This window comes from Pseudoliparis swirei, chromosome 5 (assembly GCF_029220125.1).
Source record: "Pseudoliparis swirei isolate HS2019 ecotype Mariana Trench chromosome 5, NWPU_hadal_v1, whole genome shotgun sequence".
Taxonomy (NCBI): Eukaryota; Metazoa; Chordata; class Actinopteri; order Perciformes; family Liparidae; genus Pseudoliparis; species Pseudoliparis swirei.
The window spans coordinates 20,745,759-20,889,937 of NC_079392.1; the positions used below are offsets into that span (position 1 = coordinate 20,745,759).

A 144,179-nucleotide genomic window follows, 5' to 3' on the forward strand; every position below is an offset into this window, starting at 1 on the left:
GTGTGACCGGACGATCATGTGCGGTGAACAACATCAGAATCAAATATCACAACATGGCCCCTCTTCTAATTGTAGCCTATTAACCAGTCACACGGGGGGGGGGGGGGGGGAAGCGGAAGTGGTCCCACAATAAACCTCTAGTTTTACAATAATTGCACATGTTCAGCGAAAACGAGCTGGTCCGGATATCTTGAATAGCCTGACATATTTAATTGGTTTATAATCCTTAATCGTCAAAATGGAGGCATCTACTATTTGTCTTCATCACATTATTACTTTGTTAATCTGTTTGTCCTGTTTTGTGTAGTAACGAATGGTTCGTTAAGTCAATGTGCGCATATTGAAGTAGCCTACACGTGGGGAGGAACGGAGGTTATAGGAGAGGCGCATGTGGCAATAGGAGACACTGCTGTCTCCTCTCCTGCTGCCGAACAGTGCGGTGGGGAAGGTAGACACTTCTTTCACCAACCTCATGCAGACAAGACGGATAGAGGATTTTCTTTTCTTCCGTGTGACACGTAGTTGACAGTTTTGTTTTGTTCGCGCGTGGAAAATGACAAAGTTGTTTTGCTTTTGTTTCCGCTCGTCCTACGCACGCAATAGGATAGTGCTCTTGTGGTTGGTGGTCAACAGAGAAGAGGAGACGGGAGACAGGAGTGATGTGCTCTGAATTACTCAGAGGACTGCTGCTAGTTTATTTAAAACCCCATGGATCAACCTGCGCTCGTGCTTCTCGCTCAGCGGACTGAGGATGGCTGAAGACGTGACCTGTTGAAGCCTTTCTTTCCTATATTAGTGTTTGGATGGGAATCAAACGCGTTGAAATTAATCAGTTTTTACAGCTTCATTCAAGACGACGGATTGTTAAATAAGGCGGAATTACTTTTTTGGATTACTTTGTTTAACGCAGAGCGACGAGCGCCTCTAATTGGACCGACTGGAGGTGAATCCGTGAATTTGTAAAACATATTTTGAAGTTGAGGAACACTGAATTCGGTATTACTTTTTTCCAAATAAAACTGATGATGGACTAAAACTGGTCAGGATCTCGCCCCTCCGCCGCTGTCACGCCTAGCGCAGCACCGCGCCCTGCTTAGGAGACTATAACCTCCTTTCCCTCTCCCGTCTCCCCTCCTGACAGAATGGCCCGGTTTGGAGACGACGTCCCGGGCTTGTTGAGTCCGGGTGATGGAGGGTCCGAGCGCAACCGGAACCGCGATGGGGCTACTATGTCCACAGGTGGCATCTCCCCTGCCTTCAAGCAGACCAAAGCGCAGCGTGCCCGCACCATGGCCCTGTACAACCCCATCCCGGTCAGGGAGAACTGCTTCAGCGTCAACAGGTCCCTCTTCATCTTTGGCGAGGACAACATGGTCAGGAAGTACGCCAAGAAAGTCATTGAGTGGCCATATCCTTTTCTGCTTCATGATGTACGTGAAGCAATGTGTGAAATATACAAACGCATTCGTGGCAGATGTGAAAGGAGTCCTGTAGGAGTGAATGACTAAGGTGGGTAAACGGCGTCACAGTGTAACAAATAAACAACAAGTGTATCATATTTCCACAAGTGAGCCAAATTGTCTTCAGTGTCTGTCCCCTAGTGTCTCTTTCAGCACCATGGACAGTGCACACAGGGCGAGACGTGATACATTCAACCAACACACACAGACCGTGTGAGATACTCTGAGTTCAAAGATTAATTGATTCACTCATTTTAAATATATCCAATACTGGGAATTAGGAATTGAGAAAGTAGAGTATGACTTTTAAATCAGACACTCTGTTTGTATTGTTTCATAGGTCAATAATCCAGAAGTGGATCTAATTATCTAGAGGGTTATCACTTAACTATTTATAGACAACTATGTATGCAGAAGGGGAGGAGATGTCAGAAAGTGGATTAAAGGACGACAGAAGAGTTTTGCTGTTTATGGTTGTAAATCTTGTCTGTACACAAAAGGCTATTCAGACCTGCTGTTGCCACAATACTCACTAAATGCAGTAAATATATCAAGCTCAAGTAGAGCAGCAACAATCCGTTGATGAATCGAGTCCTCGATGGACAGAACATTCATCAACAACTTTTATGATGTGTGATGAATTGTTTTGGTCATTTTTTAAGCAAAAAGAACAAATATTTACTTCTTCAATATGATGGTTTTTATTTTTTTCAGTTTTAATATTGCATATAAAATTAATATGTCTAAGCTTTTGACTGTCGATCAGATAAAAGGACAAAATTTAAGACATCTTCTCGGACTTTGGGAAACTCTGATGAGTATTCCTGTTCAATGAAAGCTTAGTTGCATGGAGTTGCAGCCTTTAACTCAACCACTTACCAACTCAAATGTATACCACTGTCTGCTTATAGGTGCAATACAGCATCAGAATCAGAATCATTTATTAGCTATTTATTAGCATGCAGTGATTAGTAAACTATTTTCTATGTAAAGATAGAATCTAACAGCTACCTGAGCAGAGAATGAAATCGCTCTCCCTCTTTGTGTGTTGTAATCTGAGCTTCTCTCCTCGCTGTGTTGGCATAGCCGGGCCGGCTGCACTTGTTTCTAGTGCATGCATGTTATGGCTCAGACTGCTCTCCATTCTAAATGTGGCTTTTATCAAAATATGTGATACAAAACATTTGTATTGATTTTCAAATAATGATGTCACATTAATGATTATTTGGCTCCCTTCTCAAACCAAATGACTCGCTCTTCCATGACTTACTGAAACGCGACTATACATTATTTCCTCTTCCTGTCGTTGAGGAGGACGACGACACGCAAATGTCTATTGGTGTTTGTGCTGCTGCTGTGCAGCTCACCAGGTGTCCGGGCCAGGTGTGGCCTCCTCTCCGCTATTGTTCTGCTCCATTCAACAGCTTCCTGACTGACTGACCGGCCTACTGATTATAAAAACCCAGCAAATAGAATGAGTGGGCCTCTTTTGTTGATCGCTGTCTATTGTTGTTTTCGCTGGGCTTGCCCATCTATTGAGGTGATTAAAAATAGAGACTGGATGAATTTCAGTCAATAGTTGAGGAACAAACGGTGGAGGTGTGTGTGTGTGTCTGTGTGTGTGTTAGTTATCATATCATATTTCATCCCCCTAGTGGTTGGGTCATAAACAATAGTGATGGTATAATTGCACCGACAGGCACATCTTCTGTGTCAAGAATACCATTTTAATCCAAATAGTACGTGTGCTGCAGTGACCAGAAGGAAAGCATCCAGACTGAATAACCTCCAGGTAAATGTGCTGTTGTGGAGGGAGTGTCTCATTACACCTAATGAGCTCTACTGTATCTGATTAACAGACATTAACAGGCATTATATGCAATGATGTCTGATCGCACTGTCATATACTATTACAACAAGTATTACTCACTATTATAGTCAGACTATATTATACTGTTTACGAATATGGTTGGAATAATGCTGACCTGAGTCTTTCTATGATCTGGTTGAGATGAACTGTGATGAGTGGCTCTCTATGTGAATCATGTGGGGCGACTGTGGGTCAGTGGTGAGCAGGTCTCTCTTCCAATCAAAGCATCGGAGGTTCAGTCCTCGCCCTAGTCGATGTGTCCTTTAACAAGACACTTAACCCTGAATTCCTCCCCGTAACTTTGTCTCCGGTGTATAAATGTTAAGTGTCTTTGAGTACCTTGAAAAGCACTATACAAATTAAATGGATTAGTATTATTATGTGTGGAGTGGGAGTATTCATTTACAGTAAATACACAAGTATTTTGTTTAAATGTCTTTATGCAAATTATACTTAGACCTGCAAAAACTGATAACTCGGGGACAACAATTGTGAACACAAAATTGACATACATTGCACTTCTAAGCTAATATGGCAAATTTGTTTTCAATTAGTTGCCTATTGACACTTCCAGCAGTCATGGAGCAACTTTTACTGAACCCTGAGTGAGTCCCTTATCAACTCCTGAGGTAAATCTGTCTCTTAGGCTTATAATTGCTCATCTATGTTCACAAGTTAGCAGTTTAACCTGATCCCTTAAATTTAGCATAAACCTATTTATATTCATAATTCTTCCCGTAATAGCCTTTAAAGTAGGAAAAACCACCCTAAAACATTCTCACTTCTCGTTGTCTGAAATGCAAATCGGTCCTCACAGAAATAGAAATATAAGAGCACACACTCGCGCTCTCTCTCTCTCTCTCTCTCTCACACACACACTCACTCTTTCAGCAGGACATCTCCTAAAGGTCAGCTATGAGTTGCAAAACAACATGCCGCTGTCTCCTTGCTGTAAGAGGCTATTTTTTCTCTGAGTGCTCAATTTACAGCAGATCAATTTAGGAATTATCCAGAGCCCGAGTGCTGTGGGCTTGTGAGAGTCTATTCCACTCTGTTCTGATATTTACATGAGTACATATTCCGCCTTATATGTTTTGGAAGAGGTGGTTAAATGTGTGTATGCGTACGTCTGACTGTGAGCCCCCTGTACCTGCCTGAGGTTGTAGTCGATGGAAGGCGATCAAGGCCTGGCAGGGAAGAGGAAGAGCTAATTAAGTCAACGGCCTGAGATTTGTGCGCCAGGCCTGGTGAGGACTGACAGCTGCTCATCCTGTCTGATCCCCACTGAGATCCCCCGCAGAGGGAAGTTTCCCATTGAGAAGGTACACCTCTAAATAATTTATATGGCTTTAATCGTGTGTTTCATCAGGGCACACTAACCATGTGCTTGCTAGTTTTCAGACTTTGAGTTTTTAAATATGAATGGTAGACATTTTAAGTACTGGCCACTGTTCTTTTTGAGGACTGTCCGTGCATTTGAAACCCTGGTTTGGCCGAACCCGTATTTGAATTGCAAGAATGTTAATGTGATTAAGTATGCATTTAAGGTTGTAAATCCTTTGCAAATGTCTCTAGAGCCAGCTTCAACCTGAGAAAGACCGTTAAAGTCCCTCTAAATGGCATCCTTGCATGAAAGGAAGGAAATGACCCTTAGAGTTGATATGGCCCTACTCTCATTTATCTCCAATTACAAAAACAGTTTTTCCGCTTAGTGCTTGCATTTTTTTAAACTTCTTTAATTAGAGTAGATTTTCTTGAGTGAATAGATCTGAAGAAACTAAACGACTAAATGTGGCCTTGCACTATATGCTTAATATGCACTGCTCTTAAATCTGCTTACAGAAATGTAATAAAACCAATCCACAAAACATCACATGAAGTATGTGTAACCCTCGCCCTTTAGTGTGAGGACTGTTTGTCCACCTATTTCCTGAAAGAGAGGTGTATATAAGAGCTAGCTGTGGCTCAGAGTTGACATGGTTTACTGCAGGATGGCTGCGACTCCCTGAACTATCGCCGCATTTATCCTCAGGATTGATCATCTGGCTCAAGCAGACCACTGAGGTGTAGACGTGATGTGGAATTGAAGATCGATTGGACAATGTTTGGTGCCGCAGTCTGTGAAATCCATTCTGTTGACAACATATTTTACCTTATGCATATTTGAATAACAGCGCAGCAATAGAGATGTAAATTGTAGTTAATCAGTCTTTTCATTCCTCAGGAGGAAATAGAGTTAATTTGACTCCAAATGGTGATTACACACTGGGCCTAAGCGTATTCACAGATGCACAGGGCCTCACACTCTGTCTCCGTGTCTATTTTTACACGCATGTTTGAGTAGTCGGCAGAGTACCAGCGTCACTGTGACTCACAGGATTGCTCACGAGACGCCGCACTGCTAAAGCTGGTAGACGATCCGCGATCGCCGTCACGCTCCAGAGCAGCGCAGAGGAGAGGAGATGGGTTCTGGTTAAAGACACTTGTTGAGTGTGTAATTTTGTGCAAAGTCGACATTGAATTTGAGAGAATTTATTGAAATGTCAGGGTCAGGGAATCCAGTCAGTCATAACCCGACTCTGCACTTCAGCTCCATTGAGCTCTTTAGCATCTTTTTCAGTTGATTGATTTGGTTTTCCTCTTTGCTGTTTTGATTAACTTTTCCATTGCATCGTTGGTTGTGTCATGAGTGCTGTACAGCAGCCAATATTATCACTGACTACCAATGTTAATAATTGTTGTAGTAGTAAAGTTACACAGAGCCATAACTTTGATATTGGTTTGGCTAACATGGCCCTCAGTCAGCGCTCCAGCATGATGTATAATCTTGCTTGTCAACTCGGTGCAAAGTGAAGGCCCTTTCTTCATTTCTTCCCTCTAGCAGTTCCCAGTTCCTTTTGAACTGAGCATGTTTGCTCCCTCTGGTCTGTAATTTTACTTTGCATGGCTGAATTTTTCTATTTCTTGGGAGTTTTTCCTGATCCGATGTGAGGTCCTGGGACAGGGATGTCGTATGTGTACAGACTGTAAAGCCCTTTGAGGAAAAGTTGTAATTTGTGATAATGGGCTATTACAAAATAAACTGAATTGAATTGAATGAAACTAAATAACTAAAAAGCCAATTTTGGTTGAGGAGTTGGCAGAGACATACAATATAAATGAGAGCTGAAATGAGATTGAATGTTTGACTTTACTTTGTGAGGTTGCCAGAAACACAACTTCAAATTAATGTTGCTTCTCTTCTGCTGGATGTGTAAAAAATTGTTTCCTGCTTACCCCAAAGTGGTCAAAACACAAGTTCTAGCAGGTTCAAGGTGCATCCTATAGTTCAGGTACTCATACTCACAACAAGGAGAAGTGTATTTGTTTCAAAGTCAAAGTCAAAGTCAGTTTTATTTGTCAATTTTCAGCCTGGTCTCCCAGAGGGCAGGAACATTGAAAGTAATAAAATCTATATTAATGCATCACTGTTAATACTATTTAAGTAATGACTCCACTTTGAAATCGTGTACAAAGTCAAGACCATGTTTCTTAGCTTTGATAATATTGATAAAGTCTTTTAGATGACTGATACGAAACTGTTGTAGCTCTTCCACGTCCGTCATATAGTGTTGAAAATTAGCCTGATATATAACGATTTAGCCTCTGTGTGTGTGTGTGTGTGTGTGTGTGTGTGTGTGTGTGTGTGTGTGTGTGTGTGTGTGTGTGTGTGTGTGTGTGTGTGTGTGTGTGTGTGTGTGTGTGTGTGTGTGTGTGTGTGTGTGTGTGTGTGTGTGTAACCAGAGGTAGTTCAGGTGCCCAGTAACCGTCTTGTCAGATTGACTTTTGGCTGGAAGAGAGCCCTGTTGCCTTGGATACCTCTGTCTTTCTTCCTTAATTCTCTCTCTTTCCTCCCCTTTCCTTCCTCTCTCTTTCCTCCGTCTCGCGTTCCCCCTCCTGCTGTTTGTGTCGTGTGTGTTCGAGGGAATGCAGGGCGTGGTGAATGGCTGCTTCTGAAGCGAGGCTCGTTATTGTCGGAGGGTGACTCAAAAGAAATATTTTACTTCTCGAAAAAACACACAACCCCTCAGCCCGAGACAGTTGTTGTGCAGTGAAAACACTTTTTGCTTTTGGTTCTCGTGCTCATCATAACGTTCTCATTGCTGATGGCTGCTGTGGTTTCATTTGTCTAAAGATTTCTCTGCGATAGACTTGCAATGACTGAGTCAAATCTGTGGCTCAGGCGAGTTTTAAGTTAGAATCCCTCCGGGCTGGTGGGAGTAAGATTATATTTGCTTTGTTTATGTCCGGTGTCAGTCTTATTTGGTCCCATTGCCTCCTCCTCACCAACCGGTTTAGCAAGCTTCTGACACACTAAATAGCCATCGTCTTCACTTCCACTGACCTCCCGTCATCCCCCTTATCACTTGTTGCGTCCCTCTATTGCCGTTGCCTCCTCCTTACTTCCGCTCTCCCTCCCTGTCTCCACTCTGCAGCTTTAAGCTCCCTTCCTTCCTACCTCTTCTGCACATAACCAGCAGAATGGGGACTGCCCACGCAGAACTTTAGATAAAGAACACATTGCTGGCTTAGGTCAACCCCAAAGCGGCCGGTGTTGAACCGACAACCAACACAGGTCCCCTAGAGCAGGCACTGAAGCTTGTAGTCAGTGACCCTGTTTATGGGATCACGTTTAAGGCCCACCCGATCATCCCTCCTCCATAAGCCCTCTGTTGCCTCAGTGTGTGTGTGCGTGTGTGTGTGTGTATGTCGCTGTCTGCTGCAGCTGACCCCACATAATGTTTAGCCTGCGTCTGTCTACGGCCTCGAGGCTCGTAACATGCAGGTTAATTCTGTTTTGTTTCATGCAGAGGATTCAATGTGCGCCTGACTATCAATGCTTACATGACAATGGAATTGCAGGGCTGCTGCAGGGTTTCATTCTAAGAGCATATACTTTCCGGACTGTGTATAAATATCATAGAAAGATTTTTCATTTATTAAACTATGTACATTTCCTGAGCTTCTGTTGTGCTGGGGTGAATAGACCAACTCACTTTTGTGTTTGATGCTATTTTCTTCTTTAAATAATTCATTACATAAAGGATGAGGCTGGAAATATACTTTATATTTCTTAATTTCAAAAGATTCTATAAAAAGACCAAAACCAACAACGAACTGTTGTCACTAACAAGTGTTTGTGTATCCAATGTCTGATATAGCTTATTCCTCTGTGTTTAAACTTCCACTGTGGATCAAAGCCTGTTAAAATAAGCTCCACTGTTGCACTGGGCGAAACATGTTCCCTTACTACCATGAACATGGGCACTGTAGTTTATTTTGAGTTGATCCCATTCTGTTGCCGGAGATGCTCACGAGTGCATCAGATCTGCGGCTTAAAATAGTCCTGAACAAATGCACTATTTACTCCTTTCGGAGCAATGTTTGCTAAAAGCTACAGTGTCTGGTTGTTTTAGTAAATTACCAAACCTTTTATATAATACAAGTATATATTCATGACCTGATTTTAATAGATTCCCTTGGACTTGATGGTCTGAGAACCACAGTCAGAGTGGGTCACGCTGAGAGACTCACTAACATGTTTGGTTTTGATCTTTAAATGGAATTTGTTGCCAATGACACAAACATAGAATATGACCAGCCTTATCTTTTCAAATTATCATACTTTACCAGGCACTCAATATTAGGTCGGTCAAAAGTTCCTTAACTTGGTCCTTCCACTCCGTTTGAGTACATGATCCTCACCACCATCATCGCCAACTGCATCGTCTTGGCTCTGGAGCAGCACCTTCCTGGAGAGGACAAAACCCCCATGTCCAAGAGGCTGGTGAGTTCTTCACACATTGAAACTTCTGCACGCACGACCACACTTCCCACTATTCCCACACTTCCCACTCTTCCCCCTCTTCTGTCAAAAGACGAATCTAAACAGCCTCTGATGGAGCCTGTAGATCCTCACGAAACCCAGACATGACACCTCCATGCACAGTGCTTCCATTCCAGTTAAGTGTAAGCCAAGTATCCCTCTGTTTATCTGCTTCGCTCTTACAGGAGAAGACGGAGCCCTACTTCATCGGGATGTTCTGTTTGGAGGCTGGGATCAAGATCATCGCCCTGGGCTTTGTGTTCCATAAAGGGTCCTACCTCAGGAATGGATGGAACATCATGGACTTCATTGTGGTCCTCAGTGGGTGAGTCGACAAGCGTGTGTGTGTGTGTGTGTAAACACGTCTTTGAATGCAGTTTTGTGAACCAGGATTAGCGTTCGGGATTGAAAGGGATGGTGATTCTGTGAGCTTTTCTCTCTTCCAACCACCCGGTGTCCTTGTGATCTCCTCTAATCCCCTGAAACATGTTTAACATACACGGACAACCCACCAAGAAAAAAATACTGCAAGAAACAACTACCACAGCAAAATGTATTTCTTCTCAAAATGTTATTATTGTCATCTGAAGAAAAAACAAACAGATTATTATGGTTTTATGAAAGAAAGCAAAAATGGAGCTCCTGCCGCCGTGACAGTGTAACTCAGGAGCCATGGCAAACATGACCTCAAGAGGTATTTACATCTATTAAAACTGCACATGCCAAATTGGGTACTTTTTACTGAGGTCCCCCAAGACCCCAACACATTGTTATTTTTTCGATTCAAATATTTAAATCTATTGAAATGAATCATGAATAATTGGATGAGAGAATAAAGTATCTCTGGAGTCTGTGGACCCCAGTTGGTAGAATATAGGGTTATGGTTGCAGTTATTTTAGCTGCTTTGGTTGCTCAAGTTTGACTAACACTTTCTTTGTTGCGTGATAGTTTAAACTGAATATGAATACCGGCTCCCTTGATATTTGGTCTTTCATTTTTATTTCACTGCTGCCAAATTAAAAGGAATCCGTTTCCTGTGAAGAAGTAACACAAGGAGTTGTTATCGGGAGTTATGATCTCATTTCAATTTGCTAAATTACACATTTGGTGTTAGTGAATCTGATTAGCATGAGTTTTAATTATATCATAAATTTGCTTTTGAGTTTCACCTCGACGACAAAATTTTCTAGTTCTTTGTCAATTTTATGATGCTAACTTTTCCAAGTCTCATCTGCTATATGTCAGAAATCACATTATAAATATGAACTCCTGTCTTTGGGGGTATTTCCTACCATTTGGTTAAGATTATTTTCAAAACACACCATAGTTCATCTAAATGTCTTTATAAATGGCATCAGTGCACCCTAAAATATTATCCTTGTTTGACCACTTCATGTGGTAACTGTCGGCACTTCATTTCCTTTTAGAAAAGGACCAGTTGAGAGTCAGTGTTTGATTTCAGATTACATATTCGCAGTGCTAAAGACCCTTTACAGTATTTCAAGAGTAGTTTACACCCCAGGGGCACTGCATTTATTGGTCTATTGTAGAAAGTCACATGTATTTTTTCAAGAAGCAGTATATTTCGTGAACTATGTTTCTAATAGGCAGGGATCTTTTTGAAAAAAATGACTTCCTTAACTACAATCTGTTCGCTGTGCACCTTGTTGGATTAACAACCAGCTGACGTCATATTCCAAGAAGCTGTGTGTCCTGTTGAGGTGGTGAACACTTGGAAACCATCACCTTACCCTGTACTTAGAGCACATCAATAACATGTTAGTTATAGGCCTTAAATGCCCCGGGGGGCTTATGTCTACATTAGTCTGTTCTGTGGGGGAAAGGTGTTACGTAAAGGGCATTTTACAGCAGTTACAAGAAAGGTGCCTCACCGTCATAGCAAAGAGAGGAAATGTTTTAGATTTCTGCAGATTAACCTCTCTCTCTCTCTCTCTCACACACACACACACACACACACAAATGAAATATTAATCAATTCACAGTGCAGAAGTACAATGGAAGACAGGGTTCTTAGAGAATTCTACATGATTCTGGGTGTTAAATAATTGATGAGCCGAGCTCTGGCTTCTTAACAATCCTCCACCCGCTGTTGGAGAGAGAAAGGGTGTGACATAAGAGGAGGAAGGAGGAGGATAGGAGAGAAAGAGAGAGGGATGACATCAGGAAGAAGTGTTGTGGAAGACGGGAGGAGAGGATATGGCCAGAGAGCCTCCTGCCCCTCTCGCTTGTTGATCAGTGTGATGTGTGGTAAAGCAGTTGAGGAAACCCAACCCCATGGCATGTGACTAAACGACCCAAACCAGAAGCTTAATTTAAACACAGTGAGACAGACACATGCTCATGAATTGTTTTAATCTCACCTGCCTGAATGGGGTCAGAGAAGAAGACACCGAGGCGTGTCCAAGGGTGACAGATTCTGCAATCACATTTCACCCGTCCGCTAGTGTTGTGTATCGATCAGGAAGTAGGTATTGATGTGTGGGCTTCTCCGGGTACCGGTGTCAGTGTGTGGCGAGGCTAAAGTAATTTGTAATGTCCAAATTAATGCAATCTAATGCAATGCTAATATTTCCCAAAACAGTTTTCAAAAGGAAGATACTCCTTTTTCAAACACAAGTTCAAAATGTTTTTTTTGTTGGTTCAATTTAAGCTACTGATTGTGACTTAAGGAGGAGACGTGTTTGATCTGGATGGAATAGCCTTCCAGCTCTCTTTTTATTAATATTCAGCATGAAGAAGTGAGCTGCAGATAGACTCCCCTCGAAATGATCATTCTGACTACAGCAAAGACTAATTAATTAAAATGTTCTCGCTCTCTCTCTTTCTCTATTACACACACAGACTATCCAACATACACACTCACATGGACACATTCACTCACCTGCAGGCCGCCACTCGAGGTTTGCAATCTTATTAGAGAGTGAGTGAAGATTATAAGAACTGCTGATCATTTGAGATGAGTCACAGTGCTAACTATCAGTTAGTAATTAGCAGTGTTGGGCAAGTTACTGAAAATTAGTAATTAGTTATAGTTACTAGTTACTTCTTTTAAAAGTAATTTAATTACTTTACTAGTTACTGTATATCAAAAGTAATTAGTTACTCGGGAAAGTAACTTTTAAGTTACTTTCATGTCTGCTTTTTTAATGTAATGAACAGTACTGAACAGTCAAACACAATAAACATATGTTGTAGACCTATTTATTGCAATCAACAGGGCAACAGGCCTTCAAATCAAGCAGTAGTACAAAAGTCCCTTTTAATACTTAACTTAATACAAAATAACTGTCTCAGTCATTTAACAGTGTTTTTTTTACATTAGGCCCAATGAAATAAAAGTGATTGGCCTACAGTATTAACACTAATTAAAAGAGAAAACAAAGGTGCCTTGAGGTGCTGCATATAATTGAGGGGGGGGGGTGCTAGTGAGGCGTGTACGTGCTGATCTGGAGTCAGTTTGGTAGGATTTGGGTATAAATATATTATTTCATTTAAAATATGGATTTTTATTTAAAGATATTCATGTAATTTGCATGCAAAATAGGTCTACCCGAACCAGCGGACAAAAAATTCAACCAGCGGCAAAAACCGCGGACCTGGCAACACTGGAAGTGGCTGTCAATCACAGTGTGGCACCGTGCATGCTGGTCGAGGGGGCGTGCCTGTGATTGGCGGAGTAGAGGGGAGGCGGGGTTAACCTGTCGTAAAACGGAAGTTACGGGTGGTTGACGGGTACCGTTGTTGTTGATGTTCGAGCTGCTGAGCTGAGAGGAGCACGCTGTCTGTGTTTGTGAATGCCCAATAAAGGGAGGAATAATAACGTCGTCCCGTCTCCGTGTCATCAGTGCCATAACGTCCGAGACGTTACAATATCATTGCGCCACCAAGGTCCTGCGATGTCAGATCAGAAGCAGCTAAAGTCGGCCTAGCTTGTCTTCTTGTCTGCAAGTGTTCATTTTTCACAAAAGAGAGTAACGCGAGTAACGAACTCATTTAAATTTCAGTAACTGTAACTGCGTTAGTTGATTTAAAAAATACTTCGTTACACGCTCGTTACCGCTAAAAGTAGTGGAATTACAGTAACGCGTTACTTTGTAACGCGTTACTCCCAACACTGGTAATTAGGAGGCCTCTGCAGACCGGAGGGGTCACAGACTGTTACAAATACAGATACAGACTCCCCAAACCTGTACTCACACATGCCGTATGCATGCAAACATGTAACCTTGATGCACAGTATAAACAAATGTAGAGTAGTTATTAATTTAACATATTTTTGGGGCATTTTCTTGCCTCTCTTAGCCGAGCTGTGTGCGCCTTCGGGTGATGTCATGAACCCAGACACGAGGGCGTTAGATGTTCCGACGTTTGTGAAATTTCAACAACAAGCAGAAAGCAGAACTAGTGGTTATTTCTTCCATGGTGGCTGACGGAAAAAATAGAACTGTTTCCACGGAGTAAAGCCACAGAGATAAGCCCCGAGGCTGTGCAGATGGAGGTGGCAAGAGAGGGCGATTCCTGGTGCTATCAGCTTCTGCAATCCGTTCTTTATTAGCCACTCACTGTCTTATAAAATATATTGTGAGTTCTTTATGAACCCTAGTGGGGTTAAAAGTGCACAGAAACCCAGCAAAACGGGAAACTTTCTGGATGTCATTAAAATAATATTCAGTGGCCACCGGTGATTATATACCTGTTGGGCCCCAAACACAGAGGGATTCTGGGTACATCCACAGGTGCAACTTGTCCCTTCAGGCTTGGTGAACAGCAAGTAGTCAAAAAGGCTCAGACTTGCCAACCACACCGATTACCTGTCCGTTACTCATTCCTTCAGTACTATGAAACCCATCATCTGTGAAGCTTATAATGTTCAGTGTTGTCATAGAGGTGTTGGATCAACTTGCATGACTGAACTGAGCGGACTTTTATTCAAGGTTTATATGCTTGAGTCATAGAGGCAGAAACTCTAATTTACCAGTATGGGAGAATGTTCTCCTCTGGGGGGTGAATACACTCTCACTGTGAGCCCTTCCACAGTGGATACCTCTGACTCACTCAACATTGTGTTTGGACATGTGTAATTATGGAACCATTTGCTAACGTGTCGACGCTTGAGGTCATGACTACTCCAGTAAGCTGCCTTGGTGTTTCAAGATGGTCTGTATCACACACACACACAGAGTGAGTGGGAGGGACATATGACAAAAACAGATTGCCCTCGCTGTTTCCTTAAAGGCTGTTATCTTGCAGCTGAGGACTGTTGGAACTGCAATTCAAATAGCGGGGCTGCAGGTTTTCTCAGGGATTCACGCACGCTTCACCGGTCTGTGACTCCTACATGGCAAGTTGTGAAGGGAAGTCAGAGAAAAGAGGAGGCTGAAACCAGGAGATAAACAGAGTAAATAAAAGACATGAGAGAAGAGATAGAGCTGGAGCAAATGAGAAGGATGCCTCTATACGTAATATGCGTACTAATTGGCACCTTGGCAGTCTCATTCGCTGGCAAGCCCTCCATTAGACTGGCAACAGTTGGCAGGGGGCGACGCCCACCGAAGGGTTGTATCACCACTATGTGCCAGACACTTAGAGGGGGATGGGAGAGAGTGGTGGAGAGATGGAGTTAGCTCAGAGGGAGTTCATGAGAGTAAGGATGAAGAGATTGGGAAAGAAGAGCATAACGGAGCATTTCCCTTTTCCCACTTCTGGTATCCACCCGTTCCTGCTAAGTCGAGGTGGCTCTTTTTCTTTTTTACTTTGTAAATTGAATCTCAAGACATTGATTTTGTAAGGCTCAGACTGAGTCTTAACATGTCTCAACGGTCTCAATAGTTAATTGTCTTCTCTTTGCACTGCGTTTTAGTTGTAAAATAAGCAGAAAATGAAAAGTTAACTGGTTGTTAAACATAATAAACTTGCGGACCATGAGACAATATTTCCAGTCCAAAATCCTATTAAAAATGCATATTTTTTGGGCATGTTATTATATGCTATTTAGTGTAGTGAAGAAAGGAAATAAGAGGGGAGAGAGATGATATGCAACATTGGTCCCCAGCTGGACTCAAACCAGAGATATTGCACAAGCATAGAACAAGAGGACACCGACAAGTCACCATCTTTTTTATTTGTGTCTAACTCCTCTCTTCAGCTCCATGTGCTACAACTGCATGTCTTTTAGCCAACAGCATCGTCGGACTGTTTGGCAGTCATACAGCTGTTAAACTGTCACACACATACACACACACACACACACACAAACAGATACACAGATAGACCTGTCGTCACTGGCTTCCAGTCCTGAGGTGTCTCTGGTCAATGCCTCTACAATTAGACCAGACCAGGATATACTTGTCTTTTCCTGTCGTCTGATGGGGGAATGTGCTTATTCATTTGCTTATGTGTGTGTTGGCAACACTTTTCTTTCACTTTTCAACATGAACATGGACGTGAATAAGATGAAGACAGAGTGTGCAGCAAGTGACATTCAAATGACATCCTTAGAGGGAAATTGGTGTTTTAGCTTTGATCCTGAATTAAGTGAGTGAATTATGATGATGGGAATAGACTCACGCTGTATGCCCCTCTCTCTCTCTCTCTTCATGTTTCTCGCCATTATAAAGAGGCTGAGTGGGCCGTGAAACAAAGACTGTGTCAAGGGCCTTTATACAGTCTAGTCTGGGATCTGATCAGTGGATGAGGTGCTATCCTAAGATGAAAGCGGTCCCGCTGTTAACAGGAACTCAGTTCAATTACTAGACTACAGAAAAAGGGTTGAGCAGAAATTCACAGAAACATTTGTCCATTAGGAACTGGCAATTTGTGCTGACAACTCCAATTTCAGGCAGACAACCCGTTGGTGAGTGCCCTCTGATTTGCTCAGGCTCCGGTTGAAAGACTTGCTGAACGAGATACACTTGGAACAGAGTCTTCCCACAATTTACAGACGGAGTTTAGAATTAAATGATTTCTTTCAAAGACGGACAGAGATGGTGGCGCAGCAGGTGTCAGCGCCGCGAAGACTGCACTCCACACACCGAGTTGTAAAGAAACGTTGTTCACTTCACAGGGAGACGGGCTGACATGCACACTGCACTGGGTCATAACAACATACTGTTTGTGATATGAAGTGGGATTACTGGAGATGGAGCTGTGCCAAGAAACCGTGGTATCCGTGATAGCCTCTAAAAAGTCAAATGTGGTCTTCCATAGGCCAATCAGGGAAACATATTACGCTTGGGGGAAATAATGTAATCACGGCCGGTTGGCGGCGTTTGCTCTTCCAGCCCTACATTTTTGGAACTCACAAAATGTAATCTGATAAAAACATAATTTACAGGTCTAGGGATTATACAAAGAAGGCCAATTCGCTGTTAAATGCGATAGAAACAGATGGTCTTAAAAATCATTTGAATATATATTTTGCAGCTAAATAAAATGGTTACAGAATATTCAACTACCCTTTTTTTATATTGCATGTAACTCATTAGCTTTTTCTTTGCAGGGCTTGTACAAAGGCAATAAAGTAGTCCATGAATATGAGATATGAGTTTACAGAGGATTACAATCCCCCCATGTCATTGTGGAAGTTGGTTTATGTTTTGTGTTGGTTCCACCTACAGTGTATGGGCGTATGGGTTACACTTGTTGTCTTTTTGATTCTTCAGAGTATAAACGCCTCTGGTCATGTTTGGAGCGCACGTGGCGTCTATGAAAAGTCGCACTTTGACGCCAATTGTGAGTCTAAACAAAACTTAATTTGTGCTCGGGAGCCATAAATACACCAACTTGTAAGTTACGGTAACTTGACTTGTAAAAGTCTACAATTGTAAAAGTTATAAACCAACTAAAATCTTGAATAAAATTCCTCTCAATATTTCAACAGTCCTGTATCACAGAGTTCGATTTCAATTTTCTTTGTGGTCTTCGCTGCAGTGACCGTAGATGAGCTGTCAGGCGCACAGCGGCCAGTGGAGCGCTGCGCCTCCATCTCCGCCTCCTCCTGTCACCTCCACAGAGAGATGTCTTATTGATGGCTGTCCGCTTCAAGCAGAGACGGCAGGCTTTTTAAGAAGTAATTGCCGGTCAACAAGCGATCCTGCTCCTCAGCCACTCTGTGGGTGTGATCCAAGATAATACAAACTGTCCTTTCTATTCTCACAAAATATTGGTCAGGACTATATGCAAATCTTCGCATCTTGATGCTAATGAACAGAAGTCACCTGACTGCTGGCTCTGTGATGGGTTGACCCAATTGTTGCTCCAAAGAACCTGATTCTAAAAGCCCCAGCTAAAACCTTTTGTCTCTGTTTTCTTTTTTCTTTCAAAAGAATAACTTGCTGAGCTAAACGAAACACTTTGGGGATGCAGTATTTTATATGGCAGTCAGTTTTTGTTTTAACCAGAATCCGATGTCTTCTGGGAGGTGTCACAATCAACTATCAGTGTTGTTGGCAAGAGAAACGTTTCTACACAGCCCATATGGGAATCCCAAGCAGAAGTAATTTGGAGAAATAGTTTTTAGCCAGCTCGCACCCGTATCTCCTCTCTTCACTTGGTTCCAGGCCATGAATGTGTTGGAGCGAGTGCTTCTGACAAGCAGTGAGATTGAATGGATGAGTGTCCAGAGGGCAGCGGTGTTAAGTGAATCAGAGATCATTCCAGAGACTGCAGGTTTGAAACATCTCCAGTGTTCAGTGCACCATGATCCAGTGTGCTGAAATATCAGTGGCATAAAATGATGGAGAGTCAGAGTTTAGATGACTACAAGATCACTCCACAATGTCGTGAAACAAAGAGTCTCACTTATCCTCAGTCTCTCAATATATTGGTTCAAACCGGCACCGTCACAGATATTAAAACCCCTCTAGAGCTGTAATGGTGACAGGCCGCCTGGTTCTTTTTCTCTTCTTTTATCAATCAGAAAATCAGAAAATGTCCTTTGTGAAAAATGTGTTGCACTTTTTTTAGGGAGAAATGTCTCTTTCCAAAGTATTTGTTATTATTATATGTTATATATGCTTAAAACAGTGTGTAAAGTAAAGAACCGTATTTTAATTTTCATCAGGTTTCTCTTTATAAACCATTTAAAATGAACTTGTATACAACTTTTCACATTGCAAGAATGACATTGAACCTATTTGACATCTTCTCAAACAGTTGTTTTTGCCTGGAGCTTTCAGTGTCCATGTTACAGGCTGTTATATGTGTCCATGTTCAGACGTTTCAGAGATTTCTTTAGCTCCCTGAAGCAGTTCCTGTTCAACTGGAGTCCCAACCCTGCACTCCTCACACATCCAGTGCTTTTATGGCAGAGAAAACGCTGCCTTCTGTCTGTTCTTTTCCCAGTGTCCTTATTTTTGTTTGTTGGGACAGGAAAGTGGAGGAGTTACGGTAATTTACATTTTGCAATTGCCGGCGCCAGACAGTGCTGTAGAAGTGTTTTAAGCCCTAAGCTTAATAGAAATAAGGTATGACTATCTTTAAAGACCCTGACCTGCAGGAGTCTGACTACTCTCATTATATGATTCATTTCTGTCATGCATTGAATGTGTTGTAACATGTATTTCATTCATATCCATCCTGGGAGAGGGATCTCTCCTCTGTTGTTCTCCCTCAGGTGTTCACCCCGTTAAAGGTTCTTTTGGGGGAGTTTTTTGTCAGTACCTGTGCGAGGGTTCTGGGCCAGAGTACAAATTGCATATGAAATCAGTGATCATCCTTCAGCATCCATTATGTACACTTGGAATATTTATTAAGATGACAATATGTGAGGGGCATTACATGTGGCACAGGCTTTTCTGAGGACACCATGTTGTATCAGTACATTCAGCACCGAAGCAGCTTCGTGAGCTGTGTTTGGTCAGTCGTGTCATTACCAACAAGCAATGTGTTGCATTTGGCTTACATTGTCCACAAGAGACAAAAACAGAGTTCAAGAATATATATTGTTCTTGAATGTGATATTGATATGCACTTCTTCTTTTTTTTGAACTCATTTTTAATTTAGTTTTCAACAACATAACAATATATATTTTTATTTTTCAGTTGTATGTCTTGGTACACATGGTATTCAGGTACAGTGTACAACACAGAGAGAACAACACACATCAAATGGTGCTCACACCATGAAAAGAAAAGAGGGTAATAATGAATAGATTGGATAAAAGATCATTAAATATAAATAAAGTAATTAATTAAAATAATAATTGTCCACTCCTGAGAGTAGTGTTGTCTATGCTATGTATGCTTGCAGAGAGGATTGTGTATGAAGTGTGTGCACAGAGTAAAAGAGAGCAGTTCAACCAGAGGGCCGAGCAACATACAGCACAACAACATATATACTTCTGCAAGTTTTCTTTATAATATAGTCCGGCAGAAACATTTTGAATGCAGGACTTTTGCTTGGAATGACATCATTCTTCTGCATTGCGTTATTGCTACTTCTTTTGTGAAGGATCAAGAAACGTATTCTACCTCTGGCATATGAAATTGAATTTTGCATTTTATTTTCAACTTGCATTGCCGGATGTTTGTTTTGCAATGTGTATTTCCAAATATTTAACTCTTTAATTCATCACTGTTCTTGCCCTGCCTTTAATGGAAGCATACAGTATGTAGGCAGTGATCATGATGTTATGCAACGTTTCCATTGTTCTCATTGGTTTTGTTTGTGAACTTTTGAGACCTCGAATGAGTTGCTGTGCCACCGCCAACGACTCATCTCTCTCCGCACTGCACGGAATTAACATTTCTCACTCTGTCTTTATCTCTCTTGCTCCCTTTCCCTCATCTCTCCCTCTCTCTCTTCCAACAGATGGCTAATAAATCATTTACCCAAATAAATTATTCATTCTAGCCAAAGAGCAAACATTTACCTAACTGACACATAAACCAATATGCAGGCTGATACTCAACTGATTCACATAAAGCGAGGCCAGTATCTCAGGCTGTTGAGCAGCAACATTCGATCTTGCATAACAACTTGAATATTCTGCGTGTGAATGATTGATTGATTGATTGATATATTTATTTGTCGTTTGCCAGAGTACAGGTACAAAAGCATCGAAATTACAAGAAAGGGTGGATGAAAGATTACAGCATAACATGAGGGAAGAAGGCGAGAAAAAACACCAACCCCCCGACTATGCCCCGAGAGGGGTACAGTGTGGGAGCAGGAAAAAAACACCTTAGCACATAAGCACATACATTTTAGACATGACTTGCAACGAGTAGGAAGGGGGGAGGGGAGGTAATCCAACAACTGGGTGATCTAAGCCCATCCATTGGGGGCAGAAGGTAACCAGCACCGACAAGCAGCCGGTAGAAGGGTTCAGTGTGTGTGTGTGTCTGTGTGTGTGTGTGTGTTTCAGAGAGAGAGTAAAAAGGATAAGGGGGAGGTAGAAATGAGAGAGCACACTGTGGAAGGCGAAGAGGCTTATATTAACTAAACCAACCAGGGCAGCGCTGTAGGAGTTCCTCCACACAATTCCTTATTCTGTCAAGACGATCTGTTGAACCCACCACCCACTGCACTATGGGCCACCAGAGGAGACACATGGATTCATGGTCCTGCAGAATCACAGGTCTTCATAACACACAAGTGTATTAGAGGTTTAATTGTGTGTTGTCGATGCTGAAAACTGAAATTAGTCAAGTCAAGTTATCTAACTATTGATATCATCAGTCAGAAAATATAGTTGAGTTTCACAGTGTTATACTGTATTAGTTAATGTCCACATGTTTTTATTCCGCTCAGCTTTACCAACTCATGGTGTGGTTGTCTCTCCGTAGAGCTTACGCTGATGCAATCTACTGCGAGTAACGCTGACATTGACTTTGACACATAATGACTATATACTATATATATATTTTGCTATATGGTATTTTGATTTTTCTTGAGTGGAAAACCTTCCAGAAGTCAACTATCCAACTGAGAACAATATCTTTCATCACCACTGTTTGGTGTCATCAAATATCGTGTACAAAAAAGTCCTCCATCTGACCTTTAGACACATAGAGATCACTAGAGAGATCTTCTTATTTTTACAGCAGATATTTTACAATTTTTACAAAAGTGCAGTTGTAATTGATAAAATTGATAATAGCAATAAAAACAAGCACAGTGAAAAAGGTTTTCGTAATAAACAGAATCTTGTGATGCACCACAATTATCCTGTAGCCCCTGAGCTGAGAACGAGTGGCGTTAATCGCACCTGCTGTGGAGTTGATATCACAGCAATAGGCAGGTGTGATCATATCATATTAGTTAGCAGCTTGACAGTGACGTGGAGAATAAGTCACAACGTTATCAGTATCACAGCGTGACGGTTGTCACAACAGATTAGTCACGCAGCTGCAAGCTGTCACTTCTGCATGGTGCGTCATCGCTTCTCACTTATCGTGGCTGACAACTCTGACCGGGGCATCAGCGCAGTTCACTAGCTGTGTGTCTCACACAACGCCCACATGCACGGGCAGCGTGAACAAAGATGTCCTTCTGCGCGACATCTCCCGGCGACTAAAAACGACTTGATTTACTCAGACACCTTTCAGATGTGTGTTGTCTCTGGGATCAGGTGAGGTGTTCATGAAGTGACTGCCGGGGTTCGATCCATCCGAGACGCTCTCTTCCCCATCAGGGCCAAACTGAAGCTCACATTTCAACCATTGAGGTTAGTTGGCAGAGGAACAAAAGATAGAGAAACTTGAAGCGATGTGGGAGTTATAAAAGTTGTTGCTTCTTAAATGTATTTACATGAACACACTCATATTAAAAGTATCATATTACCTCCTCTGGTGCACCAATAGAAAGCTACAAGTAACACATTGTTTAAACACAAGTGAACTCAACTATTTGACATCTGTGTTCTCGGCTTAGTTAATAATTCAACCAGCCGAGAACACAGATGTCAAACGGTTGAATTCGTTTTACATCTGTGTTGAATTCTTTAAAATTAAGAATTTAGGTGGCTAGATTTTGTCAACAACTCTCCCTGGAAAATCTGTTTCCCGGGATCATCGAGCCTCTCAAACCGCATGTCTGGCCCACTTCCTGAAAAGGACCAATCAACCAGTTCGAAGAGATGGATACTTCACCAGGGCAGGAACGCCTCACCCCGTCTTGAAATCAAGTCGGTAGCCTGGTAAACTCAACAAAAAAATGTTGAGTGATTAAATCATGTAATTGGGCTCTATTTATAAACTCTGTTCTGTGACATCGCTGTGATGACACTCGTATAATTCTCAGTTTTTCAAGTCAAAGACGAATTCGTGTGACGTCACTCGGACGGACAAGGACGAGGTGGCTAGATACTTCACATGATTTAAGCCCTTTTTAAAAGCCTGACACGGATGGAAGGCCTTTATCTTTTCTTTTTTTTTTCATTAAATATTTTTGTCATGATTTCGATTTCGATTATCTATGAATAAGATATGAGTTTTTAATGTAAGTTTAATATAAGTAATATCATTTTAATAATACGTGTTTACCATCACATGGAATAGACCCAACATAATACAAACAACAGATGAATTGTCCGACATTTGGGAGAAGGGAAACTACAGGGTGGAGATAAACTGTCTGCCAAATACTTCTTTCGCGCCAACTCAGCCATGTGTTGTGCTTCTCGTCGCTGATTTACATCTGCCAGTTTCTGTGGCCAACCTTCACCTTCTTTATAGAGGGTGCCAACGTCCAGACGGCGGTAGTGTGAAGCATAGCTGTCATAATGATGATTGGAAAGCACTTTGGCGGAGCAGAGTGCAGATCACTGGACATTCTGGCAATGTTTTCATCTAAATCCATTAAATAATTCTCATTTCTGCCTGGACTGTGTATGTAAAGTTGTTATTATAATTCTTTGATATAGTATGTCCAGTTTCCTGACCACAGCAGCCTGTATTAGATCAGTAAGATTGGCATCAGGCTAGACCAGTTCCGCCTGAAAAATGTAGCAAGCTAGCAGCTCCCACTGTGAATAAAGTGACATTTTAAAAGAGCGATATATCGCACACGCGCAGAGTGATGTTTTTTTAATGCTGTTTGTTATATCTTTTGTTTCACTTAAGCTTTTTATTTCATGTACCCTGCAATACATGGTGGCTTACAGACCAAATCCAGTTTCATGTCAAAGCGATTCGTCATCCTCTTCAGCACCATGGACAGCTCTCAGGAGATGTGTACGTGTACTTATGCTTCGCTGTAATTCTGGGAAGGTTTATGCGTAATTTACACAACAAATATAAACATTGTGTCACACTGGAACATCACACAACAGTGTCAGGACACAGACAAATTCATATTGTTTTGTCTGTGCATATTTCAGCATACATGAACACGTACAGAGAATATCTTTACATCCAAGCAATCTAAACTATGAATATCTAGCGTGATACGGTTCTATTGGCATGACGGCGATACTGACTTCCGGACAGCAGCTCAAGACACAGCCACAAAAGAGGCTCCGGCTCACGCCCAGCTGCTAACATACTATTTCTAGCTGCAATGTCTCTTTCTTATTTGCAAGCATATTTACCTCCTTGGCTTAAAACAAGCAGACAATTAAAACGCCGCTAACATGACTGGAATGAGTCCAGTTGGACGTTGAGAGCAAAAATCCTCTGAACTGCAAAAGGTCGTTATTAGAAAGCGGGACCCAGGACATCCACTGAATAACGGTGGACTAAATGAGGTAGCCATTTTTAGACCCGCCATCCCTTCGTCTCCATAACAACTAAAGAGCAGCCAGGACTGACTAATGGTCTGAGGAAAGATTGAGAGATGGAGGAAGTGGGGGGTGAAATGACAGAGGTGGCAAGAGGCAGCAAAGGGGGTGATTGGGGTAAAAGAAGGGAAGAAGAAAAGTACAAAGAAATAGTTTGTTAGGGGTGAAAATTGGAAAGGGAAGTACATCCACAGGGATATATAGATAGAGGTGTGAAACTCATGAGAATAATTCTATTTCTGTTTTTGTATGGATGATGGTGAGCTATATTTAATCTTTCTCTCACCTCATTCTCTCTCTTCCTCTCACTCTCGCTCTCTCTCTCTGCATGTCTTTCTTCTGTTAATTAAATCAGATGACGCTCTGTGCCTCCTAACACTGTAGACGGGACTAATTTTCACCGCTGTGTCACAGTAGAGTAACTGGGTCTGCGTGGCTGTTTTGCTTTGTGTCATATCAAGTATGCCATCATCTTAGAGTAAATTACAGAAAGATGTTGTTTAAACATTGTACTGCACACATATCATATGTTTAAAAGGCTGCGCTTTTGCATAATCCGCCTATCCACTACCTTGAGATGCCTGGCAACAACTTTTTTATTTTTAACTTTCTTTTTCATTCATATATTTGTTTTTCTCTCAGTGGGCAACCAGGTGAAGGGGAAATAAATAAGTGTGTTCACTTCAGTGGAAAATGGATAAACAGAGTCAAAGGTGCCAGTATAATTGGGATGGAGGTTTGTAAAAACAGGTGGAGGAAGAAGTAGTGCGGAGAGGAGAGAGGTTTAGGTATGAAGAGCAGGATATTGAGGGTACAGAGAGGAGGAGAGAGAAAAGGGCAGCAGGAGGGCAGACTAATGAGGAAGCAGAGGGGTGGGGTGGTGTGGGGGAGTCACTGTCTTTCCTTTTCCTCATCAGTCTGAGGGCTGAAGGCCTCAGAGGTGTATTTAGAGGGCAGGAAAATAGATAGAAAACAAGACATGGTAACAAAATTAACTTTTGTAGGACTGGCTTTGTGTAGCAGAGAAGAGGTCAGTGTGATTGTGATATTTGTGTGTGTGTGTGTGTGTGTGTGTGTGTGTCCACGCATATGTTTGTCTGCGAGCTTCATGTCTCTCTCGTCTGAGAATGTCGTGCCTTCCCTTGACAGAGCTGCTTTCTGTGTTCTTCTTCTAAATAGCAGTTGTCACAGCCATCGCATCCTCCCACACAGCCACACAGCCAAAAGCCACAAAACACATCCCTGTTGTGTTCTCTCTGCGTGCTGGAGACCCCACACTCCGTATCTAAGCTCTGCAGCCATCCTCCAATGTGTGTGATGGCCCCACTGTGTGTGTCTCCTTGTTGACGCTACTCCACAACAGATTATAAAGCGTAAAATTGGAGCTCTCAAGACAGTGACAACTGAGCCATGTGACTGTGTGTGTCTGTTTGTGGGTTTGTGTTGTCCTCTGCAGGATCCTGGCCGCTGCAGGGGCACATATGAACATCTCAGTGGACCTGAGGACCCTGCGGGCGGTGCGGGTGCTGCGACCCCTCAAACTGGTCTCAGGCATCCCGAGTAAGTACCACATTACATCAATATCCTTTTATTGCTAAAGTCAAGAAAATAAAACTCATTGTCTCGCTCCCGTTGGTGTATCTCGCCATGAAGGCAGTGTTTGCGGTATTTGGTATCTGATCAGGTTTTTATATATTGCCTCAGAAATGTAACCCTCCAATCCAATTGAATGTTTGTGAACCTCAGACAAAGGGACCACTTTGTTCTGTTTTTTGCAGAAAGCAGTTCTTACGAAAACTAAAAACTACCTGCGTAGTTAGATTCACGTGAGAGTGAACCTTTTTAAGTAAAGTCCAATCGCAACTGTCATTTGTATACACTTTATAAATAAAGGTTGAATTATTCACCGAAGTCCTCTCTTAAATTCCTGGTCAATATTACCATGAGGTATTGTACTAACCAATCAAATAATCTGCTGATGATCTTTGTTGATAATAAAGTGATGGTTTGGTTACTCGAATATCAATGTGTGGAAATGTCCACATGCTCATCCAACATCTTCAAGTTGTTTGTTTTGTCTGATCAACAGTAAAAAATCTAAAGATATTCAATTTATTGGCAGAGAAAGTAAAACAAGTAAATATTTATCTGAGAAGCTGGAATCAGTGTTTGCTTGCTTACATTACTTGGATGATTAATAGATTATCAAAATTGTTCCATTCTATGTGAATAATTAAATTGACAAAGTGCTTCAGCTCTAATCTGTGTGCTCTACTTGTAGGTCTGCAGATCGTCTTGAAGTCGATAATGAAGGCCATGGTTCCTCTGCTGCAGATCGGTCTGCTGCTCTTTTTTGCAATCCTCATGTTCGCCATCATCGGCCTGGAGTTTTACAGCGGCAAACTGCACTACACCTGCATACCGCAGCCTGGAATACTGGGTACAGACACACTCATTGTATTTATGTATATATATATATGTGTCTCTATAGCCCACAGGTACATGCTGCACATTACATGCAGTATATGCATAGTAATGCAACATGAGCAGATATATATCTGGACCGGATGTGCACAGTATGTACATCTGGGATTAGTACTTAAATGTTGCTGTGTGTATGGACCAGTAATAGTTATCATTATTACATTCTGAATTTAACAGTGATTAAAAGATATAGATACATATATCCCCCTCGAACATGTGTTCTTGACTTAAAACTATGCCAGTTCAAATATAATTGTGTGCCATATTATTAGTTGATTGATTATTTTATATTATTTACACGTCACAGCTTTTGTCTGAAAATTTTATTTGTCTGGCAATGTTGGCTCTGTTCAATCATATTCTATAAATCAAAAGAACAGATTCAGAAAAAAAGAGAACAAAATGTAATTAATTAGATTTGTTCATAAATAAAAGGAGGTTATGACGGACAGTTTTTAAATTATTTCTTAAAAGGACAGAACCCTTGTATTGATTAATTACAACACCCTTCTATCTAGTATTTCACACATACAGGAAATCCAAAAGATGGAAATGTACAAGTGTGTGTTAGTAATAGTAAGTTAATTTGGTATAACTTATTTGTACCAATTCAGTGTTGCAGTTAAGATACACACATATACATACATACAAACACATTATGCAATGAATTATACTTATTTGTGTTGTTAGCCAATCGTAACATCTTGTGATTACTGTTATCCAGATATTTATTCATCTTAAGCAAAGTAAAATAGGAAATTATCTCAATAACTCTGACACACACTGATGGCATAGATATAACAAGAGAGAGCCATTTGTAGAAAGGGCCTGAAATGGTTGTGATTAATTAATAATTGAAAACGGATAAAAGACAAATTTATGAAGATTGTTTGTCAGCAAACTGCATCAAAGAGAGAAAAAGAAAAGTCGAGAAAGAGCTCATGCTGTTGTTGTTGTTGTTGAGCGTTTATCTACTGTATGTGTGTGTCTACTTGTTGTGTTCATAGCTCATCAGGTGGTAGCGCCGTTGTCTTCTTTACAAATGCACAATGGCACGCCAGGCTGCACCTGCAGGCTTGATCAAACTAAACTGTCAGTGTTGTCCTGTATCATTAAAAACAATGCGCTGCTCTACAATAGCTCATTGTTCACAGCTGTCATTAACCTCCATGCTGCTCCTGTCTCACTGAAGCTGATTGGACAGTTAGATAACGAGGGGGTCTGAAGTGCGTATTTTCTGTCACTGAATGGTCACGCTCCTGTTCTGACAGGCTGCTCATCTGCAGAGAGGTTTCTTTTGTTCCTGTTGACTCCAATTCATTCTTCCTTCACATTGTAACACCTGGCCAGTAAGATATCTTGGAGCCTAATAAGTCTCTGTCACACAACTCAATTGTAGAGCAATAATGAAGAGCAGCGTTGCTCACTGGGTACCCGGATGGATTTAAACTGCGCAGTAGGCATGAGAACAAATTATTCAAATTCTCAGATTCTGTGTGAAAATTCAAAAATTTGTGATAAATAAAAATATCGACATTCATTGAACGGCGAGGTCTGTTTTTTCAGTTGTTTTGTAACATTGATCCTATGTACGATCTATACGCCTTTCAGAAAATGAGACGGTGGACTCCTCCGAGTACGAGGTCCCGTGTGGCGTACGTCGGTGTCCGGCCAAATACACCTGCAGCGATACTTGGATCGGTCCCAATGACGGCATCACTCAGTTTGATAACATCCTGTTTGCTGTTCTCACGGTCTTCCAGTGCATCACCATGGAGGGATGGACCACCGTACTCTACAATGTGAGACACACTCAGACGTGCCGCTCATAATATTGCTCTGAATTGCTGCAAAGTATTGAGGTGCAACAGTGTTCTGTCACAATTTAGATTCTATTAAACCCAAAGAACAGGAGGTGCTTTCGCACACTGATGGGAGCTGACTGGAGGCCTGCGTCCTGGAGAACATGGGGTCAGGGTCACTGGCAGATGGTTTTAGTGTTTCAGAGTGCTCTGTTGATTTCTGTTTTGCTCTCAGTTTGTCATTTCTATTCTATTCATCCGTACAAATGTACAACCTGCTGCAACATGCTGCATAGGCTGAATAGAGATTCGACTGCCCACCTCCTAGTTATGAGATATGACACGCTTCAGAATCTCTTAGAAATGTAATCCTGGATTACTGACTGTGTAAACCTCTGCTATATATTGTGAGAATGTAAACATGAAGAAGGCAGAACAATTAAATGTTGGCCTCTGTTACCATATATTTAAATACACAGAACTGACGTGAATCATTTCTTGAAGCAGGGTCTTAAGTTTTGCAGAAAATTGTCTCCCGAAACCAAGTCTCGAAAAGTTTTTCTTACTTCTCCATGTTTATGTGATATATTGGATTATTTGTATATATCATGACCATAGGTGTGTTGTTTTGTCATCCCGAGTGACTGACTGGGTCAGTTACGCTGTTGCTTTGTAGGGAACTGGTTATGCTCAAGGACTTATAGTCTGATAGTAAAAGCTTGAGGACAGGTTTTTAATTCTCTGACAGTTATACAACAGAAAGCAGGAACGCACCGCATCATGTTCATAATGAGTGTAACAATGTCATTTTCTGCTGTGGAGTGACTCTCGGACAGGGATTGCTTCACGAGCATCTATGTCAGAGTTAGAGGAGCAGGAAGACACACACACAAACAAAGACAGTATGTAGAAAGCTGTGTTACCATTTGCTAATTTGATATATGTGTTGCCTGCATGCCCGTCCAACAAATCAAGTCCAAACATGTCCACCTCTGGTTGAATTACAATATCCTGTTCCTGCCCGCTTCAAAGATATACCATCAGAGAATACCATTCTTCTCATAAAGGCCTGGACACTCCTGAACTTGGCAAAGAAACAGTATGCATGAATACAATATGACTCTAGTGCAGTGTTGCAATCAGAATGGTTATTTTGGACAAGACCGAACCATTTTATTAACATATGGGCATTTTTACTGTCAATTACTTTTTGCTAAATATCTCGTGGTGCCTCAGATTGAAAGGAAATATGTTCAGAAGCTTTTTCAGCATGAGAGTGTTTCCAATAAAAAATATATGTTAATGTTCAAACCGGTAAGGAAATACACTACTCAAGGTCCAAAGTACTCAACAGAAGTTGTGCGGAAATTTAGATTTATTAGCACTAATACTCCCGTCAAAAACAACTGAATGTATCCAAAAAAACTTTGTATGAGCGTGGCATTTCGGCGATACCATATAACAAGAATGATTTAGGAAGTCAGAGTGAATTTCACAAGACTAGTCAAAAGATTTCTATTATTTGAGCCACTTTTAATCATGAGAAGAATAAGAAAGAAGGATAGACATTGTTTGGGGATTGCTTGTTGTAAGTACTACTTCTTAAGTAATCCGTGTCTTGTTTTTGTCAGTTTGTCAGTTGCCTATTATGTGGAAACCAAAAGAAAAATCACGGAATTAATCAATAATTTAATTTCTCCTTTCTTCTTTTACCTACAATTTTAAATCTCAGTAAAGCAACAATCATAAACATACACTCACACACACTAAATGCCGTACCGGGGTGTAATTTGCAGTCAGCTGCCTGCTCTTTCAGTTTTTATTGAGATTGATGAAGGCAGATGATTTGCCAGGTTGATTGTATTATGTTGTCTAAAGTGATGCTGAATGAGCTTTGCTGATGAACAATGAAGGAGGCATGAAAGTGGAAGGATGACAGGCTGATAAAAGGACTGCTGACTACAGGCTCACTGACTGAAGTAGAGATGCTCTATTCTGTTCCTATGTTGGCTTCGTAAAGTAGTTTTACCTCCACTGTGGAGATCAATACACATGATGTAGCCGTTCGATGCCCTGCCTGCCCTCTGACTTGAATCTTCAGCAGCCACCCAAACAACTACACCTGTGTATTTCTATCAATGGAAGCATGAATCTACTCCAGCCTGATGTGATTTTACTGAATTTAGAATTAACTTTGATGTTTTAGACCGACGATGCCTTGGGCCCCAACTGGAACTGGCTCTACTTCGTCCCTCTCATCATCATCGGCTCTTTCTTTGTCCTGAATCTTGTGCTGGGAGTCCTCTCTGGGTAAGTACACAGCTTCAATCCAGGTTAATGTTACATTTTTCAAGGTTTCAGCTACTTTCTGACAGATATGTGTTTTTTAGCTCATAGACCAATTTTAAACTAATATAAGGTTCTGTGAAGGCGAGGTGTCTGATTGCCTTACTGATAGCCTTCTTCCTCCTGGAGACACCACTACTGTTGCATGTCCTTGATGGCCATGAACTGTTATTATATTCCATAACATAGAGGTCAGTTATTTAAAGTTACCTTCAGGTGGTCCCTTGAGACATATTGATGATGCACTTTGATGCCATGACTTGATGAAGACAGCTTGGACATTGTGCTTTGATGGTGGGAGTTTAATCTCCCAAACCAGATTTCAGAATCAGGTTAGGGGGCTAACAAAAGAGAGCACACCGACACCGCAGGTTAGGTTGGTTGGGCGTAGAGCTAGAAACAACACCCTGTATCAAAGATTCTGTTTCTGAAAATGCTTGGAGATGTCCCATGGAGGACCAACAAATAAATGTACACTTTTCTTTATCCCTGTGGGGAAACTCTTCTCTGCATTTGACCCATTCTTAGTTATTAAGAAAAAGTGGGCTGTAGTGAAGCGCCCGGGGGTTCAGTGTCTTGCTCAAGGACACTTCGACATGCAACTATGGGGAGAGTGGGGATCGAACTGACTCAGGGCTGCTCTAATGCACCATTAGTTTTGGTCTCTGGCAAGATACACTGAGTGGGCTCAGGTTCAGCTACTTATTTGTTCAGGTCTTTCCAAAGATACTCCACATCCATGAAATTGACTAGAGTTACAGCATGCAGTATAGTCAGCCGATAGCCTGTTATTAGGGCCTGACAGGCTATCGACTCTACGCTGCTTTTTAACTGACTGTTTGAGTCAAACTAGCTGCTGTCAAGTGCTATTTCAGTACGTGGTGTTAACATCTAAACAAGTTAATTAGTATCACATAAAGGTCAATGGTAGATCCACACTATAAAGATCTCAACAATCCACAAATATATTCCAATAGACACGAAAATAAATTACGATTTATATAAATGTAAAAGAAAAATCACAAATATACATATGCATTTCTATGTGGATTTGTCTATTTTTTGTGTGGATTTATATGTATTTATTTGTGGATCGCACTGTATTTATTTGCGCACGGATTTATGAGACTCGTGGCTCAATCTGTAAATGCGTTTTTTCCAACATGGACCGATCTGTAGCCAATCAGATGTCGTCCCGCTTTAGAGGGGCGGGGCTTATCACCATGGTTTGACTGATGCTACTCTAGTCGCGTTGGGAGCGGCAGTCTTTCGTACCGAGTCGATGAATTCACCGAGCTGTGTGAGGGTGTTGGATGTTCCGAAGTGTGTGTGTGATGTCCTCAACAAGTATAAAGCAGAACTAGTGGTTATTTCTTCTATGGTGGATGGCGGAAAAGTTAACTTTTTCCACGGAGTCAAGCCACAGAGATAAGCCCCGCCCCTCTGCGTGCATTTGTACATTGAATATATTTGTGAATTGTTCTGTGAGCTTTGTGAATCTTCGTATTTTCATTTGTGAGTCTCTCTGTGCAGTTATTGAGACTGATCTGACCCCACAGTCCTCCTTTGCCTTCTCACTCTCTTCGGCTCTTGAATGAGAAAAGACAAGAGTTCAACACAACATTATATGTTTCCCCCCCGGTGATTGTCTCCAGGAGGATTTATTTATCCATCTGACCATAAATCCCTGTACCCTCAAAGACCATAAATAAGTGATTTTGTTTTTTGTTCTGCAGCGAATTTGCGAAGGAAAGGGAGAGGGTGGAAAACCGCAGGGCCTTCATGAAACTGAGACGCCAACAGCAGATTGAGAGAGAGCTCAACGGATACCGGGCCTGGATCGACAGAGCAGGTGGCCTTAGTCCCAGTCACGGCTCAGGGAGACCAAGGAAGTGGCTTTTTATGAGAAAAGAAAAGTCAATACTTCCCTTTAAGCTTTAAGACTAATCCTATCATTTGGTGAACGTATGACTATCTAAGGCAACCTGTTCACAGTTGAGATATAAATGTTGCTTCTCAAGATGTCAGTGTATCTCTTTCCATCTGAGCCACTATCGGCTGCTCATTTCTTATCGGGTCTGACTTTTTGCTTTCCAGAGGAAGTGATGCTCGCAGAGGAGAATAAGAACTCAGGAAACTCTGCCCTCGATGGTAAGTCCACAACGATCTTTGTTTTCTTCTGGTTTCGTTGTGCCGATGCCTTTCTGCTGTCCTCACTTTCCTTTACATTCTGTCTCTCTACGACTGAATCAGTTTAATGCTGACATGTTCGCTTGATGAAGATGTGCTTTATGAAGGCCATTCAAGCATATGCCATGAGAGTTTGTGAATTTGTGTGTGATTTTAGGTTCACACACTACTTTTTTAGGACTCAGATAAAAAAAGTGTTTTCAAAGAAGTTGAATTACATTTCAATCTGGTTTAAATTGTCATGACAGCAACAACCAATGACAATGTCAGTTAGTCAGTTAGTCAGCTAGTCCACCACGTTGGTCCAGACTGAAATATTACAACTACTGGTTGGATTGCCAAGAAATGTTTTTGAAATATTCCTGGTTCCCGAAGGACGAATCCTACAAACTGAAGGGAAACTCTTACATGTCATCTGATTCAAAATGTGAATTGTTCCCAATATTTTGGATTTATCACCAAATACCAACACCATGATCTTCCCATCACCCTCTTACTTGTGTTCATTAGAAAATGCTCAAATGCAAAACTAAAGATTGTGACCATGATGAACATTGTTCCTTGTTTAACATCAGCATTTAGTCATAATAAAGTTAGGTGAGCATTCCTATCAATATTAAACAATCATCAGGCAGCAGTGGCTGCCAGTGCTGTCGTAACTCTTCGGCCTGTCACTGTGAACATGTTAGCATGACGGCTAGCTCAACCCATTACCTCCAGCCTCACAGAGTGGGGTATACAATCAACATATTGTATTGAATGTGGTGCACTTGCAAAGATCACGTCAGTCCATTGCACCGCTCGACAACTGATTTAGCAAACCAGACACTAACCACAGTGTCGCACAGACACTGCGCCTGCCCTGACCCTCTGAACTCTACTATGACCTTTCCTCCTCGCTGAACCAGCAGGGCTTTTTATTAAATGTTGATTGATTGGCAGCTCTCAGGAGCCTCCCAGAGTGGAGTACAGGTGGTGCCTATGGTGAGAACCGTCCTCTGTTCTGCTTTCTCCCTCACCAACTTCACCACCTCATTTGTCACGCACGCACACACACACACACACACTCTCACAGACATACCCACACACACGCAGCCACTCAAAATCACATTTAGGAACACAAAGAGGGCAAGTCCTTACTGAAGTATGTTTCTTGTTCAGTATGTTTCAGTCACTGGAAGAACAAAGACACTCTGAAAAAATACAAATAAATGTAATGCATATCTGGAGTAAAAACAGATAGGGGCTCTAGCTGCTGTGATGGAAATACATCCAGAAGCTCTGACAGCTTTGATTAAAAAGAAAGGCGGCGCACTGCGGTTGCCTAAGCAACCATTGGCCTATGTGCGTGTGTGTGTGAGTGTGTTGACGGCAGCCGGTGTGTGAAATGGCAGCAATATGTTTGTGTGTTTAATCAACAGCTTATTAAAAAAAGTACTCATGCAAATATATACTGCAAGTATAGATTCCGAAATCACAAGGTAGCAGGAAGGTACGAGTGGAGGACGCACATTTGTCAACGAAAAGGTCAAAACATATTCATCAAACTCACTTCGGCATGTGTGCTCCGCACGGCATGTGACCTGATTCTGTATGGCAGCCGCTCAAAGAGGAGCAATGCATGGACCGCCGAGCCGCGTCGGAGCATGGTTTACCATGACGGAGGTCATGAAGCAGCACCAGAAGGTTTGCTTTCTGTTGTTTGGATCATTACACTGACGCGTTAATCTAATTCAACTGCAGCATTAAATTAGTCAACATTCCCTCTCAGCTAACTTCACAGACATTAGCTTGATGCAGATGATCCTCGTTGTGATTTTCTTCCTATCATTTGCTTCATCGTTATCTTTATATTGCATTTTAACGTTCCGCACTGCCTGAGTCGACCTATTGCACAAGGCAGTTTTTTTGGGCCACATTAATGTACTACCAGTAAAAAGGCAAACATCAATTCACTGAACAAGCTCAATGTGATCGGAAGCAATGATTGCCAAAAAAACTGTGTTTTGTGGCCGTGTTGCCCAAAAGTAAACTTCGTCTCACCGTCCTCATGCTGTGTTACTTCTAATATCACAGAATGTGTTGGTTATACAGTTTGAACATCTTGTTCTGGGACTCTAATATGTACAAAACCTGCTTTGTTCGCAGTGTTGAAGAGAGCCACCACCATCAAGAGGAGAGGGATGGATGGTGTGCATCGAGGGCAACCTGGGGAGGAGCAATATGGCGACATGGGTGAGTGGGACTCTGGACAGGCTGATGAAGATGAGCACATGAAGTGTAAAGTCGTTCTCCAGTTCGGCAGCTGTGGAAGTGTTTGTTTGACGTTGTTGTGACCAGTGTTGGGAGCTCAGTGAAAGATACAGAACACGCTGTTCCAGCCCTGTCCGCTACCTTTCCCTCTCTGTCTCCTCCTCGTCCCCGCAGGCATCCCCATGGCCAGAGCGAGTATCAGGAGTGCCAAGCGAGGTCCGAGAGCATTTTTCCGCCGCAAGGAGCGTCTCCTGCGCATCTCCATCCGCCGTGTGGTGAAGACACACACGTTCTACTGGACGGTGCTCGGCATCGTGGCTCTCAACACGCTGTGTGTGGCCATTGTTCACCACAACCAGCCTCTCTGGCTGTCCAACTTCCTCTGTGAGACACACTTCATTTCAGTAACACCTTGAGGCAGTTGAAACACCTTTTTGTCGCCACTATAAAGCAGTCAATTGGCTCTGAAATGTGTTGCTTTGTTATATAATAGTCTATGTAAGTTTTCACGATTGAAGAACCTTTTCTTCTTGTTGTTCCAGACTATGCAGAGTTCCTGTTCCTCGCTCTGTTTCTGACTGAGATGTTTCTGAAGATGTACAGCTTGGGACCGCGTCTCTACTTCCATTCCTCCTTCAACTGCTTTGACTGCAGCGTCAGTACTCGGTCTCCCTCTCTACGTCTTGGTTTTCCCAGAAATGCCGCTTGTGTTCTTGAATGATGCGGCATCAGTCCTCACTTCCTCTGTCTCTGTCTCTCTAGCTGTTGGTATCGACTCATTGTGTGTTTGTATGTTCGTCTGTAGGTGATCGTTGTCAGCATCTTTGAGGTGCTTTGGGGTTTCTTCAGGCCCGGCACTTCCTTCGGCATCAGTGTCCTGCGTGCTCTCCGTCTGCTGAGGATCTTCAAGATCACCAAGTTAGCGCCTTCTTAACTCTTTGACATCTGAGATGTGTTGTATTGTTAACACGGAGCATTTTACTGTACTGAAAGATTGCAGTTGTGTTGTGTTTGCCATGTTATTATGATATGCATTTTCTATATATTTTTTTATTTCTTTAAATGTAGTCTTTTTTTGCTATTTGTATTAATGCAGCAGCAACCAGGTGCATCAAACAATAAGAGTATGCATTCAAGACAAAACAATAAAAAATCAATAAAGCACAACATACAGACAGGTACCTAGATATATGCAAATATAGTGTGTGTATATATATATATAGATAAATACAGTATATATATATATATATACATATATATATATATATGCCCATGACATTTAAAAATTCATTTAAAAATTCCTAACAAAAAGAAAGCAGCGAAGTGGAATACATTTAAATTTAAATTGTCTATTTTTAGCATTATATTCTGATAACAGACATACAGTCTAAAACAAGGAATTTAAATGTATTATATAAGAATAGACATATTTTTATTTTTATTCCACCCCCCCTACTTCTTTGTCAAAACCTGGCAACTGAATTACCCACAATGAAATAAGAAAAAAACAGTGTTGTTGGAGATCTGGGTGTGTTATGCTATAAGTGGCTCATGTATCCTATAAGCAGAGATGAAGGTCATGTCTAGATGGCAATCCTCATTTTGCAAAACTCTGGCAAGATGGTTGATATTAGGTACGTTTTTATAAATCTAGACACGATGAGAGCTGAAGAGGGGGCTACATAAACCTGGTGAGCTCACTCTGTTCTTGCTCTACACTTCCAGTTTTTTTATTTTTTTTTATTTTCAGCCCCAGCCAACACTGACTCACTTGAGGCGATTTATTAGACCTTTTTTCTATATATAGTAATACAAGCTCAGACCTGTTAACAGACTTTGATGTGAAACATATGTGGAGTTTACCTTAAAGTAAAAAGAAAAATTAAGCACTAATGTGGTATTTTGTGACTGTCAAGGTATTGGGCGTCTCTGAGAAACTTGGTCGTCTCTCTGATGAACTCCATGAAGTCCATCATCTCCCTCATCTTCCTCCTCTTCCTCTTCATCCTCGTTTTCGCACTCCTTGGCATGCAGCTCTTCGGTGGCAGGTAACAATGAATAGTCGCCCACAGTCGTCTGATGAAAATACTTGTGCTCTGTGCATCCCTCGACACGAGTGCAGAAATAAATTGAGTCAAGTGAGGAACCACCTGAGCTAAAAACACATCGAATCCATCTGGCAACAATTATAGAATGTTTGTGTCTTCCACTTGGCTCGTTTTTCATTTCCTGTGGTTCCAGTAAAGACACATTAACAGACACATGAACAAAGCTAAAGTAAAATCCATTGATCGGTAGATTGATCTTTATTAACTGCACACAGTTTAGAGGAGAGCACATTGTCGCTGTTGTTTTCCAACACACGGTGAGCTCGGTCGAGGTTTCAGACTTTCTTTGTCACAGCTTTCGTCGCTTGATTTTCCCCTGATGCTGTTTCTCACAAGCTGTCACTTCAGGAAACGATGGCCTTGGGTTTGAACTGGCCTAAAGAATACAGAACACAAGAAAGAAAGAAATATCAGCCGCCAGTTAGAGAGGGTGATTGATTTCTGGGTCGAAAATATTAGACCCAGTTCTGGATCACAACCAATATGAACCGAGCAGCTATAGCAGGCTCGGTTTTAAAGCCAGAGCGACGATGTCAACGTAAATGAAATGAAAATGTGAATGTGTTCTATAGGTACCCAAGTGTCTACCCTTTACAGGAATGCCCACTTTAAGTAGATCCCAAGCTGTTTGGAGCAATAACCCAGCAGGTGTTTTTAGCAGTTCCCATAACAGAGGCGCTCACCAACAATCACCCCGAAAAATGCAATAGTTGCTTAAATTAACTCTCCAAATGTCAAAGGTTTTACCAAATCACAGCATGGCATTTCTATGGTGTTCCTCACATGTTGGTGTGTTAATGAAGGGTTTTAAAGGGATTTCTATAAATTCTTTAGTGATAAGAATAGTTAGATTTTGCACCAAATCTGTGTAATTAATGGTATCATCCCCAAAATTGCTGCAACAACTCATGAGACATAAATGAGAATGGGGATGACCGTCACATACTGAACCATTATATTGTTCTTAACCCTTCAACACGTTCACAATTAATTTCAAACTGTTATTAATTATGTTTATATATAATCATTTAGGACTCAGACAGCTTGACACACAGCTTTATATGATGGATACCACGTCTCTCTACCGTTGACCTGCTGTTATGACTTTTGACCTGCGGTCTCCCCCTGAAAGAAAATGTGTCTTTCATATGTGTCTTTCTCACAGGTTCATCTTTGAAGACCACACCCCGACAAACTTTGACACCTTTCCTGCAGCCATCATGACCGTCTTTCAGGTCTGGAAATGAACCTGACAAATTTAACACACAAGTTTAATACAGCCAGTGACGATGTACAGGAAATGCTATTCTGAGTCTGACAATATTCTAGCAGGTGTGCTGTTTATAGCTAAGCTCAACAGTGATGTGCGGGATAGTTAAGGGGATAATATTCTGTGTGCGTCGTGTGTTTTCTCAGATCCTGACCGGAGAGGACTGGAACGAGGTGATGTACAACGGTATTCGCTCTCAAGGAGGAGTGAAGTCGGGCATGTGGTCCTCCATCTACTTCATAGTGCTCACACTGTTTGGAAACTGTATCCTTTATTACTCCTCTTTCAATGAAATATAGGTTTCCTTCCCAATTGTCATATTCATAAGGAGCATTTACTGCTTTCCTTTAAGTATGTAACTAACTGTCTACTGTTATTACGAAAGGAAAAGTACCACCATTTTATATAATTCTGACTCAATAATTTAGTCAGTCGGTATTATTAGCTTCGTCTGATGCACTTTACCCAAGTCCTTAACTCAGCTGTGACCAGACACACTGCTGAATGTCTTCTTGGCCATTGCTGTGGATAACCTTGCTAATGCACAAGAACTTACGAAGGTAATAAACACGTGAAAATGAAAGAACAAACCTGGTGCCATCTGGTTTTATTCTTGTTAGATTCTGTTACTAAATGCTAAATAGTGTAAATAATCGTACCACCCCACCGTGTCTAGTCCTGCTATCATCTCCTCTCGTCACTTTGATGTTGTTGAATCATTTAAACAGAATAAACAGAACTACAGTTGTAGGAGCGGTCAATAAAATCAACGTGCATTCTTTCGTAGTGTCACTTCAGTGCTTTCTTTTATTGAAGAACAGAAACGTAAATTAAACTCATATTAAACAGAAAAACCTCGCCTTGTCTTTAATGCAGTTGAAAAATAGTTTGCCCTTCCGCTCTCTTGCCAAACACACCCGGCTGTACTCAGGTGACGTCTACACATAGTGAACGCCCCCTGATGTCATCGTTGCATCATCGTCATCATCATCATTTCACCAATATGTCAACAGTATTTCAGCATAATTTGATCTATGGGCAGAAGCATGATTATAATTGACCCACATGGATGAGGTATGGTGTATATATAAACGCAAATCAGCGTAATGGCTTCTACAACAGTTGTTCAGTTGCCTTTTGCTCTTTTCCTCTTCTGATCAGGATGAAGAGGAAGCAGAGGCAGAGGCAGCGTTCAACCAGAAGCACGCTCTCCAGAAGGCGAAGGACGTCGGACCGTTGTCCTCTTTCATGTTTTCAGAGTAAGTGCTGGATGCAGCTTCTCTCCCTGCTTGACCTCCTCCTCTCTTCCCTCTGTCTGCCTCTTCCTCTCCCTCCCTCCTCCCTTCCCCCAGGGACTGTCTATATCGGACTGACCTGCAGTGCCAACAGGCGACAGCACGAGTTGCTGGAGCCTCTAATAAATGGCGGGTCTGTCATCAGGTTGCAGTAGATCTGGCTTCCTAACCACGTCACGCAGTTATAGTTGGAGGTTGAGGTCGATACAAAGCTTCAAGTTGTTCACTTCAATGCCACCTAGGACCTGTTGAGAGAATCAGTATTTGATGCCGTCCCACTAGAGACTTATTGATTTGTCTCTTCTGAAAAGTCTACGATCTCGCCTCTGCCTGCCCCCACCCAGCATTGTAATTTGCTCCAAATTGAAGTCTATGTCTCCATGGTTACTGGCTCTACTCCAGAGTGGGAGGTGCTTATGATGTTGTCATGGAGACAGGTTTACTTAGTGTCCAAATTAACATGGTTTGTCCATTAAAGTAATATACAAATGGGTTCAGCAACGGATGGATATTGTGGATATTGTAAATAAAGTAAAATAAATTGTCTGCAGGCTTTGGCCTGTTGAAGTGTTCTCACTTGTGGAAATTTTGATAACGTGACCATGTTTTCTCAATGCTCAGGTTTCCAGCTTGCAGAATAGATTGTGTGTTTTCTCAGGGATTGATTGCACTGTGCCTTATCGTAGGTGGTGGAGGTGCATGTGCATGCACAAGAGTGGGGACCTCTGGCTCTGTATGCACGCTGTGTAAGCAGTTTGTTGCATGGGCATGTGGGAGATTTGACAAGAAAAGATTTTATTAACGTGACAATACGCACCTTCTTTCTGTCTATCTTCGCTTCTCTCTTTTTGGAGGCCTCGACATTTTCCTAAAAATTGCCAAACGAAAATTTAATTCGAACAGAGCGGAAAGAAAAGTAGAGATGTACATCAGTTTTGGTTTATTCAGTTGGGGTCAGAGTCCTGTCAGAGCCCATAGAGAGGACAGAAATACCACGCGGTCGTCTGGACCGGCGTCGGTATTCATAGAGGACACTGAACTTTAAGGGTCTCTGGTCTCATCGCCGATGTCAGCTATGAAACCCCGGCGGTTCCTGTGTGTGTGTGCGGGGGGCGTTGACCTCCAAGAAACTTGCATGAAAGCATTTGCTCCAGAAAAAAATAAAAAGGATGCAGCATGTTGGAGGTGGATGATGATTTCACTTTGGGAACGCATGCGTCTGGTCCGCACGATCAAAGGAAGAAAAAACAAAATGACACACGCCGCATCCCTGCTTTTTGCAGAATTGCAATAATAATAAGTGATATTTGTATAGTTTGGTTCAACGTGTGTCCAGTTTTTCTTCCATTGTGAAGTCTTTAATCCCTAATGCTCTCGAATATTCTGAATATTTTATACTAATATGTTGAAGCTCTGCACATGAATTGCCTCATTTAACTCGACTAGCATGTCATAAAAGAATGCTAATGTGTGAGTGCTCTGAGTTGAGGGTGGTGTTCAGAGCTGCATCCCAATGTGCTGGTTTTGTTCCAAAGGTCTCTAAATATGTTTTCCTGTGTTTGGTTGATGGAGCCCATCTGTGTGTTTTATACCTGTACCCATACCGGAGCTCAGACTGTCTAACATCTTCAATAAGATGTCTTCTTATCAATGTTGCGCTTCCTGTTGATGTTTATGAATGTTTCTAATACTGCTCCCATCTTGTTTGTCAATGTGCCGCTGGGCTCCAGCGGAGACACACAGCAAAGCATCCGCAGTCCAGTCAGTTTGAGACCAAATGTATTCATTGAGAGCATTTAAAAGAAGGGAAGTGCACAGTGGAAATGTTCTGTTGCAGTCAGGATATATGACGTTGCAACAGAATATTCCCTCACTAATACCGCCGTGTGTAGTCTTCTCAATATAACAGTTTTACATATGGATAGCAAATCCAAGACAGCTGGTAAATGACAACAACAGTCTATAAACGGTTGTTTTTGATGACTTTGGTCTTTGTGTTTATTGCTGAGGATCGTTCGCTGTGTGTCTCCTGCTCTGTTATGTCTCGACTCACAAAAGCACTAATGTCTTGTTTTCAACCAATCGCTCATTGATAACACGGACCACACAAGAGTCCACGTTCCAGTAAGTAACACTGTCTGTTCAGCTCTCTGAATCTCTCACTAACGCCTGTCTGATTCTCTAAAATGGGTAAATGTCCCAGACGCATCCTTTATAGGCTTCTGTTCATGCTCTGTCCTGTTCCTCCAAGCTCTCCTACCTTATTTTATTCCACCTTCTTTATATCTATTCCACTGGTTTCATTCTGCATCTTACTCTTTTTGTTATTATCGTCACACCTGGCTTGGTTAATTTATCGCCTAACATCTTCATCAATCCAGTAAATTGCTTTATGCTCTTTGTTGTTTATAAACCACATGAACATCAGACCAAAGTTTTTCTTTGCACATGTACTGTAATATTTATTTTTGGGGATTTGAATGTATTGATTGTTCATTTACATTTCATGAAACAAAAAGGGAACCTTTATGGAAATTCAGAAACTCTACTTTGAATCAAATTAGCCTTTGGGTGAATACATAGCATGCAAAAATGGTTGCAGACGTGGAAATATAAATACTAGCTAAAATAACTGGCCTCAAACCAAATGAAATACAACATTAGCCTTGACTTAAACCTTCTTTATGTTAATGCTGCGCTGCATTTACTAAATGTTCTGCTTCTATGTGCTGACATTTGGCCTTTTCTTTCTCTTCTTAGGGGAAGCCGGAGGAGGCGGCCCTACCTGTACAGGAAAAGAGCCATCCACCGCAGCCGGCCTACCTACTCCTGCTCCCTGGAGGAGGCCCATGGCAGCATCAGGGAGGGCCGCCCCCGCCCACCCCCACCACTCAACTCCTCTAACTCTTTCATGTCCAGGAGAGAGAGAAGTAAAAGGATGACCATGTCCGTGTGGGAGCAGAGGACCAGCCAGCTGCGGCGACACCGCCAAATGTCCAGCCGAGAGGTCCTGTTCAGCGGCCCCAGCGAGGAGAAGGACGGGCCCCCTGTTTCAGCCCAGACCCCACAGGGACCTCCCCTGTCACTGCACCGCAAGGCCATGGAGGCCACACAGACTGGGAGTTTGAAGCAACTGACGGACGCCTTAGACTCCCCATCCAATCACCAGGCTCCAGGCTCCTCCATGCCGGTGGATACGCCTCTGGATGCCACCCTCTCCGGTGACATATCTGAACCCCCAGTGGTCATGGCAACCGAGTCGCTGAACGTACCCCTTGCTGATGTTTCTGTGTCTGTGGCCATATCGGAGCCTCCTGAATCAGACTCCATCACCGAGAGCAATAATACGGTTGATCAGAGTCACAACACCGTCAGCAAGCGCTCGAGCCCCAGATTGAATGGCGAGCGACAACACCGTGCCGTAAAGAAGTTCAGACCACCAGAAAACTTTGACACACTGACTCCTGAGATGGGCGGTCATAGTGGGATCAGGGGAAGGAGGGCGCTGCATCACTGTGACAGAGGTCAGGGGTCATCATCCGGGAATGGAAGCCACTTGTCGAGTCGCTCGGTCAGCAGAGAGAGGAGGAGAAACCCAGGGAAAGTAGAGGAGAAGGAGACAGACTCTAAAAAGGAGGAAGAACTGTCCAAACCTGATGAGAGCAGGTGAGACAGACCAACAGCGTGTGGTTGTGGTATTTAATTGGCTTGGATTTGGTAAGCAGGTGAAATCAAAGTGAAGAGCGACAAGAATGATTTGAGAAGAAAGGGGAATAAGATACAGAAAAGGTCCCCAGTCAGAGTAAACCCATTTCAATGTTTAATGCCAATGACTTTCAACGACCTGGAGATGTTATGAAAGTAAAGTATTTGTGTCTGTATTTTTAGACGGAGTGAGAAAAGAGCCACCGAGCCACCAGACAACCAGAGCCACACTGGTGACCAGTGCCCTCAGATGCAGGAAGAACATCCGGAGCCATCAGACCCGTCTCCTCCTGTCACCCTAGAGAGCAAAAAAGAAGAGAATGAGACAGACCAGGACCAGGACAAATCTCAGCTCAGCTCCAGTGTAATCGTCGATGTGCCCAATGTTCAGTCATCTCTGGAGCTCTCCACAATCACAGGTATTTGAGATAGAAATAGCCCATGCAGTTGCAGAGTCTTGCTTAATTTCATATGTATTCATAGACTGTATATTAGAAGTGATCATAGTCACAGTGAAGTCACCCATGGGTTTCTGGATTGCCTTTTTTAGTTCTCAAATTCAACGTTTTTGGCCGTTGACGTTTTGGTTTTTCGTTTTTGCCATCTTGTTTTTCTTCCAACTAGAAGTGACATGAGAAGATGAAGCTCAGTATAGCCCAACACTGAATAAGACATTTTTAGGGGATCAAAAAGTTACAACCAATTTCCAGGAACTAAAAAAAAAACTATGAAGGGTTAAATTTATCAGACAAAAACACAACTTCCAGACTTGACTGAGGTAGTGACCAGTCAATGACTAGGTAGCCCGGCCCTAAAGCATATCCTATTTTATTGTATCTTTTACTCTAAATGGGACCATGATGTACTAAATTAACATCATGCTGTATTGAAGAAGACTCAGAACTAGCAATTGAGACCATTGTAACAAATTAGCGAAGAAGTAGGATCGTCCAACCAGAGGAGTCGCCCCCTCCTGACTAGAGAGAATGCAAGTTTAAAACACTTGCACATTTCCGTCACTTTTCAAGGTTGCATCCACAGCATTGAGTCATGTTATTGTGGTCAGGCACTGTGGCTAGTGAAAACCGACAGATATATTACAGATGATCTCAACCATTTGATCTGTGGCCAACCATTCGATATATGCTACTGTATTTTGCCCCAGTCGGCTGAATTGTCTTGCATCAAATGTGTATTAATCAATCTGCTTGTCAATAATTGTGAATTATATATATCATACAATAATGACAGGAGGTGCAATATATGTGTTCTAAAACTAGAAAGTGTCAGTGGTTTCACCGAGCAGAGGGCAGTGAATGTACTTTAATTATTAACATATTAGGGCGTCATCAGTGATGTTAATGGTCTAAAAAACTATACCAGTCTCGATGCACAGAAAAGTTCCTGTTTTACTCGACACAAGCTACAAAGCCTCGGCACAGCAGGCAGCATCTCTCACCATGGCTCACTGATTCAGTTCACCACTGCTGGGCTCCATCTAGTCTCAGTGGGTATTTGCCAGATTAAAATCCCATTTTGAACACAAAGATTGCAACTTTTACGGGCCTCCTTCTTTTGTTTGTACCCTCACTGTGTCATCCTCTTATTCTATCCTACTCTTCTCCTCCTTACATCTGTCCTTACCTCATCATCTTCCTCTTCTGACCTTCTCCAGTCATCAGTAAGGACCCTGAAACCTGTAAATCAGAGATGGAGGAGGCAGATGAGACAAAGCCAGTCGACCCTGTGACTCCAGACAGCATGTTCATCTTCAAACCTGACAACCCGTAAGTTGTTGCCACGAGGATCCACTTTCTGCCCCAGGGGAACGGTGATACTCCAGACTTCACATGTTCTGGGAAGAAATTGCCGCCACGAGGACATTTAGTCTCTTTCGATTGGATCCCTGTTGTTTAAACATTACATTTCAGTCCATGAGTTTGCATTTCTGCAGACTTTACTTGAGGGAATTATCCACAATCCATAACGTTATGACATTTAGATAAGAGCCTTTGTTTCACACCTGGTTTATTTTTTTAACCATTTCTTTTCCATTTGTTACTGAAGCAGTTTTTTTACACACAAAAATGTAATGTATTACTTGACAATTAATACAGGAGTCTGGAAGACATTTCATTGTGGGAGTGAAAAATATATAATAAATACCCACATTATAAATAACATGTTCCCATGCATATTTATACTATTTCAAGACCCTGCAGCCTCTCACACTCAACCAGTTGACAGGTGATGTCAGTTAAGTCCCTTAAGGCTTCAAGGCTGATGGCTTTAGGGGCCACACAATTGGGATAGGGCCACAGTCTCAGTCTTAGTAAATATGGTACCTGACCTCTGACCTTCTGCTCTCCCTCAGGGTGCGCCGAGCGTGTCACTACGTGGTGAACCTCAGGTACTTTGAAATGTCCATCCTGCTGGTCATAGCCGCTAGTAGTATAGCACTGGCTGCTGAGGACCCAGTAGCCACCTCCTCTAACTGGAATAAGGTTTGTGCATTCACATTCATGTACATATCACAGCTGACCCAGGGACAGCTGTAACATTAAATGATTTAGTAGAAGCCAGAATATTTCTGCTGTTTCCACATCACCTGAGACACGATTCAAATCATTGTTAATCTGTGCCTCTGGCTTCATTCACACTGAGCAAAAAATCATTTTAGGAATGAAACTTTCTGTAAAAATAAATCCCTTAAATTGTCTTGCAATGAACATCTAATGTGACTTGATGGGGGGTAGGTACATTGTCGATGAGTGAGGACATTTGCAGTCTGAAGACCACGGAGAGAGATTGTTTATCGGAGGAATTAGGCAAATTGACTTGTGTTGTACTGCCATTATACTTCACCACAAGATGAGATTGTGTGAAGTAAAATAGTCTCAAATGTCAGTTGAAGAATGTTGTAACAAGACCACGTCCGTTACCCGTGGGTTTCCCCCCCCAGCACCAAGGATCAGCCCGGAACCACGAGGTTTGGTCGAGAGACATCTTTTATTCAGCAGCGCACCCACCCAAACAGACCGCAAAACCTGCGCCTCTCCCTCCCCCCCCCACTGGAGAGAGCTTTTTGTCGCGTCGCCTGACCTGCTGACTGATTGCAAATCACCAGCAGCCGAGGCCAAATTAGCGACAGCTGCCACAAATGTCAACTTGTGAAGAACACAGTTGTGTTATCTGTGTTATATCCTTGATGTTTTTGATTTTCTGATCTGCCTTTTTGACTTTCCTTCTGTAGGTTCTGCGGTATTTTGATTATGTGTTCACCGGAGTCTTCACATTTGAAATGATTATAAAGGTGGGTTACTGTGTCGATGGAATGAAAATGATATGTCACTTTGTGGCGGTCGATTGCAAGAAATTGTGGTGAAACATAAATGTACCGGTACAATAACCATCAGTTTAAATAGCGCAGTAAACCTTGGTGCCGTTGCAACCCAATTCGAGACCCCTCGTCTCCCGTTGTATACGTGGATTGTGACCAGTTGAACTAAAAGGTTTCCTTGCTTCATTTGAATCCCAAATATGTCAAATTAACCAGTATTTTACAATTAAGGGGCAAATAATCAAGTATATAAATAAGTGTTGTTGTGCAGTAAAAAATAGTTCACCGTTTTTCCTTCATTCCTGGGCTGTTGATCACCTTGCCACTGATAGTTGGGGACCACTGCGCCATCTTACCAGGAGCTTTACACTGAATCTTGAAAAACCTAAAAACATGTGAATTCAAAGTTGGCTCCATCACTGGAAACTAACTTGGAGACGAAAGATTCTTCACGCTACACTCTCGTCTTGTCTCTCATGTTGTCCTCAGATGATTGACCAGGGTCTGCTCCTCCATGATGGCGCCTACTTCAGAGACCTGTGGAACATCCTCGACTTCATCGTCGTGGTGGGAGCTTTGGTGGCCTTCGCCCTCTCGTCAGTAACATGATTTATTTTAATGCATGTATTTAAACAGTAATCACAAACATCAGAGTGTCTTTAAATCAGCTGTAAATTACACTTTTCTGCTGTAAATATTTTCATCTCCTCCATTTTGTTTCTAACATTATAACTCCTGATATACGTGTCCCTCTTTCCTGTCTTCCTCCCTCTTTGGGTGATGCCCCTGTTGAATTGACCGGCAGCAATGTGATGGGGTAAAAAACACAAAGTCTTCCTCTCTTAGAATGAATACTTGTATTGTGTCCTAGTGTAACATACGTAGAATATGCCACATTAAACATAATGTAACGATGCATGAATAAGGTGGGGGAAACAAATCAAGGAGTGTCTAACAATGTGATGATTACCCAGCTGCAATGATGTGATGCTCACATTGTCTGTCTTTGTGTTCAGAAACAACAAAGGGCGGGACATAAAGACCATCAAATCTCTGAGAGTGCTGCGTGTCCTCAGACCCCTGAAGACCATCAAGAGACTTCCTAAACTCAAGGTCAAAGACGTCTTTGATGTCGTGGTTGTGTTTCCATACTTGTATCATGTGTATCAGGTCTCTGACATGCGGCAGTCCGCTCTGTTTTTAACCATATCTTTTTAAATATAAGCATATACCTTTGCATATTTAACTTTTCCCATCTTAAGATTCTTCCTCTGAGACCCGAGAGCAGAGAATTTGCTGACAGATGAGATGATAAACTATTATGTGAGAAACTCACATATTAAGAACCTGTCAGACAAACTTCACACGTAATCTGTCCACAAGGAGGAGAGAAGAGGACGTACACAACTGTACAAGTTCATGCATACAGAGGTGGATAACGCTTTAGGTCAACATTTTTAAAATTTAAACTGACCTGGTAGAGGAGAGGGTAGAGTTCAAGTGAAGGCAGGGAATCAGCCGGCCTGAGAGGAAGTTGGAGAGCTGTCTGAGTGGACTAACAGGAACTCATTGTGGGATTGCAACTGATGAGAAGATGCACACATCTCGTTATAGTCACTGGTAGAGGGAACGAAGAACATTAACTTTTCCTAAAGGTGTCACTTATTTTACCACATCATATGTACCACATCATATTTACCACAACATATTACCACTGAAGCCGAGCACCTGTCTTTCGATTATTTTCAGTAAAAATCAAATTTACCTTGTGAGACGTTAAATAGATTATTCATTCATGAACTATGTTGTCAGAAAATGTGATAAAAAACCAGAAGCATTGCAAGTAGCAAAGTGTGTTTTATATTTTTTCTTCTATGAAATCAGTTGTAGCTCAACCTCGTCTCAGATGTAAAATGCGTACCTGCTTTCACCCTATACTTTCAACGTTCTTACTGTGTGATGATAGCATAAATTGGACACAATGGATACATAGATAGTTATGTGCGTCAAACAGTAAACCGGTGATGAAATGTCCCTCTTCCTTTACTTCCTGCTCGCTTGTTGCTGCAGTATGTGCACATCTGCACGGACCCCAATTCCCTGATCTCACCACGTTTTCCCACCTCACTTGTCTCTCTTGCAGGCGGTGTTTGACTGTGTGGTGACGTCTCTGAAAAACGTCTTCAACATCCTGATCGTCTACAAGCTTTTTATGTTCATTTTCGCCGTCATTGCCGTGCAGCTCTTCAAGGGAAAGTTTTTTTACTGCAGCGACAGTTCGAAGGACACAGAGAAAGACTGCCAGTAATGTCCTGTTTTACTGCTGCATTCAGATCTATATTCTTTATTCCTGAATTTTTCTTTAATTTGCTTCAGATTTTATGATCTTTCCACATCCCCTCTGCCTTTTTTCTTTTCCTATTTACATCTTAATAATTACATACATTTTTCTTTCTTCTGCTTCATTCTTTTCTTCCTTCCTTGATGATAATATTTTTTTTTGTCTCCATGTCTTTTGATAACTAGACACTTTAGTGAATAAAATGGTTTGAAATGTTACCAAATTCTATATGATTCTTTATAATTTGGTCTCCTCTTTGTCCTCCAGGGGTTACTACATAGACTACAGTAAGGACAAGAAAGAGGTGAAGAGAAGAGACTGGAAGAGGCACGAGTTTCACTACGACAACGTCATCTGGGCTCTCCTCACTCTCTTCACTGTTTCCACTGGAGAGGGATGGCCTCAGTGAGTGTCCAGCTGGAGTCGGAGGACGACTGCTAATTCTTAATATTGTGGTGACTGTAGTAGTGAACCCAGTCCTCAGACTGGGAGGACACGCTGGTTCGTTATACAGACAAGTAGCGAGAGACGTGGTTCCAATCCATATACAATATTTATTCAATCACACAAGGTATAAAATGCAAGATAATAATAAAAAAAGAGCCGTTACTGAAAATAAAAGTGTAGGGCGGGGTTCTGACCGGTGGCGGGTGAGGTAGACCAGTGCGGGTGGGGTCCCAAAAGAAAGTAAGCACTGCAATCACTCGTGCACGCCCTCAACACTCACACAAACACACGTGAGGGTCGGCACTGGAGATAACTTAAAAAACACAACACACAAAGGGAGACCCCAAGTCCCGGAAGCGCCACTCCCGCCACCTTGGTCTGCGAGCCCCTACAAACACAAAAGACTAACTCAATTAATAACAAAACCGGGTTTCCCCATGAATGGGAAGCCACACGTGGCAAAATCAAACAAGACAAATAATAAGCAGGAGACAAATGAGAAACCAAAAACAACAGATAAACACAAGACCACGTAATAAATCACAGTAAACGGCTCCTACTCAGAGGGAGCTAAATGGCGTCCCACGCGCCGCAGAGGCACAGTGTTGGCTCGGCCCGTTTGGGCCGCGACGCGCTGCAACCAACCCAGTGACTTGGGCGTAAATAGCGTTTGTGGACGCTCTACAGTGCCATGGCAGTGGTTAAAACAATCCTAGGCAAAACAGCAGTGGCCCATGTGGAGTGGCAGCGTTCCGCTGACCTGGCCAACAGTCTCCTAAAATAAAAGGACGAAAGCCCGTCAAAACATAGTTATACCTCCCAAGCTACGGGATCCAGTACCCGGAAGTCACCTACCGATCAGTCGGGCATTCCAAGCATTCCACTTGGAAGGTGGGAGGATGCAAGCTGCCGGCTATATAAAAACCGGAACGAGTTAGGGACACGTCACAGTGAGATCATAACAGCTGGAGTGGAACTGAACTCACCAACGCGCACCGTGATTAACCTCCGTACAGGAGGAGGGGAGCCCAACGCGTCCGCAAACGTGGCGGAAGCCGTGCTTGATGTCATGGGGGAACCAAACACCTCCGTCCCTTTTACCGGGCCCCGCGCACTATGATTGGCTCCCCCAAATTAGGTGTGCTGACGCCCAGAGAGTGAGGCTACCCTCTGCCACATTCTACCCCCTCTTCTTAGATCGTCGCCCCGACGATGGAACGGCAAGATCGAAAATACAGCAACCTAATTCCAGGGCCTAAATACAGCAAACACTGCATTAGCAACCGGACCAGGGGGGTTTCCAGGCCTTTCAGCAACTCTCTCCACCGATCTGGGGAGATGGTGTACATTTGAATGGTGACCAGCAGTTGACCGTGCGGTCCGACGCGCTGCCACCTCCCCATGTTCAGAGTAACTGGAGAGTGGGTCAGCCCAGGACGAAGATGGTTGGTCTGCACTCGTAATAGGCACCGTGGAGGCAGGGGCCGCTGGTGGGGGTTGCAACCGAGGGATGGATGGCATTGCTTGAGGGCCTTGCTGCGGCTGCACCAGCAGCAAGTCACCCTCAAAGGAGGACTCCCCCTCAGAGCGTGGCCTGTCCCTCGAACACGGGCTAATGGTGGAGGCGTGACCTGGAGAGTCTGCTCTAACCAGTGCTTTTAGTCGGTTACGATGGACTTGCTTGGTTTTACTGGGGTCCTCCACCGGTGCAATAGTGTACACTGGGCCACCATCCCTTGGTGCCTTCACAACTCTATGCACACCAGGACACCACAAATCCTGGATTTTGTGACGTCCCCTCGTACTAAAGTCCCTCAACAACACCAGCTGCCCTGTGGTCAAAGGGGCATCTCGAACATGCTGGTCATAATTCTTCTTTCGGCGCTCTGCTGCCAACCTCAGCCTCTCCCTAGCCCCTTGAAACGCTACCTGCAGCCGAGTCTGGTGCTCCTGCATCCACTCATGGATGTTTCCTGCAACCAGGTCTGGCACTCGGCCCAGCAGGAAGTCGACGGGCAGCCGAGGTTCTTGACCAAACATGAGGAAGAATGGAGATTCCCCTGTTGCCTGATGGGGAGTGGTGTTATAACAATATAATACCTGGGGCAGGCAAGAATTCCAATCTCTCTTTCGAGAGACTGGTAAAGTGCGCAGCAAGTTGTGGAGGGTTCTATTGAACCGTTCGCACTGTCCATTACCAGCCGGGTGGTAGGCGGTGGTGCGAGACTTTTCAATGCCATAAAGGGCACACAGCTGCTGGACCAGGGAGCTTTCGAAGTTGCGGCCCTGGTCCGAGTGTATACGGGCGGGGACACCAAACTTGTAGAACCACTCTGCGACCAAAACCTGTGCTACTGTAGATGCCCGCTGATCACAAGTGGGAATAGCCATGGTGTATTTACTGAAAACATCGGTCATCACCAAAACATTTTCCAAACCATTCTGGGCAGGTTCCAACACAGTGTAATCAATGGCCACAATCTCATTAGGCCGTGAAGCCAATAAATGCCCCAAATAGCTGCGAGTAGCTGGCTGGGTGTCTTTAGCCACTTGGCATCTTTCACAGGCCTGACACCAGTCTGCCACCGCAGAGGACATACCTGGCCAGTAGCAACGAGCTCGCAAGAGCTCCAACGTTCGTTCCACGCCTTGATGGCCGTGCTGCTGATGAACCCCCGTTAGGACCTCGTTCTTTAAGACAGCTGGCAGTAGCAGTTGGAATGTTGCCGCTGCACCATCAGGGCGGAAAATACGTCGACAAATGACGCCGTTCTGCTCAACCAGACGGTCCCATTGTCGGAGTAGCACCAATGCGGGCTGAGATAGATGTTTCTGCTCTTCCTGGTTAGGACGCTGCTTTTGTCTCCAGAATGACATTACTTCCTGGATAACTGGGTCAGCCTGCTGGAGAGAACACAGGTCAGACAGGGTGCGATTCGGCAAGACAGTGACCGCAGCTTGGGTTGCCTCAAGCTTCCCCAACTGCAACGCCCGCTGTAATGGTTCCGGGAGCAAGGTGCCCGGGACCAGGACGTCCATGTCCCGCTCCCCTGGTGGGTGCTGCCGGGAGAGGGCGTCAGCGTTCTGATTGCTTCTCCCCGACCTGTACTTTAACTCAAAGTCAAAGGATGCAAGTTGGGCTGCCCACCGTTGTTCGGTCGCGCCAAGTTTAGCAGAGGACAAGTGGCTCAATGGATTGTTGTCTGTGTAAACAAGGCACTTGTGGCCCAACAAATACTCCCTGAATTTCTCAGTTAGGGCCCACTTTAGTGCCAAGAACTCAAGTTTCATTGAGCTATAGTTCTGCATGTTGCGCTCAGTGGGTTTCAAACCTCGACTGGCATATGCTATCGGTCTAACCTTGCCACCGTGTTCCTGTGAGAGCACTGCCCCTAATCCACCAAAGCTCGCATCTACCTCAAGGATAAAGGGCAAGGAGAAATCAGCATAGGCCAGGACAGGTGCAGTGGTCAGTTTAACTTTTAACGCCGCAAAGCTACGCTGGCACTCCTCTGTCCACTTCTCAAGAATCTCTGGCGCTGCCCTCCTTCTGGCCTTGGTGCTTACCAGCTCGGCGACCAGCTTATGGAGTGGGGCTGCCAACTTGGCAAAGCCCTCTACAAAGCGACGATAATAGCTGGCAAACCCCAGAAACGATCTCAACTCTGAGACCGTAGAAGGCGGCTGCCAATTCGCCACCACCTCGATTTTGCGCGGATCGGTGGAAACACCCTGATCCGAGATGACATGGCCCAAGTACCGCACTTCCTTCTGGAAAAAGGCACATTTGGAGAGTTTCGCCTTAAGACCCTCCTGCTGAAGCCGACCAAGCACCACTTCCAGTCTCTCCAGATGTTGTTTTACTGAGGAAGAGAAGATCACAATGTCGTCAAGGTAGAGAAGTAAGGACTGACATTGTTGGTCCCCAAATAGACGTTGCATTAACCTCTGGAAGGTGCCGGGGGCGTTGCAGAGCCCAAAGGGCATGCGGTTCCACTCAAACAGACCAAATGGGGTGCAAAAGGCGGTCTTGGGTCTGTCTTGCTCAGCCATTGGGACCTGGTTGTACCCGCTAGCCAGGTCCATGGTAGAGAACCAGCGGGCACCTGTCAGTGCATCCAGAGATTCCTCGATACGAGGTAAAGGAAAAGCATCTTTTCTGGTCTTGCTGTTAAGTTGGCGGTAGTCAACGCACAGGCGGAGACTACCATCCTTTTTCTTTACTAGAACGATGGGCGAAGCATAGGGGCTGCAACTCTCCCTGATCACTTGCCTTTCCAGTAGCTGATTAATATGCTCTTTTACTACCTCATACTCTGATGGAGGGATACGCCGGTACCGTTGTCTTACAGGAACGTCATCCAAGAGCGGAATGTCATGGGCTATCAAGTTAGTACAGCCCAAATCTCCCTCATAAGCAGAAAATACTGAGGTGTACTTGCCAAGGAGGGACCTCACCTGTTCCTTCTCTTCGAGCGACAAGGACGACAGGTCAAGGGCCTCCAGCTGATCAGTCACTGTTGGAAGAACTGACTGAGATGCCACTGTGGCTACACTAGATGGCCTCTCGGTGACTCCAGTGGGCAGACTGACAATATTAACAGCATCCAAGGTACCTACAATGGTGCGGGGGTACAGCCACACATCAGTGGTGCCCACATTAACAATCGGTATGTAGGCTGTGCCTCGTATCACTCGAACCAAGGCGGGCGACGCGAGCAGTCCAGCGGGTAAGCCGGTTTCAGGGGGTTCAAACAACAGTGGTCCCAGAGTACTGCTCAGCGCATGTAGCCGCCACTACCTGCATGGTGCCCCCTGCGATGCGACTAGCCTTCTTACCCCGGATCTTTACTCTACCTGCATTACCCAACGGGGCCTGTACCCCGGCCCGATGACACTGTTGCAGTGCATCCACGAGATACTCTGGGGCCCCTGACACCGGGGGGACATCAAAGACACAAGCTATGGATACATCATTGACTGCTTTTTTAAAGAAAAATATGAAAAACATCAGGTCAATTTTGATAATGAAGACGACTGCAGAGAGAAAACAGTGAGGTTCTCAGATTTACAACCGCAGTCTCACCAAAATGTGGGGACTTTACCTGCTTGTGGAGAGACAACGGTGAGGTTCACTGGAACAGATGCAGCTATGGACGAGACCGAGAACCTCACTGTACAGTTCGACCACAAGTCTGCATCAGATCGCCGAGATTCGGACATTTTATCCTGCCATCAACGCCAATTGTGGTGACTGTAGTAGTGAACCCAGTCCTCAGACTGGGAGGACACGCTGGTTCGTTATACAGACAAGTAGCGAGAGACGTGGTTCCAATCCATATACAATATTTATTCAATCACACAAGGTATAAAATGCAAGATAATAATAAAAAAAGAGCCGTTACTGAAAATAAAAGTGTAGGGCGGGGTTCTGACCGGTGGCGGGTGAGGTAGACCAGCGCGGGTGGGGTCCCAAAAGAAAGTAAGCACTGCAATCACTCGTGCACGCCCTCAACACACTCACACAAACACACGTGAGGGTCGGCACTGGAGATAACTTAAAAAACACACACAAAGGGAGACCCCAAGTCCCGGAAGCGCCACTCCCGCCACCTTGGTCTGCGAGCCCCTACAAACATAAAAGACTAACTCAATTAATAACAAAACCGGGTTTCCCCATGAATGGGAAGCCACACGTGGCAAAATCAAACAAAAGACAAATAATAAGCAGGAGACAAATGAGAAACCAAAAACAGATAAACACAAGACCACGTAATAAATCACAGTAAACGGCTCCTACTCAGAGGGAGCTAAATGGCGTCCCACGCGCCGCAGAGGCACAGTGTTGGCTCGGCCCGTTTGGGCCGCGACGCGCTGCAACCAACGCAGTGACTTGGGCGTAAATAGCGTTTGTGGACGCTCTACAGTGCCACGGCAGTGGTTAAAACAATCCTAGGCAAAACAGCAGTGGCAGCGTTCCGCTGACCTGGCCAACAGTCTCCTAAAATAAAAGGACGAAAGCCCGTCAAAACATAGTTATACCTCCCAAGCTACGGGATCCAGTACCCGGAAGTCACCTACCGATCAGTCGGGCATTCCAAGCATTCCACTTGGAAGGTGGGAGGAGGCAAGCTGCCGGCTATATAAAAACCGGAACGAGTTAGGGACACGTCACAGTGAGATCATAACAGCTGGAGTGGAACTGAACTCACCAACGCGCACCGTGATTAACCTCCGTACAGGAGGAGGGGAGCCCAACGCGTCCGCAAACGTGGCGGAAGCCGTGCTTGATGTCATGGGGGAACCAAACACCTCCGACCCTTTTACCGGGCCCCGCGCACTATGATTGGCTCCCCCAAATTAGGTGTGCTGACGCCCAGAGAGTGAGGCTACCCTCTGCCACAATATGATTAAAGGAAATTCAGCGAGAAGTTTTTTCCGCGTTTTGTTCCACTCATAGAGGACTCATTAGCTTTTATGAGTGTCCTCACCTTTCAACAGCTGGCTTATGCTTTGGTAATGGTCAACTCTGACCTTTGATGGAGGGAATATATTATACGTGATTAACTTAACACAGATTTTGTCATTTATTATCTCACAATAACGTGATGCCAATAAAACACTGACAGTGCTTGTGGGTTTATACTGGTCCAGTCCTCATTAATAACTGCTGTGTGGAAATAAATAATATCCTCTTCTAAATAGCAAATAGGCTTTCGATCCACACCCCAGTGAATACAAGTTTCTCCCTGAATTTATCCTTAAGTAGCTGTAAGTATGCAAGAGTCTTTATTTTGTGAATGATTTGAAGCAGTTTGATATATTTCTAGTGGGCGTTACAGGAAAATGATTGCTGTCCTTGTGCCGTGGCGGTTCTTCTTTGTTGTTGCTGAAGCTGTTCATATCAGTGGCCGTGTCTCTCTTCCAGGGTTCTGCAGCACTCGGTGGACGTGACGGAGGAGGACAGAGGTCCGAGCCACGGCAACAGGATGGAGATGTCTATCTTCTACGTCATCTACTTTGTCGTTTTTCCGTTCTTCTTCGTCAACATCTTTGTGGCTCTCATCATCATCACCTTCCAGGAACAGGGGGACAAGATGATGGAGGAGTGCAGCCTGGAAAAAAACGAGGTGAAGGGGGAGTGATAAAGGAACAACTTACAAACTGTTGCCTGTCTTTTTTTCTCATGTGTTTAATGACCCGTAAGCTCCTTTCTAGTCCGTCTAATCTGTCTCCCTTTCTCTCTCTCTTTACTTTATGCAAAGTAAAGATTACATTACATTACATTACATGTCATTTAGCAGACATGTACAGTTTATCCTATGAAGCCCAAACAGATCAAATGTAGTCTGAATGTCTTTGTAAATCCATAAATGTTCTTGTATAAATCAAACAGAAAATAAGCAGTTTCTTCTGTTTTCTGTATTTCAGAGGGCGTGTATAGACTTTTCCATCGGTGCCAAGCCGCTGACCCGGTACATGCCCCAGAACCGCCACACGTTCCAGTACCGTCTGTGGCATTTTGTGGTTTCGCCCTCTTTTGAGTACACCGTTCTGGCCATGATCGCTCTCAACACCATTGTACTGATGATGAAGGTGAGATAATGAAGAGAGAAGGGAGAGAAAACTCTGTCGGACTAGAATGAGAGGACAACAACCGGTGTTTATACCGTCATCTACAGCTGTCGTCTCACTCCTAACGATGATGTGCCATTTACCTCATATCCCTGTTTGCTGATGGGGGGGGGGGGGGGAACCACACCCTGTGTTGTCAGGAACTTGCGACTGTTAACACTTTGGTTTTAAAATAAGCCAAGATGTGTCACTCCTCACCGGAAACATGGATGTGTAGATACTGGTGTGTTCTCTTTAGGTGCCACCTCCTCACACTGTGATGTTTTCATTTTCTCCCTCACCACTTACATTTTTCCGAACTAGCATTTTCTTCATCTTGTTCAGACGGACAGAAAGGCGCAGGGTGACTCAGCCTGTATTAAATATTGATCTATAATATCCAGAGGCTGCTATTTAGCATGACCTCATTAACTGTGGCTGCCGCCTCTAGAGGAATGACTCCTTTTATAGTGCGACAGATGAAAGGTGCGGAGACTGAGGCACTATTTATGGGTCTGGAGGAATCTTCCAAAAACCTGTAGGTCAGCAGGGTGCAGGGCTGAAGCTCAGTGACCTGGATAGGGAATATTCCGCTTTGTAATCATTCTCATAACACAGACGCCACATCGTTTAACCCCTTGCCGCCTCTCTATTTTCAGTATTACTCTGCCCCGCCGGCATACGAGGCCGTACTGAAGCACCTGAACACAGCTTTCACCGTTCTCTTCTCTGTTGAGTGCGTCCTCAAGATCATGGCCTTCGGCTTTCTGGTGAGAGCAAAGAGCAACGCACCGCGAATTTAGGGTCACTCTTTACAAATGGCTCAAAGCATCTTTTCCCGTTTCCACAGAACTACTTTCGAGACACGTGGAACATTTTCGACTTCATCACTGTGTTGGGCAGCATCACAGAGATCGTGGTAGACTTGCAGGTAATAAGAAAAACACAGTAAAGTATCAAGAGACTGACATTTCTTTTCGACTCCTCTTCTCTGCACAGTTTCCTTTGATTTTAAGGATTTATGTAAACAGTAAGACTGTCTTCCTGTGTATGACAAGCTGACGTCTCACCAGTAAACTAGTTTCCCTCCTCTCCCCTGTGTTCTGACACCAGTTTGTTGATATGTTCAACATGAGCTTCTTGAAGCTGTTCAGAGCAGCTCGTCTGATCAAACTGCTCCGACAAGGTTACACCATCCGGATTCTTCTGTGGACCTTCGTCCAGTCTTTCAAGGCTTTGCCCTACGTCTGCCTGCTCATCGCCATGCTCTTCTTCATCTACGCCATCATTGGCATGCAGGTTAGAAAGACACCTGATAGATCAGCCTCTGTCTTTGTGGAGATAGTGTTTAATATTATATTATATTTAACATTTAACATTTTTTATGCAGCGTCCCTCAGCATCATAAGTTTGTTGGTGTTGGTGAAATATATAAACGCTCACCAAAAAAAGCACATGCATAATGGCGGGGCATGACATCATTTCTGTCATTGTTATGTGTGTGTGTGTGTATATGTGTGTGAATCAGGTGTTTGGGAATATTAAGCTGAACGAGGAGACTCACATTACGCAGCACAACAACTTCAAGACCTTCTCTGGGGCTCTGATGCTGCTCTTCAGGTAGGACACCTTGAGATCGGCAGTCCGGATTTTCAAGTAGTTTTCGACTTCATGTTGTTTCTTTTTGATCAAAATAGACACAATGGTGGGAGCTTTTCCTTGATCCAATCTGAAATTCAACTCTCAGCTAAATCCAGTCGCTTCGCTTCAGTACTCCAGAATAGTTAGTCTCAGTTAAATTGAGAGCCAAACTGCACGCGCTGCTACATTTGGCTTGCGAAATAACACATTTCCTTAATGTAGTGTGAATAATGTTGACAGGTTATGGTAGTTAAGCTTTGCTTCCTAAGTACCCATGGGGCTACTCTGTGTCAAGTGGTGATAGATGCTGCTGGGTACCACTTACCACTTTGCACATTGCTGTGCAAAACACTCAGAGTTTTAGAAAGCAGAGTGGGTCAAATAATGAAATGGCAATCAAGACAATTGTTGAGTGTTGTGTTTGGGTCTCCATGTTGAGGTTCAAGTTTTTTCCGTGAAGAAAAACAATGCACATTTTAAATATGACGGAAATCAATCTCTTTGGCTCAGAAATCTTTCAAATGATCCATGGCAGGATAACTTGCTGGATGCATTACACTTGCAGTAAAACTAACCTAAAATACAACTGTATAGAACATTGACATCTAAGCACCAATGCATAGAGAATAAACTGTAAATGTATGAATAACTACGACACTACAAGGTTTCACATTTGTAACATCTTGAAGCTGTCTCTGAAGCGAGCGTCTCTGAGTCTCGATGCTTTGAGGGCACCGACGAGACGGCAGACATAACTGTGAATAAACTGTGAGCTAGACTGCTCGAGTCCTAACCCACCCTCCTCCTCCTCCTCCTGGTGTTGTGTAATGTGTGCGTGTCCAGGAGTGCCACAGGGGAATCATGGCAGGAGATCATGTTGTCTTGTCTGGGGGGACAAAAGTGTGAGACGGACACCTCGCTCTCCTCCGCCGTACCCACGTCCGACCAGGAGGGGGGCTGCGGCTCCGACTTTGCTTATTTCTACTTTGTCTCGTTCGTCTTCTTCAGCTCCTTCCTGGTAAGACGGGGAAACTGAAGAGTAAATGATGAATGCACTCTTCAAGCACTTTACATCCTCATGTGAATAAATATCTTGGCTTCTCTTTTTCCCTTGGTCTCTGGTCCAGATGCTGAACCTGTTCGTGGCTGTGATCATGGATAACTTTGAGTATCTGACCAGAGACTCCTCCATCCTAGGTCCTCACCACCTGGATGAGTTTGTCCGGATCTGGGGGGAGTATGACCGCGCCGCCTGGTCAGTGTCTCGATGCTACACTAACATTTCATGAGAAGTAAAGCTGTACATACACTAATCTCCATAAACAGATATCTGCATATAAATGCAGAATCCGTCGGCAAAGGGCCAAGATTGCGAGCATCCTGGTTTCTGTTTGCACTCCGTTTGTAGTCCGAGAAGTATTTACCAATATTTACCATTTAAACAGTCCATGTGGAGAGCAAAAGAGGCGGAACACACCGGCCGAAATGCAATCTTTTAAACGCCTATCGTCTGACTACGATGTAGCTTCCCTTTTCCAATGCATTTACATTTATTTTCAGATATCTTTTTATACAGATAAGCCATTGACGTTGTCTCTTAACTCAAACTCCATTCTGGCTAATCAGACCGTTAACAATGGCCGGCGTACAGAAGAAAAAGTCTTGAAGAGGAAGGGAAACCCTAGAAATATTATCTGTGGCCCCCAGAGGCGTATCCATCGTGAGACCGATAGGCTTCGAGATTGTGCACACAGCAAATCTCCAGATTTCATTGATGTCAAATGATGTGTTCTACAGTCATGCTGTAAAATATTAACAGACTAAAGCCACTCCATACACTTATACACACATGTTGGGAGTTTTGGGGTGTCTGTTTAGTATATTTGCTCCTGTCAAATATTTGTGCGAAAAAAGTTTGATTTTATACAGTTTGTATGTCCATACATGTTTCATGTAGGCCTCATTCACCCCGACACTACAACGCTTTATTGATGCACAACTAAAGACATGTATGTTCTTTCCAGTGCAAGGCTCCACTATAAGGAAATGTACAAAGTTGTACGCACTATCTCACCTCCTTTGGGCTTTGGAAAGAACTGCCCGCACAGGGTGGCGTGCAAGGTTTGATTCCCCCATATCTACAAACACCACCCCTCTGCCTCTTTCGTGTGGGATCCTTTCTAAGCTCCTCCTATCCCTTCTGTCCTTCTCTTCACCAGCTGTCACCGCCCTGCTTGACCTTTTAGGGGTGTTTTATTCAGGTCAAAGAATGACGACTCTCGGGTTTTAGGGTACTAAGATTCAGGACATCCCTCATTCAGGATTATCATTTTAAAAAGGATCTTAAAATGAATACTTTTATACTTTTGATGCAGATGTAGAGTCTGGGGGAGGCCTGTCTCTTTCTACCTTTTGGATCTGGTTTTAAAGATGTGTTTAGTTCTCTCTCACACACATGCAAAGCTACTCAACGTAAGTATTTGATATTTGTACCAGATCCAGTGAGGCTGTCATTCCTTTGCTCATCGTGTTTTCTCCTTTTCCCAGATTTCTATGCCCTGATGGCAGCATAGAAAGAATACAATCTGTTTTATTTTCCCATACTTTACTCCCTACTTCTATGTGATGCTTTGTTTGAATAATCCTTTCTCTTGTATCTCCTCCATTCTTGTCCCCTCTCTTTTACCTTCCACCCACTCCTGTGATATTTTCTTCCTCCTTCTCTTGGTACACTCCCCATACTCCTCAATTCCATCTCCAACATCATCTCTTTCCTCTTTCTTCTCCCTTCTCCTTTTCTTTTCTTTCTCATCCCCATCTTCATGGCTACCTGGCGCCCCCAGTGGTCGTATCCATTACACTGACATGTATGAGATGTTGACCAACATGTCGCCACCTCTAGGCCTGGGCAGGAAATGCCCCTCCAAGTTGGCATATAAGGTAGAATGAACACTAGAGCCTCAATAAGGACAGGCACTGTGAACTCTCATTTTGTGTGTCACACATTGGAAAAACAACGCATTATTTCTATGTTGGCATATGATCCAGTATGGCTTGTTGAAGTTCAAGTGTTTTTTCATTGGCAGGAGGATAAGTGCTGCAGTGATGATTTGCTTGTTTTGCTTTGCATCTTGGCAGAAGAAAATAAGGCGTCATTATCTGTAATTGGATGAAAGAGTCTTGGTGGTGTTTATTTATTAAACCATTCAGAGAACATGAATCATAAAGTTGTCAAACATCTACATGCTAAATTGTGTCATTTGAAGAAGTCTGCTGTTGAATGTGCTCATGTCTTTCTTACATATCTGTTTCTCACATGTACCCGTCTGCATGTGCCTCTTGCAACAGCCCAATGTTACATATCTGTGTAATATGACATGATCTGTATGTGTGTGTGTGTGTTGTTTGCATGTGTGTGTTTGTGTGTGTGCAGCATGCTCCATCGCAGATGAACACTAGTGATTGTGTTGTTGTATGAGCAGTATCTACTTTTTCTTTTGTAATGATGCTCAGAAAGGTCATGGTTGCTCATTATTAGTCTGAAGCCAGTTGCCCTGAAATCATAATTTGATTATCTAATTACCTCTGTGTCATATTTATTGAGGAGTGGGTGTTTCTGCTTCCAGCCTTCCTTTTAATTCAAATGTAGTTTATTGTAGAGCAAACACAGTGTTTGTCCAACCTTGATCATTTAAACTCTAAACAGTTCATTGTCAAATCTGTTGGAGAAATCAATCGTCAATTTGGCTTTAAAAACTATAAAAAACAAAACTGTAATTTGGTATCTCTAAATAATGACAATAGTTCCGTCATTATAAAGACGTTGTGATCCACCACATGCTCTCTGAGCTTCCACGTTTTCATTGTGGCATGTTGTATTCTTGTGCGCGGGGTTGTGTCTGACTACGATGCTTTCTCTGCTGCCATCAGAGACTAGTCCTGATGAACATGCCCGTGGACGATGACATGTCCGTTCACTTCACCTCCACCCTCATGGCCCTCATCCGCACCGCCCTGGAGGTTAAGATAGCCAGAGGTTAGACCGCCGATCGAAACCTTACTGGCACACATTCACTGTGATGTAAAACTCCTAATCACACTTGACGTTTTTTTTTTTAACACAACTCCAGGAGAGGAGGATAGAAATCAGATGGACCTGGACCTGCACAAGGAGATCGGTGTCATCTGGCCTCATCTCTCTCAGAAGACGTTAGATCTGCTGGTTCCCATTCACAAAGGTCACATCAGACAGTGCACTCAATGAAAGGAAACATATACATACATGCTATCTATCATACCTGGAGTAGGAAGTGGGGTTTTATTTAATCATGTACCCTTAAAGTGTCATGTCAGTGGTCTGATGCTTTCTCCTTTTCCAGCCAGTGACATGACCATTGGGAAGATCTATGCCGCCATGATGATCATGGACTACTACAAGCAGAGCAAGGCCAAGAAGCTCCGACAGCAACTGGAGGAACAGGTCCTTCTTTTTTTAATCTTTAGGTGCATTAAGATGATTTTTTGACCACCAATCAATAGCAGCCGCTGATGTGCTATTGATATTCTATTGAACGCTTTTTTTCTTTTGTCAATATGCACAAATTACAATATTACATAAGGTCTACCTGTTTGGATTAAAACTCAGCCTGAGATCTGTATGTGCTTAGACCCAGACAGTTTTAATTTGATCCATGTCCACATGTTAATTATAGAAGGTTCTGTTTCAGTTCCCCATCTACCCCTGTGTGTGTTTATCTTTCCCTATAGAAACATGCGCCGATGTTCCAGCGTATGGATGCCTCCTCTCTGCCTCAAGAAATCCTATGCAATGCCAAATCCCTTTCATTCCTCGGACACAGCGCCGGATCTGCTCTGTAAATATAAAACTCACAAAGTTATTTATATTGGTTTGTGTGTATTTATGCTGGAAGGATCTGGTCACTGACTGACTTGTCAGTTGCCTTCTGTTCCTTTATCATCATCAACTAGGATTGACACATGTATGCGGGTACCTTATGCGTTATATAATATATAATGTGTGTGCTCCTTCAGCACCAGAGGAGGGTTCTTGGCACATAGCCCCAGCTCCCCACAAGAGATGTTCCTGCAGCCGCTGTCCCGCTCCAGGGAGGAGAAGGAAGAACAGGACAATGACGACAACTACCGCTCACCCTACCACCCATACCACCACCCACATCCCCACCACCTTCATTTACACACACTGGTATACTGTAGTATTGAGAAAGCTGCATAATGATTGTCATCAACTAGTGACCAGGAGTCCATAAATGGCAATAGCCAACCTCTTATTATTTGCTAGTTTCACTACTGTGACAGAATACAACAATAATGTAATTTAAATATCCACAAGAACTATATGCCTTATCTGTACTGGGATACAAATGTGGTCTTTGTGTAGGTACCAGGAGTCGTGGAGTATAACCAAGTGATGCAGCAGGCCAGGCAGGACGCGACAGCCGTTAAATCACCTCAGCGGACGGCATCTATCAGAGCGTCCTCCATGCCCAGACTGGCTGTTGATCCACCGGTAATAAAGAGTCATGACTTTTATTCAAACCGATATTCAGTAGCTAACAAATATCGTATTAAAATTAAATTAAGAACATTATTTATTGTACTTTTGTTGTATGTATCTGTGTGTTTTTATTATCAGAGAGTGTGTTTATATTAGGGCTCATTCACAGTCACTCATGCGATTCCTTCCTGGTTGTTTGATATGTGTGAAGCCTGGGGTGTCAGCAGAGAGTAAGCTGATGAAGCGCTCCTTCTCCACCATTGGAGACCAGTGTGTGAACGGCCTGTGGCAGGAGCAGCACTCTCTGGAGAGAATCAGTCCGGACGGCACATACCAGCCTCGTCAGAGGAGCTACAGAGGTCACTGAGCACACCTCATGCTGTCTGATTCATATTCAGAACAAAGTTTAGAAGTCATGGAAGTAAAATAATCTAAATCCATGTCCAGTATCTGCTCCAAACCTTACGCCGCTGTGCATGAGTTCAGCACATTTTAGCTGAAGTGACTAAAGTGCAGGCTAGAGTGAAAAGTTTTCATTACATGTATTTAGTTTATTGAACAAATCTAAATGAAACAGTGTTCATACTTACTTATTTAGAGTGTAATTCCTTCGATTTTCTTGCAATCATATCATTTTAACCTGTAATTTACATGGTGAAAAAAAAACGTATTTCCATTGAAATTGGTTAAATCGATGTATTAGGATATGTTTAACACTGTGATATCCACAAGGATGTTTTACGTGTTCTGACCTAAAACTGAGGACTAACCTGAAATCTTAAACGCCTCTCAGGTCCTCGAATAACCCACGGAGAAACAAGTAGTCACGAGAGAGGGCGATCTAAGGAACGGCGGCACCTGCTGTCTCCGGACGTGTCCCGCTGCAACTCTGAGGAGCGCAGCCTCGATCCATCATGTGAACGGAGACGGTCACGTTCTCCTAGCGAAGGGCGCACGCACAACTTACAGAGACAGGTAGGAGTGCAACAGGTTTAATCGCACACTAAGGCGCCAGTTTCAGACTCTGTGACCCAAATGAAATGAGCGACTTTTTTGAACCTGTGAATCTAGTGCACCACCTGGAAGAAAGCCAGCAGGACTCGTGTGGATCATTGTGCTTCTGTTGTTTGCAGGGGAACCCATCAGGCAGCCCGGCCCATTCAACCTCAGAGTCTGGTACTCCTCGTAATCGGCGGCAGCTGCCGCAGACACCGTCTCGCCCGCGACCGTACATCTCCTACTCCCCTCTGGTCTCCCAGGCCCACACCTCTTCCACACCAGCAGCCCCCTCTGAGGATCAGACCCAGCCTCAGGATGGCGCCGGTAGCTCGACGGGGACCGCGTGGAGGGTTGACAAGGAGGGCGACCCTCTAACTGCAACTCAGGGGTCAGGGGTCGGCGGTCAGGTTTCAGGACCCAGCAACCCGTCTCCTCATCGCTACATCTCTGAGCCCTACCTACCGTTCCACGGGGGCGTCAGCGGCGGAGCGGCAGGCGACAGGCCGGATACCCTTACTTTTGAGACTGCCGTGGCAACCAGCCTGGGGCGGGCCAATGCTATAAGCTCCGCTCCTCAGCTCAGACACTCCTGGCAGGTTCCTAACGGGCATTACCAGAAGCACTTGGGCCAAGCGGGTCCAGCTAGAGCCAGCGAGCTGCTAAGTGATACAGATGAGGACGACCGCTGCTAAAAACTAGAGACAAAGAGGAGGCGGGAGAGGCTCCACGAGGCACCAGCTCCTCTGTGGCTCTGAGATCTTGTATTCTCAGTGCCAGTAGCATACCAGGCAGGACTGAACTCCACTGCTATTAATCCGGACACTTGGGTGTCTGTCTGCAATGGGGTTTTTGTGTGTGTGTGTGTGTGTGAGTGAGTGTGTTTGTTTTAGCTGGAGGGAGGCTGTGTGTGTGGACCCGAGAGTGGGTTTGTGTGCGTGTGTGTACTCTCGCTAGAGAAAAGTTGCCAAATCCTGAGAACAGCAGAGACTGACTGTACTTTAGGAGATCACAGCAGCAAACTCAAGCATTGCCAAGCGTTCCCTCACAAGTTTGTGTTTTGATTGTTTGTTGAACAAAATACGGTGAATCGTCGATCCAAGATGTTCAAACCTCTCTTTGAATGAAGAAAGTGATCTGAGTGCATTCTGTGTCGATGAACATAGAGGTAGCATGTACAAATGTAAGACGATGAATGTATTTTAGCTTTTGTTTCTTATGTTTAGGTCATTCGAGAGGGTTGCTGTTAGTCTTGATTGTGCCTAGTTTTAAGAGTAGCATTGAAAAAAGGGTTGATTCAGTCTGATTTTTCCAATTTAGACTTCAACATAGTTCCTGTTTACAAGAGTATTGACATGGTTCAAGGGCATTATACAGTCACTAATTAATAGATAGCCAATACAGGGAATCTTGTTCCAGACCTTACAGTCAGCAAAACTTCTAGTAACGGTTATTCTTTGGTCCTCATGTGAAAGCAATGATGATGTACCTTCAACTGAAGCCCCACTTTGTGATGTGGAAACGATTCTGGAGATCTACATAATAAGAGATGTTTTATCTCAGGATACTGGACCACTGAATTTGTAATATATCACCATCTGAAAAAATGAAGACGATAATCAGAAGGACTAAAAGTGTCTCTCGCAGGTCAGTCAGCATGATATCAAGACGACGAGACCGTCATAAGGACTAGTGGGTGTTTCACACACAACCAGTGTTCTGCATCTACTCTATATGAACATAACGACTATTGCCTGAGTACAACCGTCTGCAGGACCGGCAGCCTGCATGGAGGCAAATGGATGTTCATTCTCCACGTTCCTGTGCTGGATAACCATCGTCGATGTCGCGTCAGAGAGGCGACTAAAGCCATTTTCTTCCTGTACACAGAGCCAGGAACGTGGTTTCTTTCATGTGATGATGAAAAGTTCATGTCCTTTTAACATCCGATGCAACATGAATGTTTTTACAAAAGAGGAATAACAGGCACATTATGGTGCGTCCATAGGTTACATACCACATTGTTTCAGCCATATCGAGGCCCGTGTATCAGTGAAATCACACATGATGGTCTGTTCTGTGCTCTAGAGTTATTGTGATTTCAACATGCATGATCACGGTGAGAATGAGAGATGTGGGCCAAGGATGTGTTTTAGGGCTGCCGGATTGTTCTAATTTTGTATGTATGCATACTATTAAATGTGATTTTAAACCAACACACCAACAGAGTAACGATGAAACAGCAGGCAGAGAAATGTTCATGTTTTTTTCAGTCCCAGCACCGCCGAAATCTTTGAACATTCCAACTTTCGACCATTTGTTGTTCCACTTAAATAAGATGTATATTTATACCACGTGCTATTGTGTTAATGTAATGTGTTCAGCTTGACATGTTTCTGAAATGTGAACACAGGACTTATCTGGACTGAGGATCCACAGGCCAGAGAAGGTCACACTCCCCTGTCCTGGACTGAAAAATATGTATTTTAGCAGAGAATCCACCTTTGAAGTGTGTCGACGATGAAGCTTGATTCATACAGCACACAGGTTAGGTTACGGCTTCAGCCTGTCGCTCATAGGACCGTGCTTAACATGTACAACTCAGCCGTGGACTTGACCTTGATGTCCGTCTCTGTACAGAACAACCTAATCTGTGCCTGGCGAAGCACGCCCAAAGAGTTCCCAATCAAGCCTGGATTTCATAGATAAGAGAAGCTTTCTGGTAAATATGTAGTATAAACTGTACAAAATAAATCCATGTTTAATTTATTGCACCGTTTATATTTTATTTGGATCATGATGCCGGTCGACGACTTTAACAAAAGAAGTGTTTACATATCTGTTAAAAGAACCATTAAAGAGAGATCACTTGTCTTTTTTGTACTGAAATATATGACAACCATTAAATAGTATATATTTTCTTCTTTTTTAAATATTTTTGGGGAAATTCTTGTCTTTATTGTAGATTTGACAACAGAATGACAAACTCCTAGACCAACATAATTGAATTACCTTATATTAGCAATAGCTGGGGTTTTATGTTTAAAGTGAATGTGGGTATAATGATCAATTACAATAAGAGATAACTGCACTTGATGAAATTCTTCTGCAGCATTCACATCTTGTGCTTGTTGTTATGTTGAATGCACACACACACAAAAGGGTAAAATAAATGTAGAATAAAAAAGTCAGGAAGCCATTAGTCTATGATAAATAACACAGGTTGATGAATTTTATGAAACCATGCTATTTTATGGTTTTCACTGAACCCACTGACTCCGCCAGGAACTTTGTTTTTTGGCATTTTCTATGTATGCTCAGATATTCTCAAAATAACCAGGTGCAACGGTTTGAGTGTCTTGGAAGCGGAGCAGAGGTGAGGTAGGTGAGACATCAGAACGCGAGCCGAGTGACCGAGATGCCAGTTAGACCCGGCCCTCAGGTCCCAACCTGTATGGTCCATGTGTCACGGCAGCCGAGATGTTCCGCCAGCACCACTTCTCTCTCTGCACTCCAGACTGGGGACATGATGCCGAGCACATCTTTGCTCCCGGTGCTTTGGGTTCAAGCCTGTTTGTCGATAGTGAAACATGCAGATGGTCTGTTTGGGGAAGTGAGCACACCTCAGCAATGTTACCTTCACCCCAAAGCAAAGGTTCATGGGAGAGACAGAGGAAATGTGACACTTGCAGGTGTGAAAGAATCAGAATCAGAATCAGAAGAATCAGAAACAGGTTTATTGCCAAAGAATGAATGTTTTCACAAACAAACGAGGAATTTTTTTTTTTTGGTGTGCAATTTTTGGACAACACAACAACAAAACAATCAAGGGAGGGAGGAGGGAGAGGAGAGGGAGGAGGAGGAGAAGGGGAAGGAGGGAAAGAAGGAGGAGGAGAGAGGTGGGGTGGAAGAAGTGTAGTCCTGGGGGGTCAGTCAGTCAGTCCCGGATGGTCCCCGTCCGGAACCGCGGAAAAGCTATGGGGCGAGAGGTGGGTGGAGGGATGGGCATGGATCTCCCGCCCCCCGAGGAGGACCTGGGGGAGGTGTCCAGGGGGAGGGGGTCGCAATCTTCTCTCTGGCCCAGTTCAGTGACCTGGAAGGACCTGGAACCTGGCAGAGGCAGATTCAGCCGAGATTCTGCTCCCTCTCCCTGCGGCTCTGCAGCCTGCGCTTGTCTTTGGCTGTGGCTGGTGGGTGGGAGTGGGTGATGGAGGGATGATGATGATGGCCGTATGGCTGTGTGAGAATCGTACATCATCTTCCTAATTCCTTGAATTGCCTCAGAGCTGCCTCTAAGAACATCCTCTGCTGATTCTTGGCTGGGAGATGGAGCCACTTGAGGTCCAGGGAGATGATGGAGGAGATGGGAGCAGGTAGGACGACGGGGACGACAGGCCACAGGGGTCACACCACAGGATGAGAGGGGGGGGGTGGGCTGCTCTCCTCCTCCACAACCATCTCCACTGCTCTTGTGAGCGTTGAGCTGCAGGTTGCTCTGGCTGCAGGCAGTCAGTCTCAGGGTGTCTCCACCTCAGTGGTATCCGGTCCTCCCCCGGCAATGATGTGAGGAGGTGGTGTCAGGAGGGCTTGGTGGGAACTTGACTGCTGGTGGACTGGAGACTGGTGCAGGGGAGAACAGCAGAGGAGAAACAGAAGAACAGGAACCCGTGCTGGTGGTCCGGAGCCTGGGCGAGCCTCCCCCAGCCTCACGTAGTGCTTCCTGTCACTGTCAAGTCTGAAGTCCTGTCGGTCAGTGAGCACCTGCAGCAGGCACTGGGGACGGGCAGCTGGGAGAGCTTGTCCTGATGATGGAATTGAGGCAGGAAGTCCATCAGCTGAAGTCCACTGGTGGAGGTTCTCGGGAGTCCAGATGCTGGAGGATGTAGTGAAGGGCCATGTTGACTGCATGCAAGACACTGCCTGTTGTGCTGTTGGGCCTGTACGGGAACTGGGGTGGGTGATGGTCTTGAGGTGTGACAGGACCAGCGCTCGTTCAACATGACCACAGAGGGGGGGCGGGGCGGGCCTGCCGTCAGAGTCCTGTGAGTGATCTTTTTTTGGGGGGGGGGGATGATGGTGGAGGCCTTGAAGCAGGCTGAACGTGGCATGTCTCAGGGAGGTGTTGAAGATGTCGGAACACCGAGACAGACAGCTGCTTTGTGCTTCAGGGAGGGGGGGAGGGGAGTCGGGCCGCGCTGCCGCTCTTCTGCTGGGTTTTGCTTTTTTGTTTGACTGTCTCCAGGATGACGAGGGTGACGAGAGCGATGGAGAGTGTGGTGTGGAGTGTGAGGCCCTGGGGCTGGGGGGGGTGGGGGGCTGATGCTTGTGGTGTTGGGTGGGGGGGGGGGGTGGACTGCTGCATTGCCATTGTCTTTCAAAGCGGCAGTAACCAGTAGAGCTCATTTAGCTCGCTGCACATTGTGGGAGGGTGGTGGGGGTGAGTTGGGTGATCTGCCTGAGACAGAGAGACAGAAGCAGAGTGAGAGCTGCTGCTGCTGTTGTTCAGTGCTCAGCAGTTTCTCAAGAGTCACTCTCTTAGCCTCTCTCTGCTCTACCCTACTGTATTTGGACTCCCCCACTCCTGAATAGGCGAACTTGGGCTGAGGTACATCTATGTTGGCTGTGTGTGAGTGTGGGTTGGGGGGCGTGGGGGAGTAATGAGAGCATTACTTATCCACTTTAGTTTAACCCATAAATGTACAGTGTTGTTTCAGTTTGAATCTTGTTCAATGAAAGTTAGTTTCATTCATTAATCTATCTTTGTCTTGTGTTTGCAGAAGTGGATCTGTTACAGCTGCTGGACATGCAGTCAGCCACTCATTACAATATTTCAACCACAGAAGATGACCGAGGATGTCCGGCATATCAGATCGGACAATATGCCACACTGTCCCTACCAACAGCTGCAATATTCGGCCCTCGGTAAGTATTACTAATTAAACTCAACACAGGATCTAACGTAAAAAACTACTGCATTGCTTCTCAGGTGACATTTCTTAGTGAGTAAATAGGGTTTGTTTTCGTAGAGTCAACAGGAGAACAAGGAGGTGTGCGTCATCATGGCCCATTCCACTTCACACCCACCTAAACTATACTCTTCTGCTATATACTAATCCTACCCACTTGCATCCGACCAATCTTATGCAGTCTTTGCATTAATAAAACTTTATTCTTTTCCTACAAAAAACATGTCAATATTGTTATGTATTGTACATTGCTTATAAATATATCCATGATTCAAATGTATGCCATATGTTCAAAATCAAACAAAAATTACAATATTTCTATCTAATGTACTCACTAACTCTACTTTGTTTGTCGTGCTATAATCTAGATGTTTTGCTCCGACGGATTTCTCACTTCCACAGAAGGGACAAGGTCATGGGTGACGACCAACCTGCTTATCTAGGAGGGTTTTTCTTTCCACGGTGTGTCGGTTGAGAGGATTTATCTGAAGGCTCCGGTGTTAAACTTGACCTTGGCTGTTGACACACACACGGCGTTAATGCCGTCTGAATCTGTCAGCTTTGTGATACAGTTTACATTCACATGTGAAGCGTCACTCTTCAGTCTCCTCTGTGATGCCACTTCTGTGGATTTCAAATCTACACTGTCCTGTATTCTCATCCCGCTGTCCATCTCCAGTGAAGGAGCAGAGAGGGGAAATGTGCACGCGAGCGCGCGTACATGAGTGTGTGTGGGCGAGTCTTCTGTACGTGTACATTTATTTGTGTTATATGTGCTCACGTTTACATGACAGTTTTCCAGAGGAGCTGAGTGTCCTGATGCGTCTGCGTCTGGGTCAACGTTGGTCCGAGGAGACGCCGCTGTTGGTTATTTTAGGGCAGGAAGGGGAGGAGCTTTTTCAGCTGAAGGTGGGACCGAGACTCTTCACTGTCGTCAGTGCCTGGGAACAACACTATGAGTGAGAAAACACACGCGCACATAAACACTCACACAACCACAGATGAAGACATGATGATCAAACAAACATCCAGCATTAAATGTGTGAAATTGTGTTTTGATTATATTCATGGTCAAAATGCATAACCTTTGCAGAAAACACAAGTGCTGAAACAGGTTTAATCCCAATCAAAGTAGAATTTAACTTGACTTGATGTTTAAGTCACGATGCTTTGAGTTATTTATTTTTTTAGATATAGAAAGGTATCAATTTTCAACTAAAAAGCCAGCAAAAGCCGCGTAGACCAGGTCTGTATATTTAGATTTTTTTTAAAGATGGAAGAATGCAAAGCATACTGATTTTAATTTACACTACTTACTCCAATTCATTCCCTGAAACTAAAGCTAAAGCTTTAAAGTGACTTTGTGAATGTGACGATCAGCTGAAAGGCGTTCTGATGGCACACGTTGTTGGAGTTGTTTAAATGGGACTTTCCCCAAATTAGGCAGTCTGGGTCTCGCTGTCAGCATTTCAACCAGTTCATCTTTTGACACTATAATTGAGGGACACCAGGATTATTTTTATTTGACACATAGCTTTTAGGACCAACATACCATCTCCACCGTTGGGTTGTGTAACTTCTCACCTTGCTGCAGGGATCTAGAAATGTACTCCAGGGTGTGTCAGCACATTGTTGCTGTGGACCTTCAATCAGAGAGGACAGTAAAACACTGCCCTGCAGTTACGCGGTAGATACTAATCTCTAGGGTTTCAGAAGCTGAAAGACAAAATCACTGGCCATGTTTGCTGTATAATTCTCACAGGTCTGTCTCACAGGTTTCATGCTGCTCCTCTGTGGGATGGACTGTGGCACAGCCTCTCCCTGTCCGTCTCTCGGTCCAGGCTGGAGTTGTATCTGGACTGTCGTCTACAGGAGAGCGTCCCCTGGCGCCTCGGCCTGCAGCTGCAGATCGACACGTTAGGCCTGACGCTGCTGGGAGGAGCTTCGCGTCCTCACCACATTCCCTTTACCGTAAGACACATCCGTCCTCGGGCAGCAGCCCCTCACTCTTCTGATCTCAATGTCACATTCCTCACCTGGGCCACAGTCCGCCCCCTCCCGACCCAACAAAAGATGGAGGAGGGAGGGCTCAAGTTCAATGGCAAATTAAGCATAACACAATACTTAGTTGGTTGATTTGTTTCAAGTTCAGGGCACGAATGGGTTCAATCAATTAAAATAATTACAATCTCAAAATATATGTGAACCATTTATTGACGCTCTCTGTGCATTTATGGAAAAAGGGGAAACCCAGCAAACTTTTTAACCTTTTAACCTTGGTTCTTGTCTTACTGTAAATACAAATATAAATCAGCAATGCACAAGTTGGAGTGGTAATAAAACTAGAATAAAAGATGGCTAATGAGGAGTGTGTCCCTCATCCCAAGCCCACATCAGTGACATGTGTTTTCTATTAAGTCTCACCTTCACCATCGATCTGCCCCGACAACAGACCCACAGGACAGCAACAGCCCCGGTAGACAACACACCTAAGTGTGTTGTTCACACTCTGTTCTAACTTGCTGAGTATTCAGTGGTGGACACTGACATGTCTGGCGCTCTGTTGCCATAGGAAGCAGGAGAGGTGTGTGTGTGTGTGTGTGTGTGTGTGTGTGTGTGTGTGTGTGTGCGTGTGCGTGTGCGTGTGCGTGTGTGTGTGTGTGTGGGGGTGGGTGTTTGGGTGAGAGTTAGGGCGTCTGGCTTGGTCTGTCGGGTTCATCATTTCTCTGTGCTGTATAGTGTGGTCGGCCAGGCCAGCGCTGGGCTCGGTTCTCGGCGGGAGGGTGTGTGTGTGTTTTTCAAGTTCAGTCCCTGAACCTAAGTGTGTAAAGCAACCGCTGTCAGAGGAGTCCAGAAGTGACCTTAATCAGAAGCCATGCAGAGTGCTGTGGTGGTGCTACTGCTGCTGAGCTGCGTAAGTCTGATTGTCTGCATTATTAATCTCTGTTGAAATGTCGAGCTCAAATTTAGAAACATAAAGTCTGTTCAAATTTAATAAATTATGAAAGCAAAGGGCTTTGAAAAACTTACTTAATTTCTAAAAATGTTTGTTTATAAATTTTAGATCATTTGATTACCTCAAGATGTATTGGAATTGTTCTCTTACTTTTGAGTTTTCTCGTGCCATCTGGAAATATGCTGTGAAAAGATATAGTAGATAATATTCTGACCTTTGAAAACATACTTGACCATTTTATATTTAACTAGCTTTTCTGTTTCCTTGAATGGGGTTTAAGTGTTTTCCTGAAAAGGTTGGCATTGCTATTGACCGTGCACCAGTTTTTGTGTGAGTTTCATGGTGTTTCACCATTAGCTCACATATTTCAGTCAGGATTGGGGGCTTCTTACGTGTGCATGTGAGAGGATGAAAGGCAAGACAAGATTTTCACATCAACCAGTAAATCTCATAGAATGCTGTGCTGAAAATTTCGCAGTCTTCGTCACTGTTGGAAATTGTAGAAAGATAAATATAAACTCAAATACTCAAACGGAGTGATGCATGTGTACAAATCAGTGGATAATCTTACCGAACACACTCTTACATGTTGACTGCTGACAGCGTATTGTGATGACTGACTTAAACACTCCACTTAAATTATGCATGTGTCCTTATTTCAATTCAGACCTGAACATTAAATCTTTTTTGTTTTATCAAATATAGTTTCAAGCTAAATTAATTAGTTAATTAGTCAGTCAATAATGCTCTCATACATCAGCAATGTGTCATGTGGCAGATGACACATTGTCAATGTGGCAGAAGTTTGTGATTCATGGCACAGGGGAAATGTATAGAGGATTCCAACTGTGGTTATATTATTGTTTCTCTCCAAAAATTCATCAAGTTTGTATTTATGATACTTTAAATCTTAACGTCTACATGTTGTATGTGCTACACGACAGTTGTGTAGTTATATAAGTGCAGTTTAACAGTGTTGAAATGATATGCCACTTTTAAAGCATTACTATTTGAATGTTTCTGACCTCTGCGCCTGCTAGTGGTGGCATAGAAAAAGACTGAAGAGACAGCATGTGCTGATTGCTATTGCAATAATACAATGCTTTAACTGAAGCTGTAAACCAGAGTCTGGCTCATCAGGGACATTTGGTAACATTTTAATTTACATTTTTAGATAAGTTTGGCTGTGTTAATGCATGTGGCATATGATTTGGTGGGGTTTTTGTTTGTTTGATTTTTCAACCACAGCTCCTAAAATTGTGTATCCAAAATACAGACACGTTTTGGACAAAAATGAAACACATTGAAATCAGAATATTTGCTTAGTTACAATTCTGAAAATAATTCATATTTGGCAGCTATGATCAAGACTTGTGTAGGTTTAAAAAATCAAACTCAATGAAACTGGAAAATAATATGAATATGTGGTATTTGTTTAGCAGTTTAGGAGTTTTTTTAATAAATCTGACACTGCACACAATAATTAAAATGCAAAAATGAATGTTGTTGCTAATCATTGGCATCCCCCTGATAAATAAATCAGGGGGACAAATAAAACTGAGCATTTAGTATACAGAAAATAATGAAGTAGTGACAATATGTATTAACACACACAATGGAAATTAATTAATATTGATTCTCAAAATTGAAGTTGGTGTTAGGATTTCATTTAGTGTAAATAGAAAATGAATACAAATATATAACTTTGGCATTGTTGTTGTCAAAGTGCTCTGTTTTTGTTTTTAAGTGAAGCACAAAGGTTAAAATGCTCACCGACTGTCTGCTGTGTCTCTGTGGTATGTTCAGGGCACCATCCAGCAGATGATCTTTGTCTCAGGAGATCCAACAGCAGCAGAGCAGCACTGTCGAGATCACAGCAGCACCTGCTCAGCTCTGACAGACACACAGGTACGAACAACACGGGTACAAACAACACGGGTACGAACAACGCAGGTACGAACAACACAGGTACAAACAACGCAGGTACGAACAACACAGGTACAAACAACACGGGTACGAACAACGCAGGTACGAACAACACGGGTACAAACAACACGGGTACAAACAACACGGGTACGAACAACGCAGGTACGAACAACGCAGGTACGAACAACGCAGGTACGAACAACGCAGGTACGAACAACGCAGGTACGAACAACGCAGGTACAAACAACGCAGGTACAAACAACACAGGTACAAACAACACAGGTACGAACAACACAGGTACAAACAACGCAGGTACGAATGCAGGGCAAATTAGTCATCCAAGAACTAGACAGTATTGTGCAACCAATTAATTTAGATGTCTGTCTGAAGTCTGACTTAAATTTGATCTAAGCCAGTCAAAGTCTATACTTGTGAAACATTGCGCCTGAACAGGTTAGGTGGAGCTTTGTGGGAATTATCCAAGCTTGCTAAACTTCAAGACACAAAACTAATAGGCAGTTCAGGGAGATAGCAATGAAGCTTATTTGGTACACACCCACAGTCTCATGAGGACGGTCTTATTCTGAAGAATAGGTGGGAAAAAAGTGCTTTTTATTCATCCGTCAGTCCTGTCGTAGGCCACTACGGCAGATTGTGTCTCAGAGGGTTAACATCATAAAAATGTGAATTGTTTTGGACACTAACTGCATGTTATACTTGAGTGTGATCCCATCCTTGTGTGTGGGAGTGTTTCCATTTCTGAACAGACTCTTTTAACACCGCCAAAGAAAGCACAAGACTGAACTGTAACTTTAAGAGACATGGTCTTCGTTATTGTGTGTTTGTTTCGTTGCATCCCTGAGGGATTCATTATTGTTTTTACCCAACTGCTTATATTTATTAATCACTAAATTGCTTTAGAGTGATTTAATAAAAGGGCTGGAGATACCTGAGGAGGCAATTACAAAACACACAAGAATTGACTTTCCTGCGCTCACATCTCTGTTACTTTAAAATGAGCTCAGCCCTCACAGTGCATGTTGTGTAATATTCTCCCTTATGCAAACCTTTCCCAGGAGGTTGCTGCTATAGATGGGCTGACCCTTCAGCCTGAGATCAGACCGTCACCCAAAGCCCCTCAAGACACCACTCTACAGGCTGGTCCCACTGAGGTGACACCAAATCTGGATCCAGTGAGCAGCACTTCCCCTCTGAAGTCACATCATGACCCAGAGGTTGTGCACACCAAAGCTGTAGAGAAAACCCCGGCTGACCCGGACACTCAGACTGTAAACTTGACCAACAGAGAAAAGGATAAAATAACAGCTGTGCATAAGGAGGTATATCAAGGTGGAGATACTGAAACGCAGCCTCCCTCTCTAACTGGAAATGAGCAGTTTTCTAACGCTCACCCTGACATATTCGGGACAATGGAGGAACCATTGAGCACAGAAAGAAGCATCACATCCAGGACTCATAATCTGATCATTGAAGCAAAGAAATATTCCATAATTAGTAACAATGAAAGTGTTGAAACAAAAATGTTGGGCCTTAATGTTCAAGCCGAGAACCCCACAGGAACAGGGATCTCTTCAGAAGATGCAGAAACTACAAGTCCAGAGATTGCTTTCTCTAATGGGCCACAGTTTGCTACTAGCTCTACTTTTATCTCAAGCCCCATCACAGAATCAGGGTTCGTCACCAGCGTGTACCCTTCATCTGAAGAAGGAGTAAGAGAGGGAAGACAGGAGGCATCGCCACTCGTCATGACACCTCCAGTTTCAGAAGATCCACAAGCAGAAGAAAATGTAACCGAGAACTTTGCTGCGCCTCAGAAAGATCCACCCTCAAACCTGACTGTTTTAACTTCCACACCCCAAAGCGGAGAAAGTCTAAGTACCAGGAACACGGAGGGTAATGTTTCAGCGGGTGAGACGAAAGAAAAAGAGGAAATGGAAGACGGGTTGCAAACCGTTTCACCCAGGAATGAAACATCACCACCACACCTTCCAGTTGGAGAGCAGGGGAGTGGGGTGTTGGACAAAATAGATTTAGAAGAGGAGGAGAAAGTGCAAAGACATGCAGAGATGGAAAAAGAAAGTCCTGAGAATGAAACTGACATTTCTGGGGATTATAATCAGTCCACAACTTATCAGATCTCCCAATTCAGCGCTGAAGGCTCCTCAGAGACTGAATCCCCCCAGCAGAATGTTAAAGCAGCCAATCAGCCGCCTACACACACAGTCAGACGTCAGGGGGCCGGATTAAGACCTGGGATCAAACGTCAAAGGGTAGGACATTGTTTACATTTAGCAGCACCTGTGTAACATTTTCATAATCAATAATCAAAGTTGGATTTCACATTTGAAGTTATAGTTTTTCGTTATAGGTCCTAGTAGAACGTCGTCGTCAGATGTATTCACAGTGACACTGAGTACAGTGTTAAAACGTTTATAAATGCACAAATAAACCACATAGGGCATTTTAATCACATTTATGTGATATTATCATCTAATTTTCTGTCAAAACATTGGATGGAATTGAGTTTGCGAGGAACTGATTCGATGTCTGAGGTGGCAACATATATCTGTGTCAATTTCAGCACATATAAAGACATGCAAGTGTGTGTGTGTGGTAGAGGGGAGGAACCGGTGTTACTGTCACCCTTCTGGAATGTTAGACTAAAGACTGCAAGACTGTATACAGTGTTGTTATACCAGAAGTTCAAGAATATTAACATACATTTCTTTTTATCAATCAGAATGCTGACATGATAACCTGGGATGTCTTCAGCTTTGTTTGAACTGTTCTCTGTCAAGAGAATGAGCACAGATAAAGTTGAACTGAGTGTTTTCTCTGATGATTATCCAGATCTAACTGTTCTTCCTCACTCATTCATCAGGGGTTGGAGGGTCCACCTGGGCTATCAGGACCACCAGGACCTAAAGGAGATAAAGTATGATTTAAATGAAACCTTGAATCAAAAAACTTTTATTTGAGTCAAACTGCTCGTAGCGCTAAACAGATTTGTGTCAAACATACTGCACAACTCTGCACCCTTATGTGCAGCTTGACATTGTAAATGTACTAGTACCCCAGGGGTATTTCTTCAGTTGCTTTGGGGTAGTGTTACAATGTGGGGGGGATGAACAGTTGAATAGTTAAAAACAACAATAAAAACTTAAAGAAAGCCGTGGCAGGTGAAAAGAGCTCGTGTCTATCTAGCAAGCGAACTTAAATGCCCAGAGATTTTTCTCAGGGGAAGGTCAACCACACCAGAGATGCAAAATGTATATCAGCCTTACATTAGTCAGGTGTTCTAAAATAAATACGACTGGACTAAGATGCTCATGTTGCTCTGTGACAGCTAGCTTTACGTGCATTTAGCAGATCAGCCACCATCTTTTACGAGCTAGCTTTGTCGGGACTAACAGGGTCCATTAGCTAATTTCAAGGGTTTGGCTCTATTCTAAATTCAGTCAATATGTATATATTCACATATTTATTGAGTTCATTGTCAATTAATGGTCAATATGTATATTTTCACTTATTTATTGAGTTCATTGTCAATTAATACATGAATTAAATGTATATTCTTTGAATAGTATAGCATTTGATTTAATGTAATTATCATCTTGTCTTATGCCGAAGAGAAGTACCTCGCATTATAGTTCTTCCCTTCTATTATCTTCTTCAACTTTAATTTGTAATTCTCACAAAATCAATTAATATAAATAGTCTATACATTTAATACAAATAATATGATATCCCTATTTACCTCAACTATATAATACTAAATATAACTTTTGTCACGGGACGATTAGTATGAACCCAATAGCACAAGTCAGGAGACAGAACGGCAAATAATGATCCTTTACTCAGAGTATCATCAGGAACAGAACACTAAGAAATATATAGACACAATATGTAACACACAAGGACTGGAAAACACAAGACAATCTGGCAGAGGACAAGTGCAAGTGAGGGGACCTAAGCAGACAGGGACTAGCGAGGGAATGGACAACAGGTGAGACGGGCATGAAGACCAGGTGAAGGGAATGAGGGATTAACGAGGTGGGAGTGATCAGAGGCAGGTGAGAGAACAGGTGAAGGGAGTTGGACTGACGAGATGAGAAGCAGGATCTGGAATGACATAATAGTTAGTGAAACAGGCAGACAGGATGAAAACAACGAATAAAAGGTAGGTATGGAGCTAAACTGATACAACTTTAAACTGTGAGCCTTATTTAAACTATTGAGTAGTCCTCTTCAGACAAGGCAAATTTATTTGTATCGTACATTTCAACAACAAGGTAATTCAAAGTGCTTCACGTAAAAAACATTAAAAGCATCAACACATTATGCAAACGAAAACAAGATTTAAAAACAATTAAAAACATTCATTTAAAATGTAAAAAGAACACTGTCAAAAAGCAAGAAATAGAATAAAAGTTGCAGTGCAGGTAGAGAAATAAAATGCAGTAGTAGGATGCAGAAATTGATTAATATCATTGGTTCTGGTTGTAATTAAAGGCAAACAGAAGAGTCTTTAATCTGGATTTAAAGGAGCTGAGGGTCTCAGCAGACTTGTAGCTTTCAGGGACTGAAAAACTGAACACTGCTTTACTGAAACCAAAGAAAATAATGGTTCCCGTTTTCATATAAATTACTTTTGAGAGTTAATCCCATAATTAATGTCCGATGGAGAATTTGCCTGCTCACTATCTTAGATAATCAATAACGTCCACCCCTGATTTAACCTCAGATAGAGCCACTTATTTCTGCAAGACAGAGCTAATTGGTTTAAACCACAACTGCAGTTTAAGCTTCTGAGAGAACCACAATCAGATTTAAATTTCCATATTACACAGATATACAATACTATAAATATGAACTTCAGATATACTGAAGTTAAATGACACAGCAACTGCCAACAAGGATCAATCGGAAGTTAATCTCAGGGCTGTTTTCTCATTTTTATGTGGATTTCTTCTGCACCCTAGTGGTCAAACATGGATTAAATTAAATGATCGATTGTGAATGAAAAAGACGTTTGTATCTCTGTCCACGTTAAACAAAATGTAGACAAATAAATCTAGACTCATTCTGTGTTTTCCCAATTAAACAGTTTGATTTTCTGTCCTTAGGGTTATCAAGGCGTTATGGGGAGGACCGGGCAGACAGGATATAGAGGCCCCAGCGGTCCTCCTGGGATATCTGCCATTGTTGTATATAAAACCAATGAAGAAGAGTGGGAGGCTTTCAAGGTAAACACTTGTTTATATTTGGATCTGGTGAAATAAGTATAAGTATAAGTTCCCTGCCTGTATAATATAATGTCTTAGTTTTTTTATTGCGCCTTAACAAAAATAGCAGGTTTGTAATTTAGTATGCTATAATTAATACTTTGTGTATTTTTATTCATGTATTCATGTGTATTAGAGTATTAATAATGCTTTGCATATTGGTCTATTGTTGCCTCTACATATTTTAATGTAAAGCATTTATTATAGCTCAAACAAGTTAAAGGTTAAAACATTTATTCGGGAAATTTGAAAGTTTAGTTCATATTTTTTTGCTGACAATAAGATGTTTTATTTGTGGGTTATTGTTTTGGAGTTTATTTTATATTCAACATAAACTGGTTCCAGGATTAGTTTTTAGAAAAAAAAGGTTTCCAATACAAAAAGTGTCTTCTCTTTGTCATATCGTTTCAGAAAAAGAAGATCTATAAAAAGCTGGTTTCTTCATGGCCGGTGGGTGTTTGTTAAAAAATGAATTCAATCCATGTAAAATCTGTATTTTTGCAATACAAGATTTATATACAAAGTATTATTTCTTTATTTACAGTGTGAATCAAATTATATATGTCCTTGTATACCATGAAGATATGTTGTGACCTGGTATGTTTTTATCTTCAGAAACGAAAGGGGCCTCCAGGACCTCGTGGACCTCTTGGACATGATGGACCAATTGTAAGCAGACAAAAGTGTTATTACTTTAAAAAACAAAGGCTATCCGGGTTTAATCTTTATCACCACAATCGCAAACATCGAGGGATTGTTGAAGAACTCCTGTGGCTCATTTTGTTTTCCAGGGGCCACCTGGAATTACTGGCAAACAAGGACGAAAAGGAGTTCAAGGGGAAATAGTAGGTACCTCTTTTTAATTTGCATCTCTCTATAGTCTTCAGCGAGGCTTCATCCCGTAACACATCAATGAGGAGTATTTTATCTACACCTGTTCAAATGTCACACATGTATAAAGACAATAATAAGCTTCACGCACTGTACGTTATACAGTCTCTGCAGTCCTTGTGACAGAAACTCCACTCTGAACTCATAACTACAGATTGGCTTTGGTTGATAATGCATTGACTTAACTTAATAAATGTAGAACAACGTGGATATCCATTTTCACTACAACGTCCGCTCCAATGCGCACACACACACACACACAATATATTTTCAACAGCTAGCACGCTAACAATATGATTTAAGAAACGGTACAATATGGTAAAATACGATTCAATTAATTATTTCATCACTGATTGGTCGTACAAATAAGGAAACATATTTATCAGATTATCCATTTTTCTCTTTTTCTTTCTCTTCAGGGCAATCCCGGACCCAAAGGTATGCTGGGCCCCCAGGGCCGGCCTGGGCAAGATGGCACCCCAGTAAGAGACGCTGATCCGGGCCCTCCAGGCCTACCTGGAGAACAGGTAAATCTGCTAAGAGACATGTAAACTATGTATGTAATGGAATGATATATTGTATATGTTATATGTCATACATGTCAATGTATTCCTGGTTTCCGTGTTTGCCCCCGTAGGGTCCCCAAGGCTACAGAGGAGAGAAGGGCAGCAAAGGGGAGCTGGGTGAGTGGGTAAGAGTGGCCTGGACTTCTAATGTTATGGGGACCCCCAATATACATGTCAATATAATTATTGTTGCATTTAGCCTCACACTATTTTAGTTGCTCGATTGAACTTGTCCAATTGTAAGAAGTGGGTATGACAGAAGTGTCGGGTATTGTTTGGTCAAGTCGTCACTTTAGCTTCAGACTGGAGCCTTTTGTTTCGAGTCATCCGTCAAACCCTCATTCCTCCGTCTGTAGGGTTATCATGGGGAGGCTGGACCGCAAGGACAAAGAGGACGAAAAGGGCAATCGGTTAGATTCCACCACACACACACACACACGCACACTTTTTCAAAAGTAGAGGGCTTGTGTATGTAATTTGGATTTTCCTGTCTGTTGTTACCAGGGAAATAAAGGAGTCAGAGGTGTCGTTGGTTTGCCTGGCTACATAGTAAGTTCGGATAACTTTACCAAGTAATCACACCCCCTTTTGTTACCCCTTCACTATTCAGTCATTATGAAGTGCAATTTCAAAAATACATACATCATTTTACTGTGTAAAACAACTTCTTTTTGTTGTGAATGTTCTACATGGCGACATCTAAAGTGTCCTTTGCTTACAGGGACTGCCTGGAGCTCGGGGTCCGACTGGTTTCCTCGGATTATCAGGACCTCGGGTCAGTGTCATAAACCTCACTGGCTGTATATTTGTATAAATAACAATAATTATATAAATATTATCCCTCTTGATCATCAGACTCAAAGCCCTGTTTTCCTATAATGTCATACCACTAATAATCGTGTATATCTATATGTATATATATATACTGATGATTATTTTCAGGGAGAGATTGGATCTCAAGGCTTTGGTGGACCACCAGGCCCACCTGTAAGTGTTCATGAAATTGATAAAATAATGATGTTGGACTAAATAATGAGATAAGAAGTGCATTTATTATGTGTCCTCTGCTCAGGGAAAAATGGGCCTCAGAGGAGTTCAAGGTGTCCGAGGAGTTAAAGGACCTCCGGTAAGAAAACAACGAGTTTATCTATAACCCAAATTGACTAATAAAGACTTTAAAAGTATACTTAATGCCATCAGAGTCATCAAGGTGAACTGGGTGGCAGAGGAGCAGCAGGACCACAGGTGGAAAACAACTTACAGATGAAATAATCGCGAATGACATTTACTTACCTTATACAATCTCTAACCTGTGTGTGTGTGTTGCTTCAGGGAGAGCGTGGTCCTGATGGAGCAGTCGATGGGCTTCCCGGTGTCCGTGGTCCCCAGGTATAGCAAAACCTTTTCAAGTGCTTCATTCTGTATGTCGGTTTGCACCCGGAGAATTAATTAGTCATTAGAGACAAAATGTTAAAGTCTTACATGAAAAAGCAGTTCCTTCTTTTATTAATATTCATATTTTCCTTAAATGTGCTTTAGTTTCATGCAACATGAAGACAACATATTATGAATAAACAACTTGAACACATTTTTTTCTCACAGGGAAAACCAGGACCAGATGGACCTGCGGGTCCTAAAGGAGACCCTGTGAGTAAACATTAAGGATAAACCACCGGAAACAATTCATCAGTCGATTGTCGGTATCCTTTTGGTGTCTCTCTGTTATCTGCGGTCTGTGTGTGTCACCAGGGGAATCTCGGAGATGAAGGGGACATCGGGGAACCTGGACCACCTGGACTTTATGTGAGACCACAAGGCCAAACCTTCTGCACAAGCACAATCACTTCCTCGAGAAGCTCTGAACTCAGATGGGCTGTAGCGATGTCCTGTTGAAGCTTGAGTATATGTTTTTTCTTTCTAATTTCAGGGAGCCAATGGGAATCCAGGAAAGCCTGGACCCTCAGGTGATCCCGTAAGATTACTTAAAGCAATTTTACCTCAATTATAATGCATGGCAATATTTAACGACTTTAATCATCTGGAGTTATGCTCTAGCAGACATTTTGCTCCCTAAGCGCTGAGCTAAATGTGTGTTCGCTGTCGGTGTGCTCTTTTGTCTCCAGGGGGCCAAAGCCGGGCGAGGTGAGAACGGTGATCTGGGCTTCATGGGGGACCTGGTAAGATGCATAGTTCCTGTTGATTGTGGATAACTGTATTGATTGATCAGTAGCTCAGTTCAATGTCTTGTTGTGTTTGTGTACAGGGGCCTCCCGGACCTCCAGGTAAACAAGGACAGAAGGGACGTCGAGGCCCTTCAGGACTTGAGGGACCGGAGGACCCACAGGGCCGCCAGGACTTCCTGGATCCAGTGTGAGTGGACGAAACGTGCTGAGTGAGGACATGTTCACTAGCGATGCTGTGGCGACTGTCGTAATCGAGGAATGTTTCATACCCACCTTCATGGCTGTAGGGCTTTGATGGCATCATGGGGGAGCAAGGGGGGCAGGGAAGAGATGGACTGAAGGTGAGTTTGAAGAAAGTAGAAAGAATCGTCAGATGTTTTTTCAGTTGAAAAATAATTGTGAAATTGTGCATGTGTGTGAATGGAGTATTTCTTTTTTTCCGTAGGGAGATCGAGGGCCAATTGGCATTCAAGGAGTTTCTGGAGCTCGAGGCAACAAGGTAGGACAACAATTCTAGTGGAAGAAGTGGAAAGATTCTAAAAGACCAATATGTTGCTTTATATGACTTTGCGTGTTTAATATTTAGAGGGCCAGCTCCACATTCATCATTGGTCATTAAAATGTAAGAAAGCTACAACTTTGCTATATCCTTTTTGTCTCTGCTGATACTCTGTGTAACTTTTTATTATTTTAATTTGGAAATATGTTAGTGATACAACATAGAGAGGGAACTCCTGGAGCGGATAATTAATCCTGATCAATATATCCGAGTTAAATATGGTCATTTCTCTTGTCAAAGGGTCGAGAAGGTCAAGCTGGATTTTCTGGAGTGCCGGGTCCAATTGTGAGTGAGTTTATTCTAGATGTTGGTGCTTGTGCTGAATGCTCACCACTGATGTGTGTTCTGCTTCCAGGGAGAGATGGGAACATCTGGAGAGGGAGGACGGGAAGGAGAACCTGGTATTAAGGTTCCTATGTGGCTGCACTTTTTATTCTGTCCTGATGTGACTACAACGTCAAGTCCAAACACACACACACACTTACTATATCACTGTTTTTTAATAGTGTTTCATAATACTTGTGATTGGTTGGCTTTAACTTAGTTTTAACATAGTTACATAACATAACATAATTTTGAAGCTGTTTAATTCACCATTATATCTGATACATTTATGTAGATTATAAAAACAATCTTTCATGATCAAATCATTCATGGTGATCCGACAAACTAAATCCAATTGTTTGTTCACGACTTTAACGTCTATTCAAAGGTCTATCATTTAAGGCCAAAAATAAAATTCATGCAATTTAGGATTTTATTTATTAATGTGTTGCTAATATAGATGTTAAAGAGGCGTTTTGTGCTTTATGTATGTAAACCTTTTGTGTAGGGGTTGCTTGGAGTCCTTGGAGTTACTGGACCTAAAGGCCTGAAGGTGAATTATATAAATAATGTCAAATATTGTTGAGTCTTATTTAAAATGTATGATATTTTTTGTGTAATTTCTGTGTAAAGTATTGGCCAATGAATGTGGCGTAATGTTTCTCTCCAGTACGAAAAAAGGCAATTTTGGAATTTAATGAGTCATATAATTCATTTTTTTTAAACAGCTCACATTATCTGTGTCTCATTTTAGGGATTTCAAGGTCATTTAGGTATCAGGGGACATGATGGTCCTCCTGGAGCTCGGGTAAGACCAACCAACAATATGTTACCAATCATATGTTTGACTTTGTTCAATCACATATCATCTTCATAAACTCTATTATTATGTGAATGTAGAATTGGCCTCTACTTAATGTTGTGTAAACGAAGTGAGAATATAAATGTGTTTGCCGAGGCATTGGTAATCATGGAGATATACAGCACAAGCTGAAATAAAGGGCAAGCCCAGACAGCTGCAATATATATCCTATACGTTTAAATGTACTGTTCTGTTTCTTTAAGTAAAGGGCTATATTTCTCTCTATTACTCTTCAGTGGGACTATTAAAGACATTTGTGGGATGTTTTGAAGTGCGGTTGAATGAGGTTTGCATCAATAGTCATAGATCATGGTCGGCCCGCCCCCCAAGTAAAGAGGAGTTACCACACGGAGCCAAAGCCTAAAAAAAGGACCATGTAACACACACACACATATATATATATATATATATATATATATTGGTTTAAGTGTACGCAATATTTAGAATATTTTCATTGCCGCCTTTCCTACAGAGAACTGCAGCTTTACTATCCATGTATGCTCTCTTCAACTACCAGACCCTATTGGGATATCTCATACAACCCCACTTAATAACATCAGGGGGAGCAGAAAAGGTTCAGATATGTGATAACCTAATATCATATTTCTGTCAGGGTCACATCGGTTCAAATGGAATGAATGGAGACGCTGGACCCATAGGACCCAAAGTGAGTTTACCGCCATAATAAACACTGAACAAGTAAATGTGGATGATGAAGTCAATGGATAACTGATACTTTTCTAAATTGTGTCCACAGGGATCGCCTGGGAAGACAGGAGCTGCTGGCCTACAAGGACTCGTAGGGAAGAGTGTGAGTTTTAATCACCTTTGTTTCCTGGAGAGAAATGTGATTTTGAGTTTCTCTTTTTTTTTTTATGAAACAAAAGTAGATCTCATTTCTGTTGAATGTCAATGGGATGATTTGCAGCATGGCAAGAAGCTAACAGTTATTCATACATGCACATGTAGTTACATATACGTGTAACGAGATGTGTATCTAGTTGCATGTTACTTTAGGTGAGGCATTTCAGATTATCCAAATATGTGGTGCAAATGGAATATATTGATTATTATAGCATTTTGTACTTTTGTGTTCATAAACAGGGAGAAGCTGAAAGCAAAGGGATGAAGGGGACACCAGGGAAGCCAGGAGGGAGAGTGAGTTATAACATCACCATCTGGATTTTTAGTATGATACATTGCAATCTGTCTGAAAGTGCCACAATATGATGTTTTTAATGCAGCCATGATGATGTTGAGATTATTGGACTGTTGGGTTTCTTCAGGGGGTTAAAGGTAAAGAAGGATCTGGAGGGTTTCCAGGAAAGGAAGGCCTACAGGTATTTAAACCTTAAATCTTCATGTTTGTCAAGATATGCATTTTAATCAAATTAAATGTCTGTCAGTCATATAAGATGCATCTTTCTGTCACATTGTGTTCACTTAATAACTCACTGTTCATCCTCGGTATATTTGTTGTGAAGGGCATGAGAGGTGAGGAGGGACCAACGGGGAAACAAGGGCGCCCAGTAAGTGATTTATTTCACGTTATTAGTTTCACTGATGCAGTTGTATACATAATGAGTGCTAGTGTATCTAATTAAACATAAGTGTTTATTTCAAAATAGTTTTTTTTCTGTGCTCAGGGTGAGATGGGCATGTCTGGACCAAGAGGATACAGAGGATCTCCTGTAAGATGAGTTCATTAATTCCACACACATCCGTCTATATTAATCCATCTAGTCATCCATCCAGTCCTTTACCTCCTCACTCATTAAGTCAATTTCTGTTAATTGTTGAAATATTGCCCCACATTTACTTCAAGGTATTAAAAAACATTGTGTCTGCCGATTGTATGAGCGTCTCCTACTCACTGGTCTCAGAGATGGGATGTGTTACAATTTGAATATGTGTTTCGTTTAATTTTTGTTTATTTCAGCATAAAATGCAAACAAATTCAAGATATATAACATTTAAAAAAGAGTTTGGTTTAAAATCCCCTTTTTAGAGAGGAAGAAGTCGAGTGTGTGCACTCGGTCATGTTGCTGCCTTTGTATCTTCAGCTTTATGTCGAGGCTCAGTCAGATCATAAGCCTGCACCATAATACTGTAACATGTACTGTATATTTTTAATTGATCAATGGTTGACTACGTTGCGCTTATTCTAATAACTTTTTTGTGACAACCGCTACACTCCTTTACAATTCTGTGCGAATGACACTCTTACTTGTACTTGGAACTCTACAATTAACAGTAAGCTTTCTTTACAAGATTATGTTTACGTATTCCCTTACGTCTTAAGGTTTTTGTTAAGTCTTTTCTCCCAGAAAGCTAATTTTTTTCTGGAAAAGCCAATTGAGAAATTGTGAATAATAAACCTGATATACCTGAATAAACCTGACTTTACCTAAAATGTATCTTTCTATCCTCCAGGGTGTTCAGGGTAACTTTGGACCGTGGGGTGAGGTGGGGCCCCGTGGTCTTTCAGGTGACATGGGGCCACTCGGTCCAGTTGGCCCACTTGGAGTTACAGGCTACCCAGTAAGTTTATTTTTAAGTATATTTTGAATGAAGGGCATGAGCTTAATAGAGAGAAATGAGAACTAGCTCAGTGCAATGTTCAAATCCACAATCTTGACCAACATAACAAGTAAAGGTGAAAAGCCCAAGTCAAGATGAGTAAGCCAAACCGTCAACTCAATCTGCTTGCATCAGTAAAATGTCAAAATGCAAAAAAAGAAAAAAAAGTCAGGCGATGTTTACACAAATCACTTTTCAGTTTTACGTATCTATTGGCTGGCTGGCCTCTTGTGGCAGCAGCCGACAGTAAATCTGATGAGTGAACAGGAAGTGTTTCTCTTTCATTTGGATTTTCAAGCATCAAGCTCACCAAGATGAGTTTGAGAGTAGGTTATAGGGCCGGAATATTAAGTCTTTTTTTGTCCAATTTGTGCTTTACTTTCTCAACACTTAGGGTAAAGATGGACCTCAGGGACCATCTGGATTAGCTGGTGTCAAAGGAGATAATGTAAAGCTTTTATTTTACTGAGCTACTCGTAACATGCTTCAGAAATATTATTAACAAGAGTAGCGTCGATGGGACGGTCTCAAGTTCAATGATTCATCACTCTGTTGTTTCTGTCGCCTTTCCAGGGGTCCAGAGGAGCTTTGGGGCAAGAGGGAGTTGCTGGTCTCGATGGTGAGGAGGTAGATTGATTAGACTGTGCTTGTCACAGATTTGATTCATATCTTTTTAGATTTAACTGAATGCAAAGACACTAAAATGTCAGATTTATTACAAACACAGGAGTAGAGGCTGATGCAGTCTGCAGGTTTGACTGGGCCTTATGGTACGCGTGATCATGTGACGAGTAACCCAGTGCTTTTGTGTCTAGGGTCCAGTTGATCTAAAGGGACCTGAGGGGCCAGCTGGAAAACAAGGTCAATCTGTGAGTTCTGTGAAATAAAAAGTTTCTCTCAAACTGATCCACGGTCATTACACACTGGAAAATTCAAAAATGCAGCAGACAAAATATGCGTTGGAAGACGATCTGAGCTGGGGATGCTGCCACCTAATATACAAAGATTATTCCGTCACTTTATTCAATAACCATAACTGCCTTTCTCCAGCCTTCATTTGGCTCAATGGAACTCTCACTCATTACAAACTCACAACAACTCTCTTGGAGGAGCATGAATGGTGCAGGTGTGTTTCTCTTTGGATTTCAGAGCGCCCGATTACAACGTATCAACCAGTCCAGATTGTAGCAGCTCCAAACTCAAACTTATTTACTGTAACAATGTTGCAATTGAAGTCAGACAAAGGAGAACGGCGTGACGGACACTGCAAATGGGCCTTGAAATGCCAAACAATACTCATATCCAGCAGAGGGTGCTGCAGCATCCTCGGCACCACACTTCTAGTGCTTTGATTACACAAGTAGATGGAACATAAATTTATCAATTCAATTTTGGAAACCATTTTTTTAAATTTACATTTCAGGGTGAAAAGGGAAACACTGGGCCTCCTGGACAGAGAGGGCCAAAAGGAGCTGAAGGCAACAGAGGCAACCAAGGGCCACAGGGAGCAAAGAGGCCACCAGGGAAACAGGTGGACAGGACCGCATGTCCGCGGCATAGTTTACTAGAATATATATATATATATATATATATATATATAAGTCAGTCAGTCATATTTTTGAAGCTTGAATTAAAACAGCACAATGTATTTGCTCTGCCCCTCCTCTTTTGCAGGGAGACGGAGGTTCATCAGGGGAGAGAGGAAAACAAGGAGTTCCAGGACTGAAGGTCAGTCCTTTTGGTCAAACAGAAGTATTGTTGGACTTGACCTTAAGCTGAGGTCAAAGTCTGCAGAAGGAATGCTGAAAGTTTGGTTGAGAGGCCGTAATGTGTGACGAATCTGCTGATGTTTTCACAGGGTGAGCCAGGTACCAGAGGTTCTTCAGGCATGCATGGACGGTTCGGACCAGGGGGCAACACTGGGGCCGCAGGGGCCAAAGGCCAGAAGGGGCTCCAAGGACACACTGTCAGTAACAGTTAGATCCTTTGATTGATGATTTCCAAAATTCTGTTTGATCACGATTATTACCAATTATTAGCTTCATGTTATCATTAATAAAGCGTGCCCTTTTTTTGCACGCGTCATGCGGCTATATTATTTATGTTTTTATTGTATATATGCTATATATTCTATTCCTACAATAATAAACACTGTATGTTTGACGCCTTCTCATTTCAGGGCCCCCATGGCAGTTTAGGTCCCGCTGGACAAATTGGACCGTCGACACCAGTATGTATTCTTGGACCTAATGTTGCATTTACAGGATAATATTCAAGAGAAAACTAAAGTTGCATCCAGGCCACCCTTATTTGTAACTATGCATGCGCACCATGAACATTTTACCCACTAGATAATCTCTCCTTATGTTTAGTTACACTTCAGTGTCAAAGACATGATTGTGTAAATTAAGATTGTATAAACGGTGCCTAAAACTGCTTTTCATTCATTGGTTTCCATACAAAACAAATATGATTTAACTTCAGCGCCTGATCTTGTTTTTTTCATTCCTAATTGTTTTTTTATTAATTAGACTTTATTTGTGTCTTTTCAGGGTTTGCCAGGCGAGAAAGGCGCTGAGGGCAAAACTGGAATCCCCGGACCAAAGGTGTAATGTGCCATTTGTTATTTATGTTGCAGAGAAATGCTGCGTGATCTGAAGGAGGTCACTCAATACCTTTCATGCTGTGTTTTTGTGTGATACAGGGAAGTCGCGGTGACACGGGCCAGCTCGGCCTTCAAGGCAACAAAGGAGACATGGTGGGACGTCATTACACCGTGATAACTCTGGTTAAACATATTTTATGGTATGCATAAAGATGTAACCACAGTGACACACCGTCCATCTGTAATCCCCAGGGCATTAAAGGTCAAAAGGGCGCAAAAGGAGACGATGGGACAAGAGGCACAATGGTGGGAAAGCACATGTGTACTTAAAAGGATTGAGTTTGCATTTCTCAGTCTTTGTAATTAGATCATTCAATGTTACTTATTGATCTGGTATTTGATTAGTTCTATGTATTCAGTAAATAGAGGTGATGTTATGGTGTTATTTATGTGTGTGACTGTTTCTTAGGGGACGGTGGGGAAGACGGGTTTCATTGGCATTCCAGGTGCTAAAGGTCGATCTGGACCTGCTGGTCCTCCTGGGCTTCCAGGACTTAAAGGAAGTCATGGGCCAAAGGTATAAAAAAAGGCATTGCTCAGCTCAAATGGGAAATATAAAACCGAAACAAATTGTCATAATGCAAATAATGTCTTTATAAAGGGTAAAACAGCCCAGTCTGGGAGGAAAGGAAACAAAGGAGCTCCTGGAAAAACTGTAAGTTCTAAAATGTAAAAAATATTTTTTCATGCACACCGCTTTTTTACACTTTTGAAGAAATGTACTTCACTTAATGTAAACAGCGTTATCACTGTCTTTGTTCTCTCTGTTGATTTTTTATTTATTCAATTCAATTTAAACTAATGAAGTCCATTCTGTAGGGAGATGAAGGCCTGCTTGGTGAACCCGGACCTGCTGGTCGACCTGGAAAAGCTGCAAGTATCCCTTGTGACAGATTAAATACATATCAAGTATCACACAATCCATGACATAAGAAGGGGACGTAACACGCTACACGAAATCACCGCTCATTTCATATACTAAGATTAAAACAACATGCAAACAAAAAAAGGTTACATTGAAAAGCTCGTATTTTAGCACTGTGACAGGTTTGTGGCTGTCACCAGTGTGTTTGTTCCCCACACACCGAAGGAAAGGCATACGAAGAAGAATATTTGGTAATATCATTTATTGTCATTGCAGACTGTGCCTCTGCCCTCCACTCTCACTCCCTACTGCTCCTTTATGGGGACAGATGCACACACGCACAGATTGGCCTTGGCTGGGCTGATTACCAATCCGCCACCAGCTGAGGCCAATTAGCCACCGTTCCCTGAACCACACCCCCGCTCCACCCACTCTGCAGCCGAATATAAACACACCCAGCTGCCACAAGCACACACAAAGTTAAAGTGAGATTTGTGTTGTGTTTTCTCGTCATGTGATCTGGTTCTCAGGGCTTAGGTGGTTTGGATGGCCTCCTGGGGGTGGAGGGGAATGAAGGAGATCCGGTAAGTGAAATGTTGCATACTGCAATTCAAACTGTTGTTTAAGGGTTTCCCTAAATGAAGTCCCTCCTCTGCTCATCCCAAAGGGTGATAGAGGTTTCATCGGAGCTCCTGCATCTGCTGGCAGGCCCGGCATAACGGTGAGCTCCAAAACAAGCATGGATAAAGTGCAACCATGGACCATAAAACCACGGGGATATACCCTTATTCATAAATATCTATGCAAGCTTAGTCTACAGATTTGGAATATTCAATGCATTTTAAACATTATGTTCTTGTAGGGAAAACCTGGATCTCCTGGGATCAGGGGGAACACTGGAGAACCAGGGTTCAAGGTACAATGTGATGTTGTATATTTAAATGTGAGATAATTCTTGCAATTATATGTCCAGTATGTTCACTGTTTATATTTCATGTATGCAGTTCACTGTATTTAACATCTGTCTTACTGATTGTGTCTCTCAGGGTAAAGCTGGACCAAAAGGAAAGCAACGACCTCCTGGACCAATGGGGCCAAAGGTAAACAAGTTTGTTCACCAGCATAATAATAAGATCACTAAAAGAGTAAACATAATATCACCATCGCTGCTCTTCATACAGGGTATTCCAGGACTGACAGGAGAGAAGGGCGAGTCTGCAATGACTGGTCCGAAGGTAAAAGTCAGACACACAGTCCTCCACCTCTCCTTTTCACATGTAGAATATGTGTTTACTTATGTTATATGTATTTAATACAGTGTATGCTTCCTGTGAGGAGTGCTTCTGCTATCTTGCAGTTTTTCCTTTTGCTTCATCCTATCATGTTTTTATCTTTTACTCGTCGTCTGCTGGTGGGTGAAAGTTGTTGCATTAGCCAACGAAGGAAAAGTTCTGAATCACTGAGCAGATGCACAATTCTGATGCACAAACCTTTTAGAAATCTGGCAAAATTAGAATCATTAATCATTTAAATGTTGTGTGAGAAGCAGTTGTCAAACCATTCTCGTCTTTCTTTTCTTCACCTGTAGGGTCTCCCAGGTGACACCGGAATGCTGGGCGCGATGGGGCCACCTGGGCAAAAGGTTGAAGTGATTGCAAATATATAATAATAACTTGAACTCAAAAATATGCATAATTTAAGTTGGTCTAAGAGAAGTGGAATTTTAATTTTTTTAGGGGAATCCTGGTTTGCAGGGGCAGAAAGGTCAAAGAGGTCATAAAGGAAAGCAGGTAAGTTGTGTTTTACTTTTCTTTTGTATGTTGTTTTAGCAGGTAGCAAGGTTATTAATCAACCGGCTGGTTTTCACAGGGGGGGGGCGGTCCTCGTGGTCCTCGTGGACCAAAAGGCTTCCTTGGACTCGCTGTACGTTGATTTGATATTCTGCTATATAAATAGTTCCTGAAACATTCTATTAAACTATTTATGTTCCGTCTCTGTTACAGGGCCAGCTCGGAAAGAAGGTGAGAGACTGTTTTTGTTTATGTTTGTTTATGATTTTTACAAGTTTGTGGCTCTTCCCGGACCTGATCTGGTCACATGCCTTTTTAGTTTCTGTTCAAATGAAAAAGCCAGCAGCCTGACTGTGTTTTGGGTCTTTTCAGGGAGTGAAAGGTGTCCGAGGGAGGCGAGGAACAAAGGGAGTAAAGGGCAAGCGTGGCCCTCCAGTAAGACATTTTACTCTCACGATATAAGTTTTTAAAAGTTTCAAAAAAAGATTTGACCTGGTCTACATAGTTCCCTGTAACATACTGTTAAGTTAAAGATCCCTTCGAAGCTTGATGGCTGTGAGTACTGCTCCTCCCCTCGGAGGTTTGCACCATGCTCTTGAAGCAGAGGCATTTGTTTCACAGGGGGAACCAGGTGCACCTGGTGAGCGCAGGCCCACACAAAGACGGCGACCAAAACCTGAGCCCGGACCGGACAAAACCAGACCCGGTACAAGATCTCTGGGAAATGTGACACCCCGCCTCCCGAAGCAAAGAGAAGGACAACAAAATGTCTGCACGAGTTTCTCATACAGACTTTATTTAAACAATCATGTTGTTTTGTGTTGGATTCAGTTTTACAGTATATTCAAAGAGCTGTATTTTGGTTTGATGATTGAATTATGGATTTTCCTGTCTCAGCCCAAGTCGGTGTCCAGGAGATGGTCTGAAGTAGATGAGGAGACCCTCGGTCAGCCTCAGGGAACCAAAGAGGACCCTGCCACCACCTGCTACGAGCTGGGACTCATCCACCCACATCTGATTGATGGTGAGGGTCTGAAAATGTTCATATGTAAATCTGCTTATGACGATACTCTGTATCCCAGATTAGTGTGACTGATCAGACACTCCATTTGATTATCTTTCAGGGTACTTTTATGTGGACCCCAACCAAGGCTGTCCCTTTGATGCTGTGAAGGTGTTCTGTAACTTCACAGCAGGAGGAACAACCTGCATTGACCCGTTACAGCCTCAGGTACACTCATTTACATTGGCAGGTTTTAAGGCTGTGTGGGAAATGGGCTCACTTTGTTTTTCTTCCTCTTGTTTGTAACTACAACAACAACATGATATAATGTAATGGTCTTACATAAGAGTATAGTTATACAACACACCACTAAAACATGCTGGTCAGATGGGATTGTCTAAATTTCCCACAGCAATGATTTCAAATGTCTTAGAAATATGATTTCAAGTTTAGGAATCAGCATTCATTAATAAAGATAACTCCTGGGAAATAATTTTTGGGGAGTAATGTTAATATACGAATAAAATGGCAGAAAGGATGGCTTTAAAATGTTGCTATTGTTTCTATTCTTTAGATTAAATTGAGTCGGGAACCAGAAAAGAAGAAATCTAAAATGTCTGTCCAGTGGTTCATTCAGCAGCACCGTGGAAACAAGGTAACGCCCTCATGGAGTGATTGATTTCGTACATCTAGCATCAGTGAACCGTTTCCTCAGACTTGACATGAATGGTTTCTGTCTCTGATAGTTTGATTATGCTGGTCTGGATGTCGTCCAGCTGAGGTTCCTGCGGTTACACAGCCACACATCTTTCCAGCTCATGACTGTCGGCTGGAAAGCAAACCATTTGAGTAGCGCTGGGAGAACTAATTCAGCCAATAGGATGATTCACATTCTGGGAGACTCTGGCAAAGAAATCATTTCACACATTACCACGGTGTCCAGAAAGGAATGCGAGGTGAGATGAATAAGATATTTTTTTCAAATTTCAAAAGCACCATTTCCTTCAGGTTTCTCTTTTCTTCCTGGAAAAAAAATTAAACTCAAATATAAATAACACGTGAGTGTTGTGCAATGTACAGAGGGCAAATCAAGTAAAGAAACAGAAAAACACAGATTGGGAGGAACTGTAGATAATGCTGGTGTGGTATTTTGTGTCAAAAAATGTGTTTTGGGGTTAAAGAAAATACAAGATTGCAAATTAGTATAAATCAGTCCCTGAATGGCCGTCAGCTCAGTATCGGGTATTTATTTGATCTCATTTATGTCATTTTGAACTCACAGAATAAGAATCGGTCGTCAGTTTACTCAATGTTAAACAAAGGGGCCTCTGTATGAGAAGGGATAGGGTTCCCTGTTCTCGGCTGCAAAATAAATCCTTCTCTGTTATGCAATCGGCTAAAAATTGTTCTCTGCATGTCTCTCCTGTCTGATCATTTTGCAGCTGCAGGTGGTTGTGATGGTCCGGGGGAGCACGGAGCTACATCGAGGTGATATGGAGTTACTCCCTGTCAGAGATCTGGGCTTAGAGATGAGGTCGTTATCCCCCCTCATCCCTGACATCACTGTTGTCTTGGGACCCCTCTGCTTCTTGTGACCTGAGGAGTATGTGTGTACGTGTGTGTGTGTTTGTATGTGTTTGTGCTTATATGCACCATGAACTGTAAATATCTCTTTTATATAGAAAGCAGGGATATATGATAAGGAATTTTACATGATTAATTAATGGGTATTTTGCCTTTTGCTGTACTATATTTGTGTATATTTATTAAATTGTTAGATTTGATCATATAAAGCATGATATAAATTGTTTTTTAAATGTTTACGTGGCACCTCATTTTATTTGTTTATCTGAAATTTACTTACGGAGTTTATATCCCAACTCAGTGAAGTTGTGTCTCAATCATCCTCACAGGGGGAAGATATGCAGCACTATTGAAATAAAATGAGGACTTTGAACATGTTAAATGAAATGGAGATATGTGCATCTGTTGTATTTGTACATAGCCTGCCTTCATTCAGTAGATGCTCAGTTCAAAATGGATTTTATCTAAAATGTTGAATGTAATGTTGATTCTCTTTTCTCTGTGATCGTTAAGCTGTGTTGATATGTTTGCACAGAATGTGTAGTAAGAGATCTTATGCCAATCAAATTAAACTTGCCTACTTATGACAGAGCATTCAAAGCTGTCATGTCATGATAGAAAACACAATTACCCATAATGTATATAAATAGTTGAATGTTTGTTTCATGCCTTGTGTTTAAATTTGTTTTAATCTCACTCCCCAAGAGTATAAATTCAAGGATGTTCAGAAGTAAATGTTCCTCTTCAATATGGTGAACATACGAACATTTGGAATAGTTTCTCAAGACTATTGTCAACACATCGCAGTGCATTGCCTGCAGCCAGGCAGCTAAATATCCTGCGTCAGTCTCTTCCAACAGACACAGACTTGTACCGATGTGATTGCCTTTTACCGCATTGAGACCTCCAATCCCTCTTCTGTCCAAATCCACACAAGATCCTCTTTAGTCATTTAGTCATAAACACTATGAACTAAAATCAAATCTGTGTTTATGTTTCCCTGACTGACTTATACTGGAGGATGCAGTTGGTGGATTTTTATATATGCATCCCTGTGTCTTTGCAGTTAATTGTATTGGACACACTAAGCTCATAAGACCAGTTACATTTACGATCTGTGACACATCATACTTTATCTATTTGCGATATCGACAATTTCAAATAAGTTTGCCTTTATTATAATAAAATTGCGGTATTTATTTTCTTATCGAATAAAGCACCTGTGGTGTAAAGATTGAATGAGATGATCATGCACATGGGTAATAAATGTGTGATTTGATTGTTTAGATTACATCTTTCCCTTATCTTTTTTTCAGTCGCTTTCCGTTTGTGACGCACTAAAGTTTTTCAATAGTTTTACGAAGTTGATGTGTTCTATTTATTCTCTGAAAAAGGGAGATAAAAGGCAGAGCTGGCAATTTACACACTGCCCAAGACGGTTGGTAATTTTTATTGACGACAACCTTTTGGGAGAATATAGGGATATGTTCAAATAAAGTACAATATCATGTGATATAAGTCCTGTCTTGAACCTAGTCCCTTGAACGAAATGTAGTTTTAAGGCCTTCATTACTTCAGCTGAAAGGGTGCTGCGACATACGGTGCATATTCCGGTGGCTCATTTCCTGAATACAATTCTTTGTTTCTCTTGACCAATAGACATCTATTCCTGCCAAATAAACCAATAAAATAAATATATTAGTGTTTAGTTAAATGACCTCACAGCAAACCAGAAGTCATGTCATTTCCTCCAGTGTGAATCAGACACACTGCACAGTCAGTCGGAGTAAAGTCATATTTGAATGTTGTTCGTCGTGTGTAGAGACTTTTAACTGCTCGGCCAGTTGAATTTGTCGATTATATAAAATTGTAATTCAGATTTTATTTAGGTTTGCATGCCAAATTGTTTGATTCGTCATCAGAATCAGAATCAGAATCAGAATCAGAAACAGGTTTATTGCCAAAGAATGAATGTTTTCACAAACAAACGAATTTTGGTGGAAGGTGCAACATTTGACAACAATCAACGCAAGGAGGGAGGAGGAGGAGGAAGAGAGGAGGAGGAAGAGGAAGGAAGAAGGAGGAGAGGAGGTGAAGGGGTGACAGTCAGTCAGTCCCGGGTCCATTGAGCCCGACCGCCGTCGAAAAGCTATTGGTGTGGCGGGAGGTCGTGGCCATGATGGACCGCAGCCTCCTCCCCGAGGGGAGGGACTCGAACAGGGAGTGTCCAGCACACCAATGAGTTATGGTTTCATGTCAGCGATGGTAAACATTGTGGGCGCTGGTGACGTCAACAGGAGGAGAGACTTTCGACCAATCAGCGTCGGCTGCCCTGCTCCTCATCAGCTCTGTTTATATGGGGAAAGGTGAGCAGCAGCCGGGTGAGGACTTTTAACTCGTCGTCGTTGTCGAAGGTTGACTAGACAGGAACGCACCCGGCGCGCCGAAGGAAGCAAGTAAGTGGCCAGGAAGTCGGCGCAGAGCATTTTTACATTTTCTTCATCGTTTCTGTCAACAAGTGGTGCTAATGTGACTAAACCTGCAGAGCTAGCAGCCGCAAGTGTCGCCGGTGTTACGGTTTAACAGGCGACCGTGTTAACTGGCGACTTTTCACGTCACTTATAGCTGTTCTCGTGAATGCCGCTTGGTTTAATTGTTTTAAACCCCCTCATATACTTACTAATATATACTATACAAATTGTGCAGCTACTTGTTCTCTTCCTATTTCCAACGGCTGTCTGTAACTACGACAAAAACGGACGCGTTGGTTCAAAGTCACCAGTTAACACGGTCGCTTCTTAAACCGTAACACTGGGTAAGAGGCTTCGCGGCAACGTTTGCGTTCACGTTGAACGTGTAGCTGAAATGTGTGTGTTCTGTACCGACTCCTCGGCTCTCAGCTGGCCGAGCTAACTGACCCGTTAGCCGGGGCTGTCTGCCGCGTGGTCGCGTCATGCGAGAGTGATTTTGAACGTGAGCGCGCTCTGCTTTTGTTTGCCCCCGCTGTGCACTCTCACCCGGCTTATTAACATGAGACTCGTGCATGTGTCCTCGTGACGTGACTCCCTTTACTAGTAATGTCTACATTCAAGTGATCCTGTTTCTTCAGGATGGAGAGTATGGATGACGGCGTCCTCCGCTGCCGAGCAGCCCCTCAGATTCCCACCTTCCCTGATTCTGATGGGTCTTTGAATGATGAATGTAATCAGAGACACCAGCAGCAAGGCAATGGAGGCACCCAAGTTACCAGCAATAGTAAGTACATCTCAATTTGCATTGTGCGTGTTGATTTTAACCCCCGTCAACATACTTTTTTCTGTCTCCAATTCCAATCAATTTCCCTGTATGTAATTTTACTGAATTCACGACATGTGGGTTTTTTCCTGATCTGATGTGAGGTCCTGGGACAGGGATGTCGTATGTGTACAGATTGTAAAGCCCTCTGAGGAAAATTTGTAATGTGTGATATTGGGCCATAGAAAATAAACTACATTGAATGTGATAAGGTGTGTTCTCTATGATGTGACTTGTGGTTAAACCAGTTCAGTGGAGCACCTCTCTTTGTGTGATAGACCTCAGTAACTATCTAAGTCTAATAAGCGACGCTAACCTTAACTCTAGCAGTCAAATTGATGTCATAGGTGTGTCTCATTTGGGATTTTGCAGCATTTGATCTAAAGACGGATGTCATATGACTTGTGTTATTTCCATAACCTTCTACAATCTTACAAAACTGACAGTGAAGTACTTGACTATTGGCTACATATCTTTCCATTACTTTTCAAAAGGCTCATATATTGGGCTGCATGTGGTGCTGGAAACATGTTTTCGTTCTATGCGAGCAGTAAAACTAAACTGAATGCTTTTGATACTGCTGTCTCTCCGATGCCTCACAGAACGGCGATCTGTAGATTACCTTTTATCCAAACATTTGTCATGTTGTGAATCCGAGTTTACATTTACCAGGTGACGGTTCCGCTGAGGCGAGGAAAGCTGGCAACTGTTTTTTTGGTTTTATTTGAGTGCCTCCCGAGCACGGAGCTTAATAATGATATTGGAAGATTACAAAGAGCATGTGTTAATTACATTTTATCATGCGCAGAGACTATTTGTGTGGATGTGAGTGAACGGTCGTCTGTCAGCGCGTTGATGGTTTGGCAACCTCTCCAGTGTGAGCCCAATGTGAGCTGGGATCGGCTCCAGCTCACCTGTGCAGGTAAAAATAATAACTGGATGGAAAGATATGCTCAGACTTGTGTGTTCTCGTTGCAATTCTAGGAACATTTGAAGTGGAACAGGTGATCAGCAGAAAGCTACAACTGAAAAGAAAAGCAGAGGTTAGTAAGTCAGTAATTTAGGTTAATAAATGTCTCAACCAGAATGATGTAATGGGCCTATCAAACTGTGATTTACAGTTTCATCCAATTAATATTTATTCTGTCATCCTGCCCTTTAAATCAATATATTATAGTTCACACACTGCCACAGTAAAGTACATTTTAATGCATTTGAACCGTATATTTCAGTTAGTCTTTTAGCACTCACTTTAATTGTTGGGCGTATTGTATGTGTATATGTATGCACATATATTTTTATCTCTTTTAATACGTTCTTACACTAAAACTGTACCAGATTGATTAAATTATCTCTTAATCTATGAGCTAAATCATATTTGCTCTCTTGATGTTAAGAAATATGTAATATATTGAGATATATATATGATTTTTGAAATTTCCCCACTGTGGGACAAATAAAGGTATATATCATATCTGAACTTAGGAAAGTCTGGGTGACTAGAAGAAAAAACGAAACAATTGATGTGAAAATTAATTTATACATTGAAATCAAATTTATCTTGACCAAGTTTTGGCAGAATAAAGATGATGGGTGTTTCAGTGGGTTCAAGGACACTTGAGAAAATATTTTCAAGCTGACTTTTCTTTTGACCGGTGTGGAAAAATGAGAAGCAATGTGGCTGCAACTCTTCTCTTTTTTATTTATTTATTAAACCCAAATATTCCACATGCATTAAGTATTTGCAGAATGATAACTCTTCTTGTGTCTTCTGCTCTATTGCTCAGTACCTGAAGAGTGACCTGATGCACCAGTTTGACTGCCAGGTCAATGACTTCGTGGACAGTCTGATCGAGGAGTCGGCCGTCCTGGAGCCGGCGCCTGTGCCAGACGTCTTCTCACCGCCGCTGACGGAGAAGGAGAGAAGCAAACTCGGGTGCTGCCCTGCAACTCCTACCTGCCTTTAAAAGTTGCACTTAAACTAGATGTGTGGGGTTTCAGCACATAGGACAAACTTTTTCCATTTCTCTCCTGGTGTCATACACACACTTTTTCTCTCAGAGAAAATAGATTTGCTGGTCACTGATGTCTCTCTGTTTTTCTTTTAGGAATTTCCGGCCTCCTCATGGCCAGGGCAAGCAGTTTGTCAGTCGCAGGTCCCTCTTGGAGTAAGTTGATGGTTGATCTGAAAGAAATGAAAATATTGTAATGAAACATTTGTTTATTAATGTGCACTTCATTTAGGTTTCTGCAGCTCAAAGATTGTTTGTCAACATTAGTGTCGCTAATGCCTCCTTTCTGTGTTTCTGCAGTGAGCTTTTTGAGGTGAACCACATCCGGACTATCTACCACATGTTTATAGCCCTGCTCATTCTCTTCATCCTTAGCACACTGGTGGTCGATATGATTGAGGAAGGCAGGTAATGTCAAAGACTGCTATGTGTAATGCCTTTTATGATTTTAATAAGCTTTTTATTTAGTAATGCATTACTTACATTTCTGTAATTTCCCATCTTGGTTACATAATCTGTCTTGAGCAAGGGCTTCAAGTTTCCTCCTTTCTACTTTTATCTCCTTTGCCTCAGACTGGTGCTGCACTTTGACCTGCTGGTCTATGCGTTTGGACAGTTCCCCCTGGTGGTTTGCACGTGGATCTGCATGTTCCTGTCCGTGGTGCTGGTCCCTTACTCGCTGTTCTACCTGTGGGCACAGACCCAGTCTGGGTCTTACACTCACCCCAGGTGGTGCAGTTTGCTGTTTGGCTGTGTATTCCTGCTCTACCAAACTGTGGGTGTGGGATTCCTGCCTACATATGTGGTGGTGATCAACAGTTTCCCGCCTGCTTCGTGCTTCATCGTCATCCTGGAACAGGTAGATGATGGATGCGGTCCGTGGTTAGTGTGTTGTTTTAGAGTAACAAACAGTTTGCACATGCAAAGAAGTTGGCCTGGTGATTTCTGCAAGACAAACACAGTTCAATAGTGTATGACATCATCTGAAAATAAAAAATATCAAAGTTTACAATGGAATATGATAAATAAACAAATTAGAATCATGTTAAAACATGTCTGCTGTTAAAGTGATGTAGGCAGAATTTTTTGACCTAGAAAAACTTTCAAGTACCGTTTTGGATAAGTTGTAATAGCTGCTGTGTCCGTTGATGTTGTTTGTCTAATTCCAGGTGCGTCTATTGATGAAATCTCACTCCTTTGTCCGGGAGAATGTACCAAGAGTCCTGACCTGGGTTAAAGAAAAGAACAGTATGCCACTTCCTTTTTATTTTATTTTTGTCAATGTGCAGTTCTCATTTGGCATTTCATGAAATGTCTTTCTATCTCTTAGCTGCTGTGTTTCCTTTCGTCCTTTTATGTTAAGCAGTCTCTCCTTTCCTCTTAGGCCCGAGCCCAGTGATCCCTCAGGTCTCTCAGTATCTCTACTTTCTGTTTGCACCTACGCTCATCTACAGAGACAAGTACCCCAGGTGAACAGTCCTTCTCTTTTGTTTGTCTTTGTTCATGCAGTAGATTATATTAGATATTCCTTTATTAGTCCCACAGTGGGGAAATTGCAGGATCACAGCAGCGGGTGCACATTAGAGCATTAATAAAAGATAAAATGCAATAATAATACTAAATATACTGAGGAAACAAAATATATACACAAGGCAGTGACCAGAGTGAAATTCCAGCAGGTTAAAGTGCCGAGTGTGCCAAGATCTAGCACATATATGTTTGGTAAAATATTGTGTCTCACTTAATGCAGGAGCCCAGTGATCAGATGGAGCTACGTAGCCACAAAGTTACTTCAGGTACTAATCGCGTTCACATTTTAAGAGTGACATTTATTTTAAAATTGCAAGCACAAGATGTTAGCCCATTTGTTTCTGACTATTTCATCTATTCCCACCCCACAGGTCCTAGGCTGTATGTGTTATGCCTATTACGTGTTTGTGCGGCTGTGCATCCCTCAGTTTCGCAGCATCAGTCTGCAGCTGTTTGACCTGAGGGCCATGGTCCTCTGTGTCTTTAACTCTATCTTGCCAGGTAAGATCAGCCATCCTCATCCACAAATACCCTTTCATCCACCCCTGCGTCTCCAATGAAACATGTTTGTGCATCTTTCTTCATTTGCAGGAGTGTTGATTCTCTTCCTGGGATTCTTTGCCTTCCTCCACTGTTGGCTTAATGCTTTTGGTGAGATGCTCCGATTTGCAGACCGGATGTTTTATAAGGTACTTCTTCTGTCACTGCCAGCCTCAGCACAATATTAATGAAGTTATTATGTTGTACTTTATACTTGATTTTGATCTGATGTCACAGGATTGGTGGAACTCTACCTCTTTTGCTAATTACTATCGGACTTGGAATGTAGTGGTCCATGACTGGCTGTACTACTATGTGTACCTGGACTTCCTGTGGGTGAGTGGTTTTGATATTGATCAAAACTTCTTCTTTTAAAAGGACACAAGTTGCATTCTGTGTTGGTTCAGTTTTATAGGGATGTATTGACTATTTTGTATTGACTTGCCTGTTGTCATTCCAGTTGTCTCAGAGGCGTTTCAGAGTAGTCGCCATGCTGTTTGTGTTTACCGTGTCTGCCGTGGTCCACGAGTACATCCTTGCAATCTGCTTTGGTTTCTTCTATCCCGTCCTCTTCTGCCTCTTCATGTGCTTTGGAAGTAAGAGACGAGACCTATTCTCACTCCCGCTTGAAACTTCAGCGAAATCTAATAAATATTATTCTGTCTAATGACGCAACTAATAATGTGGTCAAGTTATATCGATGTATTTCTCTTTTTCATCATGCTCTCAACCTCATCTTAATTGTTCACCCTCTCATAGTAATGTTCAACTTCATTCTGCATGACCAAAGGAAAGGCCCCATCTGGAATGTAATCATGTGGACGGCCCTCTTCCTGGGCCAGGGGGTCATCATCTGTCTGTACTCCCAGGAGTGGTATGCCCAGCGCTACTGCCCCCTGAAGGAGGTAACACCGGCAGCATTGCTTTGTGCACAGTAATATGTTTTGCTTTGCCAACCTGAAGCCTAAACACAAATTTCACTTTATAATTATATATTTTTTTTTTTATTCCAGCCTTCATTCCTTGAGTTGGTGACGCCTCGCTCTTGGAGCTGTCAGAGGCCTGACGGAGGACTCTGATCGGCTGAGATCTACGTTTGGACGACTGCTGACTATCATCACTCATCTGAATACATCTGACCAACCTTTCTGTTACTGACATGTTTTCTGATCTTTCTATATATATTTTTTATTTCAGTGCCAAAATGTTCTTTACTCTGTCACAGTAATGCCTTACGGGCTTGTTTTATGTTTTCAAAGACAAACTCTACACAACTACAAGTTCACATAACATCCCACGTGAACTCTTATATTGTTCAGATGTACTCTGATTATTTTTGCATTGATCAACTGTGAAACCTTGTGCCAACATAATAGTGGCACATATGACATGGCAGCGAAATACAAACACTTTACAAGCATCATTAACATATGCAATAATGGTTAATAATACAATTTCAGAATGTTTGGAAAGCCTTTCAATGTTATATACTTTCACTGCCAATAAGATTTATTTTGTGAAAAATGGCCGATGTTTTCTATGAATATATATTAACAACTGTGGCCTCTGTGTTATCTCTTCAATATTGCAGTTAATTTCTCTGAAGAGAAATGTGTGACTTTTGACACATCGACGGATTATTTCATAGTGAATCTGAAACCATGATTAAAAGATCCAGATGGTTATCATCAGAAAACATGTTTTTACAAACTGTAGATAACTGCTGTATGGAGTCTGACTTCTGAATGTAATCTTGGGGTTTTCATCTGAACTAGTTTGAACACTCATCGAGCATCATGGATAGAGTGTTTGCTGTGAACCTAAGTTATTGGACAAATGTTATGTGAAGGTGAAATAACTACAGAATAACCGAATATAAATGTTGCAGCTGGCTGCTAGATAAGTTATAAGTTTGAAATAGTAATACTTGATTAGGGCTGCAGGTTGCTTTGTTGGATACTGAGTACATGAAATAACAGTGTTTATTCAGTGTGTTTGAATCAAACATTTACAGAATGGTAATCTCCATTTCAAACTCATGGAGGAAGGAATGTATAGGCTCACTGTGCTTTTGTTTCCTGTGGTCTTGAAACTGCTTGTTTACACATTAGTATTATGTTGAGGAAATCACAAAGTTAATGTTGCCAATCCTGATATATTTTGAAATGCAGGGTGACCGTATTTATACTTGTGAATACTGAGATGCACAATATGAGGTTAAAATCACTCATGGAAAACTCGGCACTTCCTGACCACAAGGTGTCACTGTATTCAAGCCTTTGCTTTGGATTCTTTCTCTGCTCAATTTATCTGTGAGTTGTGTTCAGGAGCAGGAGAGGCTTCCCCAGAGACCTTTACAAATGTATACTAACAAAGACAAGTACCAGCAACTTTTGTTAAACCTGTACAGATAATGGCAGACATATTGGAATACCCTGTGATACTTTTTACTAAGTAACTCTTGAGTATTTCACTGAAGCATTTAGTTTGCTTTATGCCTTTACGATTTTGTGAATAAAGATATATTTATAGTGAAAAAAGCCAACCTGCAGAAATGCATTTATTAAAATTAGATATTTATTTTTGGAGAGCGGAGCTTTTGTCTGTGTGGACTGTGATCTTCTTTTCTGGCCTTAAATAGATCATTGTCAGGTGCCATTGTTATTAATGAGTATATTGTCTCCTGATTCTTTAAAGGCACATCAAAGTATAAGAATAGCATTAAATATGTTCCCTTTCGATTTTATTCAACTTCATCTTTTATGAATGGGTTGTAGATAGTAAATGTGTATATGCATATAATGGACAATTTGCTAATTAATTAGCATTCAAAGTCTTCTTGTAGAGTTGATTTGCACATAATCAGATAATACATGAGTAAAGTACCGGTAAGCACATCTATTGCTGTATACAAGTGTATAAATACTGTCTAGAAATATATAATGTACAAGTTATATTCTATGATTCATTGGTAGGCTGTGATTTGCATTTCTGAGGCCATTCATATTACTGATCAACTGATACCTGTCTGACATCTGCACAGTTGGTATGTATTTATAATGGACTTTTTTACATCAATAAAATAATTGCATACCTATAAAACCATATTTTCCTAGTTACAGTTCTAAAGTACGGATCATGTCAAACTATTCATTGAAGCACTGATTATTGTATATCAATACTCTGCATTGGCTTGATGAAATATTATCTGCTAATGGTGTTTGAAGTCTTTCAGCATTTTTCTCAAGGACGCCGGGATCAGACCCCCTCCCTCCGCCCGCTCCAGAGAATAGTTGGGACCCGGTTGGTGTCGGTGCCGAAGAAGTGGAGGATCACGGTGACAGGGGATCGCGGCGAACCCCCCCCCCGCCTTGTGCAACACATATCCTATTCTGCGGTAAAGATGGCGGCGTCAGAGGGGGCGCGCGGCGGCCGAACAACGGCAAAACGATTCTGAAAAAGCCCCAGATTTGACAGCATCTCGCTCGCCGGACACCGTTGTTTTCCGGTTGGGACACCATCTGGATCACCGGGACACAGACAAACGCTGTCACGCGCCGGGGGTCGCAATTTTATTGTTCAAGGCAGAGTGGGTGGGTTTCACCGATAGCTGCTAACGTTAGCTAGCCAGGCGAGCTAATAGGAGCTAGTCAACGTAACGCTCCGTGAAGAAGAGCGAGCTGCGGGTTGAGGAAGACCTTTCGGGCCAGGCCGCTGCAGCTCGGGGGAATGTGAACCAGGAGGGGAGCGCAGGGGGGTTTGCTCGCTTCGTCCCGAGCGTCCTTACACCAAACTACCGGGATGGGGCAGCAGGTAGGCCGCGTCGGTGAGAGCACATCGACCGGACTCCAGCCACCACAGCCCCACGCGTCCCAACCGCACCAAGGGAAGGGGAATCGGGGGAGCGGCGCCGGGAGGAGACCCCGGGAACCCGGCAGCAGCAGCACCGGGACACCGCCTGGCAGGACCGCTGCAGTGAACGTGCCCGACCCTTCGATCAACGTCTTCACACTTCATTCAGGTAACAAGAGCACCGTGTTTTATAAAAGATGTGAAGGAGTGTGGTTTTACTTTGATATGTGTTTGCTGCTGATGAGCGCTCGCTAGCCGAGTCGGTGCTAGTTTGACAACGACGCGTTAGCGGAAATAGAGATGCAAAATAACCGTGGCTTTTCATGTCTCATCCATTTTACCATGGGAGTGTTAATTTGTCAGCTGTCAGTGTCTGTAGACAGGAGGCCGTTTAGTCAGAAGGCGGGCAACACAATTGCTCAGATTTGGCATGAGTATAGCAGTATGTTGGAGCGTGTGCGGCTACGTTATGTGCTGCATGTGACTTGATGTTCCCCAAAGGAGGAACAGTGTTCTTGAAAAAAGAGAGAGTCTTCTCTGCTCAGCCCGAGGGTCGTGACTGGAGGTGAGACAGTTATGTTATCTTTAAGTCCCCTCTGTTTGTGAGATTTGGTTTGGTAAACAGTGATCTTTGCTTCCGGAGGCTGATCAGCAATTCCACCCCATAGCAGCCACCACGGGCTCGCATTACACTACCTAGTGGTTTTCACATGCTCACTTGCATCCTCTGTCTGATCATGTCTACTGTTACAACACACTCAGCAAGCTGACTGCACAGTTGGATCCAGTGGGAGATGTATGTGAATTATTTAGAGTCGCCTTCTGTCATTGCATGATTGTGCTCATGCAATCATGTTTAAAGCTACTCTTGCGTGATTATACTTTAATATCCTGCAGTCTATCGTCACACACGATTAGTAAATCTATGTATAACATGAGTACTGTGAGTCGTACATAAAGAGACACTCAGAAAAAGAGGTGCGGCAGTACCTACGGTAAACCATGTTCTTGCCTTGGGGCAATAGCGGTGCATTGATATTGTTATCTGCTCTGTTAGTCACGGAGAACAATGCAGATCTGAACCACAGACAAATAGCCCACTAGTAACTCCCCCTCGATGTTCCCTTTCCCCCTCAGGCAAGGTCTCTTAGTGGCCGATCTGTGCGGAGAAGTAATGGGGATGACAGGATGCCGAGTTGGTGACATGAATATTATCATCATCATAGTCATGCATTTTAAGGCTTTTCATGATGTAGTGTTTTCAATTTAAACTTAAACTTGCACACTGTTTTGCTTTACTTCTCTCTCTTTGTGTGTTTTTTTTTTACATCCTATGCGCAATTTGAGTGTAAACCTTTTGGAATGTTTTGTGTCGGTCTACCCGCAGTTGGCTTTGTTTCTCACTCGTGTCCTCCATGATGAAGTGTCACATGTGCTGTGTGCTGCATAAAGGTAAAAACTACTGCCGTAACTTTCCTTTCCACTGATGTCCCAGACCCAACGTCCTCACTGAATATGAAAACATCAAAGATGCAAGCTTTTGGGAATTTGAACACGTATTCAATCCTGGCTTGCACATCTCAAAAGTAACCTTCCTCAGCTTGAACTACATGTACAGACAGACGGACTTAAGTGCAGCGATGCTTCGTGTCGGCACCGGCCTGTTCGTGCCGATGTCGGGGCAGGAGTGGCCTTTTTATAGCAGCCAGGATGCAGTCACACAGCCACTCTGCAGAGAGACTGCTCCTCTTCAAAGCACGCAATAATAGAACAACGACTCTTAAGCAAGGAAGCTTGGGACTGTGAACTCTGACTATCAAAGTGCTTTTTTTCTGCTTGGCTATTTATGTGATATATGCAATATTGTCTTGCACAACTTTGTCGGTGACATTTTGACTGTTTTCTTTATTTGTAAGCTACGTTTCTTTCAAATACATCATTTAGTTTGTAAAATGTCAAACAAAACTCCCAATTTCCAAACCTAAATGTATGCGTTTCCATTGCTAATCGAAGATGAGTAAAGGCCACAAAACAAGTTGGTTATTTTTATGTAGTGTAGACTATTTCTATAATTCCAGAATAAATAAGACAGCAGCTCATTGAATTTATTGTCATCCACATAAATGTATGGATCAGTCTCTTAACAGAATCGAAACATTTTTGTCTGAACAAATCTGTTGAGCATTAGCGGTGATTGAATTGATGAAGTGGCTGAATTGAATTTCTGTGAATTTGACAATGACGCTCTGTGACCTGGTCTTGCCGAGGGGAAGTTGAGATAAGATGAACTTTATTGATCCCATGCAGGGAAGTTAAAGCGCTACAGCAGCAAAAGGAAGTACAAAAACCAACTAGTATAAATATGAGTCAACCAGTCGGGCGATGTGTTGGTTTGACAACAGATCTAATTCGGTGTTTGCGTCATTTTAATATCTATTAGCTTTTGTGTTTCCAATGGCTTCAGAGTCTGTCCCAAGAAAGTTGTCAGAGAGCAACATGTTTGAAGTTGTTTTATTAATCCAGCTTGAACCACTTTATAACAGAGTAGCATACTTCAGAAACAAAATTATGCCTTCTTTGGATGTAATTGAAAGGTGCCAGTCGATGAGGAATGTATTTTTGCTCATGCCTGTGTGTTGCTGCCTGTCTTTCCAGTAAGTGTCAGTGGCTGTCATGTGCAAAGCATACCGATATTTCTATCGGTATGCTTTAAACCAGCGGTCCCCAACCTTTTTTGAGCCACGGACCGGTTCCGTGTCAGAAATTATTTTCACGGACCGGCAATATAAATGACATAATAAATATGACGTCATACAATTATACGAAGGGCATAAAGTGCCAAAACTACAACTCATCATTGCGCCGAATTAGTGTGAGCCGTGCGCTTGTTTACCTGCAACGAGCCGCTAATGGAGACGGCGACACAGACGTGTGTTTGGTCCGCTGCTCCTAACCGAGTTCTGGTCGCTGTTATTAGAACACCGGCAGAGTTGTTGTGTGAAATGTCCCTTAAGGCCACCGTCCTTTGCATCGGGTGGGTTTGTTTACAAATGGGTTGCAGGTCTATTCTTTTGCAGTCGGGTCTTTTGTGGTTGGAGTACCGCTCAAACTCTTTTAAAAGCCTCTTCCACCCGGTCAACGTCTGAAACATGTAGAATATTCCGCTGTTCACTCGTCCACACAGCAGCGACTTTATCGGCCAACTTGAAAACAGTTGTCATTTCCCTGAAGTGACAGAATTCATTGAGCAGGTTGAATATGTTTTAAGATTCTTTGTCACTGTGCCGCCAGCAGAGGGTTCGGCGCGTGAGACTCGCCTGCAGCGATGAACCCGAACTTTAAGACTCCTGAACGCGGCTCAGACGTACACACGGGTGTATCCGGTCCTTTTTCAAAATAATATATTTTTCCGACTGATTACAAAAATAATATTTAAAACTTTATTTATTCACTTTTTTTCCACGGCCCGGTTCCAACCAAGCCGCGGACCGGTACCGGGCCGTGGCCCGGGGGTTGGGGACCCCTGCTTTAAACCACCGAGTCATTTTAGGGGGATAAACCCAAGGCTGAAAGCCGTTGGTGTAAATTGACTGTTAATAAGCCCGGTAGCTTCCATCTCTTCACATTTTTTCAACATCTGTAGTTTCCGGCTTTGGGCTGTCTTTCTCCACTTGAGACGAGACGAGTCAGCTCCTGTCCCCTGCTCAGGTGTGCAGCAGTTCTCCTGGGCTCATCACTAATTGAGCATCCATGTCTCCCAACAAGACCGTGTTCACCCCACTAGACAGACGATACAGAAAACACTGAGGGAAACAAGGACAGACAGGGAGCAGACTGCCTCTGTGCTGATTCAAATGGAGCCACCGCTGTGAGTATTGGTCCAAGTGCAGTATTGGTAAATCAGAGGGTGCAGCATATTGATGCTTGCATCCCCTCAGCCTTGTCAGGAGTTCAGAGATCACCATCTTTGCACTGGGTTTATCTGATCCACGCACTGCAGCGAGGAGTCATTTGAACCGACAGTTAGGCAAATCTGTGGAAAGATTGACCTCGGTCGATGTTCTGATAGTATTTCAATTTTACAACGTCTTAAATCAAAACCTACATCTTGATTGTAAGAACCTTGAGTGGAGTGATAGATATATTGATTGTGGTAAGAACCGATAATTTCATTTCTTTTCATACATCATCAAAGTGTTCGGCTCGTCTATTTTTACTCTCAACCGATAATGGAAATTGGGGCAGATGAGCGAACTGGAGTATTGTTGGCAGTTTCGCCGATGGTGAATGCAGAGCTGGCTCCAGCTGAAGAGCAGCACTGTTAAAGCTCCCCGGAGGAGAAGAGAAACGACTGGGTCCAGGATCCATGGACGTAAACTGATTTGCATCACGGGTGAAATGAGATTAGAGACAAATCCACTTTAATGTGGACGCCATGTGCTAAAGCAGCCAGGAGACGTCACACGGCAGCCACTGTGACATCTTGGGACAATCAAGTTTCAAACACTTCTGCAGGGTTACATTTTGATTATCCTGGAGTAAAATATTAATTAGTTTCTTAAAAAATATATAATTGTCAGTCCTAGTGACTGTGGCTATCCACTAGGCGGAGCCATGGCCACACCTCCTGTGAGGGAAACTGATGAGTCTGACTGATTGTCTCCATAAATGATTATACTAATGTGTGATGACATGGATGTGTTTAAAGGAAATTATTTATGTGCAGATTATTTTTCACACAATCGGACACGGTTTATGTCTGAGGACTGCATACCATTGTGCACTCTATAATGGCTGTTTGTTAAATAATGTAGGTTTCTCTGTCCCCATCCCTCAGCTGTTAGGCCCTCAGTTGACCAGCACGTGTCCCTGTCCCACATCTGTCTCGGAAGAACAGAAAAATGCCCTTTAATTTATAATGCCATAGTTAAATGTTGCCACACATTTCAGAGATTTATATGATGTGCATCATGTCATGTTTTAAGAAATGGCAGAAATAGTTACTGAAGTTTCTCAAATGTTTCACAGAGCTGATTTGTTTTTTTTCTTCTTCAAAGTTGTGTGACTGCAGGCTTTTGTGCCCAAACTCCCAGTTGTATCCTTGAGCTTTTGCATCTGCGCCCAGTCAACCTTCTGTAGTTCCTAAAACCACAGTCCTAGTTTCTATTCCTTGGCCTCAGCTCTCTGCAGCGCATATCATTAAAGAGTGAGGATTAATCAGAACGGTGAGTGATTGGATTAGCAGATGGAGAAACCACCCCTCGCATCTGTCAGCCTTAAAAGCACCAAATGTTTTAAACTTATGAAGAGGTCTGGCCAAATTGTTGCAGTGGCTCCTGAAGCTGTTAGAAGCTGCAATGGTGTAGCAGGGGAAAAACATGTGATATGGGTGGAAAGGGGGCGGTCCCTGTGCCAAGTCTGTTAAGCATTGATTTGCTTCCAGGATCAGTCCTCCTCTCTTTTGCTGCCATTATCACTGCAGTTTATCTTCTGGGTTGCAGGCTGGAGACATGGCAAGTCATGCACACATTCACATACATACTGTATATACACACACACACACACACATATATATATGCTTTCTTTCTTTCCTTGTTTGTAAGTAAAGTTCTAATGTGGTGCGGAGGATTATCCAACACATTCTACTGAGCACATAATGCCAGAATTCTTGAGATATAATAGACGTCATGATAGAGGGATTACAATCTGATATTTTTCAATATTCTAAGCAATGCTATATATATATATATATATATTATAACAAGTGTAACGCATTTAAAAAAGAACAAACTGCCATATAAATGAAATCTTGAGTTAATGCAGATCACACTCGTCATTTTATATGTTGACATTAATCAGTCTCTAGATCATCCAACATCATTGCACCACTTTTTGTACAATCAGAACCTCTATAAGAATCGTTGCATTGATAATCAATAACAGTATCCCAAATCTTCAAGATACTGAAGTGTGTCAATATAATTTCACACCCCTACTTACAAGTCGGTCATAATTCCTGAATGCGCTCCACCACTCTGCTGTGCTCAAATATCCTGACTCAGGGGGGCGGGCCGCCACCCTGATAGAATGGTGGGGGAAACACTCCACTTGTGTCGAGGTCCCACACGGGAAACTCAAATGGCATAACTTTTACTTTAGTTTTGACACCTCACAGACAAGTCTGAGGAAGTCCTTGTAGACTAGGTGATGTCTCTGGGTACGCTGTCGTTTTATAGCTCCAACCTAACACAAGTACTTTTGCTTTGTTTGAATTTTGTTGTGATTATAAGCCAAACTATGATGTTTTATGTATTTAACATAACCAAGTAGTGGTGTTGCCTCTGGCACTCACAGCTTCCTCTCAGTCATTGGTTCAGATGTGTCTGTCTGCCTGTGCATGTAATCATCTGTTTTTGCAAGAATCTTGGGTTGAATGGCCAATTTGTGCAATTAACAGCAAATTTAATTTCTTTATTCAAATTCATGCAGAGCAGTGTCAATCTTCAACTGTGGGAAAACTATGAATATTTATATATGGGCAGATGCCCAATCCCATTGTCACAGAAGTAGGTACCTTAGTGTTTCCTAAAAACAGTCATACAAACGTAATTGTATTAAAATTATTACTTTATTAAGTTATTACAGATTTAATTGAAATTTAAAAAAACATTCATAAGTGCAAACTGCAACAATTTCATTTCCTTCCATAAACCAAGGTTTGTGTTCATTGTGTAGACCAGTGGTCCCCAAACTAAGGCCCGCGGGCCGGAAACGGCCCGCCTGCACATTTGGCCCGGCCCCCTGAACAATACCAGAGACGCATTATTTATTTTTTTCAGTCTGGCCACGCAAATCCTAGACTAGCCGCTGTCAAATAGAGCGTGTGATATTTGGTTATGTGTGGATTCTGGAAAACAATAAATGTTTACATTTAGGCACCCCTGCGATCGTCAAACTTTTTCTGTTACAAACTGACCCCGGCCCCAATCAGAGAAGGGAAAAGTTATGTGGCCCTCACAGGAAACAGTTTGGAGACCCCTGGTGTAGACGGTTGCAGGTGCACGACGACTGAAGAGGCTTCAGCTTTGTCCCAAAAGAAAAGGGGAAATACAGAAATAGAGGCGCCGCCTCCTCTTCTAGTGCGTCACAGGTTCTCAATCTTTACATTGGTTTTAAGGATATTGTTGTGTATTATACATGTAACTCTCTGTTGTGTCGCTTGTGAATAAAGGTGGTGTTATTCTCCCTCTTCCTCTTCTCTAGATATGCGGCAAATTGAACGTTATACAAACTGAGACAACATCTCTGGTGTGTTTGATGTCGTTGAATATTGAAAGGAAACATTTTAAACGTAAATTTATTTTCTGACTTAATGAGATACTCTTTTCTCTGACTTCTTTGACTTACTAAACTATTACTTTTCTATTAATTAATTTATGATGACTTGTTGATGCCTTTATATGGTGAACTTTACGAAAGCTTTTCTATGACTTTTTAGGATGTACTATATATAATTTTTTTTTTTACATAGATACTCTAACTTTTTTATCACTTTTTCTCCCAACTATTCTATGGCTTTGTTACGACTTTCTAATTACTTTTTTTGCTGTATTGTATTATGAATTATATGCAGCTCGCTCCGGCTCCTGTTCAGCCCTCCACTGGTCCTTAGTGGTCCCAAGTCCCCCTTGGCAGTGGTCCCGTGGGGTCCCCATGTGGTTTCCTGGCTGAATTCCTGTTGACAGAGTTCGTGAACCTGGCGTAGCGTCTTCTGCTGTGAGTCTTCTCAGGAGCAATGGACTTGGTGTACAGGCCTGACTCGGTGTAAAAGGGAATTAAAATGGTAAACATATATACATAGATGTACATACATACATATATACACACACACATATAAGTATATATTTATATATACATTCATATATATATATATACACATATAAACACACATAAGTATATATTTATATATACATTCATATATATATGTGCACACACATAAGTACATATATACATAAGTGGCACCCTGGATATTTTAAGGGCAAATATTGTTATCAGAATTGTTATTGTATTGTAGTGTGTTAGTACCTTGCCCCCTTCATCCTTATTTCACCTCCTTATCCTGCTTTCACCTGAAGTAGCTGCTGGGCGATACTTGTGTTCGCCAGTAGGGGCAGTAGCGGGTTTTCCATGACTGGCGCCGTAATTCTTGTCTTAACCCTTGTGTTGCCTTCGGGTCATTTTGACCCGAATCAATATTACACCCTCCCCCCGCCTTCGGATTAATTTGACCCCATTCAATCTTTAATGTCGGTGTTCTTTCGGTAGTCAACAAACAAACATAAAGTGCCTCACACTTAAACTTGGAAAACAATATTAATTCTAATAATTTTCTGGAGGTTTTAATTGCTGGCGTCAAATTGAACCCAAAGGGTAAAATATGTTAGTAAATATAAAGGTAACAGGAGGGTGAAACATTGAATCGGGTCAAAATGACCCATAGGCGGGGGGAGGGTGTAATATTGATTCGGGTCAAAATGACCCTAAGGCAACACAAGGGTTAAACAAACAAGTTAGACCAGCATATCACAGACAGTGACCAGCTATTAATGTAAGTCTTGGTGTTTACAGGTGAGAAACAAACACGAGTGCCATATATATATATTAATGTTATGTTCGCTCGCTTCGGCGGTGCTATATTTTGATAGTTAAGTGTGTCGTAGTTAAGGAGAAGACAGTGAATTAAGGATAGCGCCGTTTAGCTAGCGGATGCTAATCGCGAGCTAGCGTTTTAGCACCATTGTGGCATCAGTAACCTGCCTGAGAATTACATTGTTCCATGAAAGATTAGATAGTTACATGTTGTGTCCCCTGACAGATATAAACAGTAGTATGTACACGCATAAGTACTTATATACATACACAACATGTACATACATACATATAACCAGGTTTCCTGGTGGAAGTCACTTCTTGTCAGTTCCTTCGATCTCCGTGGCCTTGTCCGTCACCATGGAAACATTGTCACATGACATCTAAGCGCTTTGGTGCTGTGACGTCGCTAGTGACGTCACGGAGCGCCGAACCAGAGCATATAAGTAGAAGTGATTTCCAGCAAAGCAGCAGGGATTTGTGAATCTCACAGGAGCGGTGGGCGTTAGGCGATTCAGAATCGCCGACACGGGAGGAGCGATTCATAGGCGAGTCTGATTATGAATCGCCTACCTCCCCAACGGGTTGGGACGGTTTGGCGAGAATCACCTTGTGTGATTACTCCTACACCCCATCCCGGGGTGGGTTTGGTTCTGTGGGATTCACAAATGGGGCCCTATTTAACCCCTTAGTTTAGTTTAGTTTAGTTTAATTTCGATCAGCAAAATATACAACAATCAGAATTCAACAAAAGAAGAAAGTGGCTGACCGAAAGGGTCGAGGCTGAAGCTATCTAGCTTATAAGTGCCCTAACCTATGATTTCTCAAAAAAACTTATTTCAAAGAACCATATATATATATTATGATTATTCAGAGAAGAGATGGCTAAAAGTTGTTGTTTCATAATGTTTGCTGGGTGAAGCATTGCAGGAGACTTTTCAGTTGCAGTCAATTTATTGAAAATATTGAATAAGTGCGATGCTCGTCATTTGTTTTCACTATACTAGGTAAATAACCCAGTTTGAATTTAAGACTATATGTAAAATGAGTAAAGGTGCCATATAAGAGAGTAATGGCATGCCATATACCTTGACTGCGGGGGCTCTGCTGGGCTTTTTTGGCAGCCGGTTGCATCTCTGCTATCGGACTAAACGCGCTGTGGAAGTAGGATTTCCCCCTGCATTGTGGTCAGTTTGTTAAAATGCGTCATTGTAAAGCAGCTTAAACCGATACCCTAGCATGGTTAAACAACACCACACACAGATTAGATGTTCAGACATCTAGATTAGTCCTCGGGTGCTTCTGTAAACCCTCGCCGCAAAGATGAAAGAAAAGTGAGGGAGAGGCAACACGGAGAGTGTACTTTTTAAGGCTTTAGAGAGAGCTGCTGCGGTGAACACACCTCTTATACCGGGGAGTTCAGAGCATAAACGCACACCTGACAGACATGTGACATGGTCCACACATAACATTGCATAATGCATTGGACAAGACCGGACAGATCTGCAGTGAGGAAGTCTGTCATGTCGGGGCTTTCGTGTGAATTTATGGCATCTGCTGGACAGAATGACGCGCTTTCTTTTGATCTCGGGGCTTCAGAGAAGCTTAAATATGAATAAGAACAATCCAAAAATAAATATATGCTTTTGGATTGTTCGTATTTATAAGGACTGAATTTGTATAAAGCACATGCATCAAACGGGTCAGAATGGCTGAATTTACTTTTAGGTTAACTGTATTTTATTTGTATTGAAATATAATTGATCTATTAGAATACCTAACTTTCTTTAGCATGTCAAACTGTATATTTACTTTATTTGTGAAACAGACTCATCTAATTTTGGCAAGGAGTTTTTCAAGTGCGATCCAGTCTCTCTGCTGTCACATAAAGGAGCACTTAGCTGAGTGGGCAGTCCACCTAGAGGGAAGCACTTAGAGCCCATTATTAACCCATAAGGAGCCCTGAGAGGCAGGGCAAGCTGCGGGTTCGGTCGCCATCCCTCTCCATTCCAGGATGATCCACTGGCTCTTAGTCGCAGACTGCTGGTCCTCCACTTCCTAATTGATGTATTCCCATGTCGTCAGCCGACGTGGTGGCCATAGAGAACAGAGCTGAATAGAAAACATTGACGGGCGTTCCCGGCAGCGGTCGGCCTGTATGTGCGTGTATACGTACTTACTCATCGAGGTTTGCAACACCAGGATGTGTAAAAGACGGGTGTCTGATTTAAGGGAGAAGACACCCGAGTCTGCCGGTGAGGACATGTGTGAACTGTGGGACCAAGGCAAGTGTGTGTGTGTGTGTGTGTGTGTGTGTGGTTATTGAGTGTATACCACATACAGTAGTTCCACTGCTGATGAAACGATCGCTTGTTTCTGACCGTTATCAGCAAGTAGAAGTGTGGTCTTTTTACACGATAAACCCCTAGTCCTCAGAAACAAGAGCATATCTTCCTGAGCCTCTCCACTCTCTCTCTCTCTCACTCTCACTCTCACTCTCACTCTCACACTCTCTCTCTCTAGCAGTGGGGCATTTAAGCTATTGTCCTTTGTCCACACACCAACTTTCTAAACAACTGACTCCTCACCCTTCTCGAGTGATGCACTGCCTCTCAAACTGTTGTTGATTGCTAATAAATCCTGTTAGTGACATTTATTTGTCCTGGTGAAATACTAAACACGACTGCAACTAATGATTACTTTTAATATTTCATTGGAGATTTTTTTCTTGATTAATCGATTTAGTTTGTTCTGCAAAACATCTGAAAGGGAAATGGCCATCACAATGACCTTGAGCCTTAGGTGATGTCTCTTGTGTAAATCTGTTGTGATGCCACCCAATAGTCCAAAACCAAACACGTTCTTCTGTTTACAAAAATATAAAAAGAGAAGAGCAGACGTTGGTATCATCATCTTCTCAGTCATCGTTTTCTTGTCCATATAGTTGGCGATTATTTTTCTTTTGATCTCCTCATTAATTATTCTGAATTACAATATTCAAAAAATCTCATGTTTATTTAGTACATACTACATGGATTTCTACCCTAAAAGTGCCCTTGTTGTTGGCTCTCCCTCTAGTTTCTCCCATTTTCATTTTCCTGATCAAAATGTTTTTGTGTTTCGAGTGTTTACTTTTCGGATCCTACGGAAACGAGAGGGTGTCTTAAACTGTGCAGATTGTAAAGCCATCAGACATCATTGGTGCCACCTTAATGAACCTGACTTGACCGGGGTCCTCCTCTTGAGTCGTCCACTAAACATTGACATTTCGTTCAGATTTCCATCGGTTTGATTGCAAACAGTAAGTCCATGTTAAACATGATCTATCAGGAAGGCTGCTACAAGATTACAACACAGTCGTTCTCCAGCCCCCCTTGTTTGTCTATCGTTGACTCTCCCATACTCCTCACCTTTTCTGTCTCGCCGTCTGCCACTGGATCTGTTCTGGCCTGTCTGTATAAGCGTATGAATTGTCTTTTGTGCGTGGGTCTCTCCCACGGCATTGTCTGAGGTTTCTGAGAGATCTTCCTGTGGCCAGCGAGCTCCGCTCCACCAGCACCATGTGCTCGGCTCCGCAGAGTTATTTCTGGATGTCATGCTGCTATGTTTTGTTCTCTAGCTTCTAAATATGCACCCTTAACTCGCTGGTCATAAGCATCACATACGATCTCTATTGTTTTTTAATAGGGTGTGTACGTGACGTTATTGTGTTTAATACTTTGGCACAAGGCGGTTGGTTCGTGAAGGGAATGCTTTAAAGACGCATGCACACACACACACACACACACAGAGAGACACACACACACACGGCGCGTGTGCGTCCTAGGACCAGGGTCACCTCTGTCCCAGCTGTCTTAGGGGGTGCAAGCTTGTCATGCCCCTCAGACTTGCAGATACCCGTTCTGCTTCGCTCGACACAATGCCGTCGTTTCTTCCGAACGCACATGTGCTACGCTTCAGAGCGCACACACGAGGCACTCTGACGGGCACACGACATACCCCACGCAGACCAACTGCTCCCGCAATCAAACGCTCCAGCACATGAGCTCAGCCCAGTGGAGCAGCGTCACGCTTTTTGTCTGAGCATAAGAAAGATTTAAAAGCGAGTGAAGAAATATGATCAACTTGATGGAACTTGACGATGTGATTGGGTTAATTGATTTGCGCCTCGGAGCTCTTGACCAGTCAGTGATTGCGTTTCTGTTTGTGTTTTGCTGCTGGTCTGGGATGACTTGAATAGAGATTCCTCAAATTGAGATCTTTGACAAATGTGTACAGCATAATATTACTATTTCATTATAAACATTCCCGAAAACAGTGATGTGATATGTAGCTATGTAAGAGGAGCAGCTCTGACAGTTGGCTCGGCCTGACTACAGCAGTTGTAGTCATGCACATTAACTAACACACACACACACACGGAAGAAAAGTGTGGGTCAATAGGACCCCCCCAGGGGAATAAGACCAGCCATCTGGTCCAGGCCTCAAACCCTCCCACACGTCACATTCAACTCAACTTCTCCTCCATACCATACATCCAGCCCCCCCCCCCCACACACACACACACCTTTGTACATACAGGACTGTCTCAGAAAATTAGAATATTGTGATAAAGTTCTTTATTTTCTGTAATGCAATTAAAAAAACAAATGTCATGCATTCTGGATTCATTACAAATCAACTGAAATATTGCAAGCCTTTTATTCTTTTAATATTGCTGATTATGGCTTACAGCTTAAGAAAACTCTAAAATCCTATCTCATAAAATTTTAATATTTCCTCAGACCAAGTTAAAAAAAAGATTTATAACAGCTGAGTGTTTGTCAAGGCTCAGGAAACCCTTGCAGGTGTTTCGAGTTAATTAGACAATTCAAGTGATTTGTTTAATACCCTACTAGTATACTTTTTCATGATATTCTAATATTTAGAGATAGGATATTTGAGTTTTCTTAAGCTGTAAGCCATAATCAGCTATATTAAAAGAATAAAAGGCTTGCAATATTTCAGTTGATTTGTAATGAATCCAGAATGCATGACATTTTTGTTTTTGTAATTGCATTACAGAAAATAAAGAACTTCATCACAATATTCTAATTTTCTGAGACAGTCCTGTACATGCCCACCCCCTTTACCGCACACTCTTCTTGTTCCCTCTCTCTGCCCCGTTTTGCCATCTCTTACAGTGCGTTACACCGCAGAGACCATCAGTCATGGATGTCTGTGTTCGCCAGATGGACCTTGAACATTGTGACTCTGGCCACATCAAAGCTGCTCGGGAGTTCCCAGCAGGAGGCTGCTAGTCACTACTGTAACTTCAGAAGTTTAGGTGGTTTGATTCAAGGGCTTTGTGGGTAAATACTTTGTCTGGGTGCTCTCCCTCTCTCTCTCGGATTGCTCCCCGCACAGCGTTTGCCCTCCAGCAGTGAGGAGAGTAGCGCGTGCTCCAGGAGAATGTACACTCGTGCTTTTCAGTCTCCTTAGACACGGTCAAGCTTTAAACAACTGCTGGGAGTCATCGCAGCGGCTCGACAAAACCTTCAGTGCTTCTTTGGATACTCGGACTGAAGATGTACTGGGAACTGTGGCTGAGCCAGGTCACAGCCAGTGCCGCGCTGCAATGCATGCTGGTCCAGAACAAAGGTGGGCAAGCTTTGTGCATAGATGTGGCCAGACTAGACTATATTGAGCTAAATTGTTTGGCATGGGAGGAAGATATTGAGTGCGGATTTGAACAGAACTCAGAAAAGCTCTCCGCGTGCACGGCATGTGTGCCACATGATGTGGACTAACGATGGAAAATGCTTAATTTCTTGATGATGTTCTGCCATCTTTGCACGATTAGAGCAATAACACTCAGATGTCACTCAGAACTTTGAGTTGGCATGGGCCGACCGTAACTGGTCCGAGCAAAAAGTAATGTATTCGTGATGTTTAATTGCATAAGGTGTCGCCGAAGCTTGGATTTAAAAGCGGCATCCTTGTCAGTGACTTGCTAACTACAGTCTGAAGATACAAAGTTTCCTGGCATCTGATTTTGATCAAGTGTGGTTTCTCAATTCTCTGATTTGGAAACTAAATAGGAAAGAAATGTTCTGTTCTCCGCTGCGTGTGATTGTTCACACATTAGCTGACCTTTTTTAGAGTCCATCTTTCACAGGCTTACTTCTGTGCTCTTGTTGATCTCAATTAGTATTTTACACCAGCCTCCTGGCTGCATGGCTTTGCTTTGGCTAGTTTGGTGGGCTGTTCCATTATGAGACCAACAATAACGAGCCAATACCGACTCAATAACTGAATCGGATACCGGTGATAATGGGGTTCTATGTTCTATGTACATGTTTTCTGTGTTGGATGGCGCCGCGGACGGCCGCCTCGGTGCGTTGGTGCGCGATGTTTTTTGTTGTTTTCGTCTTAAATACTGTTTTCTGCTGTGATTCCCGGAGCTCTTTCACCAGAGAAGAGCTCATGAACATCAGGGGAACAACTCCAGCGGATTTATTTCCAACGTTTTTAACTTCTGTGGAGTTACTGGACATTTTTGTGAAAGGAGTGCTCACCTTCGCTCACGCGGTGAGACGCCGTCTGAGAGGGAAACGTTCAGGGGCGCTTGTACGGCTACGGAAACGGGGAGCTCGTACAGCGCTGCCGGGCATATTTCTCTCCAATGTCCGCTCACTGTGCAACAAACTGGACGAACTCCAGCTGCTGGTGGGGAGAGACAGAGACTTCTCCTCATCCTCCGTCCTGTGCTTTACGGAATCATGGCTAAGTGGATCGATACCAGATTCTGCGCTCCAGCTGGCTGGCTTCCAGCTGTTCCGAGCGGACCGGGACACGGAGCTCTCCGGAAAAACAAAGGGTGGAGGAATCTGCTTCTACCTCAACAACGGCTGGTGCAACGACGTAACGGTGATTCTACAGCACTGTTCGCCGGACCTGGAATCTTTTATCATTCACTGCAAACCCTTCTACTCCCCACGTGAGTTCGCTTCATTCATCCTGGCCGGAGTTTACATGCCGCCGCAGGGAAACGTGCAAGAGGCACAGCGGACCCTCGCCGAACAGATACGGTGTGTGGAGCGGACCTTCCCGGACTCTTTAGTTATTGTACTCGGGGATTTTAACAAAGGAAACCTCAGCCACGAACTTCCTAAATATAGACAGTCAATTAAATGCCCTACTAGAGAGAAGAGCATTCTGGACCACTGCTACACAACAATCAGCAGGGCCTATCACGCCGTCCCTCGAGCTGCACTGGGAAACTCTGACCACGTCATGGTTCATCTGATTCCTCATACAGGCAGAGACTAAAGCTCTGCAAACCTGTGGTGAGGAAGTTCAAGAAGTGGACCAGTGAGGCTCTGGAGGATCTACGGGCGTGCTTGGACTGTACTGACTGGGATGTCTTCAGGACTGCTACCAACAGCCTGGATGAGTACACAGAGGCTGTAACTTCCTACATCAGCTTCTGTGAGGACAGCTGTATTCCATCCAGCTCCAGGGTGAGTTATAACAACGACAAACCCTGGTTCACAGCGGAGCTCAGGAAGCTAAGACTGCAGAAGGACCAGGCATTCAGGAGTGGGGACAAGGACCTGTACACAGAGTCAAAATACAGGTTTAGCAAGGCGGTGAGAGATGCTAAACGACTGTACTCTGAGAAACTGCAACAGCAGCTCTCAGCAAACGACTCTGCTTCTGTCTGGAGAGGGCTCAGGCAGATCACCAACTACAGGCCCAAATCACCCCACTCCATGAACAATGTGCTTCTGGCAGACGAGCTCAATGAGTTCTACTGCCGCTTTGAAAGACAATGGAGCAGTCTTGAGACAATCCCCCACAGCCCCATCAACAAGCCACAGACCATCAGCCCACCCTCCCCCAGCCCATCAGGGGCTCACACCTCTGGAGCACCCTCCATCTCCTCAGCGACGACCCTCGCCATCCTGGAGAGAGACGTCAACAGGCTGTTTAAAAAGCAGAACCCCGCAAAGCAGCGGGCCCGGACTCCGTCTCCCCTCCACCCTGAAGCACTGTGCTGACCAGCTGTCTCCGGTGTTCACCGACATCTTCAACACCTCCCTGGAAACATGCCACGTTCCAGCCTGCTTCAAGGCCTCCACCATCATCCCCGTCCCCAAAAAACCTAAGATCACAGGACTCAATGACTACAGGCCCGTCGCCCTGACCTCTGTGGTCATGAAGTCCTTTGAACGCTTTGGTCCTGTCACACCTCAAGACCATCACCGACCCACTCCTGGACCCCCTGCAGTTCGCCTACAGAGCCAACGGGTCTGCAGACGACACAGTCAACATGGCCCTTCACTACATCCTCCAGCATCTGGACTCCCCAGGAACCTACGCCAGGATCCTGTTTGTGGACTTCAGCTCTGCTTTCAATACCATCATCCCGTCCCTGCTGCAGGACAAGCTCTCCCAGCTGCACGTGCCCGACTCCACCTGCAGGTGGATCACAGACTTCCTGACCGACAGGAAGCAGCACGTGAGGCTGGGGAAACACGTCTCAGGCTCCCGGACCACCAGCACAGGTTCCCCAAGGCTGTGTTCTTTCCCTCTGCTGTTCTCCTGTACACCAACAGCTGCACCTCCAGTCACCAGTCCGTCAAGCTCCTGAAGTTGCGGATGACACCACCCTCATTGGGCTCATCTCTGGTGGGGACGAGACCGCCTACAGGTGGGAGACTGACCACCTGGTGACCTGGTGCAGCCAGAACAACCTGGAGCTCAACGCTCTAAAGACAGTGGAGATGGTTGTGGATTTCAGGAGGAATGCAGCCCCACCCGCCCTCTCATCCTGTGTGACTCCCCCGTCGACGCTGTGGAGTCCTTCCGCTTCCTGGGCTCCATCATCACCCAGGACCTCAAGTGGGAGCTGAACATCGGCTCCATCACCAAGAAGGCCCAGCAGAGGATGTTCTTCCTGAGGCAGCTGAGGAAATTCAACCTGCCAGGGAGAATGATGGTACAATTCTACACGGCCATCGTTGAGTCCATCATCTGCTCCTCCATCACCGTCTGGCAGCCACAGCCAAAGACAAGTGCAGGCTGCAGAGCATCATCCGCTCGGCCGAGAGGGTTATTGGCTGCAATCTGCCTTCCCTCCAGGTCCTGTTCACTTCCAGGTCACTGAAGCGGGCCAGAAAGATTGTCGCTGACCCCTCCCACCCTGGACACTCCCTGTTCGAGTCCCTCCCCTCTGGGAGGAGGCTGCGGTCCATCAGGACAAAGACCACCCGCCACACCAAAAGTTTTTTCCCGTCGGCAGTCGGGCTCATCAATGGAGCCCGGATCCCCCACTGACTGACTGTCACCCCCAGGACTACCACCTCTTCTTCCACCTTCCTCTCTCCTCCTTCTTCCCGCTCCTTCCTCTTCCTCCTACTCCTCCTTCTTCTTCCCTCCTGGAGGCCTCCTCCACACACGTCACTTTAACATGCACTTTAACTTGAGGCCTCCTCCACACACATGTCACTTTATTTACATGCACTTTAACCTAAACACACGCCACATGTAACATACACTTTTAACTAAAACACACATCACTTGAAGCACACACCCAAACACTTTCACATTATTGTTGTCTTTCTGTCGTGATGATTGTTGTTTGTCATGTCCAAATGTTGCACCTACTGCCAAAAAAATCCTCGTTTGTGTAAACATTCCTGGCAATAAAACTGTTTCTGATTCTGATATACCATTTAAATTATTTGTATTTCATTTGAACCTCTGCACTAATGACAGTTGTCTCGCTAATGGTCTAGTTCAGGGATCAGGAGCCTTTTTGACTGGGAGAGCCATAAATGCCAAATATTTCTAAATATTAGGGATGCACCGATCTGATCGGCGCCGATCCATATCGGCCGATATTCCCATTATCGGTTTTGATCGGCGTTCTCAAAACGGCCGATCAAACCGATCGATCAGATGACGTAACATCTGCGAGAACTATCAGACGTTTCAATCGCCGCACCGCCAACGGAGACGATGCGCCCGGCGAGGGCCGCAGAGTGAGAGGTCCACGAGGGGATCCTCACGCAACGAGCGGCGTCCCCGTCCTCCGAGTTGAATCTCTGGGTCAACTCAGCCGACTCTCACATGTCTGCCCCTATAGACTGATGTTGACGGTAAATGCATTCGATCAGGAGCGCGCGAGGGTTTTGATAAAGTTAGCGGAAGGATTTAAGTGACAACATCCGGTTTTGCAAAGTTAGCGGATAGAACTACGTGAAACAACATCCGTTTATCAAAATAAGATGTCGACAAATCATACACGAACATATAAAAGTAAACAATGAACTGATTTTGTATCTTTATAGATCGTTTCTGAGATTTAGCTTAAATTATGCTAACATTAAAACATTGTTACTGTACCAAGGAAGAGTTTATAAAAATAAGTCAGACTTTTGTATGTTAAGAAAAGTCCTGTTTATAGATTTCCCCAAGAGTTCCAGGAAATGAATAATGCAGATGTGTTCCATACATATCTGAAATCCCCTACAATAGCAATCAAACAATTTTAATGTATCAATTAGGACAATTTTCAAAGTAAAAGTCCTAAATGTTTAAAGAAATCTGTAATTTCTTTAATGTTTGAGGTGCTTTATATATGTATTTCCTCATATTCCTAGGCAATAATACTACACAGTAAATAGAATGCTTCAATCAACACCGTGATCGGTGATCGGTATTATCAGATCGGCAGATACTGATTTCGGTGATCGGCACCAAAAACCTGATCGGTGCATCTCTACTAAATATATTTCATTGAGAGCCATATAGTATATTTAACGTATAATAAATTAAATATGTCTTGCTTTTAATGTGACTTCTGGTGCTGCATGATGCTACGGGGGGCTGCAGGTGACTTTTTATTTGCTCTGCCCCGATGCGCGCACACACGCCGGCATCGGAGCTCTGCGGTGCGCGAGACGGCAAGCGGAGAAGTGTTAACGCGACATGTAGAGACAGAGTGACATGCTGCTGTAGAGACGATCAATAACAGACGTTTAGTTTAATAAACAAAGACGTCTTTAAGAAAGGGACCTTAAATTACTTATGCTGTAATCTGGCGCGATAGAGAAAATTACAGTGGCGTTGCGGGGATTTTTCTTTTTTTAAACTCAAGCGAGCCATAGGCTCCCGACCCCTGGTCTAGTTTATAGGTAAATTCAAGGGTCCTCACAGTAACTCGACATTTGTTCCCCCTGTTCTTAAAGCCTGCATTACAGTTAAATAAGAAAGCTTATTTCCTCTGTCTAATTTTAAGAATCAACTAGTTCCTTGTTAGTTAGCTTGTAACGACTGCAGATGTTGAAAACCGGAAGATGACCGTTGGCTGTCCTCATAAGTGCTTTGTGTTGTCTTTCTGTTCCCCAGACCATGGCCATGTGATGTTATCATTGCGTTGCATTTCGACAAGTAAAAATCAGTGCAGTTGCAACACAAAGCGCAACCCCAAAACAACTATTGAGTCAAATATTTCAATGTTTATGAATGTAGGACTTTATGCAATGCTCTGTTTTGAATTCTTCTAAATTGTGCATTCATTTATAATTTTGAGACACAAAAAAGTGCTAAGTAATAGCTTGTCCATTTCAAAGTTGTTGTATTACAGACATTGTTGGCCACCCGTACCTCCCTCTTGCTCAGCAGCTGTCCAGACATGCAGTGACTTTGGCAGCAGCTGTTGCGTTTTGTACGTGTACGCCACGCATGTACTTGTTCTGCATGGTGCGTCTGAGAGTGAGTGGGTGTGTTTGTGTGTGTCTGTGTGTAGCTATGGTAATCGCAGCATTTTGCAGCCAGAGAGATTCTTTCCTACCACAATGCCGTAGCTCCTCCCTCTAGCTCCATACAAAAAGTGAAAAAGCACTCCCGCCTCAGATCTTACCTGGCCCGGGCGAAACACGACCGGCTTCTGTGTGTCGCCATTGGTAACGGCGCTCTTCAGAGAGCGGATACAGTAAAGTCATGGTTCTGAGGTGCTTGCAGGCAAACAGCAGTTTTGAGGACGAGTGGACAGCTCTGAGCGGCCGCCATCGCCACACAGGGTTCACACAGCGACAGCCGACTGGACAGACAGGTAGACGATCAGGGAAACGGACTCTTCGGATCATGTCGAATCTTTATCATGCGTTTGGAGTACATCTTGCCTCGGCGACTGCTTTTTGTCTCATGGACAGCTTTTTGTGCTGAGGGTTATTCTACCCAAAACAACTTATTTGGGTTTTTCTGTATGATTTGAATGATTGTTTCTTTTCTTCCTCCACTGGTGTCCACCTGTGTCAATGATGTTGCATTCCCAGGCACATTTTTCTCCAGTTTATCTTCCCGCTCCCTGACCGTTGCGCCTTCTCTTCCCCCAGAAGCTCTCCACCGGCCTTTCGGCCTGGACTCGGCAGCGCTGACGGAGGCGGTGCGCTGGAGCTCCAAGGAGAACCTGCTCGGGGCGGCCGAAAGCGACCCGAACCTCTTCGTTGCACTTTATGACTTTGTCGCCAGCGGAGACAACACACTCAGCATCACTAAAGGTAAACAATAGTGTAGCACTCATTTCTTTTCTCTGATTCAATTTAAATTGATTGCAACAACTGTTTATGTTCACGGTGTTTGCCTGTTGACTGGCTAATGACGTAAACTTATGACAAAAAAAAGGGGTTTCATGTCCTGAAACGAGACTTGAAAAACGTGTTCTTCAGTCGATTGTTTTCCATGCATCATCACTGAAGGTTGGGTCTTGCTAAGCAATACTGTTGACATTGGTAAATTCCTGGAGGCAATCCCTGTGATTGGCAGATCAGTAACTCCCAGCTGAAAGAATGTTTGATGAGTAAAAGTACAGTTATGCCAGAGGAATGTTGTGTGTCAATAGAACTTCGTCAACCGTCACTATAATCGCACCCTGTCGTGACATCAGCCCGTATCTGACCCCCAGCCAAAAGCTTTCTTTGTCAACCGCCTAATCCCCTCACATCCGTCTTTCACACTACACTTTACTTCTTTTACACCACATGTTTGTTGACTTTATCATCCACTAGTCCAGAGGTAGAACAATGATGATATTTATTTGTCCCGCAGTGGGGAAATTTCAAAAATCACAGCAGCGGTGCATCAAATGAAAATAAATATTAAAAAACACACACAAAAATACGAAAAAACTAATACTAATAAATATACAGGGGGAAAATAAAGTAAAGTGCTGAGTAAAGTAAAGTGCCGAGTTTGCCAGGATCTCCAGCGATCTACTGCAGTGTGTTGTGCAGCCTGACAGCAGCAGGAAGGAAGGACTTGTGGTTCCTCTCCCTCAGACACCGGGGAGGAATCAGCCGGTGGCTGAAGGAGCTGTTCAGAGCTGCGAGTGCATCCTGCATGGGGTGGGAGGTGTGGTTCATCAGGGACGAGAGCTTTGCCATCATCCTCCCGTCCCCCACCACCTCCACAGTATCCAGAGGACACCACAGCACGCTGCTGGCCTTCTTTATCAGCTTGTTCAGCCTCTTCCTGTCAGCCGCATCAATAATATCAGAGCGTGTGACAAGGAAATGTTGTCTTGAGATGCAACCAGCAGTTAACTTGTCAAACATCTTTCCCCAGGCTTAAAATATCCCCATAATATTAGAGACAGCCAGGATTGTGTCCCCAACTGATCTAATGCATGAAACGTGGCAGAGTGTTCATTATCCATCGTTTGCAGACTTCCATGGCAGCTGCCTGGGATTGAAATGATGTTTAGACCCTGACTCATGGACTGAATCTGAGGTTCCTGCCCACATGCGAGCACATGTGCACTCCGAGGCTCCGTTGCACTATTCCTATCTGCCCGGCTCATCAGAGAAGGGAGTTAATGAGCACAAGTCTGTGGCTAATCTTTGTCTCTTTTCTGTGACAGGCTGAACCAGCCTAGGCCAGACTAGGACCAGGCAGACATGGCTCCCAGTGTGTGAGGCAAGGAGGCACTCAGTGTTTCCACTCCCTCTGTACTTACAGACACAGAGGAGACTGTTGGATTGGTGGGCTGGATGTGGATAACCATCTCTGGTTTTAATGGAGTTCTGTGGATAGCCAGCCTAGTGGGTCACTTTAAGAGCGAGACCAGCAGCTCTAGTTGCTGGTTATGCTAGTGGGCCATGATTGACTGACTGACTGACTGGGCTTACTGTAGTTAAATGTGTGTGTGTGTGTGTGTGTGTGTGTGAAGGCATGCAACAGAGTCCTGCTAGCTGCATTACGATCCACTTCAGCCCTGTGTGAAAAGCTGGATATCTTAATTTTGACGTTTTAGTTCCTTTGTCTATCAAATGACAAAAATAGCTTTTTGTGAGTATTATAAACTAGATGGTGTTCTGTCGTCTCATAAGCCTTTTGAATGCATTCATATGTTCCTTCACCTAGACTTCCTGGATCAGATATGATTGTCTCATCTGTATCCAAAGCAAGACGCACACATCGTACTTTGTGTGTAAAGCTTTGAGTCTGACGGAGAGATAATTGGACTGGAAGACAAATTAAGCTTGTGATAGAAGAGCAGTGGAAGGTAGATCCACCTTCCCAGGCAGACTTGGCCTCTGCTTTCTGCCGAACCATCACTCCCAGAAAAGTCTCTGCCCTGTTTCTTGTCATCCTCCAATCCTCCATGAGACTGACGGGACTGATCGCTGCGTCATTAAATGTTATTTACACTGATGGGTCTCTTCCCCCCCCCCCCCCCCCCGTCCTGTTTCCAGCACAGAACCGCTCTGCCCACTCATGTCGTCTTCAGCGCTGATGTCAGAGATAAAGGCAACAGACCAAGTCACTACATGTCTGGGTTCGCCGAGCCCTCTCTGACAGATATGCAGTTCACCCAACCCAGGCTTTTGATGTAGTTTTAATGAGAGGCATGTCAAACACATGACTCCTCTCTCCTGTGTGGGACCTGTTATTAACCAACGCTGGGACCTGATAACTATCTTCTTTGTTGAGTCTCTGTAAGGAATCTGAGAGAAAAATGAATGAAATCCTGTAATCAGCGTCAGATATTTAATCATAAAACATAAAAACCTTTTCTTTTAAACTCATGATTAGAGATTCATCAAACTGGCTTGCAGGGTTTACTCAAGTACTGACTAGCTTTACTCCATTGGGCATTTTAAGCGTACACATGGGTGAGATAAAGGCCATGACAACTCGTTAACCACCAGTCCACGCTGCCACTGACCACGAGATCAAGTCTTGACCCCCCCCCCCCCCCCCACTATGTCCAGGTGAGAAGCTGCGTGTGCTGGGCTACAACCAGAATGGAGAGTGGAGTGAAGTGCGCTCTAAGAACGGCCAGGGTTGGGTGCCCTCCAACTACATCACGCCGGTCAACAGTCTGGAGAAGCACAGCTGGTACCATGGGCCTGTGTCGCGCAGCGCCGCCGAGTACCTGCTCTCGTCCCTCATCAACGGCAGTTTCCTGGTCCGGGAAAGCGAGAGCAGCCCCGGACAGCTGTCAATTTCTCTTCGCTATGAGGGGAGGGTCTACCACTACCGGATCAACACCTCCTCGGATGGAAAGGTAGAGTGAAGAATAAAGTGTGGTTGTGATTGAGAGAATGCTTCATCTTTTCTGATGGTTGGCGTTAGAACTTTGAGAGCATTTATTAACTCTGTCCCTCTCCCCATCCTTTCCCATTGTCCTCGCCCACCTCACCCTCAGGTGTATGTGACATCTGAGAGTCGTTTTGCCACTCTGGCCGAGCTGGTCCATCATCACTCCACTGTAGCCGATGGCCTGGTCACCACCCTGCACTACCCAGCACCCAAATGTAACAAGCCCACAGTGTATGGTGTGTCCCCCATCCACGACAAGTGGGAGATGGAACGCACGGATATCACCATGAAGCACAAGCTGGGAGGAGGCCAGTATGGAGAGGTGTACGTGGGAGTGTGGAAAAAGTACAACCTAACGGTGGCTGTCAAGACACTCAAGGTAAGAGCCCCCTCCTGGCATAGTTTATTGTCACTGAGCTTTATTGTGGGAAGCTGGTTTGTAAAAGTGGTTATGGATCGCCACCTGCAGGCAGACCTTGGTAATACACATGCAGCATGTTACTTGTTCCCAGCTGCCATGTCTTTCCTACCCACTGATAACAATGCTTCTTTTCTTTTTGCTTTTTTGTTCATTTCCCATAATGACAGGAGGATACCATGGAAGTTGAAGAATTTCTGAAAGAAGCAGCCGTTATGAAGGAGGTTAAACACCCAAACCTCGTTCAACTACTTGGTAAGTGTTTATGAACACGGATTCTACGTCACTGTGCCTCGACACAACCAAACCAATTTTCATACTATATTCATCTCAATATATTCTAAATCCCTCTTACGCTGACTTTGTCAGACACATTCACTCTTGGTGGTTGTTGGCACCTTTATTCAAACTGCTGCCTCTCCCACAGGTGTGTGTACGCTGGAGCCTCCGTTCTACATCGTAACAGAGTACATGCCACACGGCAACCTACTGGACTACTTGAGAGATTGTGACAAGGAGGAGGTGAACGCTGTGGCGCTGCTCTACATGGCCACACAGATCTCCTCTGCCATGGAATACCTGGAGAAGAAAAAATTTATACACAGGTGAGGGGATACTCTCGATATGTGTGTGTGTGTGTGTGTGTTGCCTAATTTGTCAGAGTAATCTAATTCTCTCTTTCCCCTCCTTTCTCTCCCTCTCTTCTCCTCACCTTCCCTCCCTCAGGGATCTCGCAGCGAGGAACTGTCTGGTCGGGGAGAATCACGTTGTGAAGGTTGCAGACTTTGGCCTGAGCAGGTTGATGACGGGTGATACTTACACGGCTCACGCTGGGGCCAAGTTCCCCATCAAATGGACTGCACCAGAGAGCCTCGCATACAACACCTTCTCAATCAAGTCTGATGTCTGGGGTGAGCAATAGATGCGTGTACATTCATATAAAGTTGTTCCTCTCTTGTAGCTCATTCTTCCATTTGCTAATGTTTTGATCCACTTCCTTACAGCATTCGGGGTGCTGCTTTGGGAAATCGCCACCTATGGCATGTCTCCATACCCTGGAATCGATCTCTCTCAGGTCTATGACCTCCTGGAGAAAGGTTACCGCATGGAACAGCCCGAGGGATGCCCACCCAAAGTCTATGAACTCATGAGAGCATGTGAGTAGAATCCATCATTCCTGCCTTTTGCTTATTCACCACGTGGTTGCACGAAAGTGGAAGGACATGAATAGACGTCGACGGCTTTGGGAAAGTTGGTTTGGGCGTTAATCTTTCCTAGATGCTTGTCGAAACCTTTGTCATATCACATTTTGCAGCATTCCCTTCCATATCCTGTAATTCAAATGAAGAAAACAGACTTGCAAACAATAGTCTGGAATTACAGGTTCTGTGAAAGACCTGATTGTTAGACTCTTATATAGTCGTCAAATTCGGTACTGGCCTTTACTAACACCTCTTTTTGTCTGACTCTTTCAGGCTGGCAGTGGAGCCCATTGGACCGGCCTTCGTTTGCGGAGATCCACCAAGCCTTTGAAACAATGTTCCATGACTCCAGCATCTCTGAAGGTAGAGTAACATGCACTTTATTCTCAGAAGTCTTTTGTGGAGCTCAAAACCTGCATTCATTCAGTTTATTTTGTAGAGGCCATTATCACAAATTACAAATTTGCCTCAGAGGGCTTTACAATCTGTACACATACGACATCCCTGTCCCTGGACCTCACATCGGATCAGGAAAGACTCCCAAAAAACCCTTTCACAGGGGAAAGAATTCATAAAGCTTCTGAACTCCCTCCTCTAAAGGAGCTGAACACGCAAACTCTCGTTCATATCTCTTCATGCAGAACGCTGACACTTAACTTTGCTCAGCAGCTGCCTTGCGAGACGGCTGGGCAATTTTATATAAGTTACAACTTTATTAATCTCTGTTAAGAAACCGTGTAATTGGAGCAGCATAATGTATAAAATAGGGTAACGTGCAACATTTTGAACATAAAATGTTTAACTAACCACAAAATAAATGTTTGTTGAATTGTGACTGCCTCCTAATAGTTTGAATCTTGTGTTGTACATTGCAGAGGTAGCAGAGGAGCTCTGTAAGACGGCCTCCTCTGGTCACGGCGGACCACTGCACCCTTTCAGTCACGACATGCCCCTGTTGCCTTCCAAATCTCGCACACTCCACAAGCACACAGAAAACAAGGAAAACATTGAGGGTGGACTCGACGGACGATCTGACCATGGCACGCACGGTCACTCAGGTACAGCCAGCCATGCCTACCTTTCTTCCAACCAGTCAGATGCACCAGATTATTATTCTGCAGGTATTCCAGAGAACGTCGTTTCACAGTGTCTACTGCGGCGCCGCCAAGCCCGGCGCTTGAAAAGAAGGGCCGTCATTTTTCCTGACCAACTGACCACTGGTGCCGGCATCTGTCTAGAAGCCAGTGCTGTCTCAAGGCAGAGCTGCAAGCACAGCCTGCCGTAGTCCCTTACCCTATAACTGTTTCAGCACTCGGAAGTATTTTATTGCTAATGCTCTAAGTTTCTGTTTATTCAGCCCTGAAACTTAAGTGCTCCGGTCCATGTCATCCGACACCCATTAAAAGATGTTAAAGATGAAATTATAAAATATAAATGTGATCATGTGATTCAGGAGGTCACGCCAGGTCGACCACACACACAAATTTATTGAGTGATCAATGAAAACCGTTTTTTGTTATTTATGTTTTTGTCATATTCTGTCTTGTCCTATTTGTTGTATTCCTGTTATTCCCACATCCCATTCAAGAGTTGGTAACACGTCATGTATTCATATTTGCTAACCCCCAATATTAAATTTAAATAATGTCTGTTTGTCTTGTCTCGTTTAATTTATTGCATATTTATTTGTTTTTTATTGAAAATAAAATGTTTCATTTGTGTGTTTACTGTGAAGAAGATCGTCTGTCCCCGTCTTTTCTTTTTCTCACTTACTTCTGCTGCTGCTGTTTAGCTTTGATGTCTTGGACCATGAACATGATACATTAACAACAACTATTCACTATTAAACTAAACGCTAGCCTTCCTTTTTTTTAAAAGTCAGAAATCAAATAAGAATTGTTACTGTAATGATGCAGAACATCAAGTGTACGTTTTGATATGAATGAAACCACAAAGATTGTAACCACAGTTATGACTTCATTTCCATGTCTAACGTGTTGTACTAATAATCCTTGTTTGTATGCATTTATATTTTCATGCAAACGCTATCATTGAAGAGAGAACCATGCCAAGTAAGAAATGCTGAGTTGGTGCCCTTACTCAGTTCACATGCAGTTTGTCGTTATATTGTGTTAGATTTATCTAATTAATTGTCTATTTCGCAAAGATTGTGCACCGTCCCCATGTGATTTAAACACCGGCAGAAGTGTGATCATGTATTTCCCTCTTTGACCAAAGTTTCGCAACCTGCGGGGCTGGGCACTTTCTGTACGGCGTGCGTTATCAAGTCCTCGTAGTGTCTCCATCATCCCATCTTTTACAAGAGCAGCTTGTAAATCTTTGAATTAGTGTTTGCATGTGCATGATTGGCATGGCCTGAAAACTTTCCATCCCTTTTCCTGAAAGGCTCTTTCCTTACTCATGAGTCCCAGAGGAGGAAAGAAAAGCTTTTAGAGAGAGCGGGATGCAGGGAACAGTCAATTTGATCACAACAGCTGCCTGATGCAATGAGTGACGTTAATCTATCAGCGAGCGTATTAAGAGACTACGCGGATTCCGAGCAGTGTTCTTCAATACCTTGTTTCTTGAGGTTTTAAATAACCCTTTCACAAAGATGTGTTTTTGCTGAGTTCAGCAAGGCTTTTTCGGCTCTGTTTTAATTCCAGCCCTCTTTCCTTCTTTCCAGGCTGGGCTTCTACCTTGTTAGGAGGGGATGGCCGATCAGGCAGCTCCCCGGCTCTGCCCAGAAAACAGCAGCCGCGAGAGAAATCTCCCGGCAGCCTTTTAGAGGACGCACAGGATATGGGCACATTTACGCGAGACCGCAAGACTGGCTTCTTTAGCTCCTTCATCAAGAAGAAATCTTCCTCTTCGTCCTCCTCGCCGTCATCTCGGCTCCAACAGAACCTCCCGACGCCGCCCAAGCGGAGCAGTTCTTTCCGGGAGATGGAGACGCAGCCTCACAAGAAATACGAGCCCACCGCTGATTTCAGCGCTCCTCCTCCCCAACCCCACTCGGACGGTCTCGGTGGCTTCTCCGCCTCGCCCTCCCACTCCCACGCAGAACCCACCCAGCCTCAGTCACGCTGCTGTGGGGCTGCTTTCGGACAGAAGCCCTCTGGCGGGGGGCTTGCTTCGCAGGTGACGAGCGGCGGCGGTTGGAGTGGGTTGGCTGGGTTTTTTACCCCTCGACTCATCAAAAAGACCCTTGGGCTACGGACAGGAAAGACTACCTCTACAGAGGAGACCGGGAGTATAGCAGGAGGGCCTAAACCCTTTCCGAGGTCCAATTCAACCTCCTCAATGTCATCTGGGCTGCCAGACCTGGAGCACATGGCTCTGACTTTACCCAGGAACCGCAGTGCTAAGCCCCCCCTCGAGAGGACTGCCTCCACAAGCTCCCAGCCAGAGAACGGGGCTGCGCAGCCCTCGGAAACTCTGCAGAGGAGGACGGACGAGGGGACGGCACAGATCAGGGAAAGGCCCAAAGCCAAGCTATTACCCCGAGGTGCTGCCGTAGGGGTGAGGGCGCCGGGGGTCGGGGGCGAGGTGGGGGAATCGGACAGTCTGTCTCGGGTCAAAGAGAGCCGAGAGGAGAGTGGGGGAGGACCGGACAGGCAGCAGTGCTGGTCACCTCCCTCGAAGACTTCGAGTTCAATCGCTGCATCGGCCCCAGCGGGTGCGCCGACTCACAACCACAAAGTTCCGGTCCTGATCTCTCCCACGCTGAAGCACAGCCCAGCTGACGTGCACCTGGTCGGACTGGACTCTCAGGGGAACCGCTTCAAGCTGCTGTCGGAGCACCAAGCGGACCGGGACAGGCCGCGGCTCGTGAAGCCCAAGTGTGCCCCTCCGCCGCCCCCCACCCTCCGCAGCCTGCAACACTCCTACAGTGGCGACGGAGAGGAGCAGGTAGGAGCGCCGGCGGAGGTAAACGGAGACACGCCGAAAGGTCACAGGTCGGGGCGAATGTCGGGCGGCGCGGCGACGGGCAGACCGTCCATGCCGCCGCCACAAGTGCCTCCTGCATCGTCGTCCTCCTTCTCGCCGTCCTGCCCCGCCGCCCCCAACACGACTCCCACCAAAATGTCCAACGGTGCCGCCACCACCGCCGGTTCCAAAGTGGCACTGCGGCGAACCAGGCAGCAGGCGGAGCGGGCGCCCCTGGAGCGGGTCAGTCGCGTGGCCCTGCTGGAGTGCGCCGAGTGCCTGAGCAGCGCCCTGCACGCCAGCTCCGAAAGCCCGTCCAGCAGCCAGGTGCTGGACGCGGGCCACCAGCTGCTCGACCACTGCTCGGGTTACGTGGACTGCATCCCGCAGATGAGGAACAAATTTGCCTTCCGGGAGGCGGTGGGGAAGCTGGAGCTCAGCCTGCAGGAACTGAGGGCCTCGTCCTCAGGGGGCGGGGGGCCCAACACCGTCCAGGACAACCTGCACAGCTGCATTAAAGAGATTAGTGACGTAGTCCAAAGGTAGCCACTGTGACGACACCAACCGTCACCCCGAACTACCATCAGACTGATGTTCGGGTACTTTTGACAGCTTTTTGGGGGACGCAATGAGACGAATGTCTCCAGTACCTCAGAGAAATCACAACGAAATGTATTCTTTCTACTGTTTACAAACGACTGTTTCATAAAATGCCAGTGTGGACACTAGTTTTGCTCTGACCTGTAAGTATTTAGAAACGTTCGCACCAAACTAAAATGTGGTTTCAGTCACACCAAGAGATGTTTAGCCCCTCGCCTCCACCCGGCCGTAAGAAAGGCCTCTTGGCGAAATGAATGTGGAGGGTACCGGCCGCGTGTAGCCGGCCCAGAGAGTCAAGAACGGCGGCGGCTGTGCGAAGCCTTACTGAGAACACCAGACAACGGTTTCACTGACGAAGCTCGAACAATGTTTCACAAATGAGTGAATCATCAGTCGGGTGTACTGTGATTCACAGTTTAGTATTTTGCTCCGTGTCTGGGGAACTAAGCGACCATAAGCCATTTTCTTAAAGCCATTATGTTCTAAAGGATTGGAAACGACATCACGATGCAAGGTTTTGAGGTCTCAATTTGCAGTTTCATTCTGTGTGCCGAATTTCGTTTTTGTGTTTAACTTATTTTCATGTTCATGACGGTATTTTAAAATCGATTAATAAAATGTGGTCAAATATCAAAACCGCCCCACAACCGCTCCTGTCGACATCGGACTTAAAGCCTCGTTTCTGAGGATGATCAAACTGTTTTGATGCAGCCGTTTCCACGCGGCCACACAAGTGTACATTTTTAGTATTGCCAAATACAGGCTTATCAAATCTTAAAAGATTAATTTGATTTGTCGTATGCACAGCATTCGTCTTTGCGTCAGTGTTGTGACTCGTGTTCTCACGTCAACACAGTGCCACACGAATGGGGGAAATCCCCAGTCTCCGAAAGCATTTCAATATTTATGTCCAGCTATCCTTGCACACTACATTTCTTCCTTCTAGGATGGAGCATAAAAGAGTGGGAGGAGGGGGGGAGCACAGGGTAGCGCATGAGCAGGTGAATTGGAACAATTATTCTAAAAGTGTCCCGAGTACGGACAGAGCTGGATTCCCTGTCGCCTTGTCGTGTCCTCAGTGCCTCAAATTCTTCCGTGTATGAACACTGCGAAATGCAGAGACCTACTTTACCCGAATCACACAGTACTGAACTGTCAACAAAAACAACTGCAGTACGTCTTCAGCACATCAGTGAGTTTTACATTATTTGGTTCAAAGAAAAATGCTTTTTAGAATGTCTGTCTGAACTTGAATTTTAAATTATTCCTGATTTTTCTTTTTTTTCTTTTATTAAAAGCACAGACCTATTTTGAGAGAAATGTTATGTAAATATTTGGTTTATTTCATATGCGGGAAACTAAAGATGTATGTGGGGTTACAGCATTAAGAGCAATGTTTTTGGCTGAAGAGAGGTATTGCGAGACATCGGCTCATCCACCCTGATCTGAATATCTGCTTCGTGAATGTATTATTCTTCTATTCTGAACCCAGTCGAATGTTCATCTGCATGACTATAATTTTTTTTTAGGTGACGTTTTTTTAAATTATTTATTATATCTTTTTTATTTTTATTGGTCCAGACGTCAAATTTTGGCCACACTAAATAATAAGTCCAGAAACGGCTGCTCTGTTTTTTTGAGCACAAACCAAACTCGCTTTGGCTCACATCATATTGTACACTGGATAAGGCCTCAGACACATTGGTTCGTTGACACATGTTGCATATGAATACTACAAAATCTAAATCGGTAAACACTGCAGGTCCAGAACACTTTCAAAATGCCTGTTAATGACACTTGATGCATTTCCAAGTAAATGTTTTGTCCACTTGTGTTTGTGATGCGTTTTTCATGTCATCATTTCATGTTGTGTGTCCGTATTTATGTCCATTTTCTTGCCAAACGGGATCCCTTTGAGACAAGCTGATGACTCGTGTCTATTCACTGTGAGTTTCAAATAACACGGACGGAAAAAAAAATGCCATCGTTTCTTTCATGATTCTTGGTGCCTTTTTTGTGAACAAACGATGTATGTACAGTACACTATCACTGCAAGAATCCAAAAGTATGGCAATGTTAAAGTGTTACGTGTTTTCTTTCCTTTGCCATGAGATTGTGATAAGCGTATCACGGCAGCATGCATCTCTGTCATTTTGGAGGTTGATGGTCAGATGCAAACTTGAAACCAAAAGGTGCACTTTGTCTTTGAAGATTATGTATTTAGATACTCTGACAAATGACACGTGAGTCTGCTGCACTAAACCCGAGCTGCTGTGATGTCTCATAATCTGATCACATCGAAGGTTTTGTCGAAATTTCTCTTTCGAGTTGCCGAGCAAACTTTTTCTGTTGATGTGGACAGTGCATCTCTGTGGAGCAGGTTTTTCCAAAAAGCCTTATCGAGACACATGTAACCTCCCAGAGTCGACACGTTTCCAGTCTGGACTGTTTTTAAAGAAATAAAAGATGTTGATTTTTTTTAAACAATATTTACAGAGTCAATAAATTGATTTGGTACCAATGTTTTTTCCTGGAATCTGATATCTGAACGGACGCTGTTCAATATTTGAGCTGACCACACATTTTTCTGCTTATTCTCTATCGGTCTTCTACATTGTCTTTATTTATGCTGCCTGCATTTATCCTGTATATCTGTTGTTTTTGTCCTGCTGTCTCTGTTTTGGAGAACAGCTCTGGAGAATGTGTGTACACATCATTATACCAAAGGCCACTTCTTCAGTTGTACGAGTGCAATGTAAACCAACACACACAACAATGGAATATGTGAATTTAAACAGGGATAAAAGTGGCAAGATATGTTAACATTAACTTTTTTATTGTACAAAATATATATTTTTTGTTTTCGTTTTTTATTTAAAGTTCACGTTATATTACTGTGAAGTTTTGCTCATCAGTGTTAAGCCTATTGTAAATAATAAAGATATTGATGAATACTGTTTCGTTTGTGGTTGTTCATCTGCTGAACAGTTCAATCAATTCTAAACAACTATTCACATGAATGTTGGTGGCTCAAATACACATGTCAAGACGCATGAACTGTGAGATGTAATATGGTAAGCAGAGGCATAAGCAAATGAATAAATTGAAAATAAAAAGTGTAAGATATCCAGCACATGTTTTATGATAACATGAGTGGAAGGGAGTTGACTTGATATACATCTACTTGTTATGTACTTCAGTGGTATTCTGTTATATGATATTTAAGTTTTATAGCCCAAAATTATAAATCTGCTTCAGATATGTTTATGTATAACATACGACGGCATCCTCTGTCGCAGGACACTCGCATCAAAACAGGACCCCCCCCCCAAAGAAATTTAACAGGAAGTAAAAAAGTAAGAAACTGGAAGGAGAGGAGGAATCCCTCTCCCATAATGGACAGATGTACAATAGATGTCATGTTTACAGAATGACCTTAATAATAGCACTGCACATTCAATGCATAGTATATAAATTATTCATGTCATGAGAGTAGTTGGCAGAATAATAATGGAAACAATTACAACTTAATAATGGTATCAGTGGATATAATAGCATAATTATGATTCAATAATGATGATAAAAGCATTAATATAGGAATACAATTAATTAGTTTAATAATAATAGTATCAGTCGGTGTCAGGCCGGGCCACAGCAGGAGGCACGATCATGGTCCAGGTGTAACACCGATGGAAACCTGCAAGGTGAGAAAGCACAAAGACGCCGAGGTAGTAATGTGCATTATTTCCTACATTTCAGTGGTAATTATTGGACTTTTCAACTCCAACACATTCGTTGCACAGCTGTCACCACTCATTGCCTTTCCTATAATGAACACACAACACCTAAGCAATTAATTAAATTCTGATAATGTTCAATATGCAGTAGTTAAACTAACTCCACCTTGGCCAGCGACGAGATTGAAGAAAGGTTTAAAATGTTGATAGAATAAGAAAAACACTGAGTACCTTTTAGTTCTGATGATTCGTGTACATTGTATTTGTAATGCAATACTTTTACTTTTTAAAGATTTTTAGGTTTTAGGAAATAAAACGATTAACAACACTTCATAATTTGCATACTCTTCCATGATTGTGAAAGCAGACAGTAAGGTACCTTATATTTTAAGCACAGAGGATGAGAAGGGCAAACCACCAATCACGTTCTTTATTCACAAAATATATTATTCATTTTGGAATGTATATGTATATTCTTTCTCAATATTAGTAGTAAAGTAACCATCTCATCTTTTTGATGAATTCAAGACATTTAACGACCGTATAGGACCGGTGGATCAGCCTGTAACCATTTACAAGTTATGTATTTATGTACAGCTAACCCACTGTAGCATATACAGGACTGTCTCAGAAAATTAGAATATTGTGATAAAGTTCTTTATTTTCTGTAATGCAATTAAAAAAAACAAAAATGTCATGCATTCTGGATTCATTACAAATCAACTGAAATATTGCAAGCCTTTTATTCTTTTAATATTGCTGATTATGGCTTACAGCTTAAGAAAACTCTAAAATCCTATCTCATAAAATTTGAATATTTCCTCAGACCAAGTAAAAAAAAGATTTATAACAGCAAAACAAAATCAAACATTTGAAAATGTGTTTCCAGGTGTTTCGAGTTAATTAGATGATTCAAGTGATTTGTTTAATACCCTACTAGTATACTTTTTCATGATATTCTAATATTTAGAGATAGGATATGTGAGTTTTCTTAAGCTGTAAGCCATAATCAGCAATATTAAAAGAATAAAAGGCTTGCAATATTTCAGTTGATTTGTAATGAATCCAGAATGCATGACATTTTTGTTTTTTTAATTGCATTACAGAAAATAAAGAACTTTATCACAATATTCTAATTTTCTGAGACAGTCCTGTATATTTATATATTTATCCCTGCACTTCTCGCACTCTCCACTTCTTCTTGCACTACTGTTTCACAGCTCCTGTATATAGCCATTCCGCCTTGTATATATTTTCTTAAGTCACTTTCTTAAACTTCTTAGACCGTTGCACTGTTTTGCACTGTTTGTTTTGTACTGCACTGTTTTGTTTTTGTTTTGTATTGGATTGTGTTGTAATGTATATTTTGTGTAAGCACACTGATAGTCACTTTACCAAGTCAAATTCCTTGTTTGTGCGAACTTACTTGGCCAATAAAACCTGATTCTGATTCTGTTAATTGTATTTGCAGGAATGCACGAGTTTTAGT

At 43.1% G+C, this 144,179-nt stretch overlaps 3 protein-coding genes across 5 annotated transcripts; all 3 read left to right on the plus strand.

Annotated features, from left to right (window-relative positions):
• The first annotated feature begins 1,141 nt into the window (after positions 1 to 1,141).
• LOC130193801 (probable voltage-dependent R-type calcium channel subunit alpha-1E) lies at positions 1,142 to 68,075 on the plus strand. Its single transcript, XM_056414548.1, is given in 47 exon segments — positions 1,142 to 1,408; positions 9,052 to 9,157; positions 9,382 to 9,521; positions 25,395 to 25,498; positions 26,220 to 26,378; positions 28,034 to 28,224; positions 30,431 to 30,534; positions 32,307 to 32,422; positions 32,668 to 32,721; positions 33,703 to 33,744; positions 34,909 to 34,995; positions 35,188 to 35,397; positions 35,556 to 35,668; positions 35,819 to 35,931; positions 36,930 to 37,061; positions 38,287 to 38,356; positions 38,538 to 38,655; positions 38,884 to 38,951; positions 39,553 to 39,650; positions 42,447 to 43,378; positions 43,592 to 43,810; positions 45,067 to 45,178; positions 45,766 to 45,895; positions 46,645 to 46,704; positions 47,221 to 47,327; positions 47,537 to 47,548; positions 47,748 to 47,844; positions 48,875 to 49,035; positions 49,340 to 49,477; positions 56,448 to 56,649; positions 56,951 to 57,115; positions 57,793 to 57,903; positions 57,984 to 58,064; positions 58,247 to 58,432; positions 58,662 to 58,753; positions 59,618 to 59,792; positions 59,902 to 60,029; positions 61,618 to 61,714; positions 62,705 to 62,810; positions 62,905 to 63,012; positions 63,154 to 63,254; positions 63,542 to 63,648; positions 63,827 to 63,998; positions 64,194 to 64,322; positions 64,522 to 64,669; positions 65,104 to 65,285; positions 65,444 to 68,075. Coding segments are annotated over 47 exon segments (7,107 nt in total). The 5' UTR covers position 1,142; the 3' UTR covers positions 66,002 to 68,075.
• Positions 68,076 to 99,688: 31,613 nt separating this feature from the next.
• On the plus strand, positions 99,689 to 107,293 carry soat1 (sterol O-acyltransferase 1). Its single transcript, XM_056414755.1, has 16 exons — positions 99,689 to 99,788; positions 100,442 to 100,587; positions 101,611 to 101,669; positions 102,414 to 102,562; positions 102,735 to 102,794; positions 102,939 to 103,046; positions 103,212 to 103,497; positions 103,808 to 103,886; positions 104,023 to 104,107; positions 104,389 to 104,434; positions 104,540 to 104,669; positions 104,760 to 104,857; positions 104,946 to 105,044; positions 105,169 to 105,304; positions 105,468 to 105,613; positions 105,722 to 107,293. The coding sequence occupies exons 2-16, from the start codon at positions 100,443 to 100,445 to the stop codon at positions 105,785 to 105,787; spliced, it is 1,692 nt and encodes a 563-aa protein (XP_056270730.1). The 5' UTR covers positions 99,689 to 99,788; position 100,442; the 3' UTR covers positions 105,788 to 107,293.
• An 850-nt stretch (positions 107,294 to 108,143) lies between these two features.
• abl2 (c-abl oncogene 2, non-receptor tyrosine kinase) lies at positions 108,144 to 141,907 on the plus strand. Of its 3 annotated transcripts, none has more exons than XM_056414591.1 (12): positions 108,144 to 108,729; positions 129,596 to 129,760; positions 132,473 to 132,768; positions 132,910 to 133,182; positions 133,392 to 133,476; positions 133,649 to 133,826; positions 133,948 to 134,132; positions 134,226 to 134,378; positions 134,697 to 134,786; positions 135,299 to 135,481; positions 136,481 to 136,495; positions 137,110 to 141,907. In XM_056414591.1, the coding sequence occupies exons 1-12, from the start codon at positions 108,510 to 108,512 to the stop codon at positions 138,897 to 138,899; spliced, it is 3,633 nt and encodes a 1,210-aa protein (XP_056270566.1). In that variant the 5' UTR covers positions 108,144 to 108,509; the 3' UTR covers positions 138,900 to 141,907. The 3 variants fall into 3 exon arrangements, with proteins under 3 accessions (XP_056270566.1, XP_056270567.1, XP_056270568.1); XM_056414593.1 differs by lacking the exon at positions 108,144 to 108,729 and adding an exon at positions 129,069 to 129,312; XM_056414592.1 differs by lacking the exon at positions 136,481 to 136,495.
• Positions 141,908 to 144,179: the final 2,272 nt, after the last annotated feature.

Excerpts from the sequence above, each read along its gene's own strand:
- abl2 (XM_056414591.1), top strand. The coding sequence starts at position 108,510 with ATGGGGCAGCAGGTAGGCCGCGTCGGTGAGAGCACATCGACCGGACTC. Across the intron at positions 108,730-129,595 it reads CGTCTTCACACTTCATTCAG|AAGCTCTCCACCGGCCTTTC; the intron begins GTAACAAGAGCA and ends CTCTTCCCCCAG. Across the intron at positions 129,761-132,472 it reads CACACTCAGCATCACTAAAG|GTGAGAAGCTGCGTGTGCTG; the intron begins GTAAACAATAGT and ends CACTATGTCCAG.
- soat1 (XM_056414755.1), top strand. The coding sequence starts at position 100,443 with ATGGAGAGTATGGATGACGGCGTCCTCCGCTGCCGAGCAGCCCCTCAG. Across the intron at positions 100,588-101,610 it reads CACCCAAGTTACCAGCAATA|GAACATTTGAAGTGGAACAG; the intron begins GTAAGTACATCT and ends TTGCAATTCTAG. Across the intron at positions 102,795-102,938 it reads AGTCGCAGGTCCCTCTTGGA|TGAGCTTTTTGAGGTGAACC; the intron begins GTAAGTTGATGG and ends GTGTTTCTGCAG.